The sequence below is a fragment of the Sciurus vulgaris genome, assembly GCF_902686455.1.
Source record: "Sciurus vulgaris genome assembly, chromosome: 2".
Taxonomy (NCBI): domain Eukaryota; kingdom Metazoa; phylum Chordata; class Mammalia; order Rodentia; family Sciuridae; genus Sciurus; species Sciurus vulgaris.
In genome coordinates this window covers 2,914,655-3,051,079 of record NC_136462.1, presented here as the reverse complement: position 1 = coordinate 3,051,079, position 136,425 = coordinate 2,914,655, and the positions used below count along the sequence as shown (strand labels likewise).

The following is a 136,425-nucleotide window of genomic DNA, read 5'->3' as shown; positions in this document are numbered from 1 at the left end:
GAGGAGGGGTGGCAGTCCCAGTCTCCACGCGCCCTGCCCTCCCTCCCGCCTGGCTTTGTTCTCAGGGTTCCTGGGGTCCTCCCTCTCCATACCCTCTTAGCTCAGCCCCAGTGCTCCAGCACATCTCCCTTTAGACTCAGCCCCTTGAGATCTACCTGTTTCCCATGGCCCAACCTGAAATTCCAACATCACAAGCGGTCCCCACCAAGCCCCCAATGCGGCATCTGGAACCATCTGGCATCTCCCCAACTCCCTGTCCTCCCGTTTCTGCCTCCCGAGTCCAGCACTGCAGACCTAACCTGAGCCTGGAGCCTGGGACCTTGCCTCATCTTCCTGCACACTGAGGAGCCTCCCCGTGGGCCGAGCCATCCTGGTCAGCACGGCCTGGCTCGGGTGACTGCACAGTCAGCTCTGCACAGCCTAGGACGCTCTGGATTTTGTCAGCTGGAAGACCAGCCTTGGGGGATGGTCAGTCAAAAGCTCTCAGATGGGAGGGTGTAAAGGCCCAGGCCACATGTCAGAGCCAGCACCTGAGTCCAATCACAGCCACTGCCTGCTTCGCCCCAAATAGCATCGTGCCCTCCCTTTGTGGCTCTACTCTGTGACTGTGGCCATCCCTGGGCTTTACTTCCTGCAGCTCTCTGAGGCTTGGGCCTATGTGACCTTCATAGCCTTCCTGCCGGCCAGCCCCCAACTCCAGATGGCCGGACACCCTCCCAGAAACTCCGCCCAGCCTCGTGTGGTCAGTCTTCACAGGAAGGGCTGACCAGAGCTGCCGGATGGGCACACCCTTCTTGGGTCTTGCCCAGTGCCCCCACTGGGGCCTTCCCAGAATCCAGGAAATTGAGGGGACTCAGAAAGGAGACCCAGGCCTCTGGCAGGATTCTGGGCCTGTTTTGGACCATGACTGGGAAGTCAGACCCATTGCCCTAGAGCAGACCTGCCCATAGGGTACTCGCAGGAGAAAAGATCAGGGCCCCACCAGGACAGGCCCTCTGCGTACCCTCCGCCCTGTGGCCTCTACACTCCACACAGATGGCCTGTTGCCTGTACCAGGTTGGCTCTTACCTGTACCTGTCCCCTGTCAGGCCCTGGCTCTCAGGATTAGGATCAAACCTAAAATCATGAGGAACTTGACCCACAAAGAGGCAGCTCTGCAAATGAGAGGAGAAAGTGTAGATCATTCTCTAGAAGTTTAGGTGATTTTCAAGAGATTTGAGCTGGCTATTCCAGAGCTTTATTTCACGCCATTCCCAGAGACACATTCCAAAGTGAACTCAAAACTCTGAAGCCTCTGGAATAAACTAGATAGGTGTGGGAAACTCCCAAGGAGGGGTGTTCTGCCTCCCAGGGGCACAGGCACCAGTGCCTGCTCCCTAGGACTCATCACTGAGAAAACAGTTTGGATACAAAGACCGTGGGCTGTGCATGTGGGCGGGGGTGCCTGTCTCCCCAGCAAACAGGCTGTGCTATCTGCAGGGAGATGATGCTTTCCAGATGTGTCGAGAGCTGCCTCCCACCCCAGCCCTGCCCAAGCTGAGCTCCTGCTGCATTCTTTGTGTGTGTGCCAAGTGGTGACTCTTGGGCCCTGCGGCAGCATGGGACGGCCTGGGTGGGGTCCTCTGGCCCACAAACACCCGTGTGTGGGCCTGCGTGGATCAGCTTGGGGGCCCAACCTGCGCTCAGGCACTCCCCACCCAGCTGGGGACAGCCCCAGTGCAGCTCACCCTGGTTCAGTGCCAGGTAGAGTAGCTCCTGAGGGAAGATGGGCTGGGCACACAGGCAGCACTTGAACAGGAGGCCGGCAGGGCACCTTGTCCACATCCTGCACACCTGCTGGTTTCTAGGTGCCACTGGGATGAAGCAGGCCTGCTCCTGCTCTGGAGCTTTTGTCTCCCGAGACCAGCAAGATCAGCAGGAAGGCCACTCATCATTAACTGCCACAGCCGGTGGATCAAGATAATAGATTTGTAGAGGCAGCATGGCCAGACCTATCTTGCCCCCTGCCCGACTCTGTCAAATGGGGGTGAGAAGCAGAGCACTTCCCCACGGGTGTGGTGAGGATGAGATGGCACAACCTGGGTGCTGGCACTCTGGATGAGACCCTGGGTATGCCCAGGTGTGCAGCAAGGGGCAGGGGGCTTTGCTGAGTCAGGCAGGACTCCTGCCTCTGCACCCGGTGGACTGGATTAAACTCATGGACAAGGGCACCCTGGCAGACAACACAGACTTAGGCAGACTCCGAGACCCCAGAAAGTGTGTCTAAGGACTGGAGCATGGGGCTGAGCTTGGGAGGGTGGCCAGAGCCCCTCTGGCTGGAGGATCTCAAGAGCCAGCTGCAGACCAGGAGGGCTGCTGCATGAACTTTCCCTCAGCTGTCTCCCAGAATCCTGCTGCCTATTGGGACCTCTGGACCCCAGGAGGCCCGGGCTAGTTCATTTCCATTTGAGATTCTCAAGATGCCCCTGAAGGACTCAGCTAGGGGCACAATAGTAAGGGTTCAGTAAATGTTAGCTTGAGAATCTGTTGTGCCACAGATTTGCCTGGTCCTCTCTCTGCCACCCAGCAAAGCCACAGGGTTGGGTCCCTGCAGTTGGGTGTCTTACAGAAGAGAATCACAGCTCGGAGAAGAAAGGTCTCCTCAGAGCTCCCCAGTTGACCTCAGGCCAGGCTGGGCTTTAAATCCAAAGCTGTCATCCTTTGGGGCAGCCCACGTTCTGCCATAATTGCTGTGTGTCCTGAGTTAACCGATTCCTCTCTGCGGGCCTCAGTTTCCCCATCTATAACATGATGGTACCTTAGAGTCTCATTGTCTTGGACAGCTCCAAAAAACAACAGTTTGGCTTTCCCAGTGGGTTCTCCTGCCCCAAACCCTCAGGATTTCTGAGAGGGAGCCTGCCCAGGGTCCAGGAAGGGACACGCCCATCCCAGGCTATCTCCACACACCTGCGGTCACTGATCCCCCAGAAACCTGCATTTCCACACCCCTTTCTCCAGGCCCTGGAAACTGGCATCCTGAAAAATGGATCCAGAACACCCAGAAGATGTTGTGTGGGGTCACTTGCCACCCACTTTGGACTCTGACTTGACCTGAGGAGTCCAAAACAAACAAAAGAAGAGACTGATCTTGGCTCTGCCCGTGGCTAGAAAGATGAGCCTGTCTTATGTCATACCTCAAATTCCTTTGGCCCAAAGAACCCCCCACCTGCCACCATAGCTACCAAGGGAGCCTGGTGGGGTCCATGCTCAGGGACATCCTTGTTACATGTCCAAGGCTGTGGTTGGCAATGATGACCTTGTAAGTGGTCATGGCCACACTGGCCTCTACTGGGCTTCCTTGAGGGCAGCAGAACCAAAGTTGGCAGGGAGGACCCTGCCCTGTCTGCAATCCCAGATATGCACTTGGGCAGGTCATGTCCATCTGCTCATTGAAGGGGAGGGGCAAATGGAGGGCATTACCTAGTCTGGAGCCATGAGATTCTAATGGCAGCCACCCCTATTTTCCAAGGACACCCCTTAACTGGGTTGGCTCACAACCACATCTGGGCAGATCAGCCTGCTCCAGCATCTTCAGTCTACAGGTCCCTGTGTGGGTCCCAGAACCCTGAGGGCCACAGTCTGGAGGCAGGACCATAATTGAACAAGCATTGTCAAAGCCCCAAATTACAGCAAATGTAGTGTGAAGATTTTTTATTGGCTTTTCTTTCTTTCTTTCTTTCTTTCTTTCTTTCTTTCTTTCTTTCTTTCTTTCTTTCTTTCTCTCTCTCTCTCTCTCTCTCTCTTTCTTTCTTTCTTTCTTTCTCTCTCTCTCTTTCTCTCCATTCCTTCCTTTCCTTCCTTCTTTTTTTCTTTCTCTTTCTCTTTCTTTTTCTTTCTCTCTCTCCTCCCTCCCTCCCTCCCCCTCTTCCTCTCTTGTTTTCCTTAGAAGACTGAGTGCTCTCACACCCTGCCTGGACTCATGGAGCTTCAGGACAACCAGGTCTGTCAACTGCTGGTCAACCATGATCCTGGTCAACCATGAACTGCTCACTCTTGGGAACATGTGCTGACTACCAGCTGCTGCAGTGTCTCTCACACATGGCTTAAGACTTGATTTTCAATTCTAGATCGGACAATACCTTGGTCCATAAAAATGCGTAAGTGTTCTGGTAGCTCACAGACAGAAAAGCTGCCGAAAGCAGCAACAAAAAAAGCAGGTTGGTCATTTTGAAGTCACTTGCTTGTAATGAGGGGACCAGCAGAGACCACAACAGAGAAATAACTGCCTGGTTGACAGCAGATTGCTTTTTTTGGTAAGGAATGAAGCCGAGGGAACTTCCTCATCACGTAGATTAAAACTGGTCTGTTTGGAAACCTGCTTGTTATCTCTTCCACTTTCCTGGGAGGCCTAACAAGGTAGCTCAGTCTGGAGATGTGGGACCTCACAGAGTGTCTCCATTAGACCTTTAGCCAGCTCTCATGGGGCCCAATGTCCTCTCATATTTCTATTTAACAGTATAAAGATGCATATATCAATATTAGACTTGAAGAAATGTTCTCTGAAAGCTTGTTTTCTTCTGATTTTGGAGAAACTAAAACATTTCCACAGGAACTGCCACAGAGCCTCACAGGGCGTGGGCCTGCTTGGAGGCGGCCCTGTCTCTACCATGCAGTATCAGAACCTGGAGGCCCCTCAGATCCAGTAGCACCCTAGGACCTGCCTAGGGCTGACGTCAGTGCAGTGGTTTCATCTGGCTGCCTGTGCAGGAGGCTGTGTCTCATCACCAACACACCCAGAGTCCCCTCCACAGGTGAAGACCCAGGGCACATCGCTGCTTTGCCCAGGGCTAGGACCACAAGCAGCCTGCTGGGTGCCAGGATAAGTCCTGTAGATTGGATGAATACTTGAATACTCGGAATGCTCTTTATAAAGACAGCTGAGCAGCTTCCTCCCCTTCCTCAGGGCCCCTGCTTCCTTCCTCTCTGTTCCTCTGAGCCAGTCAGGCCATGAGAGAATGAATCTGGGATCAGAGGAGGGCACGGCTGCTCCAGACCTCCTCATCCCCCCACGTCCTGGACCTGAACCCTGTTTATTCCAGCAAACAGAGGTGTCTCCGAGGCCACCTGTAGCAGAAGGATTCTCTTTGGGGACAGGCAGAGCTATACATTTCCTGGATCTGTCCAGAGTGGAATCAAGTTTGGGTCAGAAACCAGCAGAGCTGGCTCCTCAGAAAAATCCAGGCCCTGGGGAACTCTCCCAGGCTTACCTGGAACTGGGAAAGAAGCTCGAAGTGGGGATGTAAACACAAGCTCCAGCTGGCTCTTGCCTGCGTCACTTCTTCCTTCCTCTGCCTGGAGGCTGGGCTCAGGCACCCCATTGCCGCTCCAGGTGCCACTGAGCCTTCCCCCTCTGCTCCCTGGGTACCTCCTGGGCTACTGAGGCTTTCCCAGCTGGACACTGTGGCAGGGTGCTGATTCACAAGGGTGGCCAGCCAGCCCCAGACCAGAGGGCCTGTCCAGGATCCATGCCCTCCCCCTGTGCTTCACAGGCCTCTAGGTCCCTCCAGGCTGGCCCTGTGGAAACACAGAAAGCAGCCTTTGAAGGAGCAGGTAGGGCAGAAGCAGGTCACAGCTCTAGCGGGGAAGCTTGAACAAATGGCTGCACATCTGGACCTTCCCCTGGTGGCTGCTGCCCTGCTGGGGATAATGCATGCTGTGATCGCTTGGGCCCGTCTTGGGCAGCACACCCCTGCACACCTGGGTATGGCCTTTGACATCTCCGAAAAGGCTTGGCAGGGTTGGGGCTCATGGACACATGCTGGCTCCATTGCTGGCCCTGCCCCCACAGTTGCCACATTCAACTTGCCTTCCAGCAGGGACTCTGCGCTCCTCCCCCTGGCCTTGGCCTGGTCTATCCTGGAGGGCACTAGGTTCAGAACCAAGAGGGAGGGCTCCGTTCTGACTATCCCCTGACCAGACAGTTAGGACCTCTGGAATCTTTGTTTCCCTAGCAACCCACTGGAAATCCCAGCCCCTGCCTGGACTCCATGAAAATGCAGGGGGGAGCTGTGCGCATGCAGAGCGCCCCACCCCCCAAGAAGAAGGCCTCCCTCGGAACCAGCAGCAGACTCTCCCGCGGCACCTGCTGGGCTGGCCACTGGGCACCCCACCTCCTGCTCCCAGGTCCCCATGGAGTCCACCCTCTCCCACGCCACGCTCCACCGGGGCTGAAAGTGAGTCGGACTCCATGATGATGCCGAGACAGGAAGGAGCAGGTGAGTCACCTGGGCCAGGAGAAGGAAGTGGGTTATTACCAGAACTGTCACTGCTGAGGACCAGAGAGGGAGAGCATGACATCCCAGCAGTGACCTCATTTGCTGGGACAGGAAGCACCTGCCTGGCTCCCCAGGGGCCTGTGCTCCACTGTCCCCTGACTACCCCCTGTGCCCTGGGCCTGCATTGAGCGCCCCCCCTCCCAGGCTGGAGGACCAAGACTGAGGGCCACGTCTAGGCCTGAGGGCCATGTCCAGGTCAATGAGGATGGGTCAGAGGTGGGGGCACGCAGTGGCCACCCTCATGAAAGGCCTCGACTGTGAGTGGTCAGCACATCTCCACCAGGCTGTGTGAGGGCTGTGGACCGGGAAAGGTTGCTCTATGAAATGGAAATTTTCAGGGAAGTTGCAGGTTTCTAACTCTGGGGTGAATTTGTCCCTCTGTTTTCCTTTCGTTTGTTTGAGTTTCTGCTTTGGTTTTGTTTTACCCAACTGTAATGGAAGAGACTCTGGCCTTAGAGGCCCACGGAAGCCCCTCAGAGGGTCCAGGCTCCCAGGCCTGGAACAGCAAGAAAGCCCCAAGGAAGGAGGGTCAAGCCGCAGCTTGGGGTGCCATGTGATGTCCCAGATGGATCAGTCCCCACACCCTGGCCCCAGTCCTGCCAGCTCCTTTGTGTACATGGGTGAAACAGAGGCCACCAATACCATCAGTTTGGGATAGAGGAATCAGGAGTGCTGCTCTATGGGGCTGGCAGTGACAGCTGCCCCAGGGCCCTACCCACTCACCGTGTGACCAGACGCCAGCCACACGGGAAGCAGTCGGTTTCCTTCCTGGTGGGAGGCAGCAGCCAGAGCCCAGCGGGAAGAAGGGCACCCATGACAGGCATGTGCCAGGCTGAGTCAGGCCATGGCAGCTGGGTGCAGCCTCTGGTGCCTTGGCCCCAGCTCTCCAGGCCTGGGAAGCACGAGGGCAATGGAGCAGCTCTGAGCGCCACTCAGTGGCCAGGGAACCCAGCCCTCTCTCCACCCCAGGCCTGGCAGCAGGAAGCATCTGGGAAAACAAGATAGGCAGCATGCCGGATGGTCAGGGCGGCCGGGGGACTGGGGGCCAGCCCGCCTAGCTGCTGGTAGCCTTCCACCCGCCCAGCCCACACGTGTCAAGAAAGTACTGAAGTATGGGTCAGCCTCAGGTTGGGAAGGGCCAGGGTTCACTGTGCCGCTCTGCCAGAAGCACGCCGATGCTGATACTGGCAAATTGTGACTGGGCGAGTCACCCTCATCCTGCCCAAGCTGCAAACGCCACCCACTCGTGCTTACAGGTCTTAATCATGAGCATGCATCACCTCTGTAACCAGAAAATGACAACAGGGCACTTCAGAAACAATCAAGTAATAGCCCCTAGCCCAGTGGGGGCAGCCCAGACCATAAGCTGCGTGGGGGCGGGGCTTCCGTGTCCAGATGCCCCAGGCCACCAGCCTGACCGCCCCAAAACCAGCCTTGGCACAGTGACCTCAGCCAGCCCTTGGGCCTGAGGTGGCTGCGGGATGACTCCGCCCCCTTCACACCACTATGGTAGGTGCCCTGTCCCATACTGAGGCTATGCAAGACCACCTGTGGGGAAGTGCAACCTTTCCTGGCCCACAGCCCTCACACAGCCTGGTGGAGATGTGCTGACCACTCACAGTCGAGGCCTTTCATGAGGGTGGCCACTGCGTGCCCCCACCTCTGACCCAACCTCATTGACCTGGACATGGCCCTCAGGCCTAGACGTGGCCCTCAGTCTTGGTCCTCCAGCCTGGGGTGGGGGGGCGCTCAATGCAGGCCCAGGGCACAGGGGGTAGTCAGGGGACAGTGGAGCACAGGCCCCTGGGGAGCCAGGCAGGTGCTTCCTGTCCCAGCAAATGAGGTCACTGCTGGGATGTCATGCTCTCCTTCTCTGGTCCTCAGCAGTGACAGTTCTGGTAATAACCCACTTCCTTCTCCTGGCCCAGGTGACTCACCTGCTCCTTCCTGTCTCGGCATCATCATGGAGTCCAACTCACCTTCAGCCCCGGTGGAGCGTGGCATGGGAGAGGGTGGACTCCATGGGGACCTGGGAGCAGGAGGTGGGGTGCCCAGTGGCCAGCCCAGCAGGTGCCGCGGGAGAGTCTGCTGCTGGTTCCGAGGGAGGCCTTCTTCTTGGGGGGTGGGGCGCTCTGCATGTGCACCGCTTGATCCCCATTGTCTCCTCAGTGAGCCTGAGCACAGGGGCAGGAGTCCTGCTGGGGAGTTCTGCACAGTGACTGCTTCTCTGGCCCCAGTATTAGAACTGAGCTCCACCCTTGCTCTCCAGCCCACCTAGGCTATTGTGCCTTGAAGGACACAGGTCAGCTCTGTTCCTTGCGTGGGGTCTCACCAAGACCTGCTGACGTGACATTCCAGCCCCACCTGCAGGTGAGGACACTGTAGCTTGGGTGGAAGTGAAGTTCAAGTGCCCAGCTTGCACATGACTAGGCTGAGTTCGACTGGAGCCTGGTGTGGGGTCACAGCTGCCAGTTCATCTTACTGAGCACAGACAACAGGTCCAGGCAGGGAGGGGTCAGTCGCTGCAAGGAGGGAAGTGACCAGAGGGCCGGCAGTCTGAGCCAGGGCCAGGACCACCTGTTCAGACTTTGCTTTGGGGTGGAGCAGCGAGTTTTTTCCTTGGGCCTGCCTGGTGCTGACAGCTGTAATTTTGGTCTGCCAAAGTCTGGAGCTTGGTTCTGCTGATATAAGCTCTGTGCTCTTGGACAGGTGACTCCATGTCTCCAAGCTTCAGTTCCCTATCTAGAGTGTGGGGATGGTGACCTTACCTATCTCCTGAGCTCTTTTAAGAATTAGCTGAGGGGATGTGCTGGTATAAGAGTGTGGCCAACAAAGCAGTAAATGGACCAGTGATGAATCTACTCAGGGGACAAGGCCAACCTGCAATGACCAGCACTTCGTGGCCAGGGTCCTGAGGAAGGCGGCTGCCTGGCTTTTGTGCTTGGCACAGAGGTTGCCCTGAAGCAGCAGTGCCCCAGGTGGTAGTGGGCTGCTGTATTTCTTAGCTCTGTTGGCTGCAAGCCAGACCTCCCACAGGTGCACCAGAGGGGTCCTTGGTGCCCATGATCCACGGTGTCTCTGGGGAGCATCTGGCAGAACAGGCCCATAAATGCTGCATCTTGGGACCCCAAACTAGGTCCAGTACTCTCCTTTCTTAGCCAGGCCCCAGTCAGCACCTATTTCTGAGCTTAGACCCTTGCCTGGACACTGGGTCCCTATTGTCTGCCAGGGCACTTCCCTGGTCCTGGGCTCCCCCTGCCCACTGCTGGCATCCTGCCTGCCTGCCCAGGCAGCCTCCTCTTCTGCCCTCTATTAGGGCCATTTCAAGCCCTGGACAGGTTTCATGCTCCTTCCCAGCTCCCTGCCCTAGCTGTTCTCCAGGGCCTGACCCTCTGGGCACAGTGCCGCGTCCTGTTTACAGGGAACAAATTCCCCCAGGGAGCTCCCAGGAGCCCAGTGGTCGCTGGGCAGCACGTAGTCTCCTGGGAGGCTGCCTCTGGAACTGTTTTCCCTAGTACCCTCCTGGGAGTATGTTCTGTAGTTGATACATTTCTCCTTGGTCTGATCCTTCAGGCCAAGGTGACAGATCTAAGGAACTCATTAGCCCACATGGAACCCAGGATCCTGGACTGTGCTGCGACCTGGGGTCTGGCCCAGAGCAGGTCTTCCAGGAGTGTTTGCTGATGTGCCCAAAGGGAAGGTGTAGGTTTTGGGCACCCTCGGCTGGCTTGTCCAGGTCTGGGAGTTTGGGTTCTGAAGAAGGATTGGAGGAAGTACCTTGGGTGGCGTCTGGATGTCCACCTGGGGAGGACCAATGGTAGAACTCATGGGCAATGTGGTCAGTGAGGTGCGTCTGAAGGGTCCTCAGCAGAGCCTCACGTTCGGGACTGCAGCCCTAGGAGCAAGGTGCTGGTGGGCCAGGTGTTGGCAGAGGCTCTCTGCCTTACCTGCTTCCTGTTCTTTCTTTTTTCTTTTTGGTATTGGGGATTAAATCCAGGGGTGCTCTACCTTTGGACCACATCCACAGCCCTTTTTAAATTTTTTTTGAACTTTGAGACAGGGTCCCACTAAGTTGTTTAGGACCTTGCTAAGTTACTGTGATCCTCCTGCCTTAGGCTCCTGAGCTTCTGGGATTATAGGCATGTACCACCATGCCTGGCTATTGTTTCTTAGCTGCTGGAATACTTGTTCACTAGCCTCTTTTTGGGTTTGGTATACATTTTAGTGTCTGATTAGTTAATTTTGATCTGACACATTTTCTCTTTTGTAGGAAATATTCACAGTGTTTGGCATGAAAGACCTGATAGCTGAGTTTCCTTTCTTCTAGTATTTTTAGTTGTTGATGGACCTTTATTTATTTTTATATGGTGCTGAGAATAGAACCCAGTACCTCACACGTGCTAGGCAAGCGCTCTGTCACTGAACCACAGTCCAGCCCAGATAGCTGGGTTTTCCAGTTTCTCCAAATGCTTGCTGGAGCTGGTCATCAGTGACCACGGCTGAGTTTCCAGCCCTTACTGCAACTTCAGACACGGCCAGAGCTCCTCCAGGCCAGGCCACCTGGAATTCTCTCTGATCTGGAAACTAGTCTGAGGCCAGCAGGGAGGAGGGACAGTGTGTTCTTGTTAAGTGGATAAATGACCTCCACTGGAGGCTGGAGGTGAGAGGAGTCAGGGCGGAAGGAATGGGACACTCATGAGACTCATTCTCCCCATACGCTTGCAAGAAGGTGCTATTTAAAATTTTATTTTTTAAAATCAGACAGTAGTTCTTGAACACAGTCTCAGAAAAATTAAAGCATTATCAAGAAAATTCTAGTCTATCTTGATCAATTCCCTTTATCTTGCCCCATTTCTTGTTTTGTTCTGGTGTCTAATTTGCTAGACTTTCTCCCATGCATCGCTTACCTGTATGTATACACCTGTAGAAGTTTGCAACTTTGGTTGTGTGTGTGTGTGTGTTAAATCAAACACATTGCTGTGTCTGGGCACGCGAATTGCCTTTCCTCTCTACAAATTGCATCTTGGGGCTCTTGGGGCATTGGAGCTCCACTTTACCACCTGCCCCTGCCGCAGAGGATCCTGTCCACAGCAGGTGTCCTCCACAGGAAGGGAGACACCATTTCATGGATAAGGAAGTTGAGGCTCTGAGGGCTTGTGTGACTTGCTCAGGGTTGCCACCCACCCGAGGGAGGGTGAGTGTCTGGGTGAGGAAGGAGTGACAAGCAAAGGGGGCCTGAGCCAGGGGGAGGGGGTGGGGGCTATGGAAATGCTGTTGACACCAGCTGTCCCTGGGGCGGGACTATGCTCAGGTGGACCCTGGTGGGTTATGCAGATGCTATCCAGTCACATTCTCTCCCTCCTCTGGGAACCAGGCTCCCTGAGCTTCCTCTGCTGACCTGGGAGATACGTGTAGGCTGGTTGATGACCCAGCTGGCCCTGCCCTCCAGGATATGAGGCCCTTGTCCGCTTCTATGCCAGTTGGGCCGATGGCACTCTCGTGGAAGAAGGTCAGTCCTCTCACCGCACCAGTGTAGGGTGGCCTCTGTGCTGGGTATCCATCTCCTGGGATTCAGGTCAGGCCTGGCACATGCTGGAAAGGGCCAATAGTGTGACCTGCAGAGCTTCCCATGAAGGTCCAGCGGGTCAACCCGCTAATTAGGGCAGGCATTCGAGGAGGAGAAAGGGGAATGCTGGGAAGTGGCCTCCATTCTCCCAAGCACTGCTTCCTGCTGACATGGGGCTGGCCCGCTGCCTGCAGGCTGCAAGTCACCAAAGGCCCCAAACATGGGACACCTTCCAGGTCTTGGGTGTTCCCCCATTCTCCCCAGATGGGCCTCAGCTGACCTACCTCCATTCCTAGCATGTGGCTGTCTGAGGTCAGGGCCATCCCCTGGGAGCGGGTGGGAACATACTTAGGATAAAGCCAGGGTGTGTCCACAGTGTCAGGCCTGGTGCAGTGTCCTTGGCCTGGTTTCCCAGGGCTGGGCCCCACCTGACTGCCTTGTTTCCAGCTTCATAGGCTCCATGAGCCATAGGCTCATTCACAAAGCCACAGGTTCCTAGTTGCTAAAAGGTACTGCTCCCAGCAAGTGACTCGCCTCCACAAAGGGCAGGTTCCAGGGCAGAGGTGCTGTGCCCCTCAGAATTTAGGCTGAGGGTCCCAGTCACCCCTGAACAGCCCACCACAGGCTCCTGTTCAGCAGGACATGACTAACCAGGCCACCTACACACTCACAGACTTCTTAATGTAAAATGCAGACCCAGAGTTCCGCTTCAAAGGGCCCCACCTGGGTTCCAAAGGAATGACAGCAGGCCCTGGTCTGGGGTGCAGGGGCGCCCCCTTGCTGTCTGAGCCTGCATCCCTGCCCCTAGCCTGTCCTGTCAATTCCCACTCCCTGGGTGCCTGTCAATCTGCGCAGCAGGACTTCCTGGGAAGCACTCATAAAACTTCCATTGTGGAATACCGAACATTAGATAAAATTCCAAATTTGCTGATGTTTAATGGTGAGCTTTTTGGGGAAGTAGGCAGAACCCACCTCCTTGAACCTTGCGGTGCTTGGCTTGTTCTGTTCCTCCTCCTCCCAGTTCCCTTCCTCTCATATTATTTTGAAGCTGCCTGAGGAACTTTTTGTTAAAAATGCACAGGAGCCAGACTCCCACTCCCAGGAATTTGACCCAGCCATCCAGGTGAGGCCTAGAGAAGGAGTGCTTCAGCAGAGCTCCCTGGGACCAGCCAGGGCTGAGTGTTCAGGGAAGTGGCAAGACCCCAGGGAGAGGGGAGGACAGGGACCTTCCAGGGCCCCACTTGGAGGGACTAGCACCTTCCCTCCAGACAAGCAAAGAAACCACAGACAGGCTGCTGCCAAGTGGGGCAGATGCCCCTGTTGCCATGGGGGCATCCTCCTCCTCCCGCATGGGGGTCTGGGAGGTGGAGGCTGACCCCGCTTGCCTCCTGGAGGGGGCGCTGCCACATGGTCAATGTTTCCCTCCGGGAGGGGAAAGGCCTGCAGGACGAACCCACCGCGCATGGTTAACTGGGCGCCTATGAGTCTCGTCTTCCCCTGGGGCTGTGCTGGCCTATTCCTGTCCACCAAAGTCTAGCGCTGGCGGAACATGGACAAAGGGTGCTTTGTTCACCCCTTAAAGCAAACACTTCCCCTGGATATTTACTCCTGGACTCAAATGTAATATGGGGTGTAAGTTACTCTTTAACAGGCAACTGGATCCTGGCTGCAGAGCTTTCCTGAACCAATTTCCTGGAGGAAAGGCGTCACACTGGCAGCTTGGGTGTTGATTAGCCACCCCTCAGCGGCCCAGGACCCTGAGAACCAGAGCATGGCAGCCACGCCAGGGAGCTTCCTCAAGGATCGGGGTGGGGGGATGTGTGAAACAGGCCCCGCAGAGGTGGTTTTCTTCCTGCCGGATCCCTAGTAGGCACAGTTTGTGTAGGCTCCTGATCCTGGGTAAGCAGTCATTGCCCCCATTCTAGCTCAGGACTTCTAGATCAGGATCGTTGGCTGGCCCACTATGACCAGTCAACTTTAGAGAGGAAATCAAACTGTGTAAGAGCTGGGGAAGCAGCCCAGCGCTCAGCGGAGCACCTGCCCAGCACGTGCAAGACCCCGGGTTCTTCCCCAGCACTGAAAATACATACATATGACTGCACAAAATTGGGAGTTGTGCAAGTCAAGCTTAGAACTCAGATTGGGGGTTTCGGTGGTGGAGAGAAACAGAAAGTGGAGCTGCAGGAGAAGGAAGCTGGCTCCCACTAGTGTGGAGTGGACCACAGGAGGAGCTGGCCCAGGACAGCTCCCTTGCAGGCGGGCAAGGGCCCCACAGCCTGGTGCAGGGAAGATGAGCGGGGCCAGCCACATGTCCTGTTCAGGGGTCTGAGTGGAGGGGAGGAAGGCTCCTCGAGGAGGGCCACATGGTAATGTCGTGTGGTGCCACGGGGCCCGCTCAGGATCACCGGTCTGCCCAGACGGGAGAAACAGAGTGGTGCAGCGTGGGCAGGCACAGAAGAGGAGGTGGCTGGGGAGAGCATCCAGACCCCCACCTCCCAGACTACCCCTCGCCCAGGACCAGTCACAGTGCTGGGATCCAGATGGCCTGGAGCCCACAGTGCCCTGCATGGCCCCTCAGGATCCTGAGTCCTGTCTGGACCACGTGAGTGACGTCGGCTTCTTGAGGTTGAGGGAGAGGGTGTCTCAGGTGGACCTCTGGACCTGCTGTCTGCTCTCCTTCCAGACTGCCACTGCTGCCTCCATTCCCTGGCAGGAGATGAAGAGGGCCAGGAGCGAGGCCAGGGCTGTCACCTGCACACGAGGGGGGTGGGTTCTACGGTGGGCCTAGAATCAGCCAGATATCTTCCTCTGGTACACATGGGCTGTCTTGCACTGGCTGGACCACTGCACACACTGACCCAGTCAACAGTCGACCAGCTGAGCAGGTAGGGAGAGGTGAGTCTGAGCCTGGTTTCTAGGGAGGGGGTGACATGCATGAGGGGCCTGATCACCATGGGGACAGACCAGGTGGGAAGGGACACAGGACGATGCTCTCTTCCATAGTGACATTAGCTATGCATTTGTTGTGTGTGTGCCTCTGTGACACACAGTGGCCCTCACTGTGAGGGACTGGACCAGGACCTCCTGCAGGTCCACGGATGCTCAGCTGCTGGAGCACCTTAAGAAGATGTGTGGTGTTTGCTTAGAACATGCACCCTCCTCCTGTTTTCTACAGATGCAAAATTTTTTGAATATTTTTATTTTGTCAGTGGTTGAATGTGTGGCTGTGGAACCCAGGGACGTGGAGGGTTGACTCATTTCTTTTTTAAAAACAAATTGGGGGTTAGAAGAGAGTTCATTTCCTAACAGGGATCACAGCGGTGAGGGAGGCAGAAACTCTGCTGCCTGGCTTGGTGCTGCTCACCAGCAGGCGGCGTGCAGGAGGAGAGGGAGCCCAGGCCAGCGGGGCCTCCCCCAGGCCCACCGGAGGAGCCCAGGGAGCCCGGTGTAGTGAGTGCTCCTGGTGCTGTCAGGACAGGCAGCCGTGCAGTGCTATGCATGGGGTGGGCGGGGCAGGCAGGGCAAAGCACCCAGGAGCACAGCCTTTGGACATCGGAGCCTAGGTCAGAAGGGCTTCTCTTCTGCTAGGGACATCTGCTCCACCCACCACAGAACTGCAGACGGTGAGGCCTTGCTGAAGGCCTTGCTCCAGGCTTCCTCCAGAGGCAGGCTCTTTTAGGCCAGTGGGTCTTGAACTTGAGTGTGCATCAGAATCTTCCAGGGGTCCTCAAAATGCAATTGCTGGGCCCTCCCCAGGGCCTGAGGCAGCAGGTCTGCATTTCTGACAGGTTACCAGATGCTGCTGCAGCTTCCACTGCAGGATCCCTGGAGTGGAGAACTACTGCTGCTGGGCTGCAGGCCATCGCAGATAGGATTGGATTTGCAGATATTCACAGCCTTTACAACTCCTTTCATTGGGAACACGTGGGACTCTCCCCAGGCCTGGCTTGGGTCTGAGGGAAGGGAGCTGGCAGGAAGGCAGAGCCCCTTCAGTCCTGTGGGTAGTGGGTTGCACAGATGGCCTAGCAGTGCTCATGGCTCAGGCAGGCTGTCCAGCGAGCCTGGAGAGCCAGTGTGGGTGATGAGATGAAGCTGGCCCCAGTTTGGAAGCCAGAAGTGCCTCCGCAACAAGGTGAGCTTTGCAACTGCTCAGACTCCCTGGGTAGGTGCACGGGCGGACAGAGGGCCAGTTTCACTGGAAAAGACATTTGATTTCAAGGCCAGAGTGGGGAGAAAACTACAGGCTCCCTCTCTGTCCCTTTTCAAAAGAGAGAAAGCCTGCACTTCTATAGCAGAATGTCTTCATTGAACCTGTGAGAACCTGAGTCCACCAGGACAGGCAGCTCCTCTGTGGCTCCTCTCTGTCCCCACAGCAGTCCCTTTGTGAGGCAGGGGAGATGGTGGGCCTGCTGCCAGTGTCTCGGATACCTGAGGACACTGGAAGGTCTGTGGTGATGTTCCCAAGCCTCGGTTTGGAGTTAGTGGGTCACCTGAAGGCAGAAGGCGGAAGAGCAGAGGAGAAGGCGGTGGTGATGCAAGCTCATGGTGTCCTTCCCAGCAGCCCTGTGTTTCTGGGTATGCTCAGAGTCTTAGGGTGGGCTGCCAGAAAGCCTCTCCCAGGTGAGGATTCGTGTGTGGGTGGCTGGATGGGATGGGGGAGCAGGTTTCTAAATGCTAATGGAAGCAGAAGGAGTCAATCTGGGCCCCGGGTGGGGGACCTTTGTTCTAAGTCTTGTCAGGGGAGTGGCAGGAGGCCTGATCCCAATGTGGGCCCAGGCAGCCAATGGTCACAGGCCACCCTGGGGACATGATCTTCTAGTACCCCTGGCTCTACTTTGGGGAAGCCAGCCAAGTTGGAAGGGTGCTGGGGGCCATGAGTGATCCCAGACGTCTAGATCAGGACCTTGTTCACTCAATCTGGTTCTTTTCTAGACACTTCAAGATGGGCAGAAATCATCCTTGAGATCCTTTTTTCAATCAAAGAAGGTGCGTAACGAGTTCTGTCACCAGGAATGCATGTGCAAAGCATGTGAATGACAGTGGGACCCTGGGTACTGTGTTGGGGCTCCTGGGGCAGACCCTGGGCTACAAGGGAGAGGGCCTGCTGAGGAGGAGTTGTTCAACACGCAGTGTGAGCCCAGGAAGCCAAGGCTCCGAGCTTGGAATTCTGTATCTCAGTGTGCTCCAGGCAGAAGGGGCCCAAGGTGACATTTATCAGAGATATTATGGGTGGAACTTTAGTTGGCTGCCTGTCAGGAACCCCTGGCATCATGTGTGCGCTTGCACTGTCTGCACAGAGGGTACCATCCTGAAGCTCCTCCTCCCTTCCTGCGGATTCAGTGGGAACCGTGTCCTGGCAGGCACCTGGGAGAGCTGAATTCAGTCCCGGGCTTTCCACATGTGACTACTATAGACTTCTCTGTTGTGCTTCTAGTAGATTACACTTCCAAATCAATCTTGAGTGAGTGCTGTTTTGAATTCAACCAGCGAATATAATGAAATCTTTCACTGAACTGAAGAGAAAGTAAGTTTGTGTTCTAAAACACTGAGTAATGAATTATTTAAAAATAGCTGTTGATGATTCAATACTTAGGAAAAAGCCCTCTCTGCTTACAAGTTCACAGTCTCTCCAGCTAGATATGAATGACATGTAATTAATTACCTCCTCACGTATTTACTTGTAAGTGGGTACTTCAGTCTTTTTATTTGGGACAGAATCTAAGTTGCTGAGGCTGGTCTTGAACCTGCCATCTTCATACCTCAGTCTTCGCAGTCACTGGGATTATGCATGTGCCACTGCACCTGGCTTTAAATGGGTACTTATGAATGCTTATGGATACTTATATTCTAGGAGCCCTTAAACATCTTCATGTTACTGCTGCCTTTTTGTTTAAATAGCATTACTAAGAAAAGATTTGCTCATATAAATGTAATTTTCAGCCCATGCATTCTTAGGATTATCATTGCTGAAGTGATAAGATCTAATGTCCTGCTGGATGTGGTGGTGCACTCCTGTAATCCCAGTGGCTCAGGAGGTTGAGGCAGGAGGACTGGGAGTTCAAAGCCAGCCTCAGCAATGGTGAGGTGCTAAGCAACTCACTGAGACCCTGTCTCTAAATAAAATACAAAATAGGGCTGGGGATGTGGCTCAGTGGTTCAGTGCCCCGGAGTTCAATCCCCAGTACCCTCCCCCCGCAAAAAGATCTAATGTCCCATATCAGGCCTGAACAAGCAGGTCTTCACATTTTGAGAGTTTGTCTAGAATCTTTAAAAGATTTTTACAGTCTTATTACACATATTTTTAAAAAATTTTAAACATTTTTTATTGTTTGTTCTATTTAGTTAACGTGACAGCAGAATGCATTTTGATTCACTGTACACAAATGGGGTACGACTTTTCATTTCTCTGGTTGTACACGACGTAGTCACACCATTTGTGTACTCATAAATGTTTCTGTCTCATTCCACCATCTTTCCCCCCCCCCACGCTCCTCTCCCCTCATTTCCCTCTACACAATCCAACGTTCCTCCATTCTTCCCTTACCTCCCTCCTCGTTGTGCATCAGCATGCACTTGTGAGAGAAAACATTCAGCCTTTGGTTTTGGGGGATTGGCTTATTTCACTTATATGCTCACATATTAATATTTGTTCTGTGTGATATTGAGGTTATTAATGTATAATAAATTTCACATATAATTGCACAATTTGATGTGTTTTGACTATGTGCACCTTAGTCACACCATTGCCACAATCAACAAAAGGAACAGATTCATCATCCTAGTTTCCTCCTGCCTTTTTAAAATGCATCCTTCTCCCTTTCTGTCTCTAGGTAACCACAATATTTGTCATTACAGATTAATGTTCTTTTTCTAGAATTTCACACAAATAGAAAGATATAAGCATGTATTCATTTCTGCTGGCTTCATTCACTGAGCACAATGGTTTTGAGATGCACTCGGGTTGTGTGAGTTTTTAATGTAGAGTAGTATTCCACTGCGTGGCTAGACCAGTTTGCTTGTCTACATACCTGCTGATGGACATTTGGGGGGTTTCTCACTCTTGGCAATTACAAACAGGGTTCTATAAACACTGATTTTTTTGTGTGGCCATATGCTTCTATTTTTGGGGGGTAAATATTTAAGAGTTCATTGGGTTGGGTCACATGGTGGGTATACAAGCACCTTTTCTTTTTTGGGGGGAACAGTTTCTTTTTTTCCTGAATTTTTATTTTTAGTTGTCGATGGACCTTTATTTAACTTACTAATTTATATATGGTACTGAGAATTGAACCCAGTGCCTTATATATGCCACACACTCAACCACTGAGCCACAACTCCAGCCCCTACAAGCAACTTTTAAGAGATAGTTAAGCTACTTTTCAAAGTGGTTATACCATTCCTAGTCTTACCAGCAGTGCATGGAAGTGTTGCTCCACCTTCTCACCATCGTTTGGTCTGATCAGTATTTTTATGCTAGTCAGGCCAGTGGGTATGTGGTCCTTATGGTTGTAAACAGTAATTCTGTAATGACTAATGATATTCAGCAGCTTTTTTGGTGCTTATATGCCTTTTTCTTGATGAAGTATCTATTCAAATCTTTTGCCTGTTTTTTAATTAGATATTGATTTTCTTTCATCATTAAGTGCTCATTGTGTCCTGTTTAAGAAACTTTGTTTAACCCAAGCTTTCTAAAGTTTTCTGGAAGGTTTGTGATTTCAGCTCCTGCATTTATGTCTGTGACCTGTTTCCAGTCACACATCTTCCTAGTCTCATTTGGATAGCTGACAACTGTGCACCATTTGTTGAGATTGGGAAAGATGATTCTCTCCCCACTGTCTCAGAATCTGATTGTAAATTAGCACACAAGGATGAGTCTACTTCTGGACCCTAGTCTACTCCATTGGCCTATACTTCATCTTTTCACTACTTTCTGTTTTGATTGTAGTAGCTCTATAATAAATTGTGAAATCAGGTAGTCTTAGTCTTCCAAACTTGTATTTTTTCAAAAATGTTTTGATGCTGGGTGTCGCACGCCTGCAATTCCAGCAGCTCCAGAGGTTGAGGCAGGAGAATCCCAAGTTCAAAGTTAGCCTCAGCAACTTAGTGAAGGCACTAAGCAACTTAGCCAAGACCCTGTCTCAAAATAGAAAAAGGGCTGGGGATATGGCTCAGTGGTTAAGCACCCCTGGGTTCAATCCTCTCTACCCCCACCCCCAAAATAAATAAAACAAAAGCAAAACCCCCCAAACAAACATTTAGTTATTCTGGACCATTTGCATTTATGCATTACCTTCAGAATCACCTCAGCATTTTTTTTGAAACCTACTGGGATTTTGATTGGGGTTCTCTTGAGTTTAAGAAGTTTGACATATGAACAAGACTGATTTAAGAGCATGTATATCTCTCCATTGATTTAGCTCTTTAATTCCTTTTAGGGATGTTCTGCGGTTTTTAGTAGTTAAGTTTTGCACATCTTTTGCCAAATTAATCTGAAGTGTAATATTTCTACATTAATAATTTTGCAAATGGAACTTCTGAAAGTTCAGTTTTCATTGTTTGTTGTCATTATGTAGAAATACAACTGATTTTTGTATACTGATTTTTGATTCTGTAATCCTGCTAAACATATATAACAGGTCTGGAAGCCATGTGGTAGGTTCCCCAAGATTTTGTACAAAGATGATTTTGTAAAAAGACTTTTTTATAATATTTAAGTCTTTGTATATTTTTCTTGCTTTATTACAGTGGTTAAACTTCCAGTATGTTGAGAGGTCTGAGTACATATCCTTGCCTTGTTCCTGATCATAAAAAGAAAGCTAAATGCTTTCTTCACAGTTTTTCACAGATGCTCTAATATTGTGAAAGTTCTCTCTAGTTCTCATTTACTGAGTTTTCAACATGAATGGATATTTAATTTTGCTCAATGCTTGATTTTTCCTTCTACTGAGATATGTTTTTTCTTTCTGTATTCTATTAATATGGTGAGACTTGAATGTAGCTCAGTGGTTGTTCAGCATGTTCAAGACCCTGGTTCCATCTCCAGCATGGACTATAAGGCAATTTACACAGATTGATTTTTGAATTTACAAAAGCAACCCTGCATTTCTTGGATAAAGCCCACTTGGTCATAATGTGTATCCTTGATATATGTTGTTGCTAAGATTTTTACATCTGTGTTCATGAAGCATATTGGTCTATATAGTTTTCTTTAATACCTTCCCATGCATTTTTATATCAGGATAATGCTGGCTTCATAGATTGAATTGGGGATGCTCCCTCCTATTCAGGAAGAATTTGTGTATTTGTGTACAGTTGGTATTATTATGCTCTTATATGTTTGGTATAATTTGCTAGTGAAGCCATTTTGGCCTGGATTTTTCTTTGTGAGAAAAGTTTTAAATTACAAGTCAATGTCTTTAATAGATACAGGTCTATTCAGACTCCACCTTCTTGAGGGAGCTTTGGTAGTTTGTGTCATATTAGGAATTTATCCATTTCTTATGTCCTGTAGAATTTATTGATGGAAAGCTGTTCATGAGACTCCCTTATTATCCTTTTTTAGGACTTCTTTGCAATGCTGGGGATTGAATCCAGGGCCTTGAACATACTAGCTGAGCTGCCCCAGCCCTTATTATTCTGAAGAATGTGTAGAATCTGCAGTAACACACCTCTCATTCCTAATATCAAGTGTGTCTTCCTATTTTTTTTATTTAAATTTTTATTTTTACAGACTGCATTTTCATTCTATTTTTTCTTTATCAATCTGGCTAGAGGTTTATCTATTTTATTGATCTCAAAGAACCATATTTTGGGTTCATTGTTCTTTCTTCATTGTTTTTGTTTTCTATTTCATTAAAATGTTTCATGTCCTTATTTCCTTTTTTATTATCAGACATTATGTCCCATCTTTTGCTTGCTTTGGGCATAGTTTGCTCTTTTCTTCGTAGTTTCTTAAGTCTCAATCTCTGGTCAGCTTAGCAGTTTTATTTGATTTCTATCAATTGACCCAGTGGAGTCCAGATTGAGCAGCAATGTCTTGGGAGTTCAGTTCTGAGATTCATTGCCTTCAGGCTGATTAGCTCTAGAAGACAAACTAGACCAAATTTTTGCTCTGGTAATGGAAAGATCCCTGGACTGAGCCTGGTTTCCCCATCTGGCCTGGCTTAGTGAAATCAGAAACCATTTTCTCATTCACTGTCATTAGTATTAGAGTAAGTTTTAATTTAGTCACTAGAGCTAGAGAACTTAAAAAAAAAAAAAAAAAAAGGATACAAGGTCTTGCTGTGTTGCCCAGGCAGGTTGTCCTTACACTTTCAATCCTCCTGGCTCAACCTCCTGATTAGCTGGGACTACAGGTGTGTGTACCACTGTGCCTGGCTGGGAAATTATTTTTTAATTGGCATACCTATTCAATTAAATTAATTTAAAAATCAGAATGCCTACTTTAAATGCCTGGTCTGATGTTAGATATCAGGTATAAAGGGATGAACTCATGACCTTTACATAAAATCTGCAATTTATGGTCTATGTCCCACAGTTGCTTCACAGCTCAGTTTATTTTTGGATAATGGAATTCAGGTTCATCACAAATCCATTAGTTATAGAAGCACAGAGCTGAGAGGGACTCTGGAGGTCATCCAATCCAAATCCCTCATATGAGAAACAGGAAAGGTGAGAGGCCCAGAGACGTTGAGTTTGCCTGAAGCCACATAAGCAGTAAGTGGCAGCTCTACCCAGAACCTGGACCCAACTGATTGGAACAACCTTAGGTACAGGGGGACATAAGCTATATACTGAAAAGGCACTTGCAGACATCTCCTTTTAGGATAAATGGTACAAATACATGCAGTATTACCAGGAGGCAGAATTCCTGATGAGAAGAGTGGCAGGTGCAGGCAGATATAAAGTGCTCATTAAAATGTAGGTTGACAGGAGCCTCAGTTTATAAGGTTGTTTCTATAAATATAGTTTGTTAAACTTTTTGTTAAAGAAAGCTGGGGTGTAGCTCAGCACTTGCCTAGTATGTGCAAGGCCCTGGGTTTGATCCCCAGCACTGCAACAAGTCAACCAACTAACCAAACATACAAAAAAACGAAGTTAAAAATCACATACTTGTCACATACTTTGTCAGTTTAGAAAAACTGCCACGAGATCAAACCCATAGTAAAACTACCCCCAAGGAACAGAAAAAAATTTTATTGCATAAGACCAAAAAATTCTGCATGCCGTATATGATGTTGTTATACATTAAGAAACTTCAGGGGCTGGGGTTGTAGCTCAGTGTTTAGAGTGCTTGCCTAGTTCATGTGAGGCCCTGGGTTCAATCTTCAGCACCACATAAAGATATTAAAATAAAGGTACTATGTCCACCTACAACTTAAAAAAAATATATATATATACATACATACATATATATATAAACAAAAAGAAACTTCAGTACTGTGTTCTTTTGCCATTCCTAGTTTCTATCAGTTCTTCACACACTTGGAATATTCCAGCCCCAGTACCATGACATTTGTAGTTTTTGCTGAGGTAAAGATAGCATCTTCTACTTCTTTTCAGGGCCACTGTCCCTGCAGTATGCAGGCTAGACCCTTCTGGTCATGTCACGTCTTTGGTGCTGGCAGCAGTGGCAGATGCAGTGCTAGAGCGGTCAGTGCCTGACTCCTGCTTTCTGCTGGGGAGGGTGAGGTCCCCTGAGAACCACTGCCACCTGCTGCTGTGGGGTCTGGTGAGCTGCATCAGGGTCTGAACTGTTGGGGCTATGGAAATGAACAGCTGACTGCCACAACTGCCTTTGCACTTTTCCACTGGGTAAAACCTGCCTCCTTTGGATGCTGGAGCCAGGAGGCAGTTCCCATAAGGATGCACAGCAATGTCTCCCTGCCACCCACCTCCCTGACCTGTCCTGGAACCCTGAGAGCCACCAATGCAGTGTGTGTGGCTGAGGAGATGGCACAATGCCAGGGCCAAGCCTCGCTACCAGCTGCTGGGAGCTCCGGCAGCCTTTGCCTCCTCTTTTAAATGGATCTAAGACACCCACCTACCAGATGCTTGAAAAAAATGAAGTTTTGATGTTTTTAGTTGTAGATGGACACACCACCTCTATTTTATTATTTATTTTTATGTGGTGCTGAGGGTCAAACCCAGTGCCTCACACATGCTAGGCGAGTGCACTACCACTCAGCCCCTGTTCAAAATTAACTGAATTCATTTTCCTTAAAAATGACACATTAATTCAATTTTTTCTCAAATGGTATTCATCTAACAAGGTATATGGGAAGTTCTCCATGCTGCAGTACTTGACCTTTCTTATTATGGAGTAGAATATATTTTCAAATGAAAAGCCCAAATTCTAAGGGAAGAAGGAACCCAATGACAGTATAGAAACATTCACTGTCACAACCATTTTGGTTTTGAGTTGTAACTTTAATTTAAAAGATAGGTTTTGCTCCTAACTAGAGTTTTTCAACATTTTCTTCCCCTAGGCTTAAGCATTTACTAGCTCAGTCCTTTATCAGATCACTATAAAAGAGGGAAACACATTCTACAAGCTGACTCTTCCATCATTTTGATAATAGACCCTGGATGTCTGACATGACTAAGTCCAAAATCACCGACTGAAAGTTCACGGAGGTGTTGCCTTCAGTTCCCAGGGGTGCAGTGCTGGCTTCTCAAATAGGTATTATAACACTAACAAAGGCTTCAACTGTATGACTTTTTTTTTTCCTTAAGTATTTTAAAAAACCTTTGAGGGAAGTTGACCACACATCCACATACTAGGCAGAGAATAGTGTAGTACATCTCCATACGTCTGTCCCCCACCTTCCACACATCACAACCAATTTTACTTCATCCATCACTCAGTCTACACCTACATAATTGCATCTGCATGCTGAAACCAAAGACATTTTCTTCAATTACATATCATTATCATGGTAATTAAGAAGCAATTTTTTTGTATCCTTAATTCTCAGTCCACATACAAATTTCACTAAATGCACCAGAAATGTCTTTTGGTGATTGTTGTGTTTGAATGGGGATGTATACCAGGTCCACGTGTCTGAGCTGGCAGTTGGGCAGAGGCTGGGCTTCTGACACCTGAACCCAACATGACTCAGGGCCAGGTCTGATGTTCCCACCACCACAAATGACCACTGAAACCAGACATCCACTGCTGTGCATTGCCATGCATCGCCATGACCTGTTCACACATCTGTTCTCTAGACCCTAAGCTTTGGGAATAAAGGGGTTGTGTCCTAATTGCCCCTGTGTCCCCAAGTCATGCATGGGCTAGTGCAGATGGAGACCTTGAAGCCAGATTGTAGTCTAAGTCCTGATTCTAAGTTAGACAGTCAGATTTGAATCCTGGTTCTACTAGTCAACTAGTCGATTTGCCAACCAAGTAGTTATCCTCTAATGCAAGCTTACTATCCTGTCTGGGCCTCCATTTCTTCATCTATGAAACTGGGTAATGCTACAAGCTCAAAGGGCACAGAGCAGATTCATGAGTTCAGTGCAAAGTAGCCAGATCAGCGTCTGGCACTTGGTGCTCAGATTCCATGAGCTCTAGAGGTACAACCCCACTGAGGGCCACAGAAGACATGTCCTCTAAGGTCTCTGCTGGGACTACACATCCCTGGTAGCCAGTGACAAGCAGGAACAGGGTGCTTCCTCCAGAGGCTCACTTTGAGGCTAGGTTAAACCATACTGTTTAAAACGACATCTTCAGAAGCCTGGGACCCATGTTCCCTTCTGCCTTTAGGGCTACCACGTAGTAGCACTGCATTAAGAATGGGTGTGTGGAACCTTGGAGCATCTTCCTGAAGTTGGCTGCTCCCTATGGTGGATGCTCGTTTCGCCTTCCAAACGCTCTTTTAAATGGGGCCTGTCACCGCTTTGCTGGTGCCCTGCGGTTCCTCCAAGACCACTGTAGTGACATTGCCTGGTGGCATGCTCTGGCTCCACCTACAGGCCACCTTCAGTACGTGACATGCTTCTCCCTCTTAGTTTCTGGGCTAGCAAAATAATTCTACTGGTTCCAGCACTGCACAAGATGTGGCCTATCCTATGATGGGGCTAGACATCCCTTTACAAAAGATGACTGACCCGGTTTCTTTCTTCTGGTACTGGGGATTAAACCCAGTACTGTTCTACTACTGAGCTATATTCCTAGCCCTTATTATTTTTGGACAGGGTTGGTCTTGCTAAATTGCTGATACTGGCCTTAAACATGTGATCCTTCTGCCTCAGCCTCCAGAGTAGCTGGGATTGTAGGCCTGCACCACTGTGCCCAACTTATCCTAATGATTTTGACTGAAGGAACCCTTAGGTAGTAATGGAACAGCCAACAGTTCAGCTCTGTGGGAAGTACTCAGGGGCAGATGCAACCATTCCATTTGCTTCTATCTAGTCCTTATCTCTTCTCTTTGACACCTTTGGCATATTACTGCCTCTCTCAGCCTGCCTCTTCTGTGAGCTCTACACCTCAGTAGGGCCTAAGGACCAGATGCACTAAGCTGCATGGTGCAGGGTTGGGTGTTGGGGATGCTCCCACAGTGAAGAAGTGAAGAGTAGTGGCCCTTAGGCCTCCAGTAGGTGTCAAGGCAGAGCTGGAAGTCTGTTCCTCCTATGGGCAATCTTCAAAACCTGGTAGCGGGCATCCTTGGAACTTGTTAGAAAAAAAAATTGTCAGGCTCTTCACCAGACCAATGAGATTAAAAAATGTGAAGACCCCAGTCTGTGCCTGCCTTCTAGGCAATTCCAATGCACATCCCAGCTTGAAAAGGGCTGGTACAGATCAGTCATTTCTCAGGTACTGTACCAAGTTATTCTCAAGACTGAACAGAAGAGAAGTAACAGAAATTCAGACTCCTGTGTCAGAACCAAGCCACTGAATATGATGCTAATGCTTTCAGGAAGCCTTCCCTGATGGGGAGTGAGGGGCACAAGGCAGGTTTATCCCCATCTTAGAAAAGAGCAAAGTGAGGCTTGGACAGATCCCACAGTTAATGGCAGCCATCTGTGGGACACATGCCATGGACCAGACCCCATGCCAAATGCCGGAGACACATCTGTGTCTAAATAAATAGGAGGTCTCCAGCTTCAGAGGAAGGATTCTGAGGCCAAGAGTGGGTCATCACTTTTATCCCACTGCTGGATTACTCTATTAACCTGCAAACACCTGCTCTCAAACTGGACAGACTTATTCCCACCCTCAGGCTAACTGCTTTACCATCTTTTCTGGGTGTGATTCTAGGGGTTTGGGCAACTGCCTCATTGAGAAGGAGACAAGTATGCACTACTCCTCGGATACTGACCTGACTAGAAGAAGCACCAACTGTTTTGTACTGTTTGCCTGCATTATTTCCTGATAAAATTTTCTAATTTTATCAGGAAATAATGAGCTTCTAATTTTGCTGTGTGGTCTAATGCTATCTTCTTTCTAAGGAGTTCACAATTTAAATAATGCTTTCCTCTCCTCTTTTTTACAATATACTTTTTAGTTGTCAATGGATTTTATTTATTTATATGTGGTGCTGAGAATCGAACCCGGTGCCTCACACACACTAGGCAAGTGCTCTGCCCCTGAGCCACAACCCCAGCCCTTCCTCTCCTCTTATTGATCTTCAAAATAATTGAAATTTACATAATTAACATCTCCACCTTTCTAGTGTGAAAACAGAGGTTCATCTGTTTAGCAAACATTTATTAAGTATTAGACTTCAAGTGAATACCTAGACCTGACCACCAACCCCTATGGCAGTGGAGACTTGCTCCTCATCCCAGGTCTCCTCATGAGGGCACCTGCTGCATTGCAAAGGCTCGACTTGGAGGAAACACACAAAGCAGTACCGGGCATGGCAGTGGTGCATCTCAGATCATTTATTCACGCCACGTAGTAAGTGGTGCTTATATGAGGGCATGGTGACGCTCCGTGTTCCCATCTAACAAAGTCCGCTTACATTTACAGGCAGATGACGATTCTCTACTCAAGCAAGCTGGCTAATGATGACCATGGGCAGGTGCAGGACTTGAACCTTTTGAAAGAGATGCATAAAATAGATTCAAATCAGGAAGGAAAGCATCAACAAGTCAGGAAATGTAAATGACAGTTCCATGCTATAAAAAAACACAGGGAATTCTTTCTACATGGAATGCCCAATGGGTTTAAAGGATCTTGCAAATGATGCCTGTCTGTAGCAGCTCACCTGCACGGGCAAAGGTGAGAGGGCTAGAGAGAAATGTCTCTTCCCCAAAGCTCATGGGACCAGTGCTTGGTTTGTGTAACTCAAATGACTACAGTTTCATGGTAACTGGAGAAGCAAAGCAGACAAGTATCTAGCACAAGGGCACACATTTATTAGGTGCTTTCTTTCAAAACGCACCATTAGGACTTTCACAAGGTAGCATGCTCACACAGCTAACTTATGCTCGCAGCTGGTGGCATTAGCTACCTCTGATTACTTCTTTTTCTATTATTCCTGGAAGTTTTATTGACCCAGTGAGCAGTGACTTTTTTAAACATTCAGACTATAAGAAGTAGAAATTTAGAATATCCCTTTTCAGCAGGCATATCAAATTTTATCTTCTGAAGTATTTTCATTGTATCTTAACACTTAACTGAACCATGTATAAATTTTAGTTCAGAATGATGATATGATGCTGCTTGCAAAGACATAATGGTGTTTTTCATTCCACTTTAAGATGCAAAACCTTACCTTTCAAAGCTTTACTTCTTTTATCTAAAATAAAAGGACAGAAAAAAATGGATCATATCAATACTTTACAAAAATGTCTACAGTTGATTCATTGTTAAAAGCAACATTTGGCTGAAGGCTTTGTAGGTAAAGCATTATAGGAAGCATTCAGATAATAGCAGAGTTACTGCAGTGTCCCACAGCCCAGAGGTGATAAAGTTTCTACCAAAGATCTACGGACAAGGAGCAGGCCTCCTCACTCCCTACCACACCCCCAACTGCAGTCTTGCCTTCTTTCCTTCCTCTTCTTAGTCAATGGCTTAATAATGCATGGCTCCACTAAGAGCCAAAAGGTTATTCCTTCCCTCCAAATTTTGTTGTGAAGAAACGTCAAATAGAACAGTTGAGAAGGCACAATGAACCACCGCACTCCAGGACGCCATGCCCACACTACATCAGCCTGCATCTCTGAAGGTGAAGTACACCTCCTGTGTACTGGTAATACTTCAGGACAATGTACAATTCCCCAATCTCAAGGTGTTGCTCAGTTTCCCCCACTGGCCCCACAGCCTTTTCATAGCAGACTCACACTGCTGCAATGGTTCTAATGCTCGAGTCATAGTTGTTATGGTTAAGAGTCACAGTTCCTTGATAAATGAATTGTGATTCTTTCTGAAAACATTTTTCTTCCTGACCTCAAATAATTCGAACATAAGCAAACTTACCAGCACTCCTGATTTTATAAACAATGAAGCCCATCAATCCCATTCCTATCCAAATCTCTTGGTAAACCTGGGTATAGTAGGGCTTCAAGGGGATCCAGTATTTTCTAATAATGGTTTGAAGCATCTGAAAATGAACACAGTGATAAACACTAAGGTGACTCCTGCTCTAACAGGTAAGAGAGCGCCATTTATTCACTAAGTCTGTTCCCCGGATTTAACGGCACTTACTAAGAGCCTGAAGAGCTTATTTCCTGCATTTACGCCCTATTCCTACAAACAGGCCGGATCACGTCTACTCCAAACCCGGCTCTGCTCCTGGCTGCGAACTTCCGCTGGGTGACCCTGACGGCTCGTTCTCTCGCAGTCTGGAAGCCAACCCCAGACCAGCCGCTCTCCGTCTAGAGGCCGACCCCCGGCCCGCGCCGCAGGGAAGCCCCGGGGCCAGAGCAGAGTAGCGGCGCGCGAAGGCGCCGACCCAAGGTCGGCGGGCCTGTGCTGTCCCTCGCCCCGCTTCCGCCCCTACCCCCGACCTCCGACCCGCCGCCCTTCACTCCGGGCCGTGCGAGCTCCGCGGCCGGCGGGGACCGGTCCTCACCTCGGCAGACCCAAGGGCTCAGACCGCAGCTGCCCGAGAAGCCACCTCAAAGGTCACCCAGTAGGCAGGCGCCGCGCGCGGCCTGCCGGGAAAGCGGAAGGAGCGGCGGCGCCAAGACCGGAGCGCCGGCAGGGCCGCGCCCGCGCCCCACAGCGCCCCCGGCGGCCGCGCGGGCTCTGCAGGCAGGGAGGTCGGGGTGGAAGGCCAGGCCCTGCGGAAATCGGGCGCCTGGCTGTGTCTGCGCGTCTTGGTGACCAGACGTCCGGATCTTTGGAGGACTTGTAATGCGATAACCAGAAAGTTCTAGACAGAGACTGGCTTGTCAGACTGAAAAAAAGGGACACTTAAAAATTTTTTTTTTAGTTGTCAATGGACCTTCATTTTACTTATTTATTTGTGGTACTGAGACGTCGCACAGGTTGGCAAGCGCTCTACCACTGCGCCACAACCCCAGCCCAGGGACCCTCTTTACTTGATTTTTTAGAGGAACACCATCTCAGTGGCAGTGAACCAGGGCCTTGGCCATGCTAAGCAAGCCTCTACCACTGAGCTACACCCCAGCCCTTTTCTCTTTATTTTGAGACAGGGTCTCGCTACTGATGTAATTATGGAAAATAATATTCCTACAAGACAGCTCCCCAAGAAAAACGGAGGGACCGTGTGGGGAGGGGGGAGGAGAAACAAGCCAAACATTAAACCTCTCTCAGTACATTCTTTCCCAATAACAATGGGCCCTGAGGGGAAAAAGCAAACTTTCATCCCTTCTGGGATTCAACCCCAGCATCTCTATCAAAAGAAAACATTTTCCCCTTCTCAAATCCAGTGCATCTTGAAGGAAGGAGGCAAATACTGAAATACTGGGCCATGGACTTTTATCCTTTCCTGTTGCAGATGCGTCCTGGAAGGAGAAAAGAAAACAGTGAACCTCTAGGTAACAATGGGTCCAAGAGGAAGGAAGATAACCGGTGAACACCGAGTTCTGAGCTTTTCCCAGTGACAATGAGCTTCAACCTTTTTACAACTACCTTCCTGAGTTAAAATTTTAACCTGCACAACTAGGTCCCTGACTGTCCAAACTGCACCGTCCGCAGTCTCCAATGAAACTATAAAAACCCAAACTCCTTCTATAACCCCGGGCCATCTCCATACCTGGAAAATGAATCCTCCCATGCCTGATTGATTGACTTCACTGCAGAATAAAGGAAAGCTGGCTGACCCGAGTTTGCTTCCTGTCTCCTGCCTCTGTCATTTGTGGGCCATGAGCTTACAGCTACTTTGTCAAGGCTGGCCTTGAGTTTGGGATCCTTCTGCCTCAGTCTCCCTAGTGGGTGGGATTGCTGGCTTGTGCCACTGTGCAGTCAGGAAGAATATTTTAGATTTATGACCAGAAAACTGCTGAAGACAAGAAAAATTGTTTAGGAAAATTTTAGCATCATTGTAAGCGATTTCAAGACAAAAGCTTTTGGACTTCAAACTAGACTTGAGATCAATAAGCTTTTAATGTCTAGTTTCAAATCCAAATTCCCTAAGTAAAACACTTCAAAAAACCCCAAATGTTTAAGGAAAGGACCACCCCAGCAGATTTGTTCAAAGGATTTAATGCTACATTTTGTGGCTGGAAGGTCAGAGAAGACACAAAGTGCCTCAAGCACAGTTTCTCTGGCTTTTAGAGAAAGCCATTTAGTGGCATCAACAGCATTTGTAAATGCTTTCAGCTGTTGGTTTCCCCTTTAGAACAGAAGTTCACTCTGCTCTGTGAATATGCCAAGCCTTCCCTCAAATACCAAGGCCCAGAGGTCTTCTGCAATCTATCCTTTCGCTGTGGCCTAAAGGTCTACAAGTCTGTCAAGAACTGCCTGGTAGGTTGGGGATATAGCTCAGTTGGCAGAGTGCATGCCTCTCAAGCACAAGGCCCTGGGTTTAATCCCCAGCACCACAAGCAAAATAACAAAACTGCCTAATGGGAAGCTGTCCCCTTTAACTCTGAACTTTGGACAGGAATGCAAGACGAGCTGGACCAAGTAAGTGGGAAGCACTAAGAACTGCTGAATCACAGGGAGGGATTTGGGACTGTCCCCAGTGGAGAGTCTCTGGAGAAGGGTCCAAGGAGTTCCCAGAGGAGGTGGGAACTCAACTCAGGACCAGAGGGCATGCCTGATGTAAAAGAATTTCAGCATGAGTCAGACTAAGGCATAGGCAGGTTTATTTAGGAAGGTAGATTACACATTCAAGGGAGAATGCCGGCTGTCTCCAGAGAAGCAGCCCTTGGGCTGGGTGTCCGATATTTATAGAACAGGGGTCTCAGGGGCCGGACTGGAGGTGGACCCAGGGTGGAGAGGACAATTTTGTGCCAGTATTCCTGTGCTTGTGTATTTTCCTCATTTTACAAGGGTATGGGGCCAAGGTCTGCAACTGCGTTTTCTGCATCTCAATGGCTTGAGTGTTTCCCTTAAGATTTCGAATTCTCTTTATCCTAAATCCCTATTTCAGGACCATACAGGATGTTAGCTAGTGTTTAGTTAGGATGCCAGAAGCAGATTCTAAACTGAAAAAAGCATCAACACAGCAAAAGAGGATAGAGCTGCCTTTCAGAAAATGTGTGAAATGAACTCGATTCAGAAGAGCACCTTCCAGCTATAATCCCAAGGGCTCCAGCCAGGTGGACCTAGATGAGCTAGTGCTCTGAAGTTCTGGGTCCCAAGCTGAGGTTAGGTAGGGCTTTTATAGGAAATCTGACATCATTTCTTTATTTTTTTAGTTGCTGATTATAATGAGACAAGGAAATAATAGGAATTGCTATAGTTGTGTTATGTAGTAATAATAAGCTGCATTTGGTATTTGCCTGGACTGGTAAAACTAAAATTAGAAAAGGCACCTGGTGACAAACTTGCTGTGTGGCAGGATGACACTCCTGAACAATGCTGATATGAACCTTTATGATATGAGTGGTGGCTCCTAGTCTAGTCGTTTTCTGGTCCTTTTTTTTTTTTTTGCAGGGCTGGGGATTTGAACCCAGGGCCTTGGGCTTGTGAGGCAAGCACTCTACCGACTGAGCTATATCCCCAGCCCCCATTTTCTGGTCTTTATCAATAAATACCAGAAGACCAGAGCATAACTGGGCTGAAAATCACTACTTAAACCCTTGGACTTTTGGAGCAAACTGTCAGCAGCACTGTGACCAGAGGACTACATGTCGCTCTGTCTCTCGATTGCCCCAGCTGCTATCCACACTATCGCTGATTGCTGATTGACCGTTGTCACCGAGGTCAATTAACCACTGCTCCCACGACGTCGACTGCCATCCAGCCTCCCACTCATCGGATACCTGAGGACATCTGAAGACATCCAAGGAGCTGAGAGAGGCTACGGCTGAGAAGAATCCCCTCGGTCTTATTGACTGACTTCTTTGCTAAGACTTGTTGCATTAAGTCCAAGGGGACTGTATTCTAGGAGAATAAGGGAGAGAATCTTCAATGTATTTATGACTTGCTATTATTAGGAATGGTAAGTTTTTTTTTTTTTTTTTGGGTGCTGGGGATCGAGCCCAGGGCCTTGTGCTTACAAGGCAAGCACTCTACCGACTGAGCTATCTCCCCAGCCCCAGGAATGGTAAGTTGAGTGTGTATTGCATGAATAAAATCCACTTGTTGGATCCAAGCTTGAGTCCTCTCTTACTGCTTGCGACACTGATGGACCTTTATTTTCAATTTTTTATTTAGATGTAGTGATGAGAATCGAACCCAGTGCTTCACACATGCTAGGCGAGTGCTCTACCACTGAGCCACAAACCCAGCCCTTGCCATCATTTCTTAACCATTACAACATTGGTGGGTTTGAATTCTCGGCCCATGTGACTGAAGATCATGCACAGGGAATTTACAATAAGTAATTCACAGGTGCAGAACAAAGGCAGTAAAACACTTGCCAGCTACTTATCTTTAAGTAGCCTTTACCACAAGTAGCAGCAACTCAAGATGACTTGAATTTACCTCCCTAAGAGTTATATTTCTAAGAACTAAACCTACAAGGTTATAGTTTAGACAGCAATTAACTGGCCTAGCAATTAAATGATGCAGTTACATTCCTAAAGAGTTTAGAAAGTTACAGAGTGTAAGAAGAGAAGAGTCTTCAAATGCATCTGTTGAATCTCTGGCCTTGAAAGCCTGGCACGGGAGTGTTTACATTTCACGTTTAGTCAGACTTCTAGCCACAGCCACTTACAATTCAAAAGATAGGGGCCCACGTTAATTACGTCAATTACGTTTCCTGAAGAAAGACTGACAGAGGTGGAGGCAGAATTAACGCTTTCCCCAGGCATTGTTTTTTCATCAATATGTTCCTAAAATTTCATTTTATAATCAGGTCTTGTTTTTCCATCATAGGGTGGCTGAAGCAGGAGGATTGAGAGTTCAAACTCAGGCTCAGCAACTTAGCAAGACCTGGTCTCAAAATAAAAAATATGGAGGGTTAGGGATGTGGCTCAGTGGTTAAGTGACCCTGGGCTCAATCCCTGGTACCAAAACCAAACCAAACCAAAACAAAAAACAAACAAACAAAAAAACACCTTCCACTTAAAAACACATTGTGGCCTAGAGAAAGGATAATAACATGTTGGAAGAGCAACACTCTAGGAGTAACAAATGTCAGTTCTGGAAATGCTTGAAGTGTATTTAATGAAATTCGGAGTTATGTCTTAGCTTTCACACGAAGCATGAAGTTGTAATGTTTTTCAATCAGTACTGAATGACATATGGAGTCTCAATGGCTTTGTACATTGGGAGGCAATTTTTAGAGGCTAATAATTGAAAAAGTCAGAATATGAGACCCAAAAATTCTGACATAAGTTAGTGACAGGGCTGGGGTTTGCAGATGTGACTCATGCCTTGGTAGGAAGCTGGGTTCATGTTTTGAGACACCAGTAGCTCCACTCTAACTACTCTAGCTTCTGTCTGCACATTCATAAGTTGGCTTCTTATTTGCCCCTCTTTGGGACATTTTCCAGTGTATAACTGGGCTTCACACTAGTGACCCATGCCATCCTCTGCATGCCCCCTACGCATTCATCCATGTGGCTCTTTCATGGCAGTCTCTCACTGGACACTGGGGAGGTGATGATGGTGGGCAGTCCTGTTTGTCTGCTCTCTTCCTTTGTATACCTTTGCTGGGTATTTCTCCTTTGCCCCATCTTTCAGGGTGTTTCCCAGGGTGCATTGGAGTGAGCTATGCCACTGACAAACTGGACACATTTTTGTCTTTCCATAATGTCTGAACTTATTAAAAGAGAATAAATTCATAAATGACATCACTTTAATCAGCTTTAACTCACCAGTTACACATGGTTTTAGTTGGTGTCATGACTGAAACAATCACAAGTTCTTTTATGCCATTATATCCTTAATCACTAATATCCCTAACACTCAAGTCCCACATCACACTTCACACAATGATAAGTGTAAGTCATGGAAAGGTGAAGAGGATTTAAGGTGGCCACAAGGGTTGCACTAGGAGCAAAGGCAGAGCATGGACACAAGTGCCAAAGTCACCATAGGTGGCCAGCAAGGAGTTAAAAACTCAGTCTGGAAGGTGTCCCGGGGGTGGAGCTTTCAAAAGGAGAAGGTCCTGATGGCAGGCAGTTTCTAAGCCAGCTTGCAGTGCCACAGGCAGGAGAAACAGTGCTAAGCCAAAGCCTGGGCAGGCTTGGACTCTCTGTGTGGCAATTTTCCTGGGCAAGGTTCGTGACAAGTGACCAAGTGATGGGTCAGTATGCTGCCACAGCAGTTTGAGATACCTCCTTTTATGGGTCTTAGGTGAGGGGGGGTTACATCTAATGTGACTGATAAGTTTGTGTGTCTGGTGTTTCTGATATGATATGATATGCCCACTGTCCATGTGCTTCTGATTTAATTTGATATGTTCCCAGGCAGTCATTGTTTATTGGCATGAATAAATTAAAAGCTGTGCCTTATGGTTGTGCTGGGCAGAGAGTGGTTGTAGAAACAAGGTTTAGTCATTCTACCTTGGCACTTGTACTCAGAAATGGAGAAACTCATGGCAAACTGTTGCTCTGATATGGAGCAACCCAGAGCTAGGCACAGCCTGAACACTGCTGTTCTATACCACACAAGCACCTCGGTCCAAGACGAAGCCTGATCTCCAGGTGCCCTCCACCCTCATTCCCCTGGAGCTTGGCCTGGGCCATTTCAGCTGCTCTCTGCATTGCAACCACCTCCACATCTGGCCCACTGGCCCCACCTGTTCTGTTCAGCTACGGCTAGGACACTGCCGCCTGAGATGCAGGTTTACTAGGGAAGAGGATAAACTCCATTTCGTCTTGTTCAGCTATGCGGGCCACCTGTGGCAGGCGTTACCTTCTAGGGGGTCTTGAGGGTCTGGGTTCATCGTCTCTGCTCAGCAGAGTTGACCAATAGGACACAAAGACAGCAAGCAAGCAGCAGGTTGACCGAATTAGCAAAAGTAACTGACAGAATTCTCCCAAGAGAAGGGACCCCTGGGCCAGAGAGGGGAGCACTGACTTGGTCCTCTTACGAGCTCCTCCGCTGTCCACGCTGTCCTTACCGTCGCTCCCCGGTACCCTGTGTCCACGCGCCTAGTTCAGTCTTTCGGTCGGATCCCCGCCTGTGTCCACGAGAACCCAAGCGCACCTGACGGCCAGGGGCACTTCGCTCAGCTAGGAAGCTGACCGTCCTGGGGACGCTCTTGCGCTCTTCCTTCTGGGCCCGCCCCACCCGCCTCTGTCACCGCCTCGCCCGCACCACTGGCCGCACGTCCAGACTCGCGCCCTGTGACTCCGTCTGCGCCCGCCTTCCTTCATCTCGCCTTCGGGGGCCGCGGAGACGACTCTTTCTTCCCCGACCCCTTCTTTGCCTCGTTCCCCAGCCCAATAGCCAGGGGCAAAGTCCCCGCGCTCGCGGTCCGGCTCCCCAGGACCGGATGTCACTGCCGCCCGCCCCCTCGGCCGCCTCCAGGCCTCAGCGGGCAGCGACTCCCGACAGGCGTCGCGCGGCCGGGCGGGGCGGGCGGCACGAGGCCGAGGGCTTGGCCCTGCCTTCCCGCCGCGCGTTCTGATTGGAGGGCTGGGGCGGGGAGGGGCGGGGCTTCCGGAACGCCGGCGGCGCTGCGCGGGGCGTTCCTGCCCTGGCTGTTCCCGCGCTCCGCAGGCGGTTGAGGAGGCGCGACGCCGACTTCCACCATGCTGCGCAAGCTCACGGTCGACCAAATCAACGACTGGTTCACCATCGGCAAGGCGGTGACCAATGTGGAGCTGCTGGGCGCCCCGCCCGCCCTCCCTGCGGAGGCGGGCAGGGACGAGGCGCAGCGCAAGGACGCGGCACCCAGCGCCGGCCCCTCGGCCCGGGCTTCAGCTCCCGCCCCGGCCCGGCCAGCCGCCGCCCTCGGGAGGTAGGGCGCGGGGAGCGGGACAGGGCCCCGACGAGCGCCGCTTGGCCCTCGGTCTGCCGGTGCGGAGGCCGCGCCTCGAGAGTTTGCCCGGTGTAGCCTCTTCACTTACTGGCCCTGCGCTTGGCCCCAGCTGTGCGCTTCCGGAAACGTGGCGCACAGTTCCGGTGGGTCCCCCTCCCGGTGCCCACGTGACTGCACGTGCTTCGGCGCGGCGTCGCCTGCGGCCGATGAACCAGCCCGAGACTGCGTGGTCACTGGGAGTCGGTGGTCCACATAAGGGGTCGCGCTTGGCGTCTTACTTTCCGCGCACTGGGGCTAGCGTGTGACGACGCGTGTCCACCACCGTTCTGCCGTCTGCGGAGCAGCTTCATTGCCTAGAAGTCATGCGCCCCGCGCGTTCATCCCTCCCTCGGCCCCTGTGCACCACTGGTCTTTTGTTCTGCTTCCATCGTTTTCCCTTTTTCAGAATGTCCCGCGGTTGCAAGCAACAGTATGTACCCTTTCGTATCAGCGTCTTTCACTTAGCGATCTGCATTTGACGTTCCTGCCTTTTCATGGCTTGGTAGCATTTCCATTTTTAGCGCTGATTGATCCTCCCTTGCATGTACCAAATTCACCTGCTGAAGCTTGGTTGCTTCCAAGTTTGAGCAGTTGTTCATAAAGCTGCTGTAGATTCTGTGCAGATTTTTCTCTGGACACGTTTTCATTTCATTTGGGTAAATACCAAGGTTTGAATGCTGGATCTTTGTTCAGTTTTATTAACCTTCCTCCTCTCACAATTCTTTGGCATAAGTACTTAGCTGCTCTACGTTGTTCTGATCATGTAAGTTTGTTGGAAATACGGCAGGGGGATGGCCTCTGTTTCAGAGGAGACCTGGATCTGGTGTCTTTAATAAAAACAGCCTGAGATGTCCCTCTAGCTATGCTGGAGAATCTCCATTACTCTGCTCCACCCTGAGTTCAGCACCTTTGAAGTTGGGAGTGTGTTTTTTGTTTTGTAAAGTTATTCTTGTTGGTAGGTTACATCTGATTTAATGGTTAGGCCCAGACTATGGGTTAAGTTTCTGTGCGTTGCTTCAAGCTTTTGTAAGGGTCCTTTCAAAAACCTTGGGGTTTTTGGTAATTGTTTTCTGGGGACATGGCAGGGACAGACACCCCTTGTGCTGCTTAGGAGTGGCTGCTTTTTGTACTCAAATGATTCTCGTGAATGATCCTGTGCCATCTTCTCTACTCAGTGTAAACTGGTGAAATGAATTGCTTGAAATAACTCAGTTGTGATATTGGAATTAAATTATTATTGACCTTGTCAGAAATTTAAAATATGGATTTAAATGTCACTTTAACTACTAAGGATCAATTTTTTAAATTTACAGTTCTTGAAACTGGGGGTGCAGTTCAGTAGTAGAGTGTAGCAAATGCAAGGCTCTGGGTTCAATCCCCAGAACTGTAAAATAAATAAATAAATAGATAATCCAGTTCTTCACAGATTGAAACTTTTATAAAATTGATACAGATGAATTTTCAGAGCAATAAAACGTAAAAAGGACAAAAGCCCCATTTTATTGTATTTGATTCAATATACGTAAAATTATAAAATGATTATAATTCTTTTTAATTTAATTTTTTTTATATCTTGATAGACCTTTATTTTATTCATTGATTTATATGTGGTGCTGAGAATCAAGCCCAGTGCCTTGCACATGCTAGGCAAGTGCTCTACCACGGAGCCACAACCTCAGCCTTCACAATTGCTTTAACTTTTATACTTAATTAGTTGTATGCAAACAACATCTTTCTTAGTAGATCTAGTTGAGATGACATTCCTCTGAAAGTGTTTTTCTGGGCTGTAAACATGTATATCCAGTGCTAGAGTTTCTAGCATGTAGTAGACACTCAACTAAATGCAGCTACATTACTTAGTTATGCTAATAATTCTTTGGCATTATTAATCACCTGTGATGATTTTGTAGAGGAAGAAACAGGTTTGGATAGCAGAGTGATTTGCCCAACTTCATGTAGCACATGGTCGTGATAGGCAGAGTGACCCCCAAAGGGGTATGCTATAACCCATGAATATGTAGTGTTACATGGCAGAAGGGAGATTGGTTAGATTGAGTGAGCTCAATATAATCACATGAGCCCTTCAAAGCAGAGAATTTTCTGTGACTAAAGTTAGAGATTTGAAAGATTTGAAACATCATGGTCAGATTCTTATTTATGAAAAGCATAAGGAAGAATGTGAAATCCAAGACTGGATATTAACTGAGAGCAGTAAGGAAATGGGTACTTAGTCATATATAGTTGCATGGAACTGAATTTGACTGACAACCTGAATAAACTGTTGGTAGGGAATGCAGCCCTGCCAACACTTTGATTTTGGCCTGTGAGATCCTAAGCAGAGGACCCAGGTGAGTTTAACTGGGCTTGGGAGGTAGTCCATCTCTTGGCTAAGTGGGTGATCTTTTGTTAGGGCAGCACTGCAGTTAGGACACCAACACAGTAGAGCTGGGTTGCAGATTTTGGGTGAGTTGACCCATGAAACCTGGCACACAGTGGGTGCCCAGATGTAAGTTGAACAGTGTCTTTCCTGTGGAGGAGAGTTCTGCCTGTGTTTTGGGCTTCAGTTAGAAAACATTTGACACAGAAGAAGGTGGCTTTCACAACCTGGGGCTGTCCCACAGTACCGTGTGCCAGCAGTCACTTAGTGATCATTTTCAGCGAGTTACTGGTGTCATTTGTGAGAATGTTGGTCAGCTTAATGACCAGTGGCCACCAGCATTGAAGTAGTGAACAGGAGGATACCTGACTCTATCACAGATAGTTCAGAGAACTGCTTTGGAAGGAGAGTGTGGGTAAGAGAGGGCTACCGTGGGAAAAGCACTGCTTGCTGTCCTGAGTGAGAGGTTGGAGTGCTGGGCTGGTGGGGCTTGGTGACCTGAGGGTGAGGGTGGGTCGTTTGCAGATCTGGCTTCCAGTGGCTGCGGGGCTTCCCATCCTCCTCCTCCACGTGGTACTGGAGCGTACTGTTCTGATTGTCCAGACCGTCCTGCTCCTTCACTTGGCACGTGAGAAAGGTAACCTGGGGCTGTGCAGGGCATTTTGAGCACTGTCCTTCAGGGCGGTCGCTCTGGCTCCCTTCAGCCGTGGCTCCCAGCCGTGACTCATCCCCACTGTCCAGTGCTTCTTTGTGCCTTCTGAGCTGGGACCTCCTCTGTCTTCAGGGCTTACATTAACTCCTGGCTCATGACATTCTTGCATGATTCTCAACTGTTGTGCCTTTGACTCAACACCTTAGAAGTGTGCTTCCCTGCAGATAGCTTTCACCCAGATCCCTTCTTCATTTTTCCTCTGCTGTGTCTTGTGAGCTGAATACCTGCTGTGTAGGACATTATACCAAGTGGCAGTCCTTCCACAGATAGGGAAAGTCTTGCTCTTTGAGGGAGTCAAGCATCAGAGAAGTTGAGAAGCTGACCTGGATCCAGTCTGCATTTTATTATGTTGGAGAATACATGTCTTTGACTCCAAAGCATATTGCTTTTTTTCTTTTTGCCTTATTGCCTTTCGGTATTTAGGCCTCACACAGATGTTAATGTATATCTGTTCTATTCACTCACTGTTGTGGTTTGGCTCTAAAATGTCTTCCAAAGGCCCATATGTTAAAGGATTTGTTCCCAAGATGGTGCTTTTGGGAGGTGGTGGGACTTTGAGAGGTGGAGCCTATTGGGAGGTCCTTAGGTCATTGGGGACATGCCCTTGTATGGGATAATGGGCTTCCAAACCCTCTCTCTCCATTTCTTTTTTTTGGGCCATGAGGTGAGTTGTTTTGCCTTGCCATGGCTCCTGCCATGTTGGGGCCAATTGATTGTGAACTAGAACCTTCAAGACAGCGAGTCAAAATAAATCTTTTCTCTTTGTAATTACCTCAAGTATTTTGTTATAGTATTGGTTAGCTGAATAACACACCAGAAAGTCCATGTTTTTTAAAGATCTTTTGCTTAACAGATTGTTTGTTAGGTAATTTCTCCATTGATTAGAAAAGCACTGGAGTATGTGTACTGTGTGCAGCTGGAGTAGAGAAAAGGAGATAAAAGATGAGGCCAGAGAGGTAACAGGGACTGTGAGTTGTCTGTTAGTCATAGTGAGGTCTTTGCTCCTTCGTCTGTGGGAACTGGGATCCACTGGAGGAGGTTTTGGTGTTTTGAGTGGAGCTGAGACATGGTGTGACTTATGGTGGTACCAGGATTACTGCTGAATGATTTAAGGGGGTCAGGGTAGAAATAAGATCAGGAAGAAGCCTGTGGATATCATCCGTGATGGCCGATTTATGTGTCATCATGGCAGAGTTAGTGTCACAGAAACACTCTGGATGTTTCTGTGAAGGCGTGTTTTGGATGAGATTATCATTTGAATTGAATTTAGAGTAAAGCAGGTTCCCCTTCATGGTGTGAATGGGCCTTATCCAATTTCTTGAAGTCCTGAATACAGCAAAGCCTGGCCTCACTTCAGCAGGAAGAAATTCTGTCAGCATATGAGCAGGTACATGGGATGTAGACTGCAGCCCCTTCTTGGGTCTCCAGCCTGCTGCCCTGCCCTCAGATTTTGAACTTGCACCTCTGTGATCATGTGAGCTAATTCCTTAAAGTAAATCTCTCTGTACACATATCCTGTTGGTTGTGTTTCTCTGGAGAACTCTGACTAGTACATCATCCAGGCAAGAGATAGGATGGTGGTTTAGACCAAGAAGGAAGTCGGGGGTGGTAAGCAATGGTTGAATTGGGGATATGCTCTTAAGATAGAGGTGAGGACCTCGTAGCTGTACCAGACACAGGATGTGAGTGGGCAGGTGGTCAAAGGTGGCATGCAGGTTTCTGACTGAGCCACTGGAAGGTGTTGCTATCAAGGAGGAGGCCAAGACTGCAGGAAGAACTGGCCTGTGGTGGGCTGTACCAGGAGTTTAACTTTGAAATGCCTCTGGGCATAAAGTGTACAGTTTAGAGTTGACAAGTCTGATTGGAACTAGACACCTGAGGTTAGGGCTTTGGGCCCAGTGGGGCAAGACCACTCAGACTGCAGGTGCTAGATCCTGGTGAGTGGGTGTAGAGAGAGAAGAGGTCCACAGCCCAAGCCAGGGTGCTTGGTGTTCAGAGGTTGAGATGGAATGAGTGTAGGAGACTGGGCAGGAGCAGTGGGAAGGGTTAGAGGAAAACGAGGGAGCGAGGCCCCAGCAAATAGCAACTTGCTTTGCATTCTGCATGTGAATCTCTTCGTACTTTATAGGAGTTATTTTATGGGTTGTTTCCCCACGGAAGAACTTATTGAAGACAAATTATCACTAAATCTCTACCTCTTAGTGAAGTCCTTATCACATAGTAGGAAGATACTTATTTGAATGAGTGAACTGCATTAGTAGGTGCCAGTTATTGAGTGCTTATAGTATGCTAGGATAGTTGCATTGTGCCCTGATCCTTGGGTCGTGGCTGTACGTGTGTGTGTGTGTGTGTGTGTAGGCGTGCATTCAGGCAAGCCAGTGAAAACTGGGGGGTCCTGACAACTGTGCTGTGACTTACTTCCAGAATTAGCACAGCTCTCTGTTTCCATACCACCACCCTAGACCAAACAGCAGGTGTCTCTTGCTTGGATTATTATAAAAATCCACCATTTCTGGCCACCTAGTTTCCCACCCTCGTTTACTAATGATCTGTTCTAGCACTAGAAGAAGGCCTGGCATGAGGTCGATGTGGAATGGTCACACTAGGGGTCTTTTAGAAGACGGCTGCTGGGTGTGATTGAGACTGAATTGTGCCTCGCCCACTGTTGCTTCGTTTGGCACCTGTGTCATGCACTGCTGTCTTTGCTGCACTCCGACTATGCTTGCATTTTTCTCCGTCTTGAAGATACCAACCCCATTCCCACCACTCATCGTGTGCATTTTCTCTTCCTTCTGTGTTGATTATCCCCCTCTTACTTTTCCCTGTTTCTTCCCATGACAGATTCCTTGCATCTTTGGGGCCCTTTTCAAATATCTGCTCTTTAGAGAGATTTCCTATGGCTCCCATAGCTAAAGAATTAATTCCTCTACCTTCTTTTCCAATCTCTTTAGTCTGTTTCACCTTCTTTTTTCCTCTAAGCATTTATCACATGTCAAAGGCTTATTTGTGATAACCAAAGACCAGCTCTGCCAATCATCTTCACACTTGTGTGATTGTGGATTGGACCCCTCCCCCACCTTGAGACCAAAAAGAGATGAGATTATGGCTTGTAGAATTGATGGGTAGAGAGTGCTGTCATTTACTGAGATGGACAGTGCTATTTGATGAAGTGTTTGAACAGCTGTACTTCTAGTGTGTGTGTTTTGGGCATTGTCTTGGGGATTGAACCTCAGGGCCTTGTGCTTGCAAGGCAAGCACTCTACCAACTGAGCTATCTCCCCAGCCCTGGGCATTGTCTTGATGTTCCGGATGGTTTCTCTCTTGTATTTTGTTCTTCTAGAAAACAAACTTCTATGATTGGTGATTTTGAGCATATTGATTTTTATTTTGTTTTCATTTTGAGACAGGGCCTTGCCAAATTGCTGAGGCTGGCCTTGAGCTTACAATCCTCCAGTCTCAGCCTCCCAAGTCACTGGGGTTATAGGCGTGTGTTACCTTGCCTTGTGGTAATTATGTTGACTTTGAGGATGTGTCACGTAGGGAACTGGTTATTTTACATTTGGAGCACAGAAGGTAGGTTCAGGCAGGTCAAGTGAGACAGATTGGGCGTAATTCCCACTGCTAGTTACCTCATGTCGGGTGAGCCACTGAACCCATCTGGGGCATCTTGCTCCTCTGTCAGGTGGAAATAATGTCAGTCACTGATTTACAAGGTAGGATTGAATGGGAAGACATACTTGTTCCTGGCACATAGAGGACTTAGTTTAGTGTCACTCTGTGGGTTGGGCTGTCGTTGGAGAGCGTGGTGTTAGGTCTTGTGCTTTCCTGTGGACATTCTTACGCATGCCCCATTGTTCCCTAGCTACACATTCCTGTGACTGTGCGCACACCACCTTCTCTTGATTAAATGTACTGCAGAGTTCCCAGTTGTCCTCCCCCTTTGTTATCCTTTGCATTTTTGACCCTGATTCCTTTGCCAGCTGTAGGTATTATAAGTCCAGTATAATAACTTTGATCTATTAATATTAAAAACTCCGATTTATTAATATTCAGGAAATTATTTGTGTTAAAATTTCTATTTGATTTGTTGATTTTCCAGAAACAACTCTACTTTTAAATTTCGTAAACCAAGACTTTCTTAAGAAACACTGTTGAGCTGGTGTTGTGGCTCAGTGGTAGCATGCTCGCCTAGCACACGTGAGGCCCTGCGTTGGATCCTCAGCACCACATTAAAAAAAAAAGTAAAAGAAATAAAAAAGGAAAACACTGTTATTAGGTTATTGCGAGTTATAAAACGAGAGAAAGGAATTCAGAACTCAGTGTACCTTCCGTTCCCTTTTCAAGTCTGGCTGTAAGGCGGACTGTGGTGACAGAGTGGCAGGGCCTGCATTCTCTCTGTCTGGTGGCCTGGCATAGCTCTCTTCCACTTCTGTCACCATGGTGCACACGTATAATTGCAGCTGCTCAAGAGGTTGAGGCAGGAGATTCATGTTCAAGGCCAGCCTGGGCAGGTCAGTGGCACCCTGCCTCCAAATAAAAAATACAAAAAGTGTGGAGCGGGGTGTACCTGAGTGATAGAGGTCAATCCCCAGCACCTCAAAAAAAAGGAAAAATAAAGGGAATGGTAAGGATTCTAAGAGTCTAGCTTTTTAACAAAAGATTAAATTTGGTTAATGTATTATTTTCTACTTTAATGAAATTATGAAATGTAAAATTTTATTTATTAAATAATATGCTGTTTTACATGAGCATATAACATACATTTATATGTCAGGAGTGAAAGTTTATCTTTGACAGTAGCATAAGAAATCAGTCCATTTATTTTTACTGATACATTGTAGAGTTTTTTTTTTTTTTTTTTTAATATTTTTGTAGTTGTATATGGACGGAATGCCTTTATTTTATTTGTTTATTTTTATGTGGTGCTCAAGTTAGAACCCAAGGCCTCACACATGCCAGGTAAGCGTTCTGCTACTGAGCTACAGCCCAGTCCCTGTAGAGCTGTTTTTTAATACTTTCCTTTAATGTTAAGATAGAAAATAAGTGTGATTAAAAATGAATCCCAGTCAGGATAAAGGCACTACTTTGTTTTTAAATTGCAGGTTATTTCCTTCCTTACTTCCCTTTCTGATCCCCAGCTGAGAATGACATCACATAATGAGATATTGACTGTGTTTCACTGTTATATTGTAAAGACAGGATTCACATTAATCATTTATTCTATACATCGCCTGTTAGAATAAAAATCGATGTTAACTAACTTTCACACAGAATATATCAAAATTTATACTAAGTTGCCTTGGTTCCTGTGAGATGTGTTTGAGGGATAAGAAAACACTTCAGATATCTAAAAAAATATTTAGGAAACATGTTAGTTAAAAGCATCTTGTTCAGTGAGAACATTGCATGTTTAGAGTGGTTAAAAAAGAACAGTTTAAAACAGGATACATCCATGGGAATTTTAACTTTGACTTCATAACTAAGAAAACAAGTCACATCACTTTTGCTTACTATGAGGGGTGCTGGTTCTAGGGTGGCACACGGATACCTGGTTGTGGGAACCTTAACGTGGTGGGTAGTAGGACGGTAGGTTCCATATCCGGTACGAGCATGCTGGGAGCCTGTCCTTGCTGTTCCTGTCTACGTAACTTGAGACAGTGGGTATTTCATCTTTCTCTGGGCTCTTGGAGCTTTCACCTGGGAGTACTGAGTTGGGGGAACAGGAGTGCTGTGGAACCTCCTGCTGAGTCCCTTTGTCAGGACTACTGAGGAAGTCTTTCAGCACTTGCTTGAAGATGTAGACTATCTCCCACGGCAGCACATCATTTTCTGCTAGAACTTCTCGAAATCTAGGGGAATGAGGGAATGAATATTCAATTCAGAAAATTTCTTTTGTCATGTCCCTTCATCTCCAAAATACAGCTTACATAGTGTGAATTTACTAGTTACTCACCTTTTGAGTAATCTGCACATGGCTCTAAAATTATGCTTCTAGTAAAGAAATTTTGATTCTAATTAAATTTCCTACTAGTGAGATGTCCACAGGTATTTTTGTCTAGCTTATCTCTAGGGATTTTGGTATATGGGTATTTGATATATGTGATTAAAGAATTTAATTACAGTTTACAGTCTAAATATGTGAGGAGCTTAGATCTGGGTGTAGCAGATATCACAAGAGAGCACAGTATTTTTACCTGCTGAGAATAGTTCCGGTTTGACAAGGTTGAACTTGTGAACAGAGAACTTCAAGTTGTCTTTGCTCTGTACCTGAGATGGTCGTGTGGGGACTCTGGTAGTTTCTCAGCCAGTTATAATCCACACCTGTTTTTTTCACTTTTTGCTCATTTTCAATCTCTTGTATGAATCTCTCTCGCTCCTTTAGATGCCATTTTAATTCCCGAAGCAGAGTCTTTGTCACTATGTCTGAGCCAGCATGGTGTGTGGGTTTGTAGGAATCATTTTTTGGCCATTTCATCCAACCAAAGAGTGGCATTTTTAACCTGTGGAAATATTCTCACTTGTTTATGTTTGTACAGTTTTATGGTTCTGATCAGCAAATGTTTGTTTGAATAATGAAACTGCCAGAAAAGTGCATGAGTTTCAGTGACTAGATAGGTCAAAACAAAATCAGAACATGGATTAAAGTCTTTAAATTTCTAACTAGGTCAATGCCAAAAACCAAACTTTGAAAATACTTTTACATAGCTAAGCAGAAATTAAATACACAAATTCAGAGATAATCTGCAAACTGAATGATATCTGAAAATAACACTTCCTATTAAAAGTTCTTAGGAGGCTTTAAAATATTAACGTATTGGAAAGTGCTGTCAACAGACACACTTTTGGTCTATGCTTTGTACAGAAAAGGCTTAAAGCTTACCTGCCAAGTTGATGGATCTGACGTGGGGATACTGCCAGAGTTTATTCAAATTGGTGATGAAGCCGTGTCTCATTCAGGCATATCTTGTTCTCCTGGATTTGTTCTCTGTTGAACAAGCCTCCTGATTTGCCCACTGAAACTGTATTTGAAATAAATAACTTTCTGTGTTAGGAATGAGGTTGTGATGTCTTCATTTGGAGAGAGTGCTCATTAATTCACCTTGTAAGTAAGCTAGAAGAAATGACAAAAATATCTTACTATTTAATCTTCCCAAATTATATAATGGCCTGCCTTTTGAATGCAGCTCATTCTATTTGAAAAAGATGCCGGCAGCTATGGATGCTGGTCCCAAATGCATTCCGACATGTCTTTGGTAGTGATGAAGAACCTCGTCTGAAGCACCACAGATGCACTCCTAGCTGGAGTGAAGACTGTCGCATGATGTGATGCTTTGCTGTGCATAGCTGTAGGTCACAGTTTAGTGCTGTATTTTTATGCCTGTAGAGCTCTAAAAATAACCATGTTGCTTTCATTCTTCAGCTTAACTTTCAGGCCATTTAGAAGCCAGGTCACTGTCCCCTCTAATGAAAGCAGGAAAATGGATCAGACTTGACCATCTGCAAAATACACACTCTGAGAAGTTTTGTGTAAATGAACATGCTGACATCAGTCATGTGTGAAATATTTAGCAAATGTTGTATTTTATTTTCCTTTTCTTGCAAAATAGTTAGATTTGCGTGCTTAAGCAAGAACTGCTAGAGGACATTATAAACACTTAAGTAGGTAACTTTAAGATTCACTCGATAATCTCTGGATATAAAAGTCGTAAGGCAATAATGGGTTATTAGGAAGAAACAGATTAAGAACATGTAGTTCCAAGCACAGTCTTACAATTCTCACAGGAAGCATTTTGGTGTTTTGCTTGGAGCTGCAGCTGAAGCTCGGTTTAAGTGAGTGCTGGTGTGCAGTGCTCTTTATTGTGCTGATTTATTTTAGGTAAAGGAAAAAAGGTCTCTGGCTCTCTTGTGAAGTAACTACATGGTGGCTTTTCCTTTTATATCTTTTGTTTCTTCTGTTGTTTTTCCTTCCAGTGAGCTGTGAAGAGCAGACACTGTTCTCGCCAGACCTCCGCATGTGAGGTCAAGCGTGTGTGGTGGTCCCGAGAACTCAGAAGGCAGAGTGTGTTACCCTCACTAGCGGCTTGCACCTTGCGCTGCATGCAGCTCTGAGAAGGGAAGGAATGAAGTTTATCATGACAGAAAGATCCTGCCACGTTTTATACTCAAATCGCAGTGACCCTTGCCACTTCCTCCTTGGAATAGCCTTCTTGTTACTGCCTTAAAATTTCTTTCTTCTGAAATGGTGATGAAAACATCAGAGTATATTCTGCTCGAGGTCTGTGCAGCCTTGTTATCACTCCCCACCTGGTTCTTCACCTACTGCCACGCAGTGCTAGGCCTGACTGTCTCACTTCTACTTGCTTCTGACCCCTCAGCTCTAATTACACTGACTCTTCTTAAATGTTTATTCTTTCTCTTTTTTTCTTTCTTTTTTTTTTGGCAGTACAGATGATCGAACCCAGGGGTGCTCTACAACCGAGCCATGGCCTAGACCTTTTATTTTTTATTTCAAAGCAGGGTCTAAGTTGCTGAGATTGACCTCAAATTTATGATCCTCCTGTTTCAGCCTCCCAAGTTGCTGGGAGTATAGATGTGTGCCGCCATGCCAGGCTCCTAGTTCTTTTCTTACCACCTCAGCTCACACCAAGTACCCTTCCTTTGCACTTACTCGTATAAACTGGTGTTCATAGTACTTGTTGTGTGCTATTTGTATCATTCCAAATTTAATTAATTTCTTTCTCCTGATGTTGTTAGAGTGAAGTAGAGATGGCATAGCAGTCTCTAGTGTTCCTCCTACTAATGTGTAGATGGAGAATGTGTGTTTGTAGATTGAGATAAGGAAGTGCTTTTTAATTAATTACTCCTCTTTATCAGGGTAAAATCAGATTAATATCACATTTTATTTACTAACTATTTTAAAGTTAAGTGAATTATTGATAATGAATTATAACACTTTAGGGTATTTTATGTGTAAGATAAAGCTTGAGCTATGAAATAGTATTTTGATTATTGTCATAGTTTTCTAGACTGTATCTTGTTAGCCTAATAGTATAGAAGTTTGAAAGACTCCAAGTAAAATAGGACCATACTGTTCATGATGAGTGTATCTATATAAAACTTCAAGAGGTATAAGGAAGTCTATAAAAAGGGAAGTCTGGAAAAACAAAAATCAGGGAACCTCTAAAGGCAAACTCAGGAGCCAGGAGCAGCTTTTTAGATAGTACAATCAAGGTCATTGGATTAAGTTTTCAACAGTATTAGATTGCAAAAAAGAATTTTCATTATGGAGAGACTAATAAACTTGTTTTTAAATTCCTTTGTGATGGGATTAAAAGTTCTGCATTACCTTTTTTTTTTTTTAAGTTAAAAGTCACATTTTTATGGGGGGTTGTTTTTTATAAAACACTTTAAACTGCAAGTAGAAAGAAACTCAGCATAATAAATGCCACATAGGAAAGCCTACTATGTTGTACTCAGTAGTGAATGACTGAAAACTTTCCTCTAAGATCAGGAACAAGGTAAGGATGTCCACTTCCACCACTTCTTGTATTCAGTACAGTCCTGGAAGTTCTAGCCAGAACAATTAGTCAAGAAAAAGAATTGAGATCAAGTTGTTAATACCAAGATGGAGTCACTGTATCAAACCCAAAGAAAATAGAGTCAGAAGGTTCTTTGTGAGGGGAGAGCCCTGATGCTCATGCCTACCGTGAGGACTGTTACAAAGATTGTCTAAAGGGCTCTTATGCTCATAAGTGCTTTTGCCAAGGCTTTTCCAAATTTTAGCTTGCTTCATGAGTCACGAGGACAGCTAGCCAGATACTCAAGAACACACACCTGAAACTGTCTCCACTAATGAATAAGTCACTTCCTATGATAAACGCCTGTAGCCCATGTACTCCTTGTCACAAAACAACTTTCATGTATTCCTCCTTATCTTTAAAAACCCTTGTTTTGGACTGGGATGTAGCTCAGTGATTGAGTACCTGCCTAGCATTCATGAGGCCTAGGGTTTGATCCCCCATGCCACCAAACCATACCAAAACAAAGGAAAACAAAAACCTTATCTTTCGTCACCTCCCCAAATAGACTCATTGTTTATTAGGACTTGTTCATTCTTCATTTGCTCTTGCTCTGCTTATTTCTAATTGAAATCATTATCTTTGGAGAATCTCTGTTGTTATTTAGGTTGACAAAATGAAAGGCATCGAATTGCATAGTAAGAACTAAAATTATCTCTCTACAGTTGATGTGATCTTACATAGCACTAAAGAATCCATACAAGCAAAAACCTGTGAGAACTCATAAAAGTCAATAGGATACAAAGTTAACACACATGTATCAGTATGCACCAACAATAAACAGTAAGCAACCTGAAAAGGAAACTACAAAAACCATTTGTAACAACATCAAAAAGCATAGAATACTTAGGAATTAACCAAGGAAGGTATGATGAAAAGTACAAAAGATTGCCCAAAGAAGGCACACAAGTGGAAATGCCCTGTGTGGATGAACTGGGAGATCTAGCGTTGTTTAGATGTCAGTTCCACAGCTTCACTGAAATTGCATCAAAATCTTGTGATGTTTAGAGAGATGCAAATCAAAACTACTCAAAGATTTCATCTCACCTCAGTCAGAATGGCAGTTATCAAGACACAAGCACTATTAAATGTTGGTGAGGATGTGGGGAAAAGGTACACTCATTCATTGCTGGTGGGACTGCAAATTGATGCAACCACTATGGAAAGCAGTATGGAGATTCCTCAGAAAACTTGGAATGGACCCATCATTTGACCCAGCTATCCCACTCCTCGGTTTATACCCAAAAGACTTAAAATCAGCAGACTATAGTGATGTAGCCACATCAATGTTTATAGCAGCTCAATTCACAATAACTAAACTATGGAACCAGCCTAGATGCCCTTCAATGGATGAATGGATAAAGAAAATGTGGTACATATACACAATGGAATATCAGCCTTAAAGAAGAATGAAATTATGGCATTTGGAGGTAAATGGATGGAGTTGGAGAATACGCTAAGCAAAATTGCAAATCCCAAAAACCAAAGATCGAATATTTTCTCTCATAAGCAGATGCTGATCCATAGTGGGGATGAGTGGGTAGGGAAGAATGAAGGAACTTTGGATTATGCAGAAGGGAATGGGAGAAAGGCGGGGTGGTGGGGATGGGAAGGACGGTAGAATGAGATAGACATTATTACCCTATATACATGTATGATTATACTACTGGTGTGACTCAGCACCATGTACAGCCAGGAATGAGAAGTTGTGCCCCATTTGTGTACAGTGTGTCAAAATGCATTCTACTGTCATGTATAACCAATAAAAAAATTCTTGTGAGGTATTTTACAGAAATAGACAAACCTGTCTTAAAATTCATATGGAATCTTGGGCTGGGATTGTGGCTCAGTGAGGCACTGAGTTTGATCTTCAGCACCACACATAAATAAATAAGTAAAATAAAGGTCTATCAACATCTTAAAAAAAACAAAAAACTGATATGGGATCCTAAGACATCCTGGATAGCTAAAGCAGTCTTGAAAAAGAACAAAACTGAAGGTGCTTATATTTCTGATTTTAAAACTTACTACGGACTATAGTAATTAAAAAAGTATAAAGGCATAAATTTCAGTGGAGGAGATTAGAAAATGCCCAGAAATAAACCTTTGCATATATGGTGGAATGATTTCTGAAAGGATGTCAAAACCATTTAATGGTGAAAAGACAGTTTGGTTTTTTCCTACAAATGAAGTTAAAAAAGTAAAGTGGATATTCACAGGCAAGGAAGTTGGATCCTTACTTTATGCCATATAAAAAATTAACTAAAAATAGATGAAATACCTAATGTGAGACCAAAAACTGTGAAAAGAAAACATAGAGCAAAGACTTTGGATTCGGCAGCGAGTTCTTGCATAGGACACTGAAGACCTGAAGAACAAAAGAAAGAAAGTAGATAAATTAGATTTCATGAAAATTAATATTTGTACCTCAAGAGACTGTTGGCAGAGTCAAAAGGCAGTGCCTGGAATGAGAGAAGGTACCTTCTAGGCATCAGATGACTCGGGATTAATAGGCACACTAAGAACTCCCTTAAACTCCATAGCAGCAGCAGCAATAGGCTGTATGTAGCTCAGGGAAGAGTGCTTGCTTAGCCCCTGAGGGGGCCTGGGTTTCATCCCCAGCACTGCCAAAGAGAGAAAAGCAAAAAAAAAAAAAAAAAAAAAAAAAAAAAAAAAAAAAATCAAAGAAATTAATAGATATTTCTCCAAAGAAGATATGCAAGCTCATGAAAAGATGCCATTTGTAACTATAATTAGCTACTACTTCAAACCCATTAGTATGGCTGTTATCAAAAAGACAGCATGTTGGTTAGGAGGTGGAGAAACATTTTCATGAGGATGTAAAAATGGAGCAGCCACTGTGGAAAACAGTATGGTGGTGCCTCAAAAAATTAAAAATAGAATTAACCATATGATCCAGCAATTTTGCTGCTGGGTCTAAATCCAACAGAGTAGAAGGGGCTGCCTTGTATTCATAAAAAAAAAAAAAAGAGTAGAAGGTAGGGTCTCAAAGAGATGTTTTTACACCCACATTTGGCAGCATTATTCACAGGAGCTAAGTGCAGAAGAAACCAAAGTGTCCATTGACAGATGAGTGGTGTTTTCGTCGTTGTTTCACTGCTGTGTTCCAAAGACCTGACAAGAACAATTTTAGAGGAGGATAAATTTATTTGGGGCTAATGATTTAGACGTCACAGTCAATGCTCTGGGCCTAACTCAAGGCAGGACATCGTGGTGGAAGGGTGTGGAGGAGGAAAGCAGCCCAGTACATTGCCAATCAGGAAGCAGAGAGACTAAGCTTAGCTCACCAGGGTCAAAATCTAAAACCCAAAGGCACACCCACAATGATCCACCTCCTCTAGCCACACCCTGTTTTCCTACAGTGACCATTCAAATTCCTAGTGGGATTAATGCACTGATTAGATTAAGGCTCTCGTAAACCAACATTTCACCTCTAAATTTTCTTGCATCATCTCACATGAGCCTTTGAGGGACACCTCATCTCTAAACCATAACATGGGTATGCAGAATGTGGTCTCTTCTTGCAGTGGAATACCGCAGCCTTAAAAAGGAAAGAAACTGTGACCTGTGAGGAATAGATGATCCAGGAAGATGTGCTAAGTGAAAGGAACCAGTTACAAAACAGTACTGTTGGATTCCACTGACTGAGGTAGATTCCTAGTCAAAATCTCAGAGTAGAGAGAATGGAGAGCTGATGTTTGTAGGGTGGTGTTTGGATTTGTAAGTGCGAACAATTGTGGAGATGGATGGTGACCACAGTTGCACCTTGCGAGCATATTTGACGGTCGAGTGGTACACTTTGGTAAATACACCTCAACAGAAAACTGAAAGCTACAGTTTGATGAGAAACTAAGATGTTAAGTTTTTGCTCAGTATTATTTCCTCTTTAAAATATTTTACATTTACTTTTTGAAGCTGAAAGTCACATTGCTATGGGGTTGTCATATCTTCTTGATTCACACGCATTCGTGGTTTGCTGCTTTGTATGTGTGGCAAATGGGCAAATCACCACAGTTCTTGCCTTTTATATTTCATAAAGATATTTGTCATACATTTTAAATTATAACATAGTTAATTAAGCTTATTCACATCTTCCTTTTGACTTTTCCTTTTGGAACTCAAGGCATTTTCTGCTTCCAGATTACCAAATATGGAATATGGGCTTTATGGCCTTAAAAAAGGAAGTACCTGAGTGTTTAATTTGCTTTGCAGTTGTTTGAAATCAGTGCGATAAGGGTCAGACTTTTTTGGTTACTTTGCATACTGGTTATCCAATACAAAGTAAGTGATCATTGCTCCACCCAGGAGAATTTCTTGGTCTTCCTATGCCAAGTAATGCTGACATGTATTCTGGGAGTCTTGAATAGCATATCGTGGGTCTCTGTGTCCTCTGGACATCCTGTGGGGAACGCAGGTGACCCATTTTGCCCAGGCTGACAACTCCAGCATCTGGCTGGTTTTCCGAGACTGTCTTGCACGTGTACCCCCTGACGGCCATCTGCCCACAGCTTAGTTTAGGTCTGCTGGCTCTCGTGGGCCAGACCATATGTGAGCAGCCTCAGGTCCATTTTGTGAGCCTCTTCCTTCCTGCAGCTCTGGCCACCATCATCCAACTGTGCCCACACCCTGGGCCAAGCAGTGAGAGGGCAGAGTGGGAGAGTGACAGGAGGGATTGCGAATCCTCTGTAGCACAGATCCTCCACTGGAAGGGAGGCTTAGGCTCCTGCTAGCCCCTGTGATGCTGCTGTTGCTGTTGCCTTCCATGGTACTGCTTGTGGGCCAGAGTGAGAGAATGGAGAAAAGAAGAGGCAAAGTGGCAATTGCCCTGGTTGTGAGCTCTCAGCAGCCCCTTTGCCGCCCCTTGCCACAGAGCTGGAGGCTTCTCCTGGCACTCTGCCTGGGCAGGGCTCGTGTCTGGACTTTGCCCTGTAGTGAGTGCAGATCAGGAGACACCAGAAGAAATAAGCGGCAAATGCCCCTGGCTTGGTGGGGCTTTTCGTCTTGGCCTTCTTCCCTCATCTGCATGCTGCTGTTTGCTTGTCAGAGGCCCCAGATGGCTGTGGGATGCTCTATACAGGGTATGGGGTGCTTGATTTATCTGATCCAGAGCGGGAGCTTCAGGATCATTCCTGACCTCCCTTAGTTTTCCATGCCCTGCTACATTTAATATGTCACAAGTGCGGCTGGCCCTGCTTGTCCCATTTCCATTGATCTCTGTGCTGCTCTGGTTCACCCTAGGGTGGTTGGCCTTGATGCTAGGAGTCTACTGAGTTCCCCTTCACCTGTTCACCCTTAAAGCAGGAGTCAGACATGTCACTTCTCTGTGTGCTCAAAACATATCTTACTCAGAACAACAGCCAATATCTTTCTAATTATTTCCTGCCTCTCCCAGGTACCCCCAGTCCTCCCCTGTACCTCTCTGGGTACCACCTTCCTGTAGTCCTTCTCCAGGCTTAGTTGACCACACTGGGTACCCTCTGGCCTCAGTGCTTCCCAGGATTCTTGGGGAGGAGTGCTTTCCCCATGAATAGCTGTACAGCTGTATTTTTTTAAAAATTTTATTTTCATATATTTTTTAGTTGTTGATAGACCTTTATTTTATTCACTTATTTATATGTGGTGCTGAGAATAGAACCCAGTGCCTCGCATATGCTAGGCAAGTGCTCTACCACTGAGCCACAACCCCAACCCTGTATAGCTGTTTACTTAACCTTCTTCAGACTTCTGCTGCAGTGTTCTGTCACCTTTTTAATGTTGCAGTCCTTCCTGCCCCATCTTCTCTTCTGGTCTTATTTCTCCCTGTGCACTTTTCTAACGTGCTTTATGTTTTACTCATTTTAATACTCCTTACCCAGCTGTACTGTAAGCTCCATGAGGGAAGTCTGTACTGGTGACTGGTGCTCAGAAGAGTGCCAGGCATGAAGTCAGACCATAGTTACTTACTGAGTGAATTAGTGAACAAATATCAGGCAAACAGTAACCAAAAAAGGGTGACATAATTATTAGCATTATTAGCATAATTATTAGTAAAAGAAAGCTGTAATATGAATGGCATTTTATTAAAGTGTATTAGGACTTTACAGAGAAACAGAACCAATGAAATGATTATTATCGTGGGAATCGTGTCCCAGGATTTTGGAGACCTGATGTCCCATGATATCCTGGGGAACCAGGAAAACCAGTGGTATAATTCAGTATGAAGTTTGAACGCCTGAGGACCTGGGGTAGTGGAGCTGCTGGTGTGTGTTCTGGAGCCTGAAAGCTGGAGACTCACAGGCACTCTGTGTGGAGGGCAGGACAAGATGGTGGTCCCAGTGCAGAATACAGATAATACTTCCTTCCCTCCATTTTGCTGTTTGGGTAGGCCTCACTTGGATGATGACTTCTCACCTGTGTTGGGAAGAGTCTGCTTAGTCTCTTGGTTCAAATGCTGATCTCTTCCAGAAGTGCCCTCACAAGATGAAGCTGGAAGTGGTATTTTACCAGCTATCTGGGCATCCCTTGTCCTAGTCAAGTTAGCCATCGCGTTGAGTCTCAAATTTGAAGAATCAATAGTGTACACACTCATTCTCTGACAACAGTTGACTTAAATTAGTCATTGAGAACAAAAACATAATTTTTTTTATTGTAAACAAATGGGATACATGTTGTTTCTCTGTTTGTACATATACCATTTGTGTAATCATAAATTTACATAGGGTAATGTTGTTTGATTCATTCTGTTATTTTTTCCCTTCCCCCCACCCCTCCCACCCATAATATAATTTTTTTTTTTTTTTTTTGCAGTGCTGGGGATTGAACCCAGGGCATTGTGCTTGCAAGGCAAGCACTCTACCAACTGAGCTATTCCCCAGCCCAACATAATTGATAGCATGTTATAATATATGTCACTGCAGCCGCCAATTTTGTAATACTTAAATGTCCTGAGCACTTTTTCAACTGATGTGAACAGAGCCACGGCAATCTTTAAACACCATTCATGTTAAGTAAGGGTATGCCATAGTTTTAGATTGTCCCTCCTTTGGATGTGTTTTTCAGGTTTTAATCATGAATATCATGGAAAGTGCCCTTTCTCCCTGGAGTTCTTCACACCCCACCCAGTTTTATTTTCTCCACTGCATTCGTAGCGTCTGACATACTGTGTCTGGTTCACCGGGATGGTAGTTCTGTGAGGGCGAGGACGTGGCTCTGCTCACTGCGCCGTCCGTGGTGTCTGAGGGCACCTCACATGTGTGAGGCTTCCATGCATGTGTGTGCGAGCCTTTGTTTACAGGTGTGAGGATTGTACTGAGGAAAGGTTTGATCGTAGGAGCTGTGTGTGTTTCACATTTTAGGAGATACCACTAATTTTCCTTTAGGATAAATGGTCACACCACTTACCACCCTCCCCTAAATATTCTGAGGCTGTTTGCTCTTTTTGGCAATATTAGTATGTGAAAAATGGGTTCTCATTGTTTGAATTTGCATCTTCCTGGTAGCGGTGAGTTTGAGTGTGTTTTCATTTACTACTTGGCTATTTGCATGTTCCCCTGTAACTTAATGAAAACTAAGGATCAGCAGTCTGGTGTTTTTTTGGGGAATAGTATCTAATTTTTACTATTATTTTCAGGACCCTCAGCCAGAGGAGCTCGGAAATGGAGTATATTAACAAATACAGACAACTTGAAGCACAAGAATTTGATATGTATAACAGCGACCAACCATCTAGTGGGCCAGGTAAACAGGCATCTTTAAATATCTTAAATATGATGTGAGTGTTCACACACTACAACATTATGTTCTTAAAAGTGTAAGAAATATGGTATTTTTGTTAAAGTAAGAAATCATATTGCTTATAAGTATTTAGGCACATGAGTATATGAGAGGTTGTAGAATGTTCATTTTTTTCTCTTATAGTTCCTAAATAGTTGGTTTTTTGAATATTAATAATGGTTCCTTGCTTTATTATTAATTGAAACTATTTAATTTTTTAAAAAACTTACTATAGGAGTGTTTTTTTTAATAATAAACATTGAAATGAAAATTTAAACAAAGCAGACTGTGTAAAGTAAGAAGTAAAAGTTTCTTACATCCTTTTTTTCTGGCCACAACTGTTTAGTTTGGAACAAATTGCTTCAGTGCCTCCGTAGCGTCAGGCCCTGTTCATGTGGTGGAAGCTCCCCGTCGAGTTTTACTTTATGAAGGTTGTCTATGATGAACTTCCTACTGATCCAGCCAGGAAGCTCTGCCTCCCCTTTTTCTATTTGGTGTACCTATCCTCTGACTTAAGCACAGAGTTGGGGTTAGAAGAACATTTTTCTTTTCTTTCTTTTATTTTTATTTTTTTGTACCAAGGATTGAACCCAGCAGTGCTTAACCTCTGAGCCACATCCCCAGCACCCCTTTTTTAAAATATTTTATTTAGAGGAGTCTAAGTTGCTTTTTTGTTAAGTTGGTGAGACTGGCTTTGAACTTGTGAACCTCCTGTCTCAGCCTCCTGAGTCACTGGGATTATAGACGTGTGCCATGGTGCTCAGCTCCCTTTTCTTTTTTTAACCTTTTTAAATGACGATGAGATATGCAAACACACAAGTACTGTATTAATCCTTGTTCTTCTTGGGATTTATTTGGGTTTCTTGACCCAATGTAGACTGGTATCTTTTATCAGTTTTGGAAAATTCTGAGCCATTGTCTGTGGCACATTCTTTCATTTAGTTTTGTTTTTACCTTTGCCTGAGAGTGGGGTCACTGTGCTCTAGTGTGGTTAATTCATTTATATTTTACCTTAAGGCAAAGGCAGCCTGAACCCTTTGCCTTCCTCTGTGTTCTTGCCTTAGTGTAGAAGTTGGCCTGTTATGTGTTCATTGGATCATTGTCCCTTCAGTGCCTTTAAGGAGATGTGTGTGCTCTTCACCTAGCATCTTTAGTGGTCTCTGGAGAGAGATTTGTCTGAACAACTCAGTGCATTATTACTAGAAGTGTAGTTCGAAATGTGTGTGCTCTTTGATGCTTCCCCTTATGCTAAGAACAGTACAGGTTGTGTACTCAAGAATGTCAGTTGTATCGTTGCTTACTTATAGGAAGTCTAGGAAGTCTTGAACATCAGGATAGAGGGGTTCTGGGGTGCTGTGCAGCCTCAGTAGGGCGTGGAAGAGCCCTGTGAATTACTGTGGAGAGAGGTCTGTCATCTAATACTTCAATTTGTGGAAGCATGCTGGTTAGTTTCTAGACAACTCTGTGTGATGCCATCCTTCCTGTTATACCTGGGGCACATATAGTCCATTACAGACTGGTCTTGAACCCTGCCATGTTGGATTGCCACTGTTTGGAAATTGCTAGATTACAAATGAATGCCTGCAGTTTAGAGTATCTGTCCTCATAGTTTGTGTTTTTGACTCATATTTTAAACTGCTCTTTGCTTTCTGTCTGTGGCATCCTAATACACTTAGATTTTGTCACTGAGCAGTCACCTGAACTGCAGCTTTGGCTTCCTGAGGAGGGTATGTTCAGCCATCAGCAATCATTGAGGCGTGTGTGTCAGCACTGTAAGTCAGCGAGAATCCTTCCTTCTCCAGAGCTCGCTGAGGTCAGAGAGTTGCATAAGTAAATGCTTTTGGAGTTAAGTACTCTGAAAGACAGGGCCCACAGCCGTGGCCAAGAATTTTGGTCTTAACAGGCAGAGCAGTGGGAAGCTACCCAAGGTTCTAGGTGTTTTTTTTTGTTTGTTTGTTTTTTGTTTTTGGTGGAGGGCGGGCGATGAGTGTGAAGGGAGGAGAGGGTTTCACAGGCTTAGGTTTGTGTTGGGGAAAGAACACTTCTTTGAGACTTGATTGGGGGGGGGGGGTGAGAGTGGACTTGAGGAGAGCAGCTGGGAGACATTGCCTGGCCCAGGTGGGACTCTATGGACATGCAATATGGATACCCTCGAGCTATTTCTACTTTAGTGTCTCCTTTTATGAAAACCATGAGATAACACTGCTACCCCTAACTCCAGCCCAGCCCTGTAGGCTTCAGCTGAACATTGTGTTACATCTAGTTGTAAAATACTTTTGATTTGGTGAGATACTGCTGGTATTTCATTCATAGGTATTTAAAAAATTCTTTCTAAGTAGAAATTCAAGGACAGATGCGCCGTGAATTTCTGTAGATTAATTAGAATCATTGCCTGTAGTTAAAGGCTAGCCACTTTTTGAGCTAGAGATGGAACAGCCTTGGTAAGCAGAAACTCTCCTGTTAGGAGAGCCTGGTTCCAGGTCCAGGCCTCCTCAGGGCTTGTTTGCTCTTGCATGGCACTTGAGTTTGTCCCGTCTAATGTCTTTGGGTGGTGATGAAAAGCCACAGTTCTGCCTCCTTTTTCATTTGTGGTATCTTTAGTGGTTGTTCCTCCCTCCCCGCTTTTAGTTTTTGTTCTGAGCTTTTAAGAGCTTAGCCTCCATAGAGAAGGGAACCCCTTGTCAAGCCAGGCTAGTTTCTTGTACAGAACCATTTTGTCCTTGGAGAACTTGATATGGAATTAGCTATTTGGAAGATTCAATTTTTTGGTTAAGTCAGAAATGCAATAATTAAGCTTATTTTCTGTAATGTCTACTGTTTCTTTAATTAAAAAAATTTTTAAAAAATATTTTTTTTAGTTGTCAATGGACCTTTATTTTATTTATTTATATGTAGTACCGAGAATCAAACCCAGCACCTCACACATGCTAGGCAAGTGCTCTACCACTGAGCCACAACCCCAGCCCCTACTGTCTGGAGTTTAAGGTAAGACATGCTGTTGTGTTCTTCATATGAGCTGGTATGCCACTCATTAGTTAAAATCCTTTCTGTACTCTTTGGAACCTCGAATTATGAAACTTTTGATTAGATTTTAAATTGTGGGATGGCTTAAGGAGGAGAACTAGTGATTTTTAGGGTTTCCCCAGTTCATATAAAATATTTTAACGCTACTAACTTAGGATAAAGAGATAATGGAAAAATGTGAAAATGAAATGAGATCATGTTAAAAAAAAAAAAGTAGCAAATTTTGAGGTGGCAGTCTTTGTCATGCCACTTTGTTCACCGTGTCACATGTGGTCTTATTTGCTTTAGATTCCCCTCAATGCTTTTCCTTTTGATTTGTTGCTGATATGAAGCTGACCGAGCCTCCAGCATCCCTTGTGCTCTTTGGCTTCTGCCTGCCCTGGGGCTGCATATGCAGAGGCGGGCTCCTCCTGCTCTGGGTCTGCTTCAGCCAGTGACCTGAAAACGTCAGGTGGTGTTTTGTGGCACCGGGAGAAGGGTTGTTGTTTAGACAGTGCAGTGAGGGCTTTTGGCATTTTTTTCCCTGTGAAATTTCTATCTTTTAAGTAACAGCCTTCAAAATTTGAGTAATCAAGTCATATAAGTCACATCAGTATTGTCAGAGTAACAGGCTTTGTTTAGCGGCACCATGAAACAGGGCCTCAAGTCTGAGCAGAAAGATGTAGCTGCCTTCTGGTATGTCTTCCTCAAAGAACCTTCATTCTCTCCCATTGGAGAGCTCTTTCCTCAGCCTCTGGCTTCCACTGTTCCCCTTGTTTGCTTGCCCCTCTGCCCCTGCTGTGTGTGTCCTCATTCACCAGGGTGTGTAGCTTTTTCCTTTCCTGACTGTATTCTGGCAGGAGTACTGGATGAAAGTGAAGTGTGGATGGAAAAAAATTCCTGCTTTAGTGAGCCGGTGATCCGAGAGGCCTAGGAAGCTTTGCAGGGCAGGACTTGGAGAACATCCCCCACGTGGCCAGGAGTACCTTAGGAGGAGTCCTGTTTTCCCCAAAGGAGCATGTTGTTGCTTGGAGTGATTACAACAGATCTGGCTCTTCTCGTTGTGAAATTGATTCGGACACAGGGCAAGAGGGGTAGAACTGTTTATCCTGGGGAGCACTTGTTATGTTTGAGGTCCTGGGCTCCATTCCCAGCAGGGCCAAAAATAAAACGAAAAAAAAAAAAAAATAGCCACATCTTATTTATATGTTATTCGACCAACTATGAAAGAAAAACTTGGTGCATCTTTATTAGTTGGGACAATGATAAGGAGGAGCCACTGGAACAGAAAGGAAGGGCCAGCTGGGGGAGGGAGGAAAGGCTCTACGAGGAGAGGGGCACTCAGAGAAGGGAGCGATTTGGGGGAAGAGCGAGTACACCTAAAGAGTTTACTTATTTTGGAATTAAAATATATTTCCCAGTGAATGCTTACACCCCAGGAATTTGATAGTTGATCAGCTTGCCAAGTGACAGCCAGAGGTGGTTCAGGGCTCCTAGGGTGGCCAGAGCAGCGTTCATATTGAGAGGATGTTTACTAGAGAGAGAGGAGCATTCAGACCTGGGTGGCACCCTCAGCAGGGTGTTGTGGGCCTCACGAGTTGGTAGGTGTGTGTGATTCATTTGTTGGTTGTTTATTTTAGTAGCTTGGAATGCACGCTTAACAAGTGGGTGTATTAAGATTCCATTTAAGCACTTCTTTTTTTTTTTTTGTACCAGGGATTAAACCCAGGGGTACTTAACCACCCAGATACATCCCCAGCCCACACAACCTCCTCCCTTTTAAAAATTTTTTTGAGACATGATCTTGCTAAATTGCTTAGGGCCTCCTCAAGTTGTCAAGACTGGCTTTAAACTTCTGATCCTCCTGCCTCAACCTCCTGAGCCACTGGGACTATAGGCATACACCACTACACCCGGCCATTTAAGCACCTTTCAATAAGTGATGTGTCCTGTTTTGCAGGACATTACCTTGGGAAGTAGTATAGCTCACTGTGATGAAAGGATGTGCATGTTCTCTGTTCACTGTCTAAACTTATAATGGGCTGTTATTAAAAAAAATATATATATATATAAGAAAAAAATATATAAAATATGTATATATAAATATATATATATTTTAGTTGACAGTGGACCTTTATTTTACTTATTTATATGTGGTGCTGAGAAACGAACCCAGTGCCTCACATATGCTAGAGGAGTGCTTACCCCTGAGCCCCAGCCCCAGCCCTGATAATGGGCTATTAAGGGAAGTTGCCCTTTCACTGGTTTCTCCTGTTCTTTCAGTGTAAGGGAAGTTTCTAATGAGCCTGCTGGTTGTATCAACCTGTAGGAAATGTGTTTTTTCATTTGTGTGTGTACATGTACATACCAGCTAGAGCAGAGTAACACTGGGTTCTTTACTTTGTGTTTTCTCAGATAAACTAGACCATTGTATTTCTTTATTTTTGTCTGAATCCAGGTCCAAGGCCGCCTTTGGCTAAATTAAGCAATGCGACATGCATCCCAGAGACAACTTATAAATACCCTGATTTGCCTATAAACCGATGTAAAGAAGAGGTAAAATTATTATTGTCATAATGTAATTTTGCTGATTGAATAGATGCCTGAGGCCCAACACTGTTGATTTACCACATGAGCCTACCTGTGTGCAGGGCTCTGCAGACAGCCACTGAGGAGCTAATTAGCCTAGGGCTCTGTGGAGGTGGTTCCCTGTGACCATGCTGCTGATTTTTCTGTTGGCTTGTGCTCAATGTGTTTAGCCTCCATCTACTTGCCTCTGTACACTGGGCTTGTCACCTGGCCGCATCAGCCTTCGCAGTAGGTGTCAGTCATTGCTGGTCCTGCCCCAGCAGAGCTGATCGAAGAAACTCACCATGAGGTCGTGTTATAAGAGAGGATGTACCCCAGCATCTCTGTGGGGTTCTTCTTGGAGTATTGGCTCATATTTTTGCCTGTGGATTGATTTGTCAATCATTTACAGATCATTTTGTTACTGAGGCTAGGCCAGGTCTAGCAGGAGGATGGTTGAGTTTCTGATTACTTACCTGTTATTAAACAAGGTTAAAAGTAAGTGTATTGAAACCTTTACTAACTAGCCTAGTGGATAAAGCAGTTACAAGGGGAAACAGTGAGAAATGTTCCAAATTTCATTTTCATTTTGTTGAAGATTGAATCATGCAACTTTTATAGAGTAGATATACTTCACTAATTTTTAGAGGCTAATATTCAGATTAGTTTGTATTCTCTGATTGATATCCATTGCTAGATGCATGAAAGAGCTCGAAGATTGGGGGTTGGTGGGAAGGAATTAGACTGAAGTTTAGAATAATCTGTATAATCTGTAAGTGAAGAATTAGACGTTTGTTTGAAAATTCATCTTGAGTTTAAAATGAAAATTTAAAACCACATGAGTATAACCGCTTTGTTTTCATGTAGTATCACATGCAGGTTTATGGCAAAATTTTGAAACAATAGCAATTTAGACTTAGGAATATAGAAATCCAGTTTGGTAGTTTCATGTCTATAGAAGAAATTGAGACCTAGAGAGCTGAAGTTCCTTGACCAGGTTTACACAGATATTAATAGTTATGATCCTAGGGGTAGTGAAATTGGGCTTAAAGGTGGCAGCTTCTTTCACTGTCTTTTGATGTCTGGATGGTTAATTAATAAATTTTATTTAAAGGAAAACAAAATCTTATTAAGATAGATAATATGTTGTTGTCAGTTTTGTGCCAATTTTGAAATAAAACTTTTTAAAAATTTCAGGTTATTTCCTTGATAGAGAGTAATTCTGTGGTAATTATACATGGTGCCACTGGAAGTGGTAAGAGCACGCAGCTCCCGCAGTACATCTTGGACCATTACATTCAACGCTGTGCCTACTGCAACATTGTGGTCACCCAGCCACGGAAGATAGGTGCCAGCAGCATTGCCAGGTGGATCAGCAAAGAGCGCGCTTGGACTCTTGGTGGTGTGGTGGGCTATCAGGTGAGCATGGGAGAGAAAGCCAACCTCTCTGCTGTGATTTCTGTCTGTGTAAGTCGATGATGGTATATGACTTTTCTACTGAGCCAGTTACTTACAGAGCAGAACCATGGCTTAATTAAAAGAAAAACTGAATTTCTTAAAAACAACTTTTAATTTCTTCCTCTGTTGAATAGGAGAGAAGTGAGGATTCTTAGGCTCATGGCTTTTATAATTTTATCCTTTTAATTATATCTCTGTAGTGTGGAAGGTGTGTCTTCATACACAGTGGTTGTAACATGAAAATGTGTTATGCAGTATGACTAGATAAGCCAGCCCCTGCCCAGAAAGGAAGAAGAATTGAAATTGAGAACTTGACTTCAGTTTCGACACTGCCTTCTGAAATACAATGTTTTAAAATTCCTTACCTCCCTCTTTTGGCAGTTAATGGAAGCCATTTAAACCTGACCTCTTACCCCTTTCTTCCTTCCTTTCGCAATTTCAGGTAGGACTAGAGAAAATAGCAACAGAAGACACCAGGTTAATCTACATGACCACAGGAGTCCTGCTGCAGAAGATAGTCAGTGCCAAGAGCTTGATGGAATTCACGCACGTCTTCATTGATGAAGTGAGTGCTGTGACCTTGAGTGGGCCTTCTCATGGAGGACGTAGCGTGGGTCTCCCGCAGTGTGTCCTCCTGTGATGGGTCCACAAATACTTTGTGTCTACAACTGCCCTTTCTATTTATGAATGTGAATTTTTAAATTCTTTGCTCTTCCTTTCAAATTATGGGGGCAGGAGGTTGAGGACTAGGAAAAGATTCCTCGTGGAGACCGGGGATTGGTAGGCTGCAGACCCAGTGAGGCCTGGAACTGCTTTTATAGAGGAGGTTTTACAGGAGCTGTTTGCCCTTGTGTGTTGCTGTCTGTGGTGCCTTGGCTGCTGTGGCAGAGACCACACACATGGGCCTTGCTTTCTGCAAGGGGAGAAGCCAGTCACAGTAAGACAGTTAGGAGAACCCTGCGGTATGTGCATGTTTTCAGCCACATCACAGGAGCTCTCTAGCTAGGAAATTAAGGCCAACAGTAGCTTTTTAAAAGATTGGACTAGGGGTGTAGCTAACGTGAGGCCCCTAACACTGCAAGTGAAAAAAAACAATAAAATATAAGTTATTGCTCTATTTCTCTTAAAACAAAACAACCAAAGCTCTAATAAAGCTCTGTGAACTGTGTTTTTGTGCTTGGTTTAGCTTTCTTATTTTTCTCCTTCCCTGTTCCTTTTGGACTTCTAAGTAGGACAGAATATTTAATTGATATTTATATTTCTAGTACCACAGTTTTTCCAGGAGCTTTGGAAATGGCTCCACCAAAAACTCCTGTGTTTTAAATCTCATCAGCAATTCTGTCCTGAGAGACTTGACTCATTTCTAGTGGGGAAGAAATGTCTGCTAGTACGTAGGGGTGTGGAAGGCTGGGCTCTCAGAAGAGTGGCAGCTGTTTGGGCAGCCGCTGGGCAACAGGCCCCACCACTCTTTGGAGGTGTTTGATCGTTGATCACGGCAGCGGGCACTGCAGGGCTGCACGGTGCGCTATGCTCTTGTGTGTGCTTGCTTGACTTTACAGAACTGCAGGTGTGTAGGAGAAGGTGGAAATGAGTGGCATTCCCTCCAAATAGTGTTGTGGACAGCGTGATTCAGAATTTTTTTTTTCTCACTTGGCAATTTTGAGTGTCTTTAGGTAGAGCTCAAATTCAGATTCAATCAGTGGTCCCTTATTGAGCTCTTTACTACAGTTCAGCCCATTTTACATGAAAGGAACCTGAAGCTTGGCCAAGCTCAGTCATCAGGCCGCTGGAGCAAATGGTATTGCAGGGTTTGCCTCCAGAGTGTACTCCAGAGCCTGTTGTGCCAAGGCCTACATTTGCTTTTCACCTTTCTGGTGTCTGCTGACTAACTAGCAGTCTCTGCATATACGTAGGTGAGTGACAGACACTCTGTATCTTTGACCACATTCTTTTCTAATGGTTGAACAGAGGTGGCTGCTCTTCTGCAAGAACTCACCCTGCAGGGGCAGTGGAAGTGTCGGGGGCTGCTGTGCTTTCACCCTGCAGCCACAGCTGCCTGCTGCAGCACTGAGTTGCCAGCACCCGGGGTGAATGCACAGAATGCACCTGGAGGATTAAGTTTATAGGTAGAATTGATCACATTCTCTGGGATGATTTGAATTTCAGAAGAAATGTAAGAGCCAGAATTGAAGATAGCCAGGCCGTTCAAGATGGAACAGTAACATTTTAGCGTTTCCACTCTTGAAAAAAAATAAGTTCGCTTCAGGCAGGTCATTTGTTCAGTGTGTATGTTTTGAGTTCCTGCTGTGAATGAGGGGTCTCATTAGTGCCTAGTTTCTTCCCTCAGCCCCTTGCTGCCTGGGTAGATGGGTGGCTGCTGAGGGGTGTGTTGGTGCTATGGAGAGAGTACTGTGGTGGGGGACCCTAGAGACCTGTAGATGGAGAAGGTGGGGTCTTCGGGCAGAAGGGCAGGAAAAGATGGGTGTAGAAGCTCAAGGGGAGAGACTTCCATGCTAGAGGTGGAAGCAGTAGACCTAGAGGTGGGACTGGGGTGGGGGAGAAGTTGCCTTTGGGGTCCTTTACTGGCGGTAACCTTGGTTTTTCTTTCTCAAGTAAGATATGGGAGGCTTGAGATGAGATGTCTCAGGTTGGTGATAGGATGAGATGAAAAGGAGCTTTCATGGTGGTCTGAGGACTTCCAGCTGCCAGTTTCTTCTTTCTCTGTAGCACTTCCCTGCACATCTGCTTCAGTGGGGAGCGATTCTGGTAGTGGGACTGGGCGCAAAAGTAGCTATGAAATGACATGTCGGGGCTTTTACCCTGAGGAGTGTGCCCCCTCCTTCAAATGTAGTGGCCGTCTCTCTTCTTTGACACAGAAGTGTCTTCAGATAGAAGCTTGCCATCCCTTTGTGTACAGAGGTACCCTGACCAAATGTAGGTTAATGGCGTTCTCTTAGAGAAGGGGCCCTTTGTCCCTGGCTGGCTTGGATGGGCCAAGGGGTGGTGGATCTTGGGGTAGCTCAGTCTGCATGTGGAGGCAACCAATCTCCTGGGCACACTTCTGTGCTGGTGCTGTTGTTCTGCTGCTGGCCTTACCCTGACCTTCCTCTGACCAGCCCAGCTTTTCCAGGGCCAGTTCTCACCGTCCCTTGTGAGGGGCAGTTCTGCACATCATGGAGCATGACACGCAGTTCCTCAGTCTGCATTAGACTGCCACATCTGTATCTCTGTACTTGGCCACAATAGCACTGAGCCTTTAGAACATGACTGAGGGTTAGGCAACAGGCACAAGGGGTGGACCAGTGATTCTCTGTGCTCGGGAATTTGCTTGCTGTGACCTGCGGGCCTTATTGGCACTCAGAGGGCAGGGCCAAAGATTCTCCACATTGCTCTGCTCAGATGCCAGTGGGCCCTAAAGAACACACTGAGAGGGCTGGAGTTGTGGCTCAGTGATAGAGCACTTGCTTGGCATGGGTTTGATACTCAGCACCACATATAAATAAATCCATTGACAACTAAAAAAAATTAAGAAAATTGTTAAAAAGATAAAAACACAATGAGGTAAGAGTGGTGCATGTGATAACCTTCTGGCTTGTGGGCAGATGCTCTTTGCCTTCTCTGAGCCAGGAGGGATGCCACTCCCCTAAAGAGCTGCATAGGCAGCCAGCTGGTTATCCCATCTCCCAGCAGTGCACTGAAGCCACCTTCTCTCCTCATTTAGTAGTGACGTGTGCTTGATGCCATGTGGGGATGCCCTCTTTTTTATTTTGTAGGTACATGAGCGAACTGAAGAAATGGATTTCCTGCTGTTGGTAGTTCGCAAACTTTTAAGAACAAATTCACGTTTTGTGAAGGTAAATTTCATTTTATGAGTAACAGGAATATTTATAAAGTTAAGACTCATGGTTTACTTGTGTCTCTCCCTGTCCTATTTTAATAGAAACAGTTGGGTCCAGCCTTTTAAAATGCATTGTTATGCATACTGCCCCAGGTCGTCCAGGAGGTGGACGGAGGGTTACTCTGAGGTTCACAGTATACAGCATGGAACACTTTTTGGTTATTGTGTTGTGTTGAATTCTCACGCTTTCTCCAGGCTTTAGAAAATGACCTAATAGTAGTTGACTGCAATGAAGTGCTGGGTCTTTGGCTGAGCAGGAACCATGGTTTACAGGTGTGCAGATGACTCTGCAAGCCCTGTTTTGGAAACAGCCCTGAAGTGCTGAGGGTTCTGGAGCTTGAAGACAGCAGATGTGCTGCCATTTAGAGGCACAGTCCCGAGTCAGCTAACAACTGTGGGGAAATGGCACATACCCTTTTTTATTTGAACCAAAAGGAGGAAGGTGTGTACTCGGGCAGAATAGTGAAGGGTTAGAATAACTGCCATCTACACTGGGTGTGCTGGCGCACGGTTGTAATTCCAGCTATTCAGGAGGCTGAGGAGGGGGAAGGCCAGTTCAGGCCAGTTTGGGCAACTTGGTGAGACCCCCGTCTCAAAAAAAAAAAAAAAAAAAAAAGAATAATTATGTCAGCTAAACAAGTCTAAACATAGTTCACCCTCTGTGAGCCATGCTGAGCAGAGGTCTTTTGGATCCACATGTGGTTACAGCGTAGGACTGCTAAAGGATTTCTTGTTACTGCAAAAGAGCTGCTTTCTAAATCATGCAGTGTTTGTCTCCAAGTGTCAACTCTATTCATTTTTAAGGAAGTATTTCTTTCACCCACAAGGTGACCACACCTCATCTTAGTGGCTTTTTAAAAGAATGCAACCTGACTTTTACTGTAGGTTTTCTTGCTCCTCTGGGTGGCTAGAGAATGAGTGAGAGAAGGGGCTTTTTGTTCCTGTTTAGGAACCTTGGGGTAAAGATGGCACTGATGATAATTCAACAAATTGAGGTCTTGCATGATTGTCATCTGAAGACTTTTATTTTTTACTTAAATCAAAATAATGACTAGATTATAGGTTTTTTAGTTTTCTGTGGTAAGCAGAGTTAAGAGTGTTGGTGGATTTGAGAAGAAATTCTGCCACACTGTGGACAACTGTGGTGAGGAATGTGCATCCTGTTCAGTAAGTAGCAAGAGACTTTTCAGTTTCAATATGTTCATGATTTATTTAAAAATATACAAAGCACTATATTTTCCAAACACTTAGACATGTATTTGGGCCAAATAATTAGAAGCCAAGTTTTAGATTGTTTCGTAAAGTTAAAAAAAAAAGAAAACTCAGAAAATCCTTGGTTATTTCCTTTTTACACAAGTGCTGCTGCCAGAGAACACAGGTGCAAGAAAAAGGGTATCTGGGCTGCATCTCCCTCCTCAGACCTGTGGAGGTCCCTGGTTCTCCTGACCTGGTTCCTCTCTGTCCCTACTTGCTGTCCTCTGGCCCAGGCCCAACCTGGACTAGCATGTCTTGGGTAGGTTGCTGCCTTGTCTTGTCTGCAGGAGGGACTGGGCTGCTTGGGGAGGCCAGGGCCGTGCTGAGTCCAGTATGGCTTTGCAGTGTGCTCAACAAAACAGAAGCCCTGGGTTGGGATGTACTGAGTGGTAGAGCACTTGCCTAACATTCTTGAGGCCCTGGGTTTGATCCCCAGCACTGCAGAATGAACAGTAGGCAACAGAAACCAAAAGCCCTGCTCTCCTTAGATGATGGCCAGGGATCGTGCACAGTGACTGGGTGTATCCCTGGGGGCCACTTTTTCACTCCAGCTGGCCTGTCAGAACATGCTTTCCTAACCTTCTCAAAGTGAGTTCTAAGCAGTATGACTTTACCATTGTGTCTCAGGTCAAGGGGACAGTGTTTGTCCACCCAGTAACCGCACCAGCAGTGCTCAGAGCGTCTTTACTTGTATACTAAGATTCACACATGCAGACCCCTTATTGCCATACCAGCAGATAGGCAGCTGCCAGTCAGAGAGCTGTGTTGCACACACAGCCTGTGGGTGTTGGGGAATGGGCAGTCCTCCATAATGCCGCCATCTTCTCCAGGCATGTTTGATATGCTGTCAACACTGTTCTGGCATTTGTGGCCAGGATTCTTAAGGATATCATCTGGCATTTGTTTTTTGGCAAACCTTAGAACCAGTCATCTCCTGAGTGTCTATCATCCTGCTCTGGCCTGGGCTAACTCTTTGTGTTTGTTGCATAGCTTTGTCTGATGCAGATTCTTGGGCTATAGTCAAGGTTTTCTGTATCTCTTCTCTTCCTCTTTGCTAGTCTACTGCCTCAGATTTCTGGAGCACATTATCTAATAACTTATTTTTTATTTTTGTGGGGGTACCAGGGATTGAACTCAGGGACACTTGACCACTGAACCACATCCCCAGCCCTATTTTGTATTTCATTTAGAGACAGGGTCTCACTGAGTTGCTTAGTGCCTCACTTTTGCTGAGGTGGCTTTGAACTTGTGTTCCTCCTGCCTCAGCCTCCCAAGCCCCAGGGTTTACAGGCGTGTGCCACTGCGCATGGCTCTAATAACTTATTAAAAAAATTAATTCCTTGATGAAAATTTCCTTTTAGATAAACACTATAGCTTTATTGGAGATATGTGATTTCTCATTTGATGGAACAGTTTAAGAGGACTAGTAAAAGTATCTGAGCATTCTTTATAATAGTATGTACAATACATGACGTTAGAACAAGGTCTTCTATTTAAAATCTAAAAGTTATTAAATGTAGGAATGAAGCAGAAGACAAGCTTGGACTTTTAGTTGAGTTTCATTTCAGTGGTTGTTATTCTCATTGTTTATGTACTGGAATGGCCTCTCTTATCTGTAGGTGGTTCTTTCTTATCTGTAGGTGGTCCTGATGTCTGCTACCATCAACTGCAAGGAGTTTGCAGACTACTTTGCAGTTCCTGTTCAGAACAAGATGAATCCTGCGTATATTTTTGAAGTGGAAGGCAAGCCCTATTCAATTGAAGAGTATTATCTTAATGATTTGGAGCACATTTATCATAGTGCGGTACGTTGGAATGATTGTTTCTTATGCAGTGATTGAACTTTTATATGTGATCAAACATGCATTTACCACCTGTGGTTGCAAGGCATTATTAGAACTCGAAGTCAAAGGGGAGGGAGGGGGTAGAAGAGCAAAGGAGGGAAACTCCCAGGTTTTTGTTATAAACTGAGTACCATAAATACTCATATTGCACATCCCTGTGTAAATTAGTGGGGCTGATTTCATACTTTGTTGATGTCGAAAATAAATGTTAGATTTTGGTCAGTACAAAGTTGTAATTCACTGGGAGTGGGAGGTAATTTTAATTCATATACAATTTTGGCTAGACATAATTTTCTAGTGTGAGTAAGATGTATTGATGTGACCATGAAGAACTGGGGCACACATTCTCATGATGGTTGCAGTAGACATGAAATTGCTTTCATATGGAGGGACATTCAGAGGCTCTGAGGTTAAAAAGCGAGGCATGACATGTCTCCTTCCTGGAGCTGCTGGGTGCAGCTGAGTGGTGGAGCACTTGCCAGCATGCACGAGGCCTAGGCTCGGGACCCAGCACTGAACATGTGCTCAGAGGAGGAAAGACATTCATCTGCCCACTCTTATCCAATGTCACCTGTTGCCCAGCAGCCCTTTCCACTGGAGGAGGCCACTCTGCGTGACCTCTGGGACGTCTCCTTGACTTGCTGTGTCACCTTTCACTGAAATGGCAGTCTTCTGTGATCACCCTGCTTTTTCACCTACTTGTCCCTGTCTTTTCATACCAGTGTGTAGTGTTCTGGAGAGCCACATCGACCTTCCTTCACGTGGATGTACCAGTCTTTCTGTAACTAAGCCCCGATGTGTCTTTTTTTTTTTTTTTTTTTTTTTTTTTTTTTCATTTTTTTAATCAGATAAGTGCTTTTATTTATTTATTTTTATATTTAAAAAATGTTTTTCATACATGTATATAGGGTAATGTCTGTCTCACTCTACTGTCCTTCCCATCCCCACCCGCCCCACCCCTCCTTTCCCTCCCCTCCATATAATCCAAAGTTCCTTCATTCTTCCCTACCCATCCCCCACTATGGATCAGCATCCACTTAGCAGAGGAAGCATTCAGCCTTTGGTTATTTGGGATTGGTTTATTTTATATAGCATGATCCTCTCCAATTCTATCCGTTTTCCTGCAAATGTCAAAATTTCATTCTTCTTTAAGGCTGAATAATATTCCTTTGTGTATATGTACATTTTCTTTATCCATTCATTTGTCGAAGGGCATCCAGGTTGGTTCCATAATTTTGCTATCTGAAATTGAGCTAAGCCCTAATATTTCTGGTCTTGGTCCTGGAAGGAAGTTTCCATCACTCGGCTCTACTAAAAGTGGATGAAGGAAAGCAGGTTTATTCAAAGTGTTAGAAATACCGAGGTGGGTGCTTGGAAGTGGATAGGCAAGGTACCCTGCAGAAGGGTGTGCCCCCAAGGGGAATTCTGCGAGCAAGCACATCTGGTCAGGCAGTCCACTGGCTTGTATCCCTAAGGAAGTACCGCCCCTTGCTCTGATAGGAGGAGTTTGGGGTTACAGTCTACGTAATTAGCTGATTTAAAATTGGGGAGGGTACGGGAAAAGGACCACAGTTGTGACTGGATGTCTGTTAGGGAATTTAAACATGGCTGCATTCTGACTACATGGTTTTTTAACTTAAAATGACTCTATTACACGTTGCAAAATTTTAAGTTACTGTAAACATGTATGTGCTACATTATAGATTTAACTTTGATAGAAAAGAAAACACTGATCTTACCTTGAGGAAGACAGAGAACTTTTCTGTCTCGAATCTCTGTGTTGGGGGGTGCTCAGAGGCAGGAACAGCTTTTTTAAGAGGAGAGGGGGCCGTGTGACCAAAGGCAGGGTGTACACATATGCAGGTTCAGTCCTGCTATGCTGATTAGAAACATGTTCCAACTTGTTTCCTCAGGGGTTACTTTGACCAGGGGCTAGTTTTTCAGTTTCCATTCTCAGCAGGAAGAAACAGAGGATGTAGAAAAGCAGTTATCAGGAAGTTGCTTTTAATTGAAAGGGGCTCAGTTTCAGTCTTACCACAAATAGTGCTGCCCACACCGCCGTACACCCCTGTGAGAACATGCTAGTGGGCCAGGGCTTCTCAACCTTGGCACTGTTGGCATTCAGGGCTAGGTGATTCCGTGTGGTAGGGACAGCCTGTCCATCATCGGGAGTTGGAATCAGCACCCCTCACGTCCTTACACTGTGACGTTCCTAAATGTTCCCTGGTGAATAACCCTGCCTTGGTCCCAGCACTGAGGGACCCTGGTGCTTCAGAGAATACGTGCACTTGTGGTTTTGGTGGATGCTGCCCAGTGCTCTGTGAGGAGTTTGACTTGTTAGAACATTTGTGTTGTTGAACCGTGCTTTCTACCACTATGACATGGTCGACTAGGTTGATATAAGAGACAGTTTGTCAAATCTAGTCATGTTGGAGGCAGGCCAGCATTGTCCATTAAATGTCATACTCCTATTAATTCAATTTTAAAATGACAGTATTTCAAAAGAACAGAAAAGCAGAAAGAATTTTGTAGTGAACCCTTATTTACCCATTATAATCCTAGATCTACAGTCAGCATTTCGTTTATGGCACTTTTGTTTTTCACTGTTGTGAGAACTAAGAAGCAAATACTGGTGTATCACGGTTAACTCAACTTCTTTCTGATTGTTTGCTCTAGTTTTTCCCATGTGTCCTTTGTCCTAGGATCACATCCAGGATACTGCATTATGCTTAGTCAACATGTTTCCTTAGGCTCCTCAGACTGACAGCTTTATAGACTTACCTTGCTTTTGACGACCTTGATGGTCAGGTCAGGTCAGGTTTTGTAGGATGCACTGCTATTAGAATTTTTAATTAATTAATTAATTAATTACGTTTTGCACTGCTGGGGATGGAACCAAGGGCTTCCATCCCCAGTGATAGCACCCTATCACTGACTGCTTCCCTGGTCAATCTGTTGGAATTTGAGTGTTGTTTTTCTCATGCTTAGATGTGGTTATGAGTTTTGGGGAGTAGGACCACAGGGGTAATGTGCCATTTTTGTCACATTAGACATACACTATGACCATGACGTCATTGGTGATGTTGACCTTGATCTCCTGCTGGTTTGGTGGAGACACCATAGCATCTCCACTTCCTTCACCTCTGACATGAGTCACCCTCACTCCAGGTGGGCAGGAGGGAGCACTTATTTGTAACATTTCAACATTTTGCGTTTCCTGACGGTTTTGAAATGTGAGAGTAATGATGATTTTCTAGTCTTTGAAGAGCTAAAGTTTAATTAATTCCTCTTGGTGTTTATTTTGTACTATGTGCCAGAGCTCTCAAACATTTAGTGCTTCTTTGTGGACATGCTGAGGAGCAGGGTTGGAACTGGCCATTTGCTCTCTGAGCCCTTTTGGTTGGGACCACCCAGCTTCCAGAGAGCCAGGGTCACCTTGGCTCAGGGCGATTGTGTTCCATAGGCTGGGGAACACCTGTTTGGCATTATTTACTGAACAGCTTGTCTTTGGTACTCGATAAGCACACACAGTAAGTATTTCAACAAATGAACACACGAGACTTAACTATTTATATTCTTTTTTTTTGGCGGGGCGGGGGCACTGCTAGAGATGGAACCCAGGGTCTTGTCCCTGTTTAGTGTGTAAATGTAATGTAATTGTGGAGCAAGCTTCCATGATCCATGACCCAGTCCAGCAGTGAGCATCTTGTACCCCTGACTTACAGTGTGTCAGTTTTGGACCACACTCCACCGTAGAGCACAACTTTTATGCATCCTGTGAGGGTTTTTTCTTCTTTTTAGGTATTTAGTGCTCTTAAACTGAAGTCCCAGCTGTGTTGGCACCATTTTTTTTTCCCACTCTCTGCCATGCCATTCTCTGATTTGCCACGTGTATCTTTCCTTGTCTTCTTGGACCTCCTGGCCAGGCTGGATGTCTTTGTGATAGCAGATGTGTAGGGCTTCTGGACCTCTGCTTAGGGCAGAAGTACTGTGGCTTCTGCCTCATTGTGGGAACAAAATCACAACGACCACCCACTTGAGTGGGAGGGACAGAGTGCCCTTGACTGCCCCCTTCTGTGCCACCCCCTGATGTGCTCAGCTGTGCTTACTGTTGGTCTCTCAGCCCAGGAAAGCAGTGATGTGGGCCTTGATGGTTTCATCCAGTCTGCCCACAGCAGGAGTCCCCGTAACCAGAGTGCCTACTCGGAAAGTGTGGCTCTGTTTGGTGTTTAAAAATGCTCCTGGGGCTCAGATCCTAGAGTACAGTAGAGTTACTTGGGAGTCGCTCACACTCCTTTTCTGTGGCTTGTTTGTAGGAAGGCTTCTAGGTGGGTGTTTACACCCCTGTTAGAGTTAGTGGAACATATCCTTCTCTCCTCTTTTCCTTTCTTTCTGTACAGTTGCGTTATGGTGAACACTGGTTATTATTTGGATAGAGAAGGAAATTCTCGTACTTGGAGGTGTTGTATGTTAGGGATGGATGAACGAGCATGCTTCCTCAAAGTTATTAGTAAGCAGAAGTCAACTTTTCATACTTAAATCACTACAGTTGTACTAATAATGAGAAATGGGTTCTTTGGCTGCTTGCTGATTTAATTTACTCCAAGTAAAAATCAGAAAACATAATTTCCATATAGGATTAACTTCTGATCACCTAAAGGCTTCTTTTGATGTGTGTTTCATAAAATCAAATGCAATATTTTGCATATAGTACTTGATAAGCAAAAATTTTAATTATACAAAAAAGCCTTCTTATTCTTATTGGAAAAAAATTCGAAAGGCCATAAAATAGACTGGGAATTGTGCTGTAGCTGTCCTATGGGATATTGTAGAGACACTTAGTCAGCTGTGATCTCAACTCCTGGAAGTCTGTGCACACCGACAGTCATTCCAACACTAATGGGGAGACGGTTGTGTGACTGGTGCCTCGCGTGTTGTAGAGGCGCCTGAAGGGAAGCATCACCGTATCTGAGCTCAGTGTAGCTTTGTTTTAATTCGCAGTCTAGTGAGCTCTGAAGCCTTGCAGACCTCCGCTGCCCCTTTCGCATCTTGGCAGGAATGTGATTGTGCCGTTCTTTGGTGTTTTCTGCATGTTGGAATCTTGGAGTCTTAGGGCTCTTGAAGGCAGGGCTTTGCCACAGCTGGAGAGTGCTGGCTGTGGGGTCCCTAGGCTTTTGGTGCATCTTATCCTGCGCCTACAGAATAGGTTTCCTGCCAGACATTTCACCCCGACCTCTCGACTCCAGCTCTGCTCTGATGACTGGTCAGGTGACTGATGAATGTCAGGTGACTGATGAAGTGTGCCACGGCACGTGCTCCAGGGCTGCTGCGAGGCTGTTGGGTTCACCTGGGGTGCTCATTAGAGTGACACGAAGAGGAGAGTCGCCCACCCAGCCTAGCGTTTCCCCTGCACCCTGTTCTGGTATCCGACTTCATTCTTTTTCTCTTTGCAGCTCTCTCCCCATCTCCTGGAGGAACCGGTGATAACGAAGGACATCTACGATGTTGCCATCGCCCTAATTCAGATGTTTGATGACCTGGACATGAAGGAGAGTGGGTGAGAACAGTGCAGCTGTGCTTCTGTGCCTGCCTTGCAAGGCGTGTTGCTCACTTGGAACTTGTTAGTGCTTTCACAGCACCATGGCACAGTGGTATATACCATCGAGTCGTCATTGTGTGCATTTCATCAGGCTAGTATTTCGGAAATGTTTTACTGGAATTTTCTACTAAAGTCTTCAAAGCCATGCTGAGTGGTTTTAGGACTGGTAGTTTCATTTATTAGTTTATTTAAAAAAATGGTTTTTTTGGTACTGGAAATTGAACTCAGGATGCTTTACCATCGAGTTATAGCCACAGCCCTTTTTTTTTATTTCAAGAAAAGGTCTCAATAAGTTACTGAGGCTGGCCTCAAACTTGTGATCCTCTTGCCTCAGCTTCCCTTGCTGAGATTATAGGCTTGTGACACTGCCCTTGGCAGGACTGATAGTTTTAAAGCTAGGATCTGTAACCTGCAGATAGAATCACTTTTCTAGACACGAAGTCACATGATTCCTAATCCTCCAGTAAGACTCTAAATACTGCCAGTAGAAACTCTTGGAAGCCTTTCTTTGCCTTTGTTTAAAATATGTATTCCTGTCTATCAGCAGGTTCCTTTTGTAATCCAAATGTTCATTGTTTAGCAGAGTCTTTGAAACTCGGAATGCTTTCCCTTCAGGATAGTATTTGGTTGTAAGTAGTAATTAGGGCCCATGATTTAAAAAGCGTACTCTATAATTTTATTAGAGCTCATAATTAGGTCTTGTATGTTGGAATGACAAGCTGTGAGAATGTAGATCCCACCTCCCAGTAGCCTGGACTGGATCCTGGGTGGCTTTTCTCCTCCAGACTTTAGGCAGCCTCCTCCCCCAAATGTGTCCTTGGGTGTCAAATTTAGACTTTCTTGGGTCACTTTCATTCTTCCTAAATTATATCCCTCAAAGAATCTGTTGCTAAATGTTCTCATTTTTTGTTTTGTTATTTTGGTACTGGAAATTGAACCCAGGGATGCCTAACCATTGAGCCACGTTCCTAACCCTTTTTATTTTTTAAGACAGGGTCTCAATAATTGCTGAGGCTGGTCTCAAATTTATTATAGTTGCTAGGCTTACAGTGCCACTGTGCCCACCTCTCAGTTTTTTATTTAGCTAAAAATTTACTTGTTTCACTCTCATTTAAATTTTAAAATATTGAAGATAAAATGGCTTGTATGTATAGGGTGTGATGCTTTGAAGCATAGACATGTGGAATGACTTGCTCTAGCTTATTGACATAAGCACTCACTCCCATTCTGGAAGTGAAGTTTTGCTATGTGCAGGTTGAGGATCCTTTATCTGAAAAGCTTAGAGTCAGAAGTGTTTCAGCTTTTGTTTTTTGGATTTGGAAAATTTTATAGGATTTACTGACTGAGCACCTGTAATCCAAAATGCTCCAATATCTGAAACTTTCTGATTAATTTCATATTTTGGTTTTTTGAAGTAAGAATGTTCAACTTGTATGAAATTCTAGGTTGTTACATATTTCTCTTCTTATACTTCCTTTTTCTGATTTTATTTAAATAACATTATTGAGATATAATGCTAATGTATAGCAAATGTACCTATTTTTGTTGTTCTTTCTGTAGGTTGGTGTTATTTTCCCATGATCTTCTGGCTTCTCTTATTATAGTGAGAAGTTACTTTCTGGTCTGTTGTTCTTGTAGGCAAATCTGTCTTTTTGCTCTGACTGACTTTCAGATATATTCTTTGACTTTGATGTCCTATAGCCTCATCGCTGTGAGTAGGTGTGGATTTCTTTCCATTCATCTTGCTCGGGATCCCCGTTGGTACTGGTGTCTGATGCTGTCCAACGCCTTCACCAGAGCAGTACAGTTGTTACAGGATATGTCATAGACATCCAGGGCCTTCCTTTACGTTCGTGTCACTCTTGGTGCTGTGCATGCTGTGGGTATCGACTAACGAGTGACCCCATGTATCCACTGCGGCAGCCTCACACTGTAGTGTCACTGTCTGCAAAGTTGTCCGTGCTCCCCGGTGCACCCCTCCTCCCCTTAGTCCTCCTTGGTTTTGTCTTTCCCAGGGTGTCGTGTGGTTGGAATGGTGAAGTATGGTAGCCCTTTCTCATGGACTTCTTTCACTTAGTCACACACATCTGAAACTTTCCTATCTTTTCAGGGCTTGATAAGCTAATTTTTTTTTATTGCTGAATAATATTCCATTGTATGCATGCACCACAGTCTACCCATTTACCTACTGGAGAGTGTCTTGGATGCCTCTTAAGTTTTTCAGTGTGAATAGAGCTACTATCAGTGTCTGTGGTGAGGTGGACTCAGGTCCTTTGCCCGTTTCTTTTTTTCTTTTTTTTGGGGGGGTGCTGGGGATCGAACCCAGGGCCTTGTGCTTACAAGGCAAGCACTCTACGGACTGAGCTATCTCCCCAGCCCCACTTTGCCCTTTTGTTAATCAGGTTGTTTTCTCATTGTTGAGTTTAAAGAGTTCTTTGTTGGATAATAGTTCTTTACACACATTTTGCAAATATTTTTCCTAGTCTGTAACTTGTCATCTTCTTCTCTTGAAATTGGTGAGTTTTTATTTATTTAAAGTAAAAGTTAGTTTTAATTTTCTTTTTTTAAATAAATGCTCAGTCATCTAAAACTTTGCCAGTGAAGCCTTTAAAAACTGATCCCTGTGTCATTTGGCCTGGCCTCTTAGTCCTAACCACCGGTTTTTCTTCTAACACATTGTTAGAGGCTGCTCCCCTATTCTTTCCCTGACTTAGCCCATTTCTCCAGTGAGCCCTACTGTGGTGAGGAGCGTTTTTAGAAATGAGCCCTGGTCTCTTGGTGCGCTCATTGCTGCTGAGATCTGTTCAGTGGGTTTAGCTAGAAATGTACTTATTTTTATTGTTTTGAGACAGAGTCTCCCGTGTTGCCCATGCTGGCCATGAACTCTTGAACTCAAAGGATCCTCCTCCCTCAGTCTCCCAAGTAGTATGGACTGTTCCTGGCTCTGTTTTCTACCTTTTCAAATTGATGGATAATTATGTTATTTTCAGGCGTTTGTTGTCTTGATCACAGTATTTAATCCATGAATCTTCTTTTTTTAATATATTTTTTTTAGTTGTAGGTGGTCACAATACCTTTATTTTATTTATTTTATGTGGTGCTGAGGATCAAACCCAGTGCCTCACACATGCTAGTCAAGTTCTCTACCCCTGATCCATGAATTTTCACTTGGTCATTTTTGGTGATGGAATCCCCATATATTCTAATTTGTAGTGTTTTATTATTGCTTTGAGAAGATGTGAATTTTGGCTTGTATTTTCCCTTTGACCCAGGTGTCTTCTGTTGCTAGGCATTACACTCTGGGCCTTCTGCATGCTAAGCACACACTCTCACTGAGCTGTGCCTCCAGCCTGATTTTTAGACAGTGGTGTCAAAAGATAGTGATCGTGAATTTGCTGAATGAACTCATTTATCCAACTAGAGTTTCTTAGTGTTGTCTGTATACAAGATCATGTTATTTCTGAATAGAGATGGTTTTACTTCTTCCTGTCCAATTTGGATACGTTTTATTTCCTTTTCTGGGTTAATAGTCCTAGCTGGAACTTCTGGTACAGTGTCAAATAGAAGTGGTGAGAGCAGACATTGGGTCTGTTCCCCATCCTAGAGGGACAGCATTCTGTCTTTTACTGGTAAGTATGGTGTTAGCTGTGGGCTTCTCTGGTTTCCCTTTATCAGGCTGAGGAAGTGTGTTTTGTTCCTAGTTTAGTGCTTTATTATAAGTGAGTGTTAGGTTTTGATAAATGCATTTCCTGTGTGTATTGAAATAATCGTGATTTTTGGTTTTATTCTATTGATATGATGTATTATACTAACTGATTTTTGGATGATGAACCAATTCTGCCTCTATGGGGTAAATCCCACCTGGCCATGGTCCTTTTAATATGTTGCCAGACTTGTTTTGATCATGTTTTTATTGAGGACTTTTGTTGCTCAAGAGACATTGTACTTCACATATTATTTTCTTGCAGTCTCTTTTTTTGATTTTGATATCATGGTACTATTGGTCTTATAAAATGAGTTGGGAATGTTGCTTCCTCTTCTGTTTTTTGGAAGAGTTTGTGAAGAATTGGAATCAATTCTTTGTAAGTTTGGTAGAGTTCAGCTGGAAAGCCATTGGTGTCTGAACTTTTATTCATGGATATCTTTTTTTTTTTTTTTTTTTCCGGTGCTGGGGATCTAACCCAGGGCCTGTGCTTGCAAGGCAAGCACTCCACCGACTGAGCTATCTCCCCAGCCCTCATGGATATCTTTTAAAAATATAATTTAAATTTTTTGAGATGAAATCTTACTGTTCCAGACTGGTCATAGTTCCCTGGACTCAAGTGATCCTCTTGCTTCACCTTCCTCAGTAGCTGGAACTATGGATGTATGACCCCATGCCCCTTGTCTTTAGGGGTATTTATTAAATTACGGACTCATTCTCTTCATTTGTTATAGGGCTGTTCATATTGTCTGTTTCTTCTTGGGGTAGTTTCAGTAGTTTGTGTCTTTCTAGGAGTTTTTCCATTTCATCAAAGCTGTCTAATTGACTAGTGTTCATAGTATTCCTTTTCTGAGAGGTCCATGGTAGTATTTCTCTTTCATTTCTGATTCTAGTAATTTAAGTCTTCTCCACGTTATTCTTGGTCAAACTGCTGAAAGGTTTGTCAATTATGTTGACATTTTTAAAGAGCCAGATTTTGGTTTCTTTCACTTTTCTCTCTTACTTTTCCTTTTGCATTTTATTAATCTCCACTGAAACTGTTATTGCTCTTTCTGTTTAGGATTAGTTTGCTTTTCTTTTTCCAGGGTTTTGAGGCGGGCCCTAGATTATTATTGACTTGAGGTCTTAATAGAGGTATTTACAGCTATATGTTTTCCTCTGAGTTCTGCTTTAGTTGTGTCTCATAGATCTTGGTGTGTTTATCTTCATTTTTTTCATTTCAGAGTATTTTGCTTCCTGTTGATGTTTTCCTTTGGCTTGTTGCCTCTTTGGGAGCTTGTTGTTCAGTTTGCACATGTTGATGAGTTGTCCTACTTTCCCCCTTTTATTGGTTTCAAACTTTGGTCTCTTGTGGTTGAAGAACATATTCTACATTCTTTATTTCTAGTTTATTTTATGGCCTAGAACACAGTCTTTCCTGGAGAACATTACCTGGGTACTTGAGAAGAATTCATATTCTGCTGTTGTTGGGTGGTCTGATCACAGATGTCTCTTAGGCCTGGTTGGCTCATGGTGTTCTTCCAGTCTCTGTTTCCTTGATCTTCTGCCTACTTGTTCCAGTGATGATCAAGAGCAAGGTATTTAGGTTCTCACTATTATTGCATTGCCTGTTTCTCTAGTCATTTCTGTCAGTTTATATGTTTACAGTTATTTTATCTTTCTTATTGACCAGTTTACCATAAGTCTTCATCTCCTCTAACACTTTTAATTTTGTGGTCTATTTTGTTTATCAGTGTACCATTCTTCTTTCCAATGATTGCTGTTTGCTTGGTATGTCTTTTCCATCTTTTCACTTTCAGTCTGTTTGTGTCTGGATGTAAAGTGTATCTCCTTTACACCACATATCCTAAGTGGGATTACATTGTATAGTTTTAACAATCTCTGCCTTTTGACTGGACTATTTAATCCATTTACATTTAATTTTATCATCAACATGGTTTAATTTATGTTGATCTTTTGCTTTTTGTTTTCTACATGTGTTATCTTTTTTGTTCCTCTATTCTTCTTTACTGCTTATTTTTGTATTCAATAATATTTTTGACATGTTCATTTCTTGGAAAAAAGTTAATTTTTTAAGTTTTGCAACATGTCCTTTACCTTATCAAGTGGTTCAGGGTTATACTAGTTTAATTCCAGTAATATATAGAAACATTACTTCTATAGAACTCTGTTCTCTTTCTTGCTTTTTTTAATGATTATTTTTATACATATTACATGTTACAAACCCATAAAAACATAGTTGTGTAATCATTACCTTACTATCCATTATCATTTCCTTATCCCATGATAGCTTTTTTAAATATATATTTATTTTTAGTTGTAGATGAACCCAATACCTTTATTTTTATGTGGTGCTGAGGATCAAACTCAGTGCCTCACACGTGCTAGGCAAGTGCTCTACCACTGAGCTACGACTCAGTCCCCATGATAGCTTTGCTCCTGCCTTACCCTCCTTATGCCATTATGGCAAATACCTTACATGTTACATTTTTATATGTTACAGGTCTAGTGTGTGTGTGTGTGTGTGTGTGTGTGTGTGTCTTGTGTGTCTGTGTTTCTGTGTGTCTGTGTGCACGCGCGCTAATTTATGTGATTGTTTTTAAAACCATCTAAGGGAAGAAAGGAGCCAAAGTAGATATTTATAGTGACTTTTATAAGTACTTAGTTACCTTTATCAGTGCTCTGTGTTCATTCTTGTGGGTTTGAAATATTATCAGTTGCCTTTAGCTTGAAGAACTTCCTTTAGTATTTCTAGTAACATTGATTTGCTGGCAAAATGTGCTCATTTTTTGTTTATCTGGGAAAGTCTTTATTTGCCTTCATTATTAAGGAAGAACTTTACTGAATGTGGATGTCATAGTTGACAGTTCTTCTTGGGGCACTGTGTGTGCCATCCTGCTGCTTTTGGCATCCATTCGTTTGCTAAGACAGCAGCTGTTAATATTATTGGAGTTTTTTTTGTATGTGGTGTGCCATTTTTTCCCTGCTGCTTTTAAGTTATTCTCTTATCTTTGATTTCCATCATCCATAGCATTTGTCATTTCCTATAGGGCTGGTGTATTTCCTGAGCCTTTAGTGGGCATTTTTATCATATTTCAAAGCCAGCCACTTTGGGGCACATGTGAATTTCATGAGCCCATTGGCTGGAGGCCATACCACGCAGAAGACTGTGGGCTTGTAAAGGGTACCCAGAGGTCTATGAGTAGAAGTGTGGCAGGAGCTCTAGGTGCAGAGAAAACAACTCTGAATACAGCTGGGATCTGGGTCTGTCCCCACAGGGTGAATCATCATCCTTTCATGATTAAATCATGGACTGGGCTGGTTCTCCAGGAAGTGGCACCATATTTGGGAACTTGACATTTGGCCCCTGCTGCAGATTAGTAGCCAGCAGTGGTGGTAGCCAGATCAGCCTTTGAAGGTGCATGTCATTGAGTCCATACCTAAGCCATCAGCCCTGCTATCCTGAGCACTTTGCATTGAACAGCCCTTGGGGAACTGCAGAAGGAGACTGGCAGACATCTGCATGGCTTCCGATTCATCTGCCAGTTAAAAGTTTACTTCACTGTTGCTGCCTTGTGGCTGCATTTCCTTGGTGCCTGCTCCAAGAGACTCAAATGCTTCTTTATAATCATTTTTCTAGTCTTGTCATTTCCAAGTCATGGACCAACTGGCCAGCCATTTAGCTTCTACCTCTCTATGGGGTAGACCAACCTAATGGCCTTGTCTGCTTCCATGTGGCGTGGACTACCAGATGCACTGCTTGCCTTCCTTCTTGGGAAGAGTTCCGTTCCCCAGCACCCTGAGTAGGGTTATAATGCAGCAACTGCCCTTTCCTGGCTATTGCCAGCATTCCATTCAGGCCCGTGCATGAACCAGGCCTTTTTTTTCTTTTTCTTTTTTTTTTTTAATCATAGTGCCTGAGCCACGGGTGTAGCCGAGAGAAGGGGCTGAGCAGCAGGATCAGGCACCTTTGGAGCCTGAGCCACCTTTATTCCCCTCATGTGGCCCACCTCTCTCACACCCTTTCTCCTTTCAGTTGTTATTCCCAGGCTTTCCATGGCTGACTCCATAGCTCCCTTGCTACAGCCTCACCCATCCCTTTGCACAGGCCCTCCACATGTGTGCTTCCCCAGCTCTTTCCCATGTGTGTATGTTCGTTTCCTTCATGATACTAGTGCCAAACCACAGGGGCTTGTTCACTTGCTTCTCATCTGTCTTTCTAGCCAGGCTGCAAACTCCAGAGCAGGGTAGGGACACTTGTGTGCCTTGTTACTATTGTATCCTGACTGTATAGAGGAGGGCCTGGCACAAATGGAGGACTCACAGGTTTGTGGAGGAAGGGAAGTTCTAATTTCACACAAAAATGTACCCACCACAGTGGGGCGGTGAGGGGATGATTTGAGATTTTAGTCTTTAGAAATGCTTAAAAAAAAAAAAAAAGAAATGCTTTCAAATATAATTTGGTCTCTAATAATAGTTTGCCTGTAGTCATTTTAAATGTTTGTGTTCTGGGGTTCTGGATTACAGTAATTAAGTTTCCAGGTAAACTTGCCAGTCGTGCTTCTTCTTAAGGTGAGCATAACGGGTGTGAAGTGTCCTGGGCTCCAGGGGCCCGGGGTGCTCTCTGTGGCCCGGATTTTCTTACGTGAAGTAAAGAACATCACATGGCCTGCTCTGAGTGCTCTCAGAGTCAAAGCTGGTAGCGTCAGGGTTCTTGCAAAGCAATGGCAGTTCTAGCCTCGATTCATGTTTGTGTACCTCTCATTTTCACAGGAACAAGACCTGGTCGGGGGCCCAGTTTGTGTCAGAGCGGAGCAGCGTGTTGGTGTTTTTGCCAGGTGTGAATGTCATGGTTTTGCGACCCGAAATTATACTGTGTATAGCACAAATTATGAAAAATGGCATTTTTCAATCTTTTTAGCCACCAAGAATATAAACAAATATCACTTTCAATCTGATTTCTTAATGAGAATGAAGAATTTAGCTATTTGAAGGAAGTCTTGCCACCTTCAAGATTTTAGTAAGATATTTAGCTTTGTTTAACTTGTGTTCATTTATGTGGCTTTAAGTGTGAGAATATTGTCTCAGTCTGCATTAAAGCTTATTTAGTAACAGTAACACGTATAACACCACAGGAGTCATCAGCATGGTCTTTGAGTTCCTTTGTAGGCTCTTAATTAACCTTTTTGAAGAGATTAATTTGTATTGTACTTTTTAAAAATATATATTGTAGTTGTAAATGGACACAATACCTTTATTTTTATGTGGTACTGACGATTGAACCTAATCAAGTGCTAAGCAAGTGCTCTACCACTGAGCCACAATCCCAGCCACTGTATTGTACTTTTTCAAAATTACTTTTATCAACTAATATAGTTTGATAAGACATAACAATTCAAATATTTTCTGTTGTCAGGTAATATGTAGAGCATGTTGAGTGCTTTAGTGATGGACAACAAAAGCTTTGCAGTGAGAGAAGTTTGTTTAACTTTGGATTGTAGCGTGTGAGTTTCAGATCTTTGTCATATGAATTTATTTTACATTCAGGAAACAACCATGAACTGACAATGGGCTTCAGTTGCCTTTGCTCCCGTAAATACCTATCATATTGTTACTGTGTGTATAATATTGTATTAAGGAGAAAGATCACCAAAGCAGAGCTGTGTTGAAAATGACTTCATGTTGCAAATGAGATAAATGCTTTTTAATGACTGAATGTTGCCTGAACAAATATTTATAAAGTGATACTTTAGTTCAGGTTTGGTGTCTGTTACATGCTTACATAAATTCAAGTCCAACCTACCTTTATGCATTTCACTAAATGTTCTGTTGTGAGCTGCTCTGTATTAGTTTTCTAGGGCTGCTGTAACAAATTGCCACTGCTTGGATGGCATAAAACAACAGTGATTTCTTTCTCACTGTTCTGGAGGCCTGACGTTCAAAACTAAGGTGCCTGCAGAGCTGTGTTTCCTGTAAGGCTCTGGGTAGGCTTCTTCCAGGCCTCTGCTGGCTTCCACTGGTCCACTCCATCAGTCCCTGGCATCCCTTGACTTATGTCTGCGTCACTCTCATCTCTGCTGCTGTCTTAGGCCTTGTCTGTGTGGGCCTGACACCCTTCCCTTCTTAGGAGGGCACCAGCTTTGTTGGATTATGAGCATGAACCTCATCCCAACTGATTACATCTGCAGTGACTATTTCTAAATAAGGGCACATTTTGGGGTTGAGATTTCAACATATGTTTTTGTAGGAAACACAGTTCAGCTGGTAACTGACTCAAATTAAGGATGAGGCAAAAGCACATGCAGCTGTTATAATCAATAAACATTTAGAAAATCCAATGAAAAAGATTTAGTGTATCTTTGTGACCAAATCTGTCTTTCTGTCTCTGTCTCTCTTCCTCTCTCTCTCTCTTTTTTTTTTTTTTCCTTGTTACTGGGGGTTGAACCCAGAGATGCTTCATCACTGAGTTACATCCCCATCTCTCTCTTTTTTTTTCCTTTCTTTTTTTTTTTTTTTTTTCAGTACTGGGGATTGAACTCAGGGCCTTGTGCTTGCAAGGCAAGCACTCTACCAGCTGAGCTATCTCTCCAGCCCTCTTTTTCTTTTTTGAGACAGGTTTTAGTAAGTTGCTTAAGGCCTTACTAGGTTGCTAAGGCTGGCCTCATTCTGCTTCAGCTTCCTGAGTTGCTGGGATTACAGGCATGTGCCACCGTGTCTTTAATACACAAAGACACATAGAGACACACACAGATACACACACACACACACACACACACATATTTTTTTGTATTTGGAGCTGGTATCAAACCCAGGACCTCATGCATACTAGGCAAGCACTGTACCACTGACTTGTATCCCATCCACAGAGTATCTCATACATGTGTGTGTGTATGTGTGTGTGCATGCACATGTATGTATACATACACATAAATTTTATAGATATATGTACACACACACTCACACACACACACCATATTAGGTACAATTTCTTTTTTGGCAGAGCTGGGAATTGGACCCAGGGGTTTCCACATTCTATGCAAGTGTTCTTCCTCTGAGCTGTATCCCAGCTCCCAAAATATTATTTTTTGATTGGAAAGATCTTGTATGCTCCTTGTAGAACATTTAGGAAATCTGAGGGAGAAATGTACTATTGCTTACATAGTCAATGCCTATAGTAGTCACTGCTGTTGAAAGAAAACACTGAAAGAATTTTTTCCCCATAATTTTGAGTTACTATTTTTTCATGTACTTGTGCATTTTATTTGTTATCTAGTATACTTAGGCAAGAAAGATAAAAAAGTAAAATAAAAGGAATTGCTAGGACTTTCTTTGAGAAAGATGTCATTTTAGAGGTTGGGCTTATAGCAATAAGAACAAATCTGTTTTTTCCCCTCCTTCCCCTGCCCCCTACTCCCCAGGTCTGGGTGAAATAAACTATATGCATGAACTTCTCACAAACATGGTTCACAAAAGGTGAGTTTAAATGGACACAGCTTTAGTTTTACTTTCAGACCATTGTATTGTTGATGCTTTGTGTAATTTCGATTATCTGAGTGAACAGGTATTTTAGTTTGTCATGGTATCATGTGATATTTTACTTTAGGAATTTGTTTCTTAGGTTACAGGTCTATCCACTCCATTCCAGTGTGACTTTAGAAGAACAGAACAATGTGTTCTTAAGTCCAGTCCCTGGGTACAGAAAGGTAGGAAGGTGGGGAAGACAAGTTCTTGGCACCTCAGGCACCACTCTGTGGAGACTGCCCAGGAAGGATGCTGGCATCTCCTGAGCAAATGGTTGCTGATACGCCGCATGTCACTTGGTGTTGTGTTTTATTTTGTAAATCAGTTTGCTAAAAAGCTAAGAATTTTATTTCCTTAATTCAGGGCATTATCGCTAGTGGGTTTTGATAACTTTTAATTGTTCATGGGCATCTCTGTAGGTTTGGGATTGCTCTGGTGTCTCTGGTGCTACTCTGGCAACTTGGTCAGGTGACTTAGTTGAAGTCCTGCTTGAGGAGACTTTCTTTAGTCTGGATCATGTATGAGTGTTCTGACTGCCTTCCCACAACCCTGTGCTTGTGGCCCTACTCCCTGATTTCCACAGGACTTTTTGGAATCTCTGGGGGCAACCTAGACCTTGGGTGGTATCCCAGGACTCATGGTTACAGCTCTTCCTCTGGATCTGACCTGGTTGTACTTTTGCCCCTGGTAATTCCAGGAGCCCTGGAAAACTTCCAAAGCAGGTCAGGACCAATAACTTGCCCCGTGTCTTGCCTGCTGCTTTTAAGCCTCTCCTGTGTTTTGTGTGGCTGGTTTTCCACATATTAAGGGCTACTTGATCAATTGTGGTCTGTATAAAATAGGAAAATGGCTAAATTCAAAATTTCAGTTCAGTATTTACACTAAGAAGCTTTAAAATTTTCAAGACAGAGGTTTTTTAAAAATTTTTTTATTTAAAGCTCTGCTTCTCTCTTTGGTGCTCAACAGGTTATTTTGTCCACCAACATTGCAGAGAGCTCTGTCACTGTCCCAGATGTCAAGTATGGTAAGGTCCATTTTGCTCATCTCCACATAAACTATGGCTTCCTTTGGCCTCTTTGTCCCGAGGGCACCCCCGCTCCACCAACACACACACACGCACACTAATTGCTCCCTCTGATACGGAAGGGAGGCTTCAGAGAAGTAGGGTCACGTGGGTTCCCCTGACCTTTCTGTTCCCCAGCCCTCCTCAGAGTGTGCCACATCACTCAGGGCAGGGCTGCCCTTGGGGTGTGGGGCACTTTGGGGGCCTTGTGGGAGCAGACTATTGGGGCTGCCCAGGTGGAATTCTGTGACTGGAGGGAGGCAAGTGTGAGGAAGGAGCCCAGTCTCTGTTCCTGAAGGATGCTAAGGATGCTGGCATGTGTGCCCTTGATAACCGAGACTGCTTCCCTCTTGAGCTTCCTAGGTTGATTGGTCATGGTTGAATGCCCCACGTGGGTGGCTTTAGGGGTACAGCAGGACAAGGTCCCTGTCTTCAAGGTGCCTACATTCTGGTGGAAAGAGACAATTAGCTGATAAAAATCACAGTTTTAGGTAGAGATGGAAGTGATAGACAAAGGTACATTGGGAGAGGGTTACAATTGCTGGGAAGAAGATCTTTTAGTAGAGCGATTTGTCGCTGTGAGGATGTGACCTTTGGACAAAGGCCTGAACTGAACAAGAGGTTCTCCGTGCAAAAATGTGGTTCACATGTAGGAAGTGGGTGTCGGGAGCAGCCAGAAGGCAGAATGATGATGGGGAAGGGCTTTGTGCTAGGGAAACCACAAATGAAACAGTCAAATTCTTGTTCTTCTAAAACACTGAGGGGTGGGTACTGGAAAGATAATCAATGAGATAATAAAAACATGTGATAAGTTAATTGGCTGCCATGGCACACATCTGTAACCCCAGCGACTTGGGAGGCTGAGGCAGGAGGATCACAAGTTCAAGGCCAGCCTCTGCAACTTAGGGAGTCCCTGTCTCAAAATAAAAAATGAAAGGTCTGGAGTGTGGCTTAGTGGTAGAGTGCCCCTGGGTTCAGTCCCCAGCACCACACAGAAAGGTAAGGAGTCAAACAGTGACAAGAGTGAGAGGAGAAGGGAGGAGGCATAGGGCAGGAGGGTTGGGGGCAGGGGGCTGTTCCCGGGGAGTGGGGGGAAGAGGATGGAGGGAGGTGCTGGGGGCCGGGGGAAGTGTTTTGGGTGGAGGGGCAGAAAGCATGAAGGCCTGCAGCAAGAGCAAGGTCGGTGTTGCGCAGCAGTGAGGAGCCTGCTGCTGGGAGAGGCGAGCATGGCAGGGCGAGAGGAAGGTGGCCCTGGGCACACGGCCTTCAGGGCATTGTACAGCCTGCTCTGCCAAGGGAGGCAAACCTTTGTGGGTTTCAAGGCGATTAAATATCATTTACAGGATCCTCTGGGAGTCACTGAAAAGATGCAAAGGAGAGAAAAGGGAGAGGATTTGGGAGTGGGTGCTGACACCCTGGGTGAGCACTGATGGTGCTGTGGAGTAGGGGACAGAATTGTCAGGTTCTGGGTTTTGGCAGGGCGAGGGTTGCTGAGGGGCCTGAGGAGGGACTGTGAGATATTCCTGGTGGCTTCTGAGGATGTGTGGCCTGAGACACTGGAATGGAGGCCTTGGGAGGGTGAAGCCGGGCAGGCGCAGGCTGAGAGCCTGGCCTCACTCCCCAGGGAATGCGCCACTGCCACCTGGGCAGCCTGGCTCGATAGGCAGAGAGGGAGGAGGAGCTGCTGGGCTGGGGAGCAGGAGGGAGCAGGTGAGCCTGGGGTCCCCGAGATAGGTAGAATGGGAGGAGGAGGGAGCATCACCTTGTTCGGTGTGGGTAAGCGAGGTAAAGCTGGCCTGGCAGTTGGCAGCAGAGACCTCTCCAGTGACTCTGACAAGGGTGGTTTTGGGGGAGGCAAAGGTCTGCTTGCCGTGGGTTCCCAAGGAAGAACAGAGGAGGTGCATCAAGCGGCAGTGGGTCAGACAATATGCTTGTGTGTGTGCGTGTGTGTGTGTGTGTGTGTGTGTGTGTGTGTGTGTGTGTGGTGCTGCGGGTGGAACTCGGGTACTCCGCCACTGACCTACACCCCCAGCCCTTTTATTTTTTATTTTGAGACAGGGTTTCCCTAAGTTGCTGAGGCTAGCCTTGAACTTGCAATCCTCCTGCCTCAGCCTCCTGAGCCACTGGGATTACAGGTGTGCACCACCTTGCTGGCCAGATAGCACTGCTGAGGCATTTTGCTGTAAAGGAAAGCAGAGTAATGGGCAGTCGCTGGGGGGATGGGGCATGAAAGCATATCTTCCTGGACAAGGACTTCTAGTGCTTTTGCTGGGTGAGGGGAGAGGCATAAGAGAGGGTGATGCCAACATGAGGAACCATTCACAGTCCCAGAGAGAAGGCTGAGTGTGGAGGGTGGAGGTGACCTTGCGTGAGAGATGGCCTGGAAGCCCTCGGAGGTCTTTGCAGCACTGTGCCTGCCCTGGTGAGCTAGGAGGAGGACCCTCTGTGAGGAAAGAACATAAAGCCCGGGAGGCTCCAGCTGAAGACGTGGCCTGGACAGCTGAGGGGACCAGCCACCGGCGAGGGAAGGCCGATTGCTTTTCCCTTGCCAGGGCTTCGGATGCACAGGTCGGGGGTAGAGAGTCACAGTGTGCTTGGGCCAGGCTTGCGTCAGATGTTGAACAGAGGGGTGCTGGATGAACAGCTGCTGCCTGGACTTGCTCTTGGTGGCCAGGTGGGGAGTAAGGCCCAAGGGGGCAGTGAGGGGCAGCAGCAGAGCGTAGATGGATAGTTTGAGACCCCAGAGGGTGAAGGATGGCTAGAGCAGGGTGTTAGAGCAGGGGAGAGGGAAGATAAGAGTTCTGTCTCAGAGAGGGGTGCTTGAAGCTGTGGTGGAGGAGGAAGGTGCTCTGGTTGGGTACGGTGGTAGGCGCACTGAGAGGAAGAAGCTGCTGAGTGTGTGGAAGGCCAGGGCGTCGGGGGGGAGGCTTGAGGCCCTGAGAGGGTGAGTGCTGCTGGCCTTTTTCATGGGTACTGAAATCACCAAAACTCATGCCAGGCCTGGTGGTGTGAGAGGACTGGGCAGCCGGGGCAGAGTGGGGTGTTGGCATGGCACCATCCGAGAGGGCAATAGCAGTGAGGCGTTGGGCTTGGCACGTGAGGGTGGGAGAGAAGGTGGCTAGCCACCATTAAGGGAGGGCCTGTGTGTGTCTCCAAAGGACAGCCCTGTTCTACAGACAGGACGGGAGAGGCTATCCAGTGGGGAGCCAGCCACAGGGGCTCTGTCACTTGTGTTCCACAGATGAGGACCTGAAGCACAGAGAAACTAGGCAACTTGCTCTAACCTTCCACAGACACCTGCCCTGCCCTGCTTCCCCCACATACAGTCAGAGAGACAGTCAGAGACAGACTCAGGGTTTGAATTCTGGCAGTCCAGAACATTAGCCACTCTTACTGAGTCCTCTTGTGACTATGCTCTTTTGGGTAACCTTCATCTTTTGGGTGCATCTAGGTAGGCCTTTCTCATAGTACATTGGGTCCCACAGGTTATTCTCGATGCCTAGGGGCTCTCGGTCCTTAGCAGGAAAGAGGCCTCTGTCTCCCTGTCCTGAATATAGTGCGTGGTCATTATGTTCCCAGGTTCCTGTGAGCACACAAATTCCAGGGGCTTTGACTGACCCACTGTGCGTTGTGATTCACTGGGCAACTGTCTTGTGTTCACATGGGGTTTACATTCCTTTTTTTCAAATGACAGTTATAGATTTTTGTCTGACTAGAACTCTGGTTTGTGATGAAGATACGAATTATCAGAGTCTGCGATTGAGTTGGGCCTCTAAGACCAGTTGCAACCAGAGAAAAGGTAAGGCATTTTTGGTGCACACTGAAGACTTGGTGATGATGGGGCAGTTCAGGTGTCTTTGAAAACATTGCTTTTACATTTTTACATTTTTACTGTTTACTTCCTTTACTGTGACAGTTTTTTTTTTTTTTTTTTTTTAAAGGTACTGTGTATTGAACTCAGGGGCACTCAACCACTGAGCCACATCCCTAGCCCTATTTTGTGTGTGTTTGTGTTTTTTTTTGGGACAGGGTCTCACTCGGTTGTTTAGTGCCTCACTTTTGCTGAGTCTGGCTTTGAACTCATGATCCTCCTGCCTCAGCCTCCCGAACTGCTGGGATTACAGTTTTTCACCACCATGCTTGACGGGACAGTTGGGACAGTTTTAAGTTTGCATATCAGCATCTCCTGCTGTCAGCTCTTAACACATTTCTCTTCTTGCTCTTTATTGGGGGTATCTTTATGCTTAAGGGATCCCATCTCAATACTGTTGTTTTTCATAGTAAAATTTAAACATTTTGGGTGAACAGTCATGGAAGCTAGGTGGATTGCTTCACTGATTTTGACAAGCCTTCCTCAATTCTTGATGTTTCTAGGTTGCTTTTCCTAAATGGGTTCCATGGGGCTTAGGGTTTGCTGCACATCTGCACATGTCCCTGACAGAGGGATGATGTCACTTTAGGCCCAGGATACGTTGGCCACAGTGGAAGTACATCACAACATGCCTGACACAGGTGCACAGGTGTCATCCTCTCCCGTGGTAGGAACTGGCCTTGGGGATAGTCTCTGTGGTGTGTTCTGAGGTAGAAGCATTCTGAGGGCACCTGCTGTACCTGAAACCATGTCAGAGCAGCAAGGCCATGCTTATGTGAGCCCACCATGACCTATTTAGTCCTCAGAGCATCAGACATGCAGGGAAATGGACCCAAGCTTCTCCTGCAGAGTGGTGGTGGAACTGAGATTTGATCCAGAAATCTGAATTTAGTTCTCATTCTTTTGAGTCCCCTCTCCTGAAGTCCCTCATCCTGAGGGGACTGAGTGCTGACAAAGGCGCCCTTCCAACCTGGCTGAGGAAGCTGTCTGATGGCTGTGAAAGGCCTCATGTGGGTTATGTCTTCAGGATCCGTTTCACATCAGAGTCAGTTGTGTACAAGATGTGACTTTAGGGTGCGGTTCCTTTCTGTCTGTGTCTGTCCAGGGCTCCACTTCACAGAACTACCCTTGAGTTGTGTGTTCTTTTATGAGATGGTCATTCAGGTGCGGACACTGCAGGAGATGCTGGGCTGCGTGGGAGATGCATCAGTGGTCAAGGGCAGGAGGCAGTGAGGGAAGGTTGAGGCCATGCCTTTGTTGGGCTTTCTGGGGGGAAGGCAGGGCAGGCAGGTGGACAGCATAGGAATGGCTAATTTGAATGACTTTGGTGGACTTCTGGCTCCAGGGTGACTCCTCCTTGCCTGGCATAGGCCTCAGATGATTCTCACAGAGCCTCCTGGGCGTTCATCCTGGAACTTCGCTGGATTTGTTAGATCGTACTGGGAGGAGTTTTTGTTTGTTTTTGTGATTGCCCTGGGATGTTCTGCCTAACCAGTCCCGTCATTTGCAGATAGGATGGGGAGGGTGGAGGAGAAGTCCAGCCTGCTTCAGTCTTTCCTGACCCCACAGGTATAGGAGGAAAGCTCTGTGGGTTACCCTGTGTTTTTAAAACTGGGTATTTATTAAGGACTCCCCATCCTTAGAAGATTCTATTTCTGCTTCATAAGTGATACAGTGACAGAAGGGTAACAGGTTGTGTTGTGGGCTAGACTTGGGCTGAGCTCCTGGTACGTGTAGCACTCATTCAGTTAGCTCAAAGCAACCATCTTGACGATGCCTTTGCTGAGATGTTGGGATAGTGGCAGGACCAGCCACAGGCCTGAGTAGCAGGATACAGTCCCCACATCTCTGCAGTGCACACACCTACTGCACTGGGTGAGCACAGTGTCTGTCACCAGTTGCATGACTTTCCTTTAGTGACCTCTGTGTTTGTTATTATGAACTGTGTGTTTGCAGGAAGTGAGTGTTCTGTAAAATGTATTGGCTTCCAATGCATATTGGGCTAAGGTTATCTTCTTTAGAAGCATGCATTGGATTTTGTAATGTTGATCACTGAGTAGAAGTCAGCACTTAGTCTTACTCTAATGTATTCCAGGCTTTAGGGTATTCTTTTAGAATAAGTATGTATATACACTTTATGAAGTGTATACACTAATGTATCCTAAAGTTTTTACTGACCTAGTCTGGGGGAGACGATTAAACTTCCACCTAGTTCAGGTTTGCTGTCTAACTACATGTCTCTTCATGCTGATGTTGAAGGGGTTTGTGCCCCATGTGGCTGAGCCTCATCTCTCTTTCAGGCCGTGCTGGACGAGTATCTAAGGGGTACTGTTACAGGCTGATACACAAGGATTTCTGGGAGCGCTCCATCCCTGATCACGTTGTTCCTGAGATGTTGGTAATGCGCTTCATTCATTGTCAGAGTTGACTTTTAATAGAGTTTTACTGAATGGTCTTTGTAATATAATTTTTAGTGTCCTATACTTTTGATTCCAGAAAAATCACTGACTGCTTGTCTTTATTTTTCTTTATATTTTGTGGCACTGGGATGGAACCCAGGGGGTGCTCTGACACTGAGCTACATCCCAGCCCTTTTTATGTCTTATTTTGAGTTAGGGTCTGGCCAGGTTTCCCAGGCTGGCCTGGAGCTTGCCACCCTCCTGCCTCAGCCTCCTGGGTAGCTGGGATCACAGGGGTGCCCCACCATGCCCTGCTGTGCTCTTTAGTCCCAAGGTCAGCTTACTATTTACTGAGCACCAGACTCTTCAAGGGCCCTTACCAGATTTACATCTTAATGAGGAGAGGAGGTTTCCTGGTGTCTACTGGCCCTGTAGTGGCATTGTCCTTAAATGCTGCTGTTCCTCTCTTCCTTTTAGAGTGAGTAGTTGCGGATCAGCATTTTTCTTTCTGCTTTTCTGTCTCTCCTCTTTTTTTCCCCATTCTTTCTCCTATTTCTTGCCCCTCTTTTCACTTCACTTTCTTTTTTCTTCCTTTTTCCTCTCCGTCTTTGTCTCTTTCCTCCTCCTCCTTTTCTCTTTTTCCTTCTCTCTCACCCTTTTCTTTCTTTTTTTCTCTCCTTTATCAAGAACAGAAGTTTATTTTGCTCACAATTCTGGAAGCTGAGAGTCCTGGATTAGCCCTCTCCATCTTGCTCTGCCTCAGGTGAGGGTCTCCTTGGCTGAAGCACGTCATGGCAGGGCCTCACAGTGAGAACACAAGGACACAGCCTTATTGAGGGAGAGGAAGCCAGAGACCTAGGAGGGCCACCATCTCTGGATAACTGACAGTCCCATGAGAAGAACGCTCTTGACTTCTGGTCAGGGCAGGCCTCTGGTGACCTCACTGCTTTGCTTAGGCTCCACTGTTTGTTTCACGCTTTTCTTTCTTGATTTTGTTTTTTCTGCTTCCCGTTTCTAGAATAGTAGTCACGTGAATAGGTTCATCTAGTTGTCTTATCTCTGAATCTGACTTGTGCTCATTTCAGCGCTGTCCATTGGGAAGCACAATATTGAAAGTGAAGTTGCTTGGCATGGGTGAGCCCAGAGCTCTCCTGGCAACTGCCCTTTCTCCACCTAGCCTGAGTGACATCGAGCGTACCATCCTTCTACTAAAGGAGGTAGGGCTTTCTGGAGTTTATTAGTGGTGGAGAAAGCTAAGGTTTTCTTTTTATTGCTGGGGAACTTTAATTTCATAATCTTTAAGGTATTTGGCTATTGTAAATGCTCAACATAAGCTTGGAATGACTGACAAGTGACACCATGTTCTGGGGCCATGATTTAGACTGGCTCTGTGGGTGGTCTTGCTTAATAGCACCACCTGTCCTGCTTACCTCTGCCCTGATCCCCAGCATCCCTTTACTTGCTGTGTGGTTGATGGGGTGAGAAGTGTCTGTAGAGCTCTCTCCTGCTGCCCCCGGTGGGCCTGCCCCTTGCTCTCCCCCTGGTTTTGTTTCTTTCCTTAGCCCAGCCCTTGGCCTGGTACTGGTGACCTTGCCCTTCTTACTTTGAGCCCCACAGACCACTCCTGACTCACACTCTGCTTTTGGAGCTTACAACCCCTGGCCTTGGGGCCAGCTGTGTCCTTGTCTAAACCCTGCGTGCTTGGCTGGGGACGCTCTGCTTCTGACCCTTGGGGTTGAGGAGCATGCGCCTATGTTTTACCCTCAGCTGTGGTAGCTGCTTGGGTTTCTGCAAACTGAGGAGATTTTGTTCATGCATAGTTAACAGGTGTCTATGGTACACTGTATGCTGTGGCTGATGAACCCTTCTATTTGTTAGGTTGTGAGCTAAGTAGACTTTGGTGGGAGTCCTAGAGTGTTACCTCCCAATCTCGTACATTTTAAATGGAATAATAAAAGTCAAAGTTTCAAGAGAAAATTTAAAGATTTTTGGAGCATCAGTCTTTCATATGTTGACTTAAATATCTTTTAGAACCTTGTTGACCAAAATTAAGTCTTCCTTTCCTGTTTTGCACTTTCTGCCAAAGGGTGAAAAGGTGTGAATGCACCTGTGCTTGCTAATAGCACTGATTTATTTTGTAAAGGTTGGTGCGCTTGCCGTTAGTGGGCAGAGAGAAGATGAAAACCCCCACGATGGCGAATTGACCTTCTTAGGAAGGGTGCTAGCGCAGCTCCCTGTCAACCAGCAGCTGGGTAAACTTATAGTGCTGGGCCATGTGTTCGGATGCCTGGATGAGTGTCTGATCATAGGTGAGTGTGGGGAGCAAGCCCGGGGGCAATTCTTTGGTGCCTCACTCTAACGGTCTTCATTGTCTGTATCTTCTGTTGTTAGCGGCAGCTCTTTCGCTGAAGAATTTTTTTGCGATGCCTTTTCGGCAGCACCTTGATGGATATAGGTATTTAACATTCATATTGTAAGGAGTCACCTGGTCTTAATGGTGTTGAGTGACACTTGTTGTCTGTCTGTAGGAACAAAGTGAACTTCTCTGGCAGCAGCAAGAGTGACTGCCTTGCACTTGTGGAGGCCTTTAAGGTGAGTCCCTGTGCTGGCCTGGGGAGGTGGTGCCACAAACCACCAGTGTGTCCACACCATGGATGCAGGGGCAGAGGGGGTGTCCAGCATTCAATAGCCAACTGCTGGAGGAAGGGCGGTGGGGGCAGGAGGCCAGTGTCATGAAGGTAATTGAAAAGATTCCATTTGCAAATTTCTGTGGTCACACATTGTTGAAATTGGAATTTTAAGACATCTGGTAGCCAATAAATTATTCTGAAACTGTGGATCATTGATTTATAGACATGGCAGGCTTGCAGACAGCGTGGAGAGCTGCGGCATCCCAAGGTTGGTCACGCTTCCTTCTGTTTCCTCATGGTGGCATGAGTGACAAAGTTCCCTGAGGGCTCTGCGTGCCTGCTTAGTCACTGCTCAGGAGCTGTGGACAATTGTCGTGTGCTGCCCTCTGGGAGGGGCAGGCTGTGATCCTAAGTGGCCAGATCCTTTTGCAGGTGCCCCTGGCGTTAGGCACTGGGCAGGGAGCTGTGCATCCTGTAGAGTACAGAACTGCTCGAGCCACAGCTCCACGGGCACTGGTCTTCCTTCCAGTTTGGGATCAATAACCCTGTAGCCTTTGCTGTTTTCAGCTAAGTTTAGATAATGGGCTTAGGAGGAATTTAATCTGGTTGCCTGCATTTTATTTCTTCTAATTTGGTCAAATTTTTTCTTCTTCTAAACTACAGTTAGGCTTTAGAGACCTTGGCAGGGCTGTGTAGACTTGCTGTGCCTAAGTGGGCATATCCCCCAAGCATGCAGGCTGCACTAGGAATCTGCCTTCTGCACACTCAGCCATGTTGCCTGCCTTGGTGCTGTGCCATCAGCCAGCTGTCTTTCCCAAGCTAGTCAGTATTTCTGCCTTTAATGCTTGGGACAGGTGAACCATTCCTGTGTGATGCTCAGTGTGGAGTTAGAAGCCCTGCAGGGGGTGGACCGTGGTTGCTCTAATGTACCATTAGTGCTCAGTTGATCACATGCTGAGACTTCTGTATATAGTAGCCAAATTCAACTGGAATTTATTACCTTGATGTTGAATATTATGCTTTCGTGTATTTAAAGGATGAACTTGACTGGGGACGGCTAAATTATATTCAGATCAAGAGAATCAGAGAGGTAAGTAGTACTTTGACGAAACGAATGCAGGTAAAACTGGCCTAGCAAATGTTCGCTGAGCACTGAGAACTCTCAGGGTGATCCTGAATCCTCTGAGAGGCTTCTCTACCCGTCCCACCTCCAGCAGGGCTGCCTTGGTGGCTTCATCCAGACATAGCAGTGGCCTGGGCTCCTGACCAGGACTCCCCCATGCTTGGTTTAAGAGGAGTAGATGTGCTGGACATGGTGGCGCATGCCTGGAATCCCAGGAGCTCGGGAAGATCATGAGTTCAAAGCCAGCCTCAGCAAATTAGTGAGGCCCTAACCAACTCAGTGACACCCTGTTTCTAAATGAAATACAGAAATGGGCTGGCGATGTGACTCAATGATCAAGTGCCCCTGAGTTCAATCTGTGGTACCAAAAAAAAAAAAAAAAAAACAAAGAGGAGTAGATGTGCAGTCTTGTCGGGCGTCCTTTCAGAATTGTCAGGACGGCATGTGGTCTCTTCGTTGTTCACTGACCGATGTGACTGAAAGAACTCTGGCTTCTTCTGTCCACTGTCCCTGGGTCCTGGGTGCCTGCTTCCTCCTGTGAGATGTCCTTGTGCCACTGGCCTGTGGCGTGTGTGTAGGTGTGCATGTGCGGGGCCACTCGTGCAGGCACAGTGGGAGTGGATCTTGCTGTTAGGTTTTCGTCCCCTTGCAGTATGAGCGTCTTCCATGCCCAGGGATGGCTTCAGGGACTGGGGTGAAAACCAGGAATATGTCGTTTTTAGTTGACAGAACACACCAATAAAAGCCTCTGACACCAATGCCTTTTTCAGAGAGAGGTTTTTTAAAAACAGTATTTTCAGTTTCCCTGGTAACTGCTGATTCTGTCTGGTTTCCAACTCTTGGAGATATTCCTGATGAATCATATTTTTCATTCAAATATTTCTTATATAATTTAAAACTTGTGTACAGTGGTAACAACTTTCTTGTTCTGAATATTGTGTGTCTTGTGCACTTTCTTTCTTGACTGTTGAGTGATTCCCAGGCCCACCCTCAGTGTCAGGGATTCACTTAAAGGACTTAGATTACTGTCCTGCTGCCCTGTGGGGTTTATTACAGACAGAGTAGTCAAATTAAAACCACAAAGGGAAGAGGCACATCTGGAGGAGCCCAGGAGAGCCCAGACACAGGCTTCTAGGCATCCCCTCCCTGTGGGGTCTGAGGACAGTGATCAATTCTCCTAGTAGCAATACATGACAACAGGTGTGAAGTATTGCCAACCAGGGACACTCCCCTGAGCCTTGGTGTCCAGGGTTCATACTGAGGATGGGCTGTGTAGGCTAGGAGTGCCCACTGCTGACCTTGGTTCCTCAGTGTTCGGCTCCCCCAGAGGTTGGACTGATGCCTTGTGGCCCCCAGCCCCACCAGCTGTAAGTTTATCCCAGCATGACCTTATCGTGACTTACTGTGATAAGTTCACATACCCTGTAAGCAGACACTCTGACCAGGCAGGGTGGTCCCCAGGGCTTACCCATTACCCCCTGGAGCCAGGCCAGGGTCAAACTTTGACCCTGCAGGGTGTGGAAAACGCAGGCCTGCAGAGTTAGCTTTTCACGGCACAGCTTGCGGGGTGGTTAGTCTGTTAGTGTTCCCAGGGAAGCTGACTCTTGGTTTGAGTTGTCAGTTTTGCTGTGTTTTGGGGGAGGGGATGGGAAGGTGGAGGATTCTAATGATGTGTTTACTTTGTTCCTATTAATTCTCTTGTGTCTCTTGATTTACTTTTTTAGTCTTCTGAAGATGAATATTTAATTCATTAATATTTTCTAATTAAGAAATTTTAAAGCTGTGAATCTGATTGTGAGCACAGGTTTGACCACATCCCACTGTTTCTGTTCAGAATTTCTCGAGGGTTCTCCTCTTGAACTCAGCTCTTTAGAAGTGTTTTGGATAGTTCCAAGGTAGAAAAAAATGTTGTTGGGGATCTTTATGTTAATTTCTGATTTTATTGCGCTTTAGTCAGAGGAAGTGGCTGTCATCATTTTAGGCTGATTTCCAGTTGACTGGAGTGTGTGTGATAGCAGTCCTGTGAGAGATGTCACGCTGGCATCTGGACATGCTCCCCCTTGTGGCCCAGGGCTCTTGAGTTTTTCCTTCCTCCACGGAGGCAGTGGTTTCAGATTTTTTTCTGTCCTTTAAGTGTTTCTTCTCTTTTTTTTTTCCTCTTTTTTTTTTTTTCCGTGCTGGGGGTTGAACCCAGAGCCTTGGTCACATCAAGTACACACTCCCTCTAAGCTACCCACAAGCCCCCACCAGCCACTTGTAGGGTTTTTCCCTCAGTTGTGTTCACACCTGTTATTTTATGTTTTCACATTTTGTGACATACTGAGATGATTTTGAGGTGAGAGCTGATTGTTCACTGGTATTTGGAGTTGTGTGTTTCTATATGTATACATTTATTTAATTTTTTAAAAAAATGGGTTATGCTCTAGGTTTCCAGCTTGTATGACCTGTTATTATTTATTTATTTTTTGTACTGGGGATTGAACCCAGAGGCACTTAACCACGGAACCACACCCCCAGCCCTTTTTATTTTTTATTTTGAGACAGGGTCTTGCTCAGTTGCTTAGGGCCTCAGTATTTTGCTGAGGCTGGACTCAAACTTGCATTCTCCTCCCTCAGCTTCTGAGCCACTAAGATCATAGGCGTGTGCCCCCATGCCTGGCTCCATGTGTGCACATTTCAAGTTTGACATTTTGTGTGAAACAGTTTTTATTACAAGTGAATTTTTTTAATCAACACTTTTTTTTTTTTCTTTTCATTTGGAAGGACTGTTTGGCCATTGGTCAGCTGTCTTGTTTGTAATCACAAAAGCAGAGCAGACTCGTGGCAGAGGTTGGGGAAGCGCTTGAATGATTTCAGGGGTGTGGACACTCCCAGGCGAGGCACTCGTGTTTGTGCTGGTTTGGGCAGCTGTCTGTGTGCACTAGCTGAGGTGGAGGTGCAGGCAGTTTCCTGGTTTCCTCATGCTTGTGGGATGCCTCGTGTAGCTGCAGTGCCTCACCCTGTGGGCACTGGTGCGTTCCCGTTGTGCACTTTCTTCTTGCTGTTTCCTGCTCTGAAGAGCATACATATGTGAGACACTGGATTTCAATGTGTTTTCTCAGGTGGCTGAATTGTATGAAGAACTGAAAAACAGAATCTCCCAGTTCAATATGTATGTGGATCCTCGGCGGCCCATCTTAGACCAAGAATATCCACATAAGCAGCGCTTCATCCTGCAGGTGTGCTGGGTCTTCCTGCTTGCTTGGGCTTGGTTGAGCAGGTGCTGTCTCCTGCTCTCAGTACTCCTGAGCTGAGCTTCAGAGACTTCAGGTCACGTGTTACAGAATGGGAACCGGGAGCCACTCTCACCTTTTCTTATTTTGCCCTTCTTGGCTCTGAGTTCACAACCCAGACCTGTGTCTTTCAAGGTTTGTTTCTGTGGAACACCAGCTGTCACCACTGAGTCTGCTGTGGCTTCAGAAAGTGAGCGTGCCCTTGATATTGTTGGCACACGGAGTTTCCTCTTACCCTGAAGAGACAACTCCCAAGGCCGTGGGTTCAGATGACTTGCTGTGGGCTTGAACCTTCCCTGTAGGGAAGTGTGTCCTGGCAGGTGGAGGGTGCTTCTGCTGTGGGCTTTCAGAAGAGCACTGGCTAATGCATACAGCCTTGGTTGCAACTGGCTCGCTGCGGGTGGGAACGTTCTTCTGGATGTAAAGGTACCATGAGGTGGGAGAGTCTTCTGTGGGTGTCTTCACTGAAGGGACACTTTGCAGAGTGACTTTTAAAGGTATTAAGAGGCCAGCCTGCTGCTCTCAGCCAGGTGTCCAGATGGGAGGCTGGAAGTCTCATCTGCACACCTGGGAGAGTGGAATTCAGTGTAGCTGGGGCTGTGTGTGGTGGCTGTCTGTGCTCGGCTGCCTCCTTTCCCAGCAGTATTCTGGGAAGTGCCTTGGCTCCTTTGAAGAAAGGGTGAGTGGAGTGCTTCTGTTGTGGGGAAATAACCAGCAATAACCTGTTCTTGCAAATGATACCCGTCTTTTGCATGTTGGGTGGCCCAGCAGTGCTGGGGTGAGATTAGAATACTGGTGAGAATAACTGATAAAATGTGCAGTTTCTTCAAGAAAATGAGCTTCTCTTTCAGGTGGTATTGGCAGGTGCTTTTTATCCAAATTACTTTACTTTTGGACAGCCGGATGAGGAGATGGCAGTAAGAGAGCTGGCGGGCAAAGACCCAAAGACGACCATTGTGGTAGGTACAGAGAATAAAGGCTGTCCCCAGAGTGTAGACTGAATCACTGGTTTCTAGCTGGAATTGCCTTTTGGTTGTGAACAGTGCAGAATAAGAGCCTTTCCAGTTGTTTCTGTTCTTGAAGCTGCTGTGTGGATTTTCACCTAGAGTGAACATTAGCCTTGTTTGACCTTTAGGATACTTCTCCTGCTTCCCTGGTTTCCTCTTCCTTTTTGACAGACCTGGCCTTGCAAGAAGGCCTGGAGAATTTACATGTTCATGGCAAATGGTGATTTGATCATGAGCTGCTCGGAAGGATTTAAGGCACTTCTCCAAAAATTTAAGAACATTTTAATTAGCAGCTTAATCTGTACAAAATAAAATATTGGTGAGCAGCTTAGTACTGTGAATCCCCTGACTTGGATGCCCAACAGAGAGACTTAGGAGTGTACATTTTACTTACTTAGTTTTAAATTCAGATTTGAGGGCCTCTCAAAGTCTGAGCTAGAATGTATAGCCTAGAAATCAACATTTACATAACATGTACTGTGGGTGAGTCCAGCTCTCAGCCACAGGCACTGACCATTGAATCAGCACTGTGGACTGTTTGTTTGCACCCCAGCATCAGGGTGATGCACAACTGGAGTGAGGCACAGGAGAACTGGACTTCACTGGGCTTCTTGCTTGGTGTGTGCCGGGGCTGGACACGGGGTGAAAAGCACTTGGTGATTTTAGCTCTGACAAAGAGCAAGTGCACGGCCACTGTCTGCTTTGGTTCTGGGCGTTGCTGTGGCACTAGGCTGTTGTTCCTTAGGAAATGAAGACAAGAGAAGGGCCACACTCTCAGAGCATGGCAAACACCTGTCTGAGGAGCTGCGATGAGCAGGCAGGTGTCAGGTGCCGCGAGCTGAGGAGGTTTCTCTGCAGGCAGTCATTAGCTGACAAGCTGTCGAGGACCAGGGCTCTTGTCTCGTCAGACTGACCAAGGTCTTCTGTTGGTTTCCTCTCTCCCCATGTCCCTTGTCCCCTCTGTGGTATTCTTCCTTTGGCTCTGTACTCTGGATGGGCCCTAGGGATAGGACCCTACCTCGGACGCTTCCTCCTGTCACCAGGCAGCCTTACTCCCCATGCACTCTGGGGGCCAGAAATGACTAACCGTGCATGATAGAAGCTCCTTCGTATCTGGCTCTTCTTACTTCCTCTGTGAGAAGCCTGTGCTAAGTACTTTGTATTCTTTCTTCCCTGAGCCTCACGCTAACACTTGGAGTTGAGGATCTGTCCTAATTTCATGAAGTGGCCATTCCATAACTTGCCAAGGAGACACGCAGTTTCAGGGAAGGATGAGATGGGACAGTGTGGCCTGAGCCATGCCCTCCCTTGCCTGCTGCCTTCCTGCAACTGGTGTGGGCTTGAGATCAGAAGGGCTTGGCTGCTGAGCAAGGGCCCTACAGGGAGCCAGAGCTTGGAACGTGACTGGTCCTGCTATGTGCACAGGGTGTGAAATGTGGCAGAACCTTGCAGCAACTTGGTTCCATTGAGAGCCTACTTCTGGCTGCTGTGATGAGGGGTCTCCCTGCTTTCATTAGTATCACGTTTTTCTTTTGCTAGGTTCCCCTTTTTCCTTGTGTAGAAATATGTTTTTAAAAAGATGTGTTTAGCTTGATTATTTTAAGGTAAAATAAAATAGAAGTAAATCAGTGTTAATTTTGCTATATTAGACTAACCTATTTTTATAGTGAAAAATTAGCCTTTAATATATTTTGTTATATAAACTTGGTTATAACTTACGAATCATGTTAGGTAACTAACTATCGCTCGGTAGCATGTCCACCATGGGCGAAGGTGGTGCCTGCATCTGTGAGCTAAGAGATGAGCAGCAGCTTGAAGCTGCCAGCCTGGTGACGGCCTGCTCCATCAGCCCTTACGTGACAGCTCTGACCTCTCCTGTGGTGTTGTGTCTTACAGTTGAAGCACATTCCTCCCTACGGATTTCTTTACTATAAACAGCTGCAGTCTCTGTTTAGACAGTGTGGTCAAGTCAAATCCATCGTGTTTGATGGCACAAAGTAAGTAGCATGTTTTTGTAATCAGCTGCAATTCTAAGTGTTCAAATTTCATGTGCTCATGGACGTGGGGTCTTTTGTGGGGCTGCTGCAGGTGGCTCTTGAAATGCAGCTTTGCTCCATCTCGTCAGAAGAGTTCATCATTTCTCTCAACTGAGAGGGCTTCTACAGGGAGCACACTGGGGTCTGTGCTGAAACACAAATGGGGGTCTGTGGCACAGTGGGCTTCTCTGCAGGTGCCCCTCACTCTAGTGCCTTGTCCCCAAATTTTCATGGAAGGTCACTATTCTATTATTTTATAGCCATGAGGACACCCTGAACAGAGTTTATTTAAAAAAATCTGACCTGAATAATCTTGATAGTCACTGCAGAAGCTCAGATTATTTGGCCCTATTTTATCAGGAGTTGGAAATGAATGATTGAGGGAGCATCACTGGGAGTTTTTATTTTCAATAGGAAATGCTTATATGCAAAAATACTGCTTATAGTTCTTGAAGTCATTAAGTTTTTAAAGTCAGAAATGTTCTTCCAGTGTTCTGTCAGTGTTTTAAAATTTCTATTTAATTGGACAAAGGTAGTTAATAAGAACACTTTTTCCTTGACTAACATCCTGCTAACTTGGGTTGAACATATTAAATCCATTTTCAGTTTGGATTACTTCCCTCCAACATTTTAAGTGCCATTTTTGTGATTAACATATAGATTTTCTTGTAGGCCTATGAATGCTTCCTGAGGCAAATTCATAACCCTAACAAACAGAAGCTTTTTAAGTACATTTAACAGTCTTACAGACTTGATGAATTGAACTTAGGGTGTCGAAGAACTGTCATGAGAAAGGTCCAGGTTGGAAGACCTTGTGCTTAGGCCCAGGTGGGGGCAGTGACCATCTGGGTGGGCGTTGGAGAGTGTGAGACAAGACTTCAGGCAGGCGGAGGTGGTGGAGGAGCAGGAGTGAGTTAGGACCAAGTGGCTGTGGAGAGCACAGGACTGATCAGACTTGTGAGGTGGCTTTCTTGGCAGGAACTGGTGTGATGGGGTGGGAGGGTCAAGCTGGTCTTTTGTCACAGACTGACAAGTATGAACATGAAAAGATGGGCACTTGGAAACCCCCATGGGTCCTGTTCTGAGCTGTATTTTGGAGCTTCACTTGGGATACATGGAGGTAGATGAAGACAGGAGAGGAAGCAGACTGGAGACTGAAGGGGCCATAAAAGAGGCAGTGATGGGGCCTTCCCAGTGCATTTGAAATGAAGAGAGGTGGTAAGTGGTAGCTCTTAGACTTGTAGTTGGTTGCTTGTGGAGGAGCCTCAGGTTTGGGCTTGGATGTTGAGGGAACTGGCTGTAGCACTGAGGTCAGGGAAGCGGGGGCGGGGGCAGGACCGTGGGAGGTGGGGAGTATGCAGGCACATGGAGGTGTCAGGATAGAGGTGCTCCGGAGGGTTAGCAGCTTGGAAATGTGGTCTGGAGCTTAAAAGAAATGATTTCTAAAGAGGGACTTGGGAACCTGCTGAAGAAAGGGAATAGATGCAGATGTGCCTAATTGGGCATTAGGTAGGAGGCGACTGCATGTGTAGTAGGGAGGGGAGGCCCAGGGGCTCCTGAGGAAGACAGAGGGAGAGGAGGACATGCTGGTGTGAGTGGAGGAGGGGCTGGGGATGGCATCAACTTCAGGCTTCAGGGAAGCAGGGTGCCCAGGGACAGGCTGCTGCAGGCTAGGCATCAGTCACATGCCCACTGATGCTCTAGTTGCCTCAACGTCCTTCCTCAGCACCCAGGAGGATACAGGTTCATGGCAGCCCACCATGCACTGACATGTGGTGGGAGGGGCCATTTGATGCTTTGGTGGCATTGCAGCATTCATAGCACAGTGTGAACTTGCAGCAGGGAGTGGCTGGCAGGTCCCTTTGCTTTATGCTCAGTTCTTGTCCCTCCAGGGAAAGGGATGAACTAGGATCCCAAAACACATGAGGGGCCATGGGGGCGGGCTGTTTGTCAATATCACTGGGTAATAATTAGTGGTTTTTAAAGGCGGACCACTAAATTCTCTGAGCTTTGTACCTGGGTGGTTTTTTCTGAATCTGTGTTTTATTTTGTAATAGTTTAAAAAAAAAAAAAAAAAAAAAAAACAAACCTGTCATTCTGTTATCATGATGAAAATTAAGATTTCTTGGCTGAAACATTCTTGCATTATATTGTACAAGAATAACACCTGGTTTCAGTGTAATGACTTATCATTGTAACTTTTATTTCCCCTAATGAATAAATTTTCTTTAGGTCAATCCAGTACTTCTTATTGGTTAATGAGAACGAAGAGTCACTGGTGTTGGGAGATGTTCAGTGAGAATTTTTACATAATCTCTAGAGAGACTGAATGTGATTCTTTTTTAACAGATGCCTGATGAATTTTTTGCTTTATATTTGGAGAGCAGAGCCTTTGTGGAGTTCTCGCGGAATCCAACAGAGAGATTCAAAACCCTTCCTGCAGTGTACATGGCAGTTAAGATGTCCCAGTTGAAAGTGTCACTGGAGCTTAGCGTTCATGCCGCTGAGGAGATCGAAGGAAAGGTGCAAGGAGGGCCGGTGTCAAAACTCAGGAACACGAGGTATTTCTCAAAGCCTGTGCGTGTGTGCAGTACCCAGATAATGTGTTCCCAGGGCTGCAGCCTAGCTTTAGCTTGTGCTGCAGGTGTGGTCGAACCCTGGTTCCATCACTGCCTTGTGTGTGCTTGGGCCTCTGTGTTTTTCATGTTTAAAAGGTATGACACCATCATATAAGGCTTTGAGTTTAAATAATAGAGATTGATCCTGATGCTAATTTGCTTTCTTCCTCCTTAGGAAGTGCACTTCTTCCTTGTGATGGTTCTTTTTTAAGCAATAGTGGAATTTTCTTTGTTCTGGTGGAGAGAGGGACACAGTGGAGGTGCAGTTGGGAGCACCTGTTGCTTGTGAAGTGCCAGCTGTCAGTGGCCTTCTTCCCTCCAGCCTTACATCTGTTATCTCAGAGTTCTTAAAACTGCCTCTAGTGTTTGCTACAGGTTCCTTGCCACTTGAGCAGGAAGTCTCACTTGCCACTTCATGTCCCAGATCTTTGGCACTCACTGTCCTATTGCTCTAAGTGATGAGTGGCTTGTCTTGACTTCTTACACAGTTGTGTGTGTGTGTGTGTGTGTGTGTGTGTGTGTGTGTGTGTGTTCGTTCGTTCTAACACAGCATTGAGCCAAGCATGGATTCTTAGCTTCCTAAAGTCAAAACCACTTCTGCAATCAAAAGGTAGGAACCATAGCAGGTCCTACTTAGATTTAGAATTTATACCCTTGAAATGAGAGATATTCTGTAAGAGTCTTGACTTTTGGAATGTATTTCCAGAGGGTAGTACATAATTACTAGGGCATGCCCCCCTTCCAGGGCAGTTCAGAAGCCACCAGAAATTCACTTCTGCAGTGAGATCAAACTCAGACCTCTGGCAGCGTCAATCAGCTTTCCATCCCTCTGACAAGTGCCTGAGGCAGCTTCCAAAAGGAAAAGTTTATTTTGGCTCATAGTTTCAGTCCACAGTTGCTTGGCCCTGTTTCATGGGTTTGGGGGTGTAGTACGCCATGGCAGTAGGTCATATGTAGGAGCCCACTCACCTCATGTTTTCTAGGAAGACAGCAACAGGAAGGACCGTGATCTAGGCCTCCCTTTAAGGGCATGCCCTCAGTGACCTAAATTCCTCCCACTAGGCCCCACTTCCTAGAGGTTCCACCACAAGCCTTTAGGACATGGACCTTTGAGGGACATTCAGGATTCAAACTATAAGTCAGGCATGGTGGCACAGCCTGTAACACCAGTGACTCAGGAGGCTGAGGCAGGAGGAATGCAAGTTCAAGGCCAGCCTGGACAACTTAGTGACACCCTGTCTCAAAAACAAAAAACAAACAAAAACCAAACAAACAAAAAAAAACCCCAAACGTCAAAGGGGCCAGGAATGTAGCTCACTGGTAGAGTACCCCTGGGCTCTATCCCCAGTACCCGCTGCCAAGATCAAAACTATAGTGCTGGCTTAGATATTTTTTAAAAATGTTCTTTTCTTGTAGAAATATAAGGATAGGTGAAGTGATAACATGGTAAACATTTTGAGGAACACTTGATTTTTATGTCTTTTTATAAAACGTGTGTTGTGTAGGGTGAATGTGGACTTCCAGAAGCAGACGGTGGACCCCATGCAAGTCTCTTTCAGCACCCTGGACAGGTCCCAGACCGTGGCGGATCTCCTTCTGACCATTGATGTCACGGAGGTAGGAGTGGTGTGATGAGGTCATGAGAGGGTTTCTTTGCTCAGAACCCACAGTACCATGTGTATTCAGGGAGTAGCTCACACGCACCTTGTAAACTTAATCATCTAGTGACTGGCCATCTCCAACTACTTTTCTTGTTAAATTGGAATGTGACTAAGATGGAAAGTGAAGCAACTATTTATTCTAGAATCAAGGTTCCTTTTTAAGATGTCAAGTATTTTTAAAATCCCAAAATAGACATTTAACAAGATACATGTTCAAAATATTAATTGGCATAATGATATGTGCTTGTGAATTTAGTTTGTATCATAAAATCGGTTGGCAACATTATTTTTTAGGTGTATTTTTTGCCTCTTTAAAATAAAATTTCAGTCAGGCATGGTGCACATGTCTGTAATCCCAGTGACTCAGTAGGCTGAGTCAGGAGAAAGACAAGTTCAAGGCCAGCAATTTAGTAAGACCATGTCTGAGAGAGAGCTCCTGGTTTCAATCCCTAGTACAGCAAAAAATAATAAGTAATAATTTAAAATTCCAGTTAAAATACTTGTATGCTTCCTGGTTTACAATTATACCTCACTGGGAAATTCCATATGCAAGTCTGGATTCCAGCCAGATAGGAACACTAGTGATCGTGGGCCCTTGTGATCTGTGGCAGCAGGGTGGACTCTGTGCAGCAGTGCCCTTTAACAGAGATCCACCTTCTGTGGCTCAGCTGGTGGGGTGCACCTGCCCGGCGAGCCTGGGGCATCCATCTGTGGTTGTGGCTTCTCCTCTGGGTGACCTGGAAGCAAAGGGTTGCTCCTCTTATGCAGCCTCTCAGAGCCCTGAGTCATTGGGCATGACTGCAAGAGCAGCTGTGTCATACACATTTCCTTACTGCAGGTGGCCGGAACCCTTCTTTGTTCATCACAGATGTCTGACAAACCCATGGAGTGCACGTGCACCCAAGAGTGGCTGGGAGGTACCTGCCGCCCTTTCCAGGCTTCACCTCTGCCCTCCCTGCTTTCCAGGTGGTGGAAGTGGGCCACTTCTGGGGGTACAGGACTGACGAAAAGAGTGCAGAGCTTCTGAGGAAGCTGACTGCTGAGATGAACCAGCTGGAGTTGGCGCCCCTGCCCACTCATCCGCACCCGGACTTGGTCTGCCTCGCGCCCTTTGCAGATTTTGATAAGGAAAACTACTTTAGAGCTCAAATCCTTTATGTTTCTGGAAATTCTGCTGAGGTATGTTTTTCTATAACAAATCACTCAAAGGAAAAGGAGATAAATTTACAAAGTAGTTTATAGAAAATCTGTAGTAATTACAGATGGAAATTAAATAGAAAATCATTACAGCTAGAGCAGATTGCTCTGGGATCAGTGATTAGAGAATTAGAGAAGTCCACTGTGTTGCCAGTCTCAAGTTGGATGTTGTTGACACTGTATTGGAGTGTTGCTCTCTTTATCTTCTAGGTGTTCTTCGTAGACTATGGCAATAGGTCTCATGTGGACCTACGTCTTCTGATGGAGATTCCCTGTCAGTTTCTCGAGCTTCCATTCCAGGTAAGGGAGGGAAGATTCTGAGTATGAATACTGAATGCTAGAGGCCCCTGCCCTTCAGCTTATCATAGGACTGCCACAGCCCAGAGTCAGGAAGAGACTTGTGTCAAACTAGCCAAACCCGGTTTCTACTCACAAAAGATACAATGCCATAGGTGTTTTTGCTATTGTTGTTTTTGGAGTGAATTAATATATATGGAGGATTTCAAGCTTAGTAAAGAAAAACATGTTTGAATTCGGTGGTATATTCTAAGGCTTCTGGTTCTGTTGGCACCAGGCAGAGTTTAAAGGGGGCTAGGATCACATCCACGCACACCCTTCTTATCGGTGTGAATGCAGTCTCAGAGTTACTCCACACTGCTGCTGTTGGTAAAATCAAAGTCACGTTCCCTTGCTGGGAAAGCCTCACTCACTGCCTCCCTCGCTGAGATCCAGGAGCAAGGTCACATATCTGGGGTGAATGTCGAGCTCATTGATGAAACTGTTTCAGTGTGCATTTGTGTCCTGTAGGCTTTGGAGTTCAAGATTTGCAAAATGCGACCCTCAGCGAAGTCTCTTGTTTGTGGCGAGCACTGGAGTAGTGGGGCCAGTGGGCGCTTTGCCTCCCTCGTGAGCGGCCGTGCCCTCCTGGTGAAGGTCTTCTCAGTGGTGCACAGTGTCCTGCACGTGGATGTGTACCGCTACTCAGGGGCGCAGGACGTCGTCAACATCAGAGATGTCCTCATCAGAGAGGGCCATGCTGAGCTCGCAGAGGAGTCCTACGAATCAAAAGTATGGGCCTTCACTAGCCGGAAAGAGAACAAGGGGCCCTTTCTTCCTTTCTGAGGTCCCGAGGGAGGGACGGGTGGGTGGCATTGCTCTTCATTTGTGGTAGTTTTTAGAATGTCTTGTAGGTTCTTCTGAGATGAAGTCATGGCGGCTGGTTATTATTTTTGTCGGTTTCCTACTCAAGCTATTACTTTTTTTCTTAAAATGAAAATTAGGTTGGAAAACGTTCTAGATTTTAAAAAATGGATTCCAAGAATTGTATTCATAATGGAAGGAGTAAAATGTTTATTTCAGTTATTTCAAGCATTTTAAAATTTCTTTCAAGTATTTATTTCAAAATCAGTCATTGTTTTTTTTTTTTTTTTTTTTTTTTTGGCTTTAAGGCGTAAGTGGAGAGGCCACTTTTGAGCCTAATGTTTTGAGGTCTTTCATTAAACTTTTGTAATTTTGCTGGGGTTGAAGGATGCTAGTGATTGGGAAAGAACAAACAGTCTAGCAAAATATTAACTGAAGAACTGGTTAAATTCTTTGTTTTTTTCCTTTAACTCGTTTATTTTTGATTGGCACTTTATAGATATACATAAAGGTGTAATTCACTGAAATTCTCTAATCTGTGAAAAACAGAAATTATATTAATATTTGTCATGTAAAACTGGAAATTTGCATGAAGACTTCTTTTTAAAAAAAAGTATTCTGTGATGGCTGAAATGTAGTAAAAGCTTTCTTATTTGTTTGAATTTCAAAATGAATTTGGTAAACACTCCCTTAAGACATAATGACTTATACCTATGAAATATTTTGAGTAAGTTGAAATATGGTGCTTTTAATATGATTTTTTTCCTTTTAACAAAAGAAACTTTTTTTGTTTTGTTCAGCAAAGCCACGAAGTTCTCAAGGGTCTCTTTTCCAAATCAGTAGAAAATGTGGTGGATGGGTCTGTTTCCTCTTCTGGGAAGGATGATGAGAAGCACCTGATCCGGATTTTGCTGGAGAGCTTTTCTTCCAATAGATTGGGTGCCCCAAACTGCAAGGTGACGTGCAGGAGCCGTTTCAGTGGTGATCCGGAAGCTGACTGCCATTCTGCACTGTGGGCTGAGGCTGCAGTAGCAGTCCTGGTAGCTTTCTTCCTTGGTTTCCCCACAAAGTCTGTGCAGGGTGGGGAGAGTGCTTCACCTGGTTTCTGTTGTGTTTCTTCTCTGAAGCAATGCTACTGGTTCTCCGCTGGGAGGAGGCATGTGGTCCTGGCTGTGGCTGCTTTTTTTTAAGTTGTTTTTTTTTTTAAGATGTTGGTAAACCTGTATTTTATTCATTTATTTATGTGTGGTGCTGAGAATTGAACCCAGTGGCTCACATATGCTAGGCAAATGCTCTAGTACTGAGCCACAACCCGAGTCTCATGGTCCTGGCTTCTGAGTGAGCTGCCAGGCTGGGTTTCCAGCTGTTCTTGAGCCCATCTGCTGGGGCTAGAGCTGGTGCTGCCTGTTCTATTTGCAGAGGAGGGCTGGCAGGAAGGTCCCCTCCCCGTTCAGGTTCTCCAGTTTTATTACCCTGGCCTTTGGCCCTGCCTACTTAACCTTGTTGGTCTGCTGCCATCAAATGAACACTTGGGCTGGGGTTGTGGCTCAGTTTAGAATGCTCGCCTAGTACATGTAAGGCACTGAGTTCGATCCTCAGCACCACATTAAAAAATAAACAAAATAAAGGTATTGTGTCCATCTACAACTAAAAATATTAAAAAAAAAACTTTTACTAAAATATTTGGAGTGTTTCACACACCATATGTGGGATTGGTTGTGTTCCTTTGAGGCACTGTTTTCCTCACTGAATCTTGAGCATGGCAGAATTGAGATTCTTTTAAAATATGGGCTGAGGTTGGGACTTTTCTTGCTACTGGTCACATTATGTTTTGTGTGTGCAGGCGGTACTCCATGGACCTTTCAACCCTTATGAACTGAAGTGTCACAGTTTGACCAGAATATCCAAGTTCAGGTATGATCAAATTAATTTTCCCATGAATTTTTCTCTGTTCCTCCATTTATAGATCTCATCAGAAACTAATCTTCCTTCCTATCTAAACTGTTGGAATGTTTGTCCCTCATCCTCGTTTCCCTCCTAGCTCCACATCTGAGATATTCTTTCTCTTTTCCATGAAAGTGTTCTCTGTTAGCAGTTTTGAGTGTCTTTTATCAGACTTCATTTCTTCTGTTCTTGTTTTAATTATCATTCAGCAGGTCTGTGAGCGCCACTTTGTGCCAGGAACAGAATAAGAATTGGGGAACTGTGGTGAACAGGATACATTTGTCATCTTCACCAGGGTTATGGATGGGTTCAGTGGTGGGGGGCCTGGCAGTGACAACATAGGGTGACCAGGTCTTGATAGGGGCCACAGAACATCATCAGAGTGGCTGGGGCCAGGCCATGCTTTGAAGGCCATGGAGGTCTCCTAAAGAAATCTGAGACCAGAAGACGCAGCGGAGTTAGGGAGTAGGTGTTCGGGGTGGGAACGGGAAGGTTGGGGCAGTTCTAGTGACAAGTGCACAGGCCTGAATCTGAGGGTTTGTACTTGTGAATAATGATGGAGCATGTTAGAGAAGCCGCAGGGGAGCGGGAGGCTGCAGACCTTGTGGCAGAGTCGGGGGGCAAGCTTCATAAGCCACATTTAGACTTCATGTCCAGACACAGCTGGGAAGCCTTACCATGTGCATTCCAAAATGATCACGTTGAGTGAGCCCCATCACTCTAGGTTCCTCCAGGACCAGCAGCTGGGCTTCCCTGGGGAGCGGATGGACATAAGGATGCTCAGGCCCCACCCAGATTTGTGAATGAATGTGCATTTTCACAAGCTCTCCGGGAGCTCTGCGTGTGCACTGAAGTTTGAGGATCCCCATGCGAAGAGTGCACTGCATTTCTGAGTAGAGGAACCTCACTCAGGACCAGACCTTATCAGCACCAGTCACTGGTGCAACCCAAGGCCAGGGCAGCTGCATAAACACCTTCAGGAATGGGAGCAGCAGGCTGGAGCTTGATTATGGCCAGTGATGAAGGATGAGGAGGAATGCAGGATGCCCTGTGGAGTGGGGCTGGCCTCTGCGGAGAGGTGATGGGAGGAATGGAGTGTACCACACTGAGTTCCTCTGCTAGAATGCAGGTTATGGTACGTGGGCTGGGCGCAGGACGGACCTACTCCTGGGTAGGAGCAGGTTTGGACATGCAGATGGTACGTAAAGCAAAGAGAGGTCTGGACCACTTGGGGAGTGGGGAGAGGGTGAGGCCTGGTAGGAGGAGGGGCCCAGAAAAGGAGGCCAGAAGCCTTGGAAGCCCTGCATGGCTCAACCTGCGAATCGTCCCACTTGTGTGCTGGACCATCTGTTTAAGGGCCACTCCTGTGGGCTGGGCATGCTCCCTTGCTTGGTCTGTAGCCACGTCCTGCTCACATTCCTTGCAGGTGTGTCTGGATTGAGAAGGAGAGCATCAACTCTGTGATCATCAGTGACGCCCCTGCAGACCTGCACCAGAGGATGCTGGTCGCAGCCTCACTCTCAGTCAATGCGACTGGTAAGCAAAGGACTCCGGTTTGTCTCTGGTCCTCTCTCCTGCTTTTCCTTGACTTTGGTTGCTAGGAGCACTTTCTCCTTATGTGTTACAACTTCAGACTATTTTCTGAGCACGTTGGCTGGTGCACATTTTAGAAATGGAGCACTTTTCTTTTTGTACAAGGCTGTGGGGATTAACCTGTAACTTCATCATTCCCTGTCTCCACCATGCTTGGCTGCAAGGAGAATAAATCCAAGTTCTGAGCCCTGAAAATCAGATTGTATAATGAGAAACAGAGGAAAAGAATCACAACCAAATGAGTGGCCCCCAGTGGGATGAACACCTACATGTCCTTATGAGGTGTCTGTCTGTGGGCTGTGTGGGAACTGGGAATAGGTAACGGTCCTGAAGCGGGCTCTGTGGGGACCTCTCAGTAGAAGAGAGGCACCCTGAGCAGCACAGGCCGGCCTGACACTGACTTTCCTGCTGTGCAACAGGATCTACCATGCTGCTGAGAGAGACCTCTCTGATGCCTCCTATCCCTGGCCTCCCCGCCCTCCTCAGCATGCTGTTCGCACCCGTGATGGAGTTAAGGTAGGACACGGGCCCTACTGTGCCCCTGTATGGGCTTCTGCCGAGTGAGATCTGATAGGGGAAGTGGGCCCTCTCCTTGCTCCTTTGAAACAAAGCTGCGTGTGCTCAACCTTCCCTGTGCTTCAGTATGCTCTGCTAGATTGTCACTGATGTGCACACAACTTCTTACCTGCTTTTTCCCTTTGAGACAGGGTCTTACTGTGTTGCCCAGCTGGCCTCCAGTTCATTGTCCTTCTACCTCAGCCTCCCTGGCTAGCTGGGATTACAGGCCTGTGCCACCTCGCCTGGCTTTGGCTTCTGGCTTTTGACTTCATGGTGGTATGAGAGGGATGCTCGTTCACACTGCACATCTTGGACTTTGGTGTTTCCCTGGGCTAGTGAGATGCAGCCTGGTCCTCTGGCAAAGCTGGGCAGCTCCAGAGAGCCCTGTGGTCCTGTAGGAAGGGGCGAGACTGCTGTGCTCTGTTGCTGAGCCAAGCTCCTTCGGTCAGGTTACTCGGTGTGTTTGACTTAGGATGCTTTCAGCTCGGATGCTGATGGGGTGTGGAGGTGTGGGAGCACCCACACTTGTGCTGGACTCGTTTCAGAGGGGCCCAGAGATCTGGGAAAGGTACACACTGCCCTGCAGGCGTGTGGGCAGAGCCAGGGTGCTGCTCACAGCAAGCTGGCGAGGGCATCCTGCTCCCCAAACTGAGCCTGGTTGGATCTGCCTGTGTGCTCTGACCTGTCCATACAGGGCTTTGTGTCCCTTCAGTTGTTGGAGTATCTTGCCCTTGTTTTGCAGTAGTGATGCTGAAGGAAGGCATCTTCAGGGTCTTGTAGGAGAGACAGTTGAGGACCTAGACCCCAGAATGATTGTTCAGTAAGACAGTGCCACACAGGCACCCAGGGCATGCACCCTGATGGGGGTGGACACGTGGAGATCCACTCTTCCTGCCTTTAACTAGACCACATTTCTGCTTTAGCTCTTCTCTTTTAAATGAAAAATTTTTGAGGATTTAAATAATAGTGTATTATTTTTGAAAAATATTTTTAGATGTTGATAGACCTTTATTTTTTTATTCATTTATTTATATGTGGTGCTGAGGATGGAACCCAGTGCCTCATACATGCTGGCTGGGTGCTTTACCACTGAGTCACAGCCCAGCCCCTTACTTTTTAATCTCCACAGTGCAAGTAGTTATATTGCAGACACTTAAGAAACACTGAGGGGGATGGGGCTGGGTTCTATCTTCAGCACCACATAAAAATAAATAAATAAATAAAGCAAAGGTATTTAAAAAACAAAACACTGAAATAACTAATTGGTATTTAAAATGGGGTTGGGGTTGTGGCTCAGTGGCAGAGTGCTCACCTAGAATACATGAGGCACCACATAAAAATAAAGGCATTGTGGCCACCTACAACTTAAAACTATATATTAAAAAAATACCGTCTTTCTAGGAAAAATAAAAGCTTAATAGGAGAAAATTATATATAAATAATACATAAGGCTGGACTGTGGCTCATTAGTAGAGTGCTTACCTAGCATGTGCGAGGCACTGGTTTCGATCCTCAGCACCCCATGTAAATAAATAAAATAAAGGTCCATTGATAACTAAAAAAATATTTAGAAGAAAAACCATACATAGTGCTTTGCATATAGCTAATGGTTATAGTCATTTTGTTAAATTTGAGTGAAACGAGCCCCAAGTGGAACGGGTATTGACAGTATGAGTAAGGCTGCAGATACCCCTCAGCTTAAACTGTGGTCACATTCCGAGGAGCCTGTCCTAAGTGGCAAGTGCATCGGTACCCATGCCTGCCGCACATCCCGCCTTGGCCACATGGCACGTGGTGGCAGGACTGACAGCTACGGCTCACTCTGTGGCATCATGCTGGTGTGTGAAGAGGTGAAAATTCAAGCTGTGCACCAGGGAAAGCCAAGGATCCTGCATCGGAACCATCTGTGGTCTTTGGAAGAGGCAGCCTGCTGGAGTTTTGTCCAAACTCTGCCCATTTATTGAGTCCCTGGCAACCATTTTTGAGAGACTTTTGAAAGGCAAGAGAGGCCTTAGGTTTGAGAAGAGAGGTTTCCTTTCCCGTCACCCCAGGGTCCTGTCTTCAGGCAGCAGGGTGGGTTCTCTAGGCCTGGCCTGGCCCTGAGGACCTGTAATGTGTTGCAGCAGTCCCTGGGGAAGGCCATCCTGAAGCCCAGCTCCTGGAGAATGCTGCGTGCCACTTGCTCCCCTTTCTTCCTTTGGGGACCCCCCGCCCCCACCTGCAGGGGTCTCCTCTCCTGCTCGGTTGTCATTTGGCTGCTACTCTAGAGGCTGCCAGGAACCATTTGTGGAAACAGAGCCTGACTCGCATGTCTCTGGTCCATTCTGTTCTCCCACTCCCATCCCTGACCTGTCACAGTTGATTCCAACTCCAGGACTCGCCACCTTGCACCTTGAACACGTTCTCTGTATAGGAGAGGGATGAAGGGAAGATAAATGAAGCATTAAGCTGCTGCCTTGTTGCGAGACTCGGGCCAGAAGTGGAGACGGCACTCAAAAAGTGGGAGAACTCAAACTTGATTTTACGCCGGCAGAACCAGAGGAGAGCAGACTCCAGCTTCTGAGTGCCCATCACTGGTTTTTCATGGAATTTGTGACTACCTAGTCATAAGTTGTCTAAACAGTACATGGCTGTGCACGTGTTTTCAAGCCCTAAGCATGTTTACAGAAACCCAGTGCAATAGGGGAAGAACCTGCTCCTTTAACACCGCCTTCACAGGGCGATCTCTAGCCTTGGGCCAGAGCCTCCACAGGGGTGTTTATACTTCAAAGGAAAGACCTAGGTCCTAGGGAAGTCATTTATAGTCCAGAAGGTAGGACTGGAGGGTGCTTCTCAAGATGGTGGTGTGGGGGCGCCTCTCCCTTTCCCAGGCATTCCTCTCAGCAGATGTTCTTGGTTAGTCTTGCATCCAGGCTTGGGCCTTCTGTTTCTATTTGAAGAAGAGGGGGCATACATCTCCCTCCGTTAGCAAGCCAAGAAATGGAGGGCCCCTGGCCTGGCTGCCCTCCCCGGGCTTCCTGCCATGGGCTTCTGCCAGAGTGCCCGGGATCATGGGTGCCACCAGCCAGGCTTGCTTCTCTTCAGCGCCCTTTCCCTGCAGTGTTTTCCCTGAAGCAGGAGCCACCCGTAGTGTCAGCTTCAGCTCAGCGGTGGCGCCATTACTTTGCACCTAATGACGGCGTTCCTTCTAGGTGAGCAAGTGCTCCGAGAAGGGCTCACCTGTGAAAACAGTGTGACTGGTACAGCCACGCAAGCACTCTGCGTCTGCGCTGTGTGGGACGCTGTGCTCAGTGGGCTCCAGGGTTAGAGCCACACTTCCCGTGGCAGTGCTTGGCCTGTCTGCCAGGTAGGCACAGGGAGTGGGCTGTTTTCAAAACAAAATTCTAACCTTACAGCTGTCACAAATTAAATGAGTGCCTTCAAAGGAACTACCACTGCTTGACCAGATGTTCCAGTGACTATGGCTGGAAACGAGTTATCCAGTTGAGGTGGGTGTGGCAGCCCTAATTTGCTCTGTGAATGGGGCACTGAGACGCCTCCTGAGGGCCACCTGCTGTGCCATGAGGTCAGGGGCCTGGGTGGGAAGGTTTTCAGACATGGGTGGGGAGGCATCTGGTCTCTTCTCTCTCGCTGCGCCCATGCTGGCGCCTCTGTCTCTCACCCAGGACTCTCCCAGGTGGGTGTTCTGTGGCTAGTTTGGGCATCCCAGCATGGTGGCTAGTGCCAAGCGTCGGTGTCCTGAGAGCCAGTGGGAAGCTGCGTCACACAGTGAGTTGGCCACGGCCACCGCCCTCCCAGAAGCAAGGTTCAGTGCCTTTGACCCCAGTGGTCTTGGGAAGAGCCCACTGTTGCCATAAGAACAGAGTGTGGGTGGGAGTGGATGCTGTTGCTCCTTGGAAGGGACCATCTGTAACTATGCATGGCCTAGCCCAGCTGTGGCTTCCTGTTTGAAGTGTGTACAGTGCATTCATGTGCTGCTTTGTAGTTTAAAAAAATCCTGACCTGCTTCCCATATCTTTAAAAAACTTGGGTGAATGTTGCAAAGGTGCCTTGTTGCAAACGGAGGCAGAAGGTATGCCCTCGGGTGTGGTTGGGGACCATGGGAGCAGGTAGGTCCTGCTGGGCAAGACCAGTGGGACCACTTCTGGTCTGGAGGCCTTCTCAGCTGTGGAAGAGAGCTCCTTTGCTCTCCAAGGCTGCCGAGGGGGTTGAGAGAGCTGTGTGGCACTCCTGCCGTGTGGCACGTGGGCCTACCTGCATGAGGGCCATGTTTGTAACTATGCATGGCCTAGCCCAGCTGCGGCAGCCTCAGGGGGAGAGGGAAAAGTTGGGGGTCCTTCACAACTTCCCACAGAGACTGCTGTTGACGCTCGGCAGGTTAATCCAGGCCCATTTCTGTATATTTAAGAGGTTTTTTCTACATGGGTGTTTCAGATTGACCAGCATTTAACTTTTGAGGAAATGTATGTCCTTATTTGAGTCCAGTAGGGAATCCTATTAGTTTGCAGTGAGAGTTCCTCCTTTCTCTCATTTTGTCTTAAACTCAAGTGTCTGGAGAAGTCCCTCTCCAAACATGCAGCAGGTGCAGGAGTTAGCTGCTTGGGCTTTGTCTGCAGCTGCTGGTGCTGAGCTCTGTGTGGCACCTGCATCTCTTGTTCCCATTGTGATTTTGCAGTTTTAGCTTTAGTGGAAAGCAGGCATTATAGGTGAATTAAACATATTTCTGTGATCTCAGTGTCTGTTTTTTAAGTTCACAGTGCACAGGATTCCTAGAAGAGAGTTGAACCCACTGTGTGTTGGTCAGCTTTCCATCATGGTGGCAAAATACCTGAGATCAATCAACTTATAAGGGAGAAGTATGTATTCTGGCTCATTTTCAGAGGTTTCAGTCCACGGTCGCTGGGCCCATTGCTTTGGACCTGTGCAAGGTAGTGTCGCTGAAAGCTGGTTCTTATTCCTAATGCCAATCCAATAACCAGGACACAGTTTTGAGAAAAAAGAAAATGAAGTTTTATTGCTTTGTTACATTGACCAGCCAAGATCTTTCCCAAGAGACTACTTGTGGGATCATTGCAGTACTGGCCTTGTCTTACAAGGGGCAGCAACAGACACCAACAAAATGGACGACCAGAGGGGATTCCTGGGCCCAAGACCAACAACCACATGAACACCTAGAACAGATCAGAAGGGAGTACATATCTCTAGGTTCTTGAGTTCCCCTTAACCATGACTCCTACACCAGTGGTCCAAAAGATGTCCCCAGAAAGAGGGACTAGATATTCCCACAAAGAGGAATCGAGGGTTTCAGTGTGCACACTGGGAGACTTACAAATGACCAAAGTTGTTACGACTTTCCTGAGTTCAGTTTCCTTTTTCTCAAAGTGGACCACGATGGAGCAACCTGTACTGGTCAGGGAGGGATGGAGGGAGTTCCCCAAAGCAAAGGGTGCTTCAGCTGCTGCTGGGATGGTCCCTCAGTCCCTCCCTTTACTCACAGGAATAGCTCCTCTGGTTTGACCAGAGGCAAAATTGCCTATCTCCTAACTCTCCTGCAGTTGGCTGTCAACAAGTTCACCAGCACCAGGAGTCCTCAGCATGGAAGTGGGGGTCCTTGGAGAAGGCCTGCCCAAGAGAGCCGGAGTGGGGGCTGCTCTCGGGTCCCACCAGGAGTGCCAAAGCTCAGTCCTTGTCCCCAATGCCAGTCCAGTAACAATGGCACAGTTTTGAGAAAAAGGAAAAAGAGGACTTATTGCTTTGCTAGCATAGGAGCAACACAGGATACTCCTGTCCCAAAGGCTGTGAATCTGCCTATCAGCAGGAACTTGGGGCTTTTAAAGAGATGACTCAAAGGCTACATTCCAAGTGTTCTGTCTGGAGTTGTAATTCACTTGTTAATTTGGGAGAGAGTCATTGCTGAGATCTTCTGGTACCATCCCCAAGGCTGGGTTACTTTGTTCCTATGGTGGTGTGTGCTCAGGGACAGAACTCTGCCTAGGATGGGGAAGAAAGGAATCGTTTTTCCCCTGAGATTTGGGAAGGGGAGAGATTATGGAGGAGCAGGGAGAGATGAAGAGAAAGAAACATGTCCATTTAAAAACTAAGTTGGAGTGGCAGAACAGCCAGGGTTATATTCAAAGCACAAAGTGGACCAGTGTTACAGATACTCAACTCCTAATTTATAAGTCTCAATTCCATGTCTCTGTTCTTTGAGTCTACTTAAAGCAGAAATTTTTTTTTTCACTCTATTGAACTGAAAAGGGATGGCACATGCCTGTAATCCCACTATTTGGAGGCTTAGGAAGGAGGATTGCAAGTGTGAAGCTAGCCTAGGCAATTTATTGAGACCCTGTCTCAAAATTAAAAAGGACTGAAACATAGCTCAGAGTAGAGCACTCCTGGGTTCAACCTCTAGTACAACCCCCCCCCCCCAAAAAAAAAACCATAAAAAATTGCACAACGTGCAAAAAAACCTCAAGTTACACTGAGTGCAGTGGTATGCAGCTGTTGTCCCTGCTACTGTGGAGGTCGAAGCAGGAGGATCACTTGAGTCCAGGAGTTCAAGGCCAACCTGGGCAACTGCGAGGCTCCAGCTCAGAAAATAAAATTTAATTGGTCTGTGTACTTGCAGTTAGGAAGAGCGAGTGCCAGGTAGCCATTGCGCAAGAGCGTGACAGCAGTGGTTAAGAACACTATGTTGTTTGTTCGAGGTTTGCTGCAAGCAGATCCTGAGTTTTCACCACACACAGAAAAGGGGACGAGGTGGGGGTGCCTCAGTAGTCCTGATTGTGGTTCACTCAGAGCACACAAAATCACAACATCATGTGCACCTTAATGAAATACAGGTAGTTTTTGTCCATTATATCACAGTGAAGCTGGAAAAAAAGACTAATTGATCCTGATGATGGCAAAAATCTGAGTGAAGCATTTAAGAAAATTACCAAATATTTGTAAAGGCATCGGTGCTGGTGTGTGTGTGTGTGTGTGTGTGTGCGCGCGCACGCGTATTGTGTGATTGGTGGTTGGGCCTGTTATGGGTGGAGGCACTGGCATTTAAACTAGCACCTGGGTGTGGTGGGGAGGGGTTGCCCCTGGAGGAGTGGCTGGAGGCCTGTGCTCCTAGGTGGAGAGAGGCCAGAGAGGAGGCAGCCTGAGGTGCAGTGAAGGCCTGAGCGGAGACTGGGTTACACTGTGACTCATCTGCCCAGTGGTGTGCAGAGGTGTCTGGACACTGCAGAGGCCCTTAAACAAGGAAGTCACATCGCTGGATTCCTTTGCTGCATGGAAAAAGATTGACAGAAGCAGGGCAGAGGTGGGGACCTGGGTCTGAAAGGTCCCACAGGTGTCCAGGCACTGAGAGACTGTGGCTTGGAGCAGGGCTGGGAAGACAGAAGGATTGAGGAAGCTGAGGGGAGAGGAAGGATGCACAGCCAGCAGGGTGGGAGCTGGGGCAGAGCTGAGCTGCAGAGCCATCTGCATCTGGTGTAGGGTGGGAGGGTAGGACAGGCTCTCCTAGGCTCCTGCAGTGCTGACCTTGTGTTGCAGTCACAGGTGTGAGTAACCCTTTCTCTAGAGTCTCCCTAGTCAGAACCTAACACACGGAGAGAGTTCAGAAGGACACAGGAGAGACTGTTCGCTACCTTGTCAGTAGCGGTGAGAATTAGAAAGTTAACGTGATTAAATATTCATCTTACAGCTGTTTAATCTGTATTTCTAGTGAGACAATTGGAATGAGTGCACAGATGAGATGCATTGCTGTACTACTGCTGGCAGAACCTGGCATGATTTTATGGGTCGATTAGCTAATAGAAAAATGTCAATTGACTCCTCCCCACGTGTCTTGCAGGGTTGATGGGGAGGGGAAATGCTACACGGGCGTGCTCTGTGGTCTGGGCTGGAACCCCACCACAGAGGCCCCTGTGCTGCCGGAGCACGACATCGAGCTGGCCTTTGATGTGCAGTTCAACGTGGAGGACATCGTGGAGGTGAGCAGGGCGGTCCTTACAGTGTTGGTGTTTCTGCGGTGCGTGCTGTGCTGCTGTGCACACGGACATGCACACCTGGTCTCTGAGGAGCACGCTCTCCCCGGGCCCTCCACACTGCTGGAGGGTACAGAGGGAACACTCCTTGACCGGCCTGCTGGCGTCTGCTGTGAGATGTCGCTTCCTGGTCACTGGTGCTCTCATTTGGATTCTCCTGGCACAGGAACCTTTTCTGGGTAGCCAGATGAAATACCAGGGCATTAGGAGCCATGAGTCATTCTCCTGTCCCCACTACTCCCCTGCTGGTCCTGGCTGACCCTGCTGAACCCAGGGCCAGTACATGAAGACCCCACTCACAGTAGGTCCATTGCTGCACCAGCACTGCCAGGATATGGCAGGTGCAGGCTCAGGCTAAACTTTTCAAAAGTTTTATGAAGCTCATGAACAAACCAGTTTGTCTTTTGAATCTAGCAATGAAAAATGTGTGCCTGTGTTTTGTCTGTTTTTGTTTTTATACTTCATTATTCTAGCAATTATTTGTTGTTTTGCATTTCTCAGAGTGGGAAAAAAACAACAAAACAAAAAAAGTCCACTCTTCACCAAAGTAGTTTGAGGTATGCTGCTCCAGAGAAGTCAGACTCCTCTCCTCCTAGAAGCTTTGTGAAGTCAGCAAGGCTGCACTGCAGCATGAGGGAAGGAGCAGGGAGTGCTGGGCAGCAGGCCCTGAGGACAGGGGCTGAGTGCCCCATGCTGTTTGACTTGTTACTGTAGCTGTTAAATAGTAACTGCCCTTTCACATGAAAGGGCTTAAGGGGTTAAAAATACTCCTTTTATCACAGACCTGATTGTAAATGTAAAACTAAGATTCTGTAAGCAAATATAGGAGAAATCTGTATAATCTGTATGAATTTGGGTTTGGCATGAATTTGTAGACGTAACACCAAAAGCACAATCTGTGAAAGATAACTTGATAAATTGAACTTTACTAAAATTAAAATGCACATCTGTAATCCCAGTGACTCAGGAGGCAGGGGCAGAACGATTGCAAGTTTGAGGCAAATTGGCAAATTGGCAAGACCTTGTCTCAAAACCAGAAAGGGTTGGGGATGTAGTTAAGTGACAAAGCTCCTTTAGGTTCAATCCCTAGTTTAAAAAAGAAAAAGAAAAAAAATTCTGGTACAATGATGAAAAGAGAAGCTGCGTACTAGAAGAAAATATATGTGGATTACAGGTCTGGTGTAGGCTTGTATTCACAGTGATCTCTTAGTAACAGGTAGCAAGCAGCTTGCTGAACGCACGGGGCAATGTAGAACCAAGGCAGACACGCTCAGCACAGGGAAGTACAAACTGCGGCTCCACCAGACACACCACACCCAGGACCATGGCCATGGTGGGGTGGGCATGGAGCCACATGTGGAGCCTCAGCTCCCTGGGCAGCTGTAGGATGCATCTCCATATGACCCAGAAATCCCACCACACAGGTGTTTGTGTAAGAGATTTGAAGACTTAGCACCTTCAGAGAACCTGTGTGTGACTGTCAACTGCAGCTTTATCCACGATCATAAAACCAGAAGAATGGAGATGTTCTTCAGCAGGGGAACGAGTGCGCCACCTGGCCCGGTGATACAGTGGACACTGCTCAGCAGGGAACAGGAGGGAGTGATCTGTGCAGTAGTGTGGGTGCATCGTAAGTGCATGTCACTGCATGAAGGAAGCCAGGACCTGGGGCTGTGTGTGTGCTGCTGTTTAGATGACACGCTGGACAGAAAGAAGATGAGCACTTGCCAGAGGCGAGGAAGTGGATGATGGCAGGGAGCATTGCGGGGCTTGGGAGTGATGAGTTCTCTGTGGGCAGAGGTGGCAGACACGACTGCATTTGCTAAGACCCACAGACCATCCATGCCCAAAGAGTGGGTGCTGATGCCCACTGTCCACACAGACACCCCATCAGGGTGTCAGTGCCCCCAAGATGGAGTGCATGCATGCACAGACACAGGTTAATCTGTGTTCAGGTGTGGCGCATGTTTACCTGGAAGGTGTGAGGAGAAAAGGAGCTTAGTCCAGTTTTGACTGGAACAGTTAAGACTGCAGAGAAGAGCTGCATGTGAACACAGCGCTTTGGTTGTCAACAGTTCTGATCTGGTTCGTGTGCTCCTGGGGTTGAACAGTGAGGGGGTGGATGCTGGAGCCAGGTTCTCCTTTCGTGGGAGCAGTTACAAACAAAGGCCAGAGTGACCGTCCCTGTGGTGTTGAACTAGAATTGATTTCAGGGGGAACTCGTGGTCAGCTAGTGCTTCAGGATGGTCAGATCCAGAAGCAGTTCCAGGCTCTGTGCATGCGGGTTTCTGTCCACACAGACTGTCCAGCTCTGGGAGGGGCGGGAAGCAGTGACACCCAGGAGCTGCACTTGCGCCCAGCACCCAGGTCTTGGTGTTTAACAGGGTCCTTGGCACGAGGAGCCAGGGTTCCCTGGGGGGACAGCCGGGCCAGGGCTGGGCCAAAGGCACAGGGTGATCCTGGAACTTCTTGCAGAGCCAGGAAGTAAGGAGAGTCCAGCACTCAGGGATGGGGCGTGTCAGAGGACCTGTGAGAGTGAGGGTGCCAGGGAGAGAAGGGGCTCCAGTGGCCAGAGCTGGCACAGTGGGAGCCACCAAACTGGATTATAGCCCAGAGTATAAAACATCCATGTGCCTGTATAGTTAGAAATAAAGGGAAGGAGATGGCCCTCCCTTAGACTTCCCAGGAGTGTAGTAGGTAGGTGCTCCCTACCCCTGAGGGCGGGAGAGGCCGGGGAAACATGGAGCAGCGGAATGGCGGGTAGAGGAGCCTGGCAGATTACCCCTGAGCTGAGCACCCACAGCCCAGCAATAGGTCCCGATTGTGGCAGGGAGACAGGTAGGATGTGATGAGAGGACATCTCCCGTCTGTCCCAAGAAGAGACTGTGGCCGTTCTACAAATTTTCCACCAGAACTCCACAGACTGCCCAGGTCTTGACAAACAAGGCTGAGAAGCCCTCCTCTCCTGGAGGACATGTGACAAGTTCAGTGTGGTGCCTGGAACCTGGGTCCTGGAGCAGAAATGGGATGTGAATGGAAAAACGATCAAATCCACACAGTTTGGAGTTTAACTGAGAGCAACGCCTGGAGTTGGGTTCTTAGCTGTGACAAGTGTAAGGGAGACTGACTGGAGCTTACGAGAACTGCCTGTTCTGTTGCCTTTGCAACTCTGAGGTAAACCTAAAACTTAAAAAAATGGAAAAAGTTTATTTCCTAAATAACCATGACAAAGGTTGGTGACAAAGCAGAGAGTCAGTTCCTTGGGTGGTAGCCCCCCGAGGCTTCCTTAGGAGCATCATCAAAAAGCCAGGGAGGAGGCACAGCGTGTGTCACAGCTGTGAGACTGTGATGGAAGAAGTGTGTTTCTTACTGGTTCTTCATTTTTTTCTCTTTCTGCTGTTTTAAATGATGGTAGTGATTATTGATGTTATTCATGTTTTAATAATCCTCCTAGAAACCATACTGAGGATAGCCACAGAATGTCACTCTGAATGCTGTGAATGAATGTGGGATGAAACTCAGCTTATGGAGCCACGTCAATATTTATGTCCCCATTTGTTTACAGATCAATATCCTCCGGGCTGCCATCAACAAGTTGGTGTGTGATGGGCCAAATGGATCCAAGTATCTTGGGCCAGAAAGAATTGTGCAGTTACAGGATAATGCTCGCCAGAAACTTCTAGGGTAAGCTGTGCAGCAACACGAGTTCTCTCTTCCTGATCAGCTTTCCCAGCTGCCTGGATTGTGGATGTCTTGAGTCATTCAGAAGATGTACCACACTGACCACCTGAAGTGGGATCCCAGTGCTGAGGCAGTGGAAGGCATTGGCACTTGGGCATTGTGCCCCCATGCCAGCAAGGGTGCAGTGGCAGAGTTAGCCAGGAGGAGTGTGATAAAAGGTCATTACAACCAGTGGGCACCGGAGGGCCAGGCTGGAGAGTATGCCTGGGCCCTGGAGGCTGGTGGGTCCCGATTGCAGCTCCCTTGCCCCTGTATTGTCCTCCTAGACTCTGCTTGGCCAAACCCAGACAGAGTAAAGAAGGCAAGGGTGCCATTGGTGCAACCAGGAGCCGAAGTCAGCCTGAGGGGCCTGGAGGAGGCTGAGAACAGTGGGCATGGCTGGGGAGGGAGAAAAAAATGTGCCCCATGCCCAGGCTGCACCATTCTCAGAACCAGCTTCCTAGTCCAGGGGCCAGTCCCTCTGCCCACAGTTCTGTGCTGGCTGGGAGCTGGAGCTGCGTAGAGCAGGTGGCAACTGGTGTCACAGGAGCTTCCTTCTCTTTCTCACACACTTGGAGTGGGTTTTTCTTAGTTTAACAAGACTTCCAGAGAGGTATTGATGTTGTGGGAAAGACAATTTTGGTTTCTCTTCACTTTGTTTTGTAAAAAATATTCCTATGTGAACTGTGTGTAGAAGTTTAGCATACATAAAGTGCACCACTTCAAGTCCATGGGGCCAGCTTCCAGGTCATGAGCATGGTCCCAGTCACCTAATGGGACTCCTTAGAACCACTGTCACCCCAGCTTCCCAACAAGGGTAACTATCCTGATGTGTTAGGCCAGAGATGGGTGGTCTGGGTTTGTTTTTTAAAATGGTCAAATGGTTTTAGTGAATTTGTGGAGTTGAGCAGAGCATCAGTGAACTCAGGTCTATAGTGCTCCTGCTGTCTCAGAAGTTCATTCGTAAGCATGGCACAGGGAGGCGGTCTTGTGTACAGTCTGCCCAGTAGTGGGCCTGTCCGGCATGCTTCCTCAGAGGGATCCCAAGTGCTGAGTTGGTGAGGCTGGCCTTGAACTTTCGATTCTCCTGCCTCCCAAGCCCGTGGGATTACCAGTGTGTGCCACTGTGCCCAACTTGCGTTGACTTTCTAAGAAAAGGCCAGATTCTCTGTGGCATCGCTGTTTCTTACCAGTTCCCACGGGCCACATGTGGGTACAGTTCTCCCAGTGCCTCACCACACCTGGTGCTGGCAGTGCTGTCTTGATGTGCCCCCTCTGCTGTGCCTGGTGACGTCTCATGGGCTCTACTCTGCACTTCTTTAATGCCCATGGCCTGGGGCCTCCTCTTGTGTTCCCAGCAGCTTTTCTCTTTCTTTGGTGAATTGTCTGTTCAGATCTTTTACCTATTTAAAGACGTTTGTCTTCTCACTACTGAGTCTAGAAGCCCTTTGTAAATTCTAAATGCAAACCTCCTGTCAGATGAGTAATTTTCTCCATTGTGTGACTTCGTTTCATTTTAATGTGCTCGCAGAACAGTTTTTAATTTTGATGAAATCTACTTTACCTTTTTCTGAATGAATTATGCTTTTGTGTTACATCTGAAAAAGTCTCTGTGAACCCAAGGTGACAGCATTTTCTGTTGTCCTCTTCTTACATGTAGGCCTGGAGCCATTTCGAAGTGTTGGGTGTGTGGTGTGCAGTGTGAGAGTTGAAGGGTCACGCTCCCCTGTGTGATCCCTGGTGGTTCTGACATCCCCTCTGAGCACCGTCCCGTCCCCTGTTGGATTCCTGAGGCACCTGGGCTAGAGTAGTTGTGGGGTGGTATGGGGCCTGATCGCCCTAGCCTGTGCCGTCTAGAGGTGACACGAGGCTGTGGGTGGGTGCAGAGCCCCCTCCCTTCCTGGGCATCTTGCTCCTCTGGTTCCTCACGTCCTTTCCCTTGCCAGCGTGTCAGCTGGAGCAGAAAGCCCCGTGCAGGGGTGTCAGGGCTGTGTGCGCCTGCAGGTGAACTTAGGGACTTGCACCCTCACGGATGTCCTTGCATTCTGAGCTCCGATTTTCAGTGTGCAGGTCCTGTACTGTGTCTGAGTATTGCTCAGCGCTATTGTGAAAGAGACTGTTTTCTTAATTGTCCATTTCTAGGTTATTTTCATGTATTGATTTGTAAGTGTTGTTTTTTTAAGCCTACACCCTTGTAAGCTCATGGATGAGTCTAGTAGCTTTTGCTTTCTGTGTCCAGCGTGGTTATTGTCGTGTGAGGTAACTTCCCTCATCTCTAGTAGCGGTTCTCGTTTGGGCCTGTTTTGTCTGACTCTTAGCACAGCCGCTCCAGCCCTCCTTGGTTACTGTTGGTGTGGCATGTCTTTTCTTCCCTTCTCCTGACAACCTGTTTGCATTTTCGACTTCTTTCAACGTTTCCTCTGCCCCCAGGTCACTTATGTTCCTGAACCTGCTGTGCACCTGGGTTCACACAACGCCATCTCTGGGCTCTGGTCATTTTTCTTCAGTTTCCTCTCTGTTCTTCAGGTTGGATAATTTCTATTGATCAGTCTTTGTTTACTGATTATCTTGCTATTGGGGAACTTTTCCATTTTAGTTATTGTACTTTTCTACTTAGAATTTCTAATAGTTTTAGTTTCAATTGAGATTATCTTTGGGTCGGTGCCATCAGGTGTTCCTTTAATTCTTTAGACATAGCTTGCTTTGATTCTCTGAGTACATGTGTAGTGGCTGCTTCGAGAAGTCTGTGTGCTAAGCTCACCTGGGCCACTTAGCTTCTGTCAGCTGCTCTTTTTGTCTTGACCAGGGTCACATGTTCCTGTGTCTTTGCAGGTCTCCTGAATTTTTTTTTTTAATTAGACATTTTAGGTAATGTATATAACAACACCCAGGTCTGCTGTGCTCTAGTTCTTTCTGCTTTTAAATGTGCTATAAATTAAAATATTCCCTGATCATAACTACATAAATTATGACCTTTTAAAAAATCTTGTAGTTCTGAGGGAAATATATAGGATTTAAATATTTTCGAAAAGAATCACATTAGTATTTTAAGTTACGTATGTATCATTAGTATGACTTGATCTTTGTTCGATTTTAGTTTGTTCTGCCAGTTGAAGCCCAGGGAGAAGATTGTTCCCAAGTGGCACGAGAAGCCCTATGAGTGGAATCAGGTGAGAAGTGGGCCATGTGGGGAGCTGCTGCTGGCACCAGGGCAGGGCTGCTAGGTGACTGAGGGTGCAGAGCCTCGAGGCTCCGTGGGCAGGGCTGGCCAGTGGTTGAGCCCAGGGAAATGTACTGTGAGTTTGGGAAGTAGTTATGAAAATCTGGGTGGACCCTGCAGCTCTTGGTGGTCTGTTGAAAGCACTGCTTTGCAGGGTGGTCACCACCTGCTTGTTGGCTTTAGGCCATGTTGTGTTGTTGGCGGAGGGTGGTTAGCAGCTGCTGACATTGTTCTCCTGCCGGTTGGAGGCTAGAGGTTCTGGCCAGGGTTCTTCCTGGCTGTGGTGCTGGCCAGCTCTCAGGAGTCTCCTCTTAGGAGGGCACCCGCTCGTCATGTGGCCTCACTCTCAGACCTCCCAAAGGCCCACCCAGCAACCTTTAGCAGAGGGATCTGGGGGATGCAGTTCCCTTGTGAAGCTGGGCAGGGCCCATCTCAGGCCTGTGATGTTTCTTCTCTGTAAGGGTTCGAAAATTGTACAAGATGTAGTTTCAGGAAAGGAATGCAGGAAGGTTCATGCTTCAATTCTAAGCCAGTGGAGGCAGTGTTTCTCATCCTGGGCCTGTCTCTCTGTGCCCAGTCTAAGGTCCTCCAGCTACTGCAGAACTCTCCACTTGCCCCAGCTGGCTCCCTTGTGGAACCCTCAGGGCGGTCACTGCAGGTAGCCACCACACCTGTCAGTTAGTTGGGGTGTGTGGGCTTCATACAACAGCAGGAAGTCATTTGAAAGCAGAATTTCATTTCGAGGTTGGTGTTTTATTTTATTTATTTATTTTTTTTGTGGTGCTGGGGGTTGAACTCAGGACCGTGTGCTTGCGAGGCAAGCACTCTACCGACTGAGCTATCTCCCCAGCCTGAGGTTGGTGTTTTAGATATGAAAACCTACACTGAAGTTACTGTTCACAGTTACTTAGGAGAGGGTGGGAATTTTCCCAGTAAAGGTCACCCTGTTATTAAATATGAATCTGAAAGTCATGCCCTATGAAGTGTGAGTGGAGAAACATCTATTGGCCTCGAGAAGCAGGAGCACATACTGTTGTACGTGTCTGGTACGTGTGCCTGCTTTACTACTGTGAGTCTGACTGTTCCTTTTGTCTGCCCTGCTAGGTCGATCCAAAGCTGGTCATGGAGCAGGCTGACCGGGAAGGCAGCCGAGGGAAGAATACCTTTCTCTACCAGCTGCACAAGCTCGTTGTGCTCAGTCCCTGAAGGCAGGCAGCTTGTGCCCAGTTGCCTTGCGGGAGCGGTGAGAGCCTAGTGAGGGCTCCCCTGCAGCCCTGTTCCACGCCTGAGCATTGCCACCCAGGCCTGCTGCCCCTCGAGAGCCTCCTCCTTCCTTCTGCCTTCTCTTAGGAGAGGGGGACGGTGTTCTTTTCAGGTGGGAAGGATTGGAAAGTATAGTCTTTTCTAGAAACAGAAAATCACTGTATTAACTATTTTGGAAGAAGTTGTCCTGAAAGAAGACTTTGTTTGGAAAAAGCTGTGTTTTGCTTTAAATGTATTAAGGTAAATGTGAGTGACCAGTCTTACATACCAGGTTCCACAGCGTGCTGTGTGCCCTGTCCTGTGGCAGGAAAGAGCGTGACTACCAGTTTTTCACAGGGACTGTGTGCAGTTTTTTTAAAAACTTGCTGTTTTCTGATTATTTCCCCATGAGGAAGAATACCTAATTCTGGAAAACTAATTTCAGTTTTGTATATTTAAAAATTTTTAGTTAGGTTACAATTCTTAGTTCATGTTTTAGGAGGCAGAGAGATGACCTGGCAACTGGTTCAAACAATAAAAACCATAGACTTAAGTTTCTGACCATCTTTGCTCAGAGATTAATAAGTGCTTCATGCTGTGAAGATTTGTGTTTCTAAGCTGATGGACACGTGTGGACTTCTTTTAAATCAACTCATCATCAGTCAGGGTTTCATCAGAAAAAGCTGTGGAAGACCAGGTGCATCAGTCGCCTCTGACACCAAGAGGAAAGGACTGGTGGAGGCAGCAGTCGGGTGCGCCTAGGAGCTGAGGAGCTGTGGAGATAGCAGCATGTGTTCTTGGGCATCAGTGAGGGATCCAGAGCTTGCAGGGAGGGTAGCAGTGCCCTGCAGGGGAACGTCTGCGCAACAGGGGCCATAACAAGCGCCTGCAGCTGCCTTGCCCCCTTTGGTCAGTGGGGCCAGCTCAGGAAGCCAGTGGATTCTGTGTGCAGAGGCTGAAACACACTGTGGCTGCCAGGCTTGTGTCACTGTGTCACCGTGGGGCCTCTGCTTCCTGCCTACCCTGCTTGCTTCTAACAGAGAGCCCTATGGGTCTGGGGATTTCAGGGGCTGTGCTTTCCCAGTTTCAGGCAGGAGGTGGCAGCACCGAGTTAGCACCCAACCTCAAGGATCAGGGTTCACATGTTTCCAGAAGAATGGTTGCACAGGCTGCAGGTGCTTCCACTGTTGTCTCCTCCCTGCACATGGTTAAATATTTAAATAGTACCAAGAGGTTCCTTTTTTTTTTTTTAAAGAAGCCCTGCCCCCATGCTGAACTTTTCCTGGAATTGCCTCATCCCGCTCAGTCGTGATTGCATCTTAACGATGTCCATCTTGGTAGCCATCTGCTTCCTTTCATGGAGCTGTTCACCTCACTGCACCTTCCCCATTTTCTGGGGCAGCCACCTCAGTGCAGCTAATTAAATGAGTCATCGTACTGAAGAACACAGACTTTGCAAACATCAAAGGAAAACTGAGTGGCATGCTTGGATTGTGCTTCTCCTCCTGACCTGACTGATGGTCGAGGGCCACTGTCTTGTCTTCACCTGCAGAATCCTCTATTCCTGCACTTATAAGAGTTACGTGTGTTCTTAGTAGGCACTGCCTGTTCCTGATGCAAAGGAAGTGTCTAAAAGGGGTGTGATGGAAGTCAGCCTGGTGCTCCTGGCTTGGTACTCCCTCAGCAAGTACTTGTTGGGCACTGTCACAAGCAGTGCAGGTCCCATGTACCCTGGGAGCTGGATGTAGGTGGAGGCTCCAGGTGGTGGTGAGGCTGCTGAGCAGGTGGGCAGGTGAGGAAGGCAGGTGGGCATGCTTGACTCAGGCTTTGAGCCACCAGTCTACCCAGAGTAGCTCTACCTGCATAGCCGAAGGCAGCCAGAGGCTGTGTAAGAAGAGGCCAGGTGGTGTCCACAAATGTCCATGTATAAAAACAGGCACCAGAGTGGAGCCTGGTCCTGCATGATGAAATTCCAGGGAGCTTCGGAGGCCAGGCGAGCACAAACCTCCTGTAGGCTGTGCACAGAGCAGAGGGACGGGGATGGTCACAGGAGGACTGAGGGAGCCAGGGAAGGCCTAGGGCAGTGCCGGCCCAGAGCAGGGGGTACCAGACGGGGGAGTGCAGGAAGTCAGGAGAGACCTCTCTGGCACTAGTGCAGTGGGCTTGGTGGGGCCCCTAAGCTGTGTCCAGGTCCCAGCCCCCTGGATTCCCTGAGGCTATGACTTTGAGTACAGGGTCTTTGTAAGTGTGATTAAGAACGGGAGCTGGGAAGAGTGTCCTGGGCTCAGGATGGGACTTGAGCCAACCGTGGTGTGCTCGAAGAGACCTTTAGGAGGGGACGTGTGAAGAACAGCAGAGGTGGGAGTGAGGCAGCCACAGACCCAGAAGGCCCGAGCCTCTGGAGCTGGCACACTGGGCAGCCCCCAGAGCCTAGAGGACCAGTATCTGGCCTGGGCCCGCTGGCCTCCAGGACCGGCTGTGGTGATGCTGATCCAGCTGGCGTCTTGTGCCCTCCAGAGGGTAACTCCTGTCTACTTTTGCTACCTGTGTCTCTGCCTTAACTCCTCAAGTCTGTGCAGGTCACAGTGGCCCCGTTCTCTGGAGTGCCCGCAGGTCATGGGCTGCTACTACCTAGGACTGGGGTGGCTGTGGTCTGCTGCTTCACAGCGTCACAGTGTGACGCTTAGAATGGAGTCACTGACGGAGAACTCAGCCACAGAGGCCCCACCTGCCCCCAGTGGCCTCAGCGTGGGAAGTGTCTGCCCCAAGGGATGAGTCCCGGTGAGGCTGGAAGTTGGTTTTGGGCTTCTCTGTGTGAAGCAAGCATCTTTGCACCCATGGCCTTGGTCTCATCCTTAGGCGAGGGGGCTGTCTTTGTGTTGAGTATCTTCTTTTTTTTTATTTTTATTTTTTCTGGTGCTGGGCTCTAGGCGAGAGCAGCTCTCTGTGCCAAGTCAGGTTCGTCTGTGTCATTTGTCTTTTGACTGACCGTATTTACTTTCTGCCTTATAAATCTTACCCCTTCATGTGGTCAAACTTGGTGCCTCCTTTATGACTCTCAAAGTATCCTCTAGTTTGAAATGATTAGAAAAATAGCCTGTTTCCTTCAGCTTCCTTTGGTAATTCATTCACATGTGACTGAGTAACAGTGTCAGTGTGAGTTCTGACAGTCGTGGACACCCAGGAAACCACCACCTGTTGCCCACACAGTTCCCCGTGCCCGACTGCACCCTGTACCCCCAGCACAGCAGCTGGGGAGCACCAGCCTGCTTGCTGTCACTCCAGAGCCGAGTTGTTCACTAGCGCCGTGGGGCTGCCAGGGCTGGATGTGCTCACCTTGTGGTGGGGGACAGGTTGCCGTCTATGATGCCGTTCACAGGCGGGCTGTGGGCACTTCCTCAGCTGAGTGCTGGCAGCTTTATGAGAGG

At 46.5% G+C, this 136,425-nt stretch overlaps 3 protein-coding genes across 3 annotated transcripts; 1 reads left to right on the top strand and 2 right to left on the bottom strand.

The window, feature by feature from the left end:
* Positions 1-27,574: 27,574 nt before the first annotated feature.
* Positions 27,575-30,014, bottom strand: ATP5MJ (ATP synthase membrane subunit j). Its single transcript, XM_079127454.1, has 4 exons — positions 29,901-30,014; positions 29,306-29,429; positions 28,602-28,625; positions 27,575-27,920 (listed from the first exon to the last, which is right to left on the bottom strand). The coding sequence occupies exons 2-4, from the start codon at positions 29,427-29,429 to the stop codon at positions 27,886-27,888; spliced, it is 183 nt and encodes a 60-aa protein (XP_078983580.1). The 5' UTR covers positions 29,901-30,014; the 3' UTR covers positions 27,575-27,885.
* Positions 30,015-37,110: 7,096 nt separating this feature from the next.
* TDRD9 (tudor domain containing 9) lies at positions 37,111-134,955 on the top strand (the record flags this gene model as incomplete). The annotated part of the gene is made up of 36 exons (XM_079130031.1): positions 37,111-37,319; positions 57,677-57,783; positions 63,281-63,378; positions 64,588-64,809; positions 65,291-65,413; positions 68,622-68,702; positions 71,641-71,805; positions 77,298-77,401; positions 85,920-85,984; positions 88,565-88,619; positions 88,765-88,849; positions 89,634-89,691; positions 93,425-93,529; positions 95,902-95,999; positions 97,086-97,217; positions 98,144-98,309; positions 98,392-98,455; positions 98,529-98,592; positions 98,854-98,898; positions 99,667-99,720; positions 102,855-102,971; positions 103,877-103,984; positions 105,929-106,029; positions 108,456-108,629; positions 110,192-110,303; positions 111,314-111,526; positions 111,755-111,844; positions 112,352-112,612; positions 113,485-113,640; positions 114,528-114,598; positions 116,055-116,164; positions 116,641-116,737; positions 124,623-124,761; positions 128,381-128,499; positions 131,633-131,705; positions 132,860-134,955. 36 exons carry the CDS (start codon positions 37,111-37,113, stop codon positions 132,959-132,961), a joined length of 4,143 nt encoding a protein of 1,380 aa, XP_078986157.1. The 3' UTR covers positions 132,962-134,955.
* On the bottom strand, positions 45,704-47,653 carry RD3L (RD3 like). The gene is made up of 4 exons (XM_079130062.1): positions 47,607-47,653; positions 47,349-47,487; positions 46,663-46,968; positions 45,704-46,317 (listed from the first exon to the last, which is right to left on the bottom strand). Exons 3-4 carry the CDS (start codon positions 46,959-46,961, stop codon positions 46,032-46,034), a joined length of 585 nt encoding a protein of 194 aa, XP_078986188.1. The 5' UTR covers positions 46,962-46,968; positions 47,349-47,487; positions 47,607-47,653; the 3' UTR covers positions 45,704-46,031.
* Positions 134,956-136,425: the final 1,470 nt, after the last annotated feature.

Coding starts and splice junctions, on each gene's coding strand:
- RD3L (XM_079130062.1), bottom strand. CDS start 46,961: ATGCCACTCTTTGGTTGGATGAAATGGCCAAAAAATGATTCCTACAAA. Junction 46,318..46,662: donor ACCGGAACTATTCTCAGCAG/GTAAAAATACTG, acceptor TCATTCCCCTAG/ATTTCGAGAAGTTCTAGCAG.
- ATP5MJ (XM_079127454.1), bottom strand. CDS start 29,429: ATGCTTCAAACCATTATTAGAAAATACTGGATCCCCTTGAAGCCCTAC. Junction 28,626..29,305: donor TTATAAAATCAGGAGTGCTG/GTAAGTTTGCTT, acceptor CTTTTATTTTAG/ATAAAAGAAGTAAAGCTTTG. Junction 27,921..28,601: donor AAGAAGTAAAGCTTTGAAAG/GTAAGGTTTTGC, acceptor CTCTTTCAAAAG/GTTCAAGTCCTGCACCTGCC.